The following is a 144,179-nucleotide window of genomic DNA, read 5'->3' on the forward strand; positions in this document are numbered from 1 at the left end:
AATATCATGATTTTGATTTCCTAAAATAAAAAATATTTTAAAAAATGATAAATAAGAATTTGAAATATAAAATATAATCTAAGATGTGTGATTTCTTCATCAATAGCAATTATGTAAAATACTTTGAATGTGAGAATAATTTTATCATTATTGAAATATACAAAACATAATTTATGATAAAAATTAAAATATATAAATATGTAATTTAAAACTTACCCTAAATAAACGTATTTACTAGAAAAAAAATTAACATATATAAACTTATATATGTTAATTTTTTTGAGTATGATGTCAATGTGCTTAGTCCTCTCATGATGAACTTGATCCTTGGCTAAACAAATTACACTTAGACTCTCCCAAAAAATGATAGCATTTTATTGTGGAAACCCAAGATTGCTAATCAGACCCTTCAACTAGATTCCTTCCTTTGTTGCTTCTGCCCCATGTACTCTGCCTCTGTAATGGATAAGGATTATGCGCTAAAGTGTTGCCTTCCAACTGACAAGAGAGTTCTTCTCCATAGCTTGCTTCTATGGACTTCTCTTTGTGGGAGTAGTCCTTGGGTGTTTGCTGGAGAGAATGGACAGAGGTGCATATTCATGCTTTTTCTTTGTCCTCTACTTCTTTCTAAGAATTTTTTCCTCCTCCTTGGTTTTTTATGCTTGTCTTTTTGTTTTCTTTTTGTTAGCTTGTTTAGACATGAGTTTATTTATCTTGTTCGCAATGGCAAATTGAGATAAAGCATCATCCTTAGTGATAAACATCAAATTTATCAGATTTTCATATGCATTTTGTGACCTTTATTTGGCATTTTAGTTAACTTTAGGTCTTATTTTGAATCAAATTAGCTTTAAATTCAGTTTTTACTTTGTCTTAGGTAGAATTTTATGTGTTAATTATTTTTAATGAATTTTTGATAGTTTTTTTTAGCAAAAACAAGTCATTTTGGCCAGATCTCTAGAGGCCCTAAATCAGCAGAAAGTTCTGGAAGGAGAAATTGGGAAAATTGAAGATAAAAGCTAAGAAAATCAAGAGCAAAATATTTTTCAAGGATAAATCAGATGAAAAAGAAGATAATTACTTAAATTAATTAAAGATATTATTTGTTTGTCATTTCTTGTGATTATCTCCTTAATTAAAATTTTATACATAGGAGGTTAAGCATTCATTGTAATGTGTAAAAGTCACGAGCAATTCTTAGAATTATATTTTAGACTTCTACCTGTTAGACGCCTCCATTATTCCATTAGACACTCTAGGTTTCATTGTATTATTTTTATGAGGGCAATTCCTTCCACCTTGGAGAGGAAAGGATGAACCTTGTTTCGCTTTAATTCTATCAATTCAATACTTCATCTTGAGTTCTTTATTTGTTTTCGTACTTAATGCTTTTATTTGATTGACCATCTTATAAATAAGTTCAGGAATTGACTTGCACTTTGGTGAGCCTTGTTGAAACCTGACAATGAATCAAGTACTTAATTGTGATTATCTCTAGGGATAAAATAATCTTGGTTAAGTATCGTTAATTCTCGACCATTAATGTCGATTGCTTGTGTCGGTATGTCCAAGGGATTATGTATTAGGCAAGTAGTTTAGAATCTGCAACCACATGGGAGCTGGGATAGAATACATTAGGGAATTGGGGATGAGCAAAAAAGATGAATAGAGAATTATGAAGTTATAATGGATCAAGCGAACTCCAAGTTCAAACCTAGACATTCATTCATCAAGATCGACATCACCATCCAAGTCTAGTATTTCTATCTTTACTTAATTTTTATTACAATTTATTTTTATGTTATTTATTTTGTGACAATCACAAAACAAAAATATAAAAACCTAGTTCTTAGTTAAATAATTACATGAAATCTCTCCTTTATTCCTTTGGAGACGACCTAGACGACAATTCAGTTACTACATCTTGATACATTCCTTCCTTCTCTTGTTTATCTCTTCCTCGTCTAACTAAGGAAACTCTCTTTGAGATATTTTTATACCCAACCTCATAGATTTGATGTTTAAGGGCCCAAAATTTTATTGCTTGGCAATCATGGACCTCTTAATCATAATCTTATTCTTGCTTCCATCATCTAGTGCATTGAAGACTTAGTAAACTCCTTGCTCCCACATGATTTTGTTAAGCATAGAAACATAATAAATGTCTTCAAGGCCACCCATGGTCCTTGTGATTCACAAAATGTTGAGGTAGATGGTGTGATGTAAGTTGAATGGTATGGTTCCATCAGATGAAAAAGCACGAACTTGTGCAGGTCTGATACAAAATCCTTAGACCCTATTTTATGTAGTATGCTCTTATTGCAAACATTTTTCCAAATCTTTGCTTGATCACATAGTAGATTATACACCACTTTTTTCTTGGAACATGTTCTTCATAGTTCTTTTCCCAGTTGTTGTTATATATGTTGCCTTCCCTCATGCAGCCAATGACTTGTGTGATGGACTCCATGGATAAAGTCATTGTCTTGCTAAGAATAGTGGAGACTTTGGCATAGGCAGTTTTGAAGTAAGCTTTGCACAAAAACATTCTTATAAGTTTTGGGTGAATGGTCTGGTAGTCATTGTAGAATCCTCTAATACCACAATAAAGCATGGTCTCGTTGAGACTTAAACCTATACCCTCTAAAGCAGGAACATCAAAAAAGTGTTCAATGTGGATGGTGGCTTCGTTCTTAGTGAGAACCAAAGTTGTGTCGATCTTGGGAATGGGTTCTCCATACATTGACGCTTCACTTCCACTTGTCATTGTTGAGAAAGATTGAATCTTTTCTCGACTAGGGTTGTTGTTAACATTTTAATTACGTTAGGATTTACGTCGACCAAGTGTAACTGAATCCTAATTGTAGTACTGAACCGAAGCTTAGGTTGTATCCCAAGGGAATAGTGCAAGGATAAATATTCAAATTAAAACCTTTTGGATAAAGATATTTTTGTATTTTTATATTTTAAACTACCTAAAATTAAAACTAATCAAAATAGAAAATAAAAGATATATTTTTCTAGAGACTAATGTGTTGAAAATTTAATAATAAAAATTAAAAGAAAAGGTAAGAATTTACTTGTTGACGCAATAATAATTGTAGACGGAAACAATAACATTGAGATGCTAAGATTGTATTCAGAATCCCCCTTTTTGCTGCAATTCCTCACACTTCTACATCGTTATATCGTTCATCCCCTATTCACTAATGTATTCTATCCTTAATTCCTTAGGTGATAGACCCTAAATCACTTCCATTGATTCTTAATCCCTTGTCAAACCAACACAAGCAATCAACATTATTGTTTGAGAATTAGCGAGACTTAACCAAGACTATTCTATCCCTAAAGATAACCCCAATTAAGTATCCGATTTAGTTTGAGTTTCAACATGACTTGCCAAAGTGCACGTCAATTCCAAGAATCATCTATGAGGTGCACATACTCACAAAACATTAATTATAGAAGGTGAATAATGACCTCAAACAATATATTAATGCGAGAAAATTACATCAAATAGGATTCAATCATTTCCTCTCTCAGCTAAGAAAAAAACTAGTCACTCATGAAATATAATAAGAGGGTAGAGAATAGGGTTTTTTAGTGAAATGTGGTGTGTAAAGGTGTTTTTTGCTACTGTCTATATTTCTCTATTTATAGAATCATAGATGTGTTTAATAAAGACAAATAATCTCCTTAATTTACAAAATAATATAATCCATAGAAGGAAATTATCTCTTCAGCTGATATAATATATTTTAATTGTTGCAATTATCTTCCAAGTGATTTTCTTTATTTATCTTCAAGCTATATTTCCATAATTATCTCTGTTTTGAATTAATTTAGTTTCTGGCTTGAGCGGCCTATATCTCGCTTGAGCAAGGCTACCTTGTAAAATTGTCATATTTCTTTGTAAAAACTCACAAAATCATATTGAAAAACTTCTAAAATTGTAATTCCTATCTAAATATATATTAAAAACTGAAAATATAATGAATTTGGTTTAAAACATGGCCTAAAGTATCAAATAAACATCTCAAATTGCATATGAAAATACGATAAATTTGACGTTTATCAATTGAGTTTAGGGTTCAGTGAACAAGAACAGAGAGTAAGAAAGTAATTGTAGCAATTCGTCACTGAAGGGTTTGATGAGAGAGAATAATGACAGCTATTTGTTCTTTTGGAGGTGAAGGGTTTTGGGGGACTTTTGAGGCTCGCCAATCAAGAAGTGACTCAACAACAACACAACAATGTTCTTCTTACTAAACATTGTGCTTTAACTTAAATAACACAGTGCTTATGATATCAGTACACACACATACATTGGACACACATTATTAACTAGAGTCATTGGACGATAATTCCTCTAGATGCTAAGTTGGATTTGATGACATATAAATATTAATTCATTCCTTCATCAAGTCTATTCCAGGTTGATTCATTAGCAAAATTAACCTTTCCTCAGTAAAGGGTTTTGTAAATATGTCAGCAAACTGATCATCAGTGGGCACAAATTGTAAGTTCATTGTCCCTTTCTGAACATGGTTTCTTATAAAGTGATATTTAATTTCTATATGTTTTGCCCCTAAATGAAATGTAGGGTTTTTTGAGATACTGATAGTAACTTTGTTATAACAAAAGATAAGAATGTTACTCTTATAAATGATGTAATCTTCTAGCTAACAAAGAAGTTAAGTGCAACAATTTGCAGCTAATATGCCTTATGATTCAAAAGTGGACAGTGCAATAGACCCTTGTTTCTTACATATCCAAGTTAATAAGTTGCCACCAATGAAGTGGTAATTTCAACCGGTGCTCTTTCTTTCAAGTTTTTCTCTAGCGTAGTCAGCATCACAGTAACTTGATAATCTGAAATCTTTCCCTTTTTTAAAGCAAAGACCAAGGTTAGGAGTACCAATAAGATATCTAAATATTCTCTTAACAGCAGTTAAGTGGACTTCCCTTGGTTCTTTTTGAAATCTTGCACACAAGCACAAATTGAACATGATATCAGGTTTAGACACTGTAAGATATAATAGAGACCCAATCATTCCTCTATATTGGATTCCATCCACTTTCTTATATTCCTTGCCAAGTCCTAGGTATGTGGTTAGATGCATTGGTGTCTTCATTTCCTTTCCATCATCCATATTGAATTTCTTCAATAACTCCTTCACATACTTGGTCTGGTTAATATATATTTCTTTGTCTGTTTGCTTGATTTGTAGACCAAGGAAAATTTTCATTTCTCCCATCATGCTCATTTCAACCTTCGTCTGCATCAGCTTAGAAAAATCCTCATAGAGAGTTTCATTAATAGCCCAAAAAAATAATGTCATCAACATAAACTTAAACTAATATAAACTGTGAGTCATAGTTTTTGCGAAAATAGTTGTGTCCACTTTTCCTCTTTCAAAACCATTTCCAATAAGAAAGGAACTAAGCTTTTCATACCAAGCTCGAGGAGCTTGTTTTAATCCATATAAAGCTTTGTTAAGTTTGAAAACACAATGAGGAAAAGTATATCATTCTCAAGCTCAAGGGGTTGCTCCACCTAAACTTCCTATTGGATAAGTCCATTCAGAAATGCACTTTTACGTCCATTTGATATATCTTTATATTGTTATAAGCAACAAACGATAGTAAAATGCATATTGCTTCCAGACAAGCAATAAGAGCATAGGTTTCAGTGTAATCAATACCTTCTTGTTGTGAGTATCCTTTAGCAACTAATCTTGCTTTGTTTCTCGCAACCTTAGTGTCCTCTTCTAGCTTGTTTCTAAACACCCACTTAGCTCCAATAGCTTTTTTGTCCTTGGGTAGCTCCACTAGTTTTCATACATCATTCTTCTGAAACTAGTCGAACTCCTTTTGCATGGCTTGCACCTAGTTCTCATCTTGCACTGCCTTATCTATGTGTTTGGGTTCAATTTGTGAGATCAATATTGTATGGCCCTGAAGTTTGAGGGATACTCTAGTTTGGAATTTTTCTATTGGATCACCAATGATTTGGCTTTATGGGTGGTTCTTTCTCATATTGTGTCCAATTGGTTCTCTTATCTCTTCTTGAGGACCGCCCAATGGTGGATTGGATGTTTTAACTACTGTGTTGTGAATAGGTGACACAAAGTTTTTGATTCCATTGTCTAGTCTTAGATCTACAAAGGACTCACCCAACTCTAATGATTCCTTATCAAGCTTGGTGTCATCAAACCTCACATGAATAAATTCCTCAACTACTAAGGTTCTAGACTTATATACTTTATATGCCTTTGATATTTCAAAGTATCTAAGCATTATTCCATTATCACACTTAGAGTTGAACTTTCCCAAGTTTTCCTTAGTGTTTAAAATGAAACATTGACATCCAAAGGGATGAAAGCATGATATGTTGGGTTTTTGTCCCTTCCGCAATTCATATAGTCTTTTTCAGAATGGGTCTTATGTAAATTTTGTTTTGTAAATAGCATACAATATTTACTATTTCAACCCATAAATGCTTAGGAGTAGAATTGTTTGTTCTTTCTTTCTACCACACCATTATGTTGAGGTCCACTATGATTAGTCCATATCTTTTTCCTGTTATAGAGGTTGTTCTAGTTGAGCCAAACAAATCAATATGTAAAAGTTCTAAAGATCTTGAGATGGAAACAATGTTTTTGCTAAAAAGTGAATGTTTAACTTGTTTCCTCTTTTGACAAGCATCACAAAGTAAGTCATCTTTGTATGACATACTTGGTAGACCTTGTTATGCTTTGGTAGCTTTGAGATTAACCTTAAGCTAGCATGACCAAGTTTTTATGTCATACCCAATGATCTTCTTGACATAAAGCATGCAAGATACATTTTGATCTAATAGCTCACCTAGTCTAATCTTATAAGATTACCTTTCCTCTTGGCATAAAAGAGTAATAACCCATCATTATTCTGAATGATACACTCATCCTTGTTAAAAGAAACATCATATCCAATGTCACACAATTGACTTATGCTCAGTAGATTATGTTTTAACCCTTCCACAAACAAAACATTATCAATAGGTGGATATGGAGGTATACCTATCTTACCTACTCATCTTATTCTAATTCTAATTCTTCAGAAGTTGTATCATCCATCAAACATAGGTTGGCTTCCTCTTCTTTATCTTCGTTAGAGGTGGTGTCATCCAAATCCTCCCCAATGCTCATTAAATTCTTCTTTTCCTTGGACTTGTAATGTTTGTACTTGTCCTTGGATTTCTCCAATTTTGGGCACTCTAACTTGAAGTGTCTAGGCTTCTTGCATTCATAGCCTATAATGGAGCTTTTTTCTTTGTCCTTCTTCTCCTTAAACACCTTCATGGAAGAGTTCTTCCATCTGGACCCACTATTGTTCTTCCACATCTTCCTGATCTTTCTGGAGACGAAAGTTAACTCATTATCCTTTTCAGATTCTTGTTTAGATTCATCATTAGAAGAGTTATCCACACTCAATGCCATGGACACACTTTTGGACGATGACCTAGATAAGGATTTCTTGGATGATGGTGTTTTCCTTGCTTTCTGAGTGTTGGGAGCAAGAGATTTTCCCTTATTGACTCCTTCATCTTGTTGAAGTTCTTTTTCATGGACCTTTAAGATACCAATAAGTTTTTTAAGGGACATAGAATCAAGATTCTTTAGTGCTCTTAAGGCTGTAACTTGTAATCTCCATTTCTTAGACAAACTTCTCAAAATTTTTTCAATGTGATCATAATTATCATAAGTTCTGCCTAAAGATCTTAATTCATTTAATATGATTTGTATGTGTTCAAACATACATTGCATGTCTTCTCTTTCTACCATAGTAAATAATTCAATACTCATGTTTGAAGAGACTTAGCTTGCTTTTCTTTACTTGTTTCATCCCTTCATATGTTATGGTCAGTGTGTCCTACATGATATGAACCTATCAAGGCCCAATTATGTCAAACATCCTTTGCAATGGAATGAAGATTCATTCACTAAAAAAAGGTATGTGACATTTATTGTGTTTGAAGATATTCAAAGATATAAAAAGATATTGAAGATATCATTAGATTTAGAATTTATTGTTAAGTTTTAGACCAACTATTATTAGGATATGTTTTTATCTTATCTTTGAATTTATTTCCCTTATTAGGGTGATGATAATATCTTATTGAGATTTGTTTCCTCTATTAGGATTTTATCTTATCTTTGAATTTATTTCCTTTATTGGGATGATGATCGTATCTTACTAAGATGTGTTTCCCCCATTAGGATTTTATCTTACTTTGGTGTATTCTTCCTTAGAGAGAGCACACAGTAGAGCGCTACAAGCTTTGGAGTCAAGCACAAGTCTTTGTTTTTGCTGTTCGGTCCATTGACTTCTAGGGATCTCATTCAGTTCATCATCATATGGAATGTGATTTCCATTCTCTACAACATCCTATAGATCGATATGTATGGATTCGAAGTGTGTAATTATCCTTTCCTTCCAATAGTCATATTTGACTCCTCTAAACATGGTGGCTTGTTGGTAGCATATCCTTTTTCCATTTCTTTCATTGACTGGATATTTTCTTCTATATTGTTAAATACTCAACACGAGAGGGTGAGCTCTGATGCCAACTAAAATAAAAAATATCACACTAGATGAGGGGTTGAATAATGTGTTAGACTTAAATTTTTTTCGCAAGATGTTGTTTTTCACAAACGAATATGCAAAAACCAAGTTACTGAAAGTGTTGTCCAATGAACAAGACCAATTTTAATAAAAGTAAAAATACTATCGTCCAATGATTGATATAACAATATTGTCACAAAGGTTTTCCAAGAAAACACTTGCGTGATAAAGTATGTAAATATAAGCTAAAGAAAATACTAATCAAATAGATCGATATGGAGTAAAAATAATTTTTACTAAAAAATTATTTAAATTTATTTTTGATATAGTATATTAAAAATTATACTATGATTAGTTATATAATGACATATAAATAAAATATTTGATATTTTAAAGTTTTTTAATATATCTATTATACATCTTATCATTTATTTAATATATTTATTATAAATAAAATTGTTTAAATTTATTTTTGATATAGTATATTAAAAATTATACTATTATTTGTTATATAATATATAAATAAAATGTTTGATATTTAAAATTATTTTTTATTATATATCTTATCATTTATTTGATATCGTCTCGAAAAAACAAAAGTAAGATTAAAATAAAAAAAACCGATCAAAACTTCATAGATTGGATTAAAGTTTGGATTAAAAAATCAAAATATTTTTTTCTTCCATATCGATCTAATTCAATACGTGAGCACTGCTTGTTAGATTGAGATATTTTAAAAATTAAGAGACTTAGATTGAATTTTTTAAAAATTGAGGGATAATATTTCTAAATAATTAAGGGACTAAATTAATAATTAAGAAAAAAATTAATTTGCTGCCTTATATTAATTATTTTGTTTAAGTAAAGTAGAATGATTTTCATTTGAAAAAAGTAGGATTATTTTGATCTAAATATTTAATGTATGTGGCTCATAGTTTAGCAAGAGCGTCAATTTTATATGCTAGCTCTCATATCTTTCATCATATTTAATATTGTATTTACAAATTTATTATGAATGAAATGACATAAATATCTTTTCATAAAAAAATCTAAAATTTGCATTTATTCATGTTAATAAACTCATATATATTTTAGAAAACATTTTTCATTAAAAAAACAAGGCATGTTCATAACTGTGTAAATGGCGTGCGCGTTGTTGTTGTTGTTTTAAAGTATAAATTAAGGTCAAGTATAATAAGCGGTTGAAGTTTGAAAATCACATTTTTACGGAAGAGTCGTTGGCCTCCGTTTGAATATCACCAACCAAGTATACCTACTAATAATTTTCAGAGTCCAAATCTTTATTTATAGAACACTCTTTTTTTAAAAAATAAAGTAAAATTCCCATTTAAAACTTCAATTAACTATGTACAGTACAAAATCTTTCAATGTATAAACTTCTTATTTTTTTTTTAATTTCAAATCAGTGACAAAAAGGCTTGTTTGTAAAAAAAAAACTAATAAACAGATTATTAATAAAACAACATTATGGGAATAAAATAAAATCTAATTTTTGAAACTTATGTAAGGTAATATTTTGGAATATTGTTAATGATTTTGTAAAAATGATCTAAAGTAAACTTGAAAAGGGAAATTTATGTATATATTTTTATAAAGTTAATGTAATATACATATAGCAAAACTATTATTTCTTAAATATTTTGTAATTGATATGTTTATGTTAGATATACATTTTATAATGTTAGGTGATACGCATTTTTTTATCAGAAAAATAAAATAAAATCTTAGGTGATATTTTAGAATCTTATTGATAATTATGTAAAAATTATTTAAAATGAACTTGAAAAGGGAAAAAAAAATCTAAGGACATGTATGTTTGACGGAATGTTATTGGATTTTTGGGAATGTGAAAATGAGAATATATATTCTCATGTTAATTGGAAGGTATCAAAAAGATTGTCGGGTATATTTTATTTTTGAGAAAAATGAGAATTCCATGTTTATATTCATTTTATTCCCATAAAAGGAGGCTCAAAATTTGATTTGTAGTGTGGGGAAAATCATATATATTGTGTCAAAATACTATTATACCCTCACTACCATATTTTCTTTCCACCTAATTCTACCCTTGCTTTTCACAAGTTACATTTTATAATTTATATGAGTAATTTTTTAATATTATTTGAATAATTTATATATTATTAATTATTTAATTTAAATTTTAATAAATATATGTTAAAAGATATATCAATAAATAATTTATATGATTCTTAGATACTATAATTGATTTAAAATTCTTTTTGTAAATAAAATAAATATAAAATCTGTATTAATTAAATTATTTAAAGAAAATAAATATAGGAATGACACGTAACATTAGCCCATAAAATAAAATCTTATTATATATATATACATAGATATAGTAAATTCCCACTACTTAACATTTATAATTAAATTGAATTTTTCTTTGATATAAGCATGCAGGTTATTTTAAAAGACCGTAAGTAGTTGGTGTCTAAGTTTTAGCTGAAATGAGCTTTATATGTTTTATTTCTTGTATTTATCTAACAACACATATGAAATTAACTTTTGTCTATCAAAACTATATATTGCTACCAAATAATCGTGTGCTATGATGAATTTGTTTTATATTGAAATTTGGGAATTGCAACGTATGAACTCAGCATAAAAAATTTCATTGTTGATATAGAATATAATAATTTTTTAATATAAAAAGAATATTTTAATAATATAATGTATCCTAGAATAGAGAGTGTGAACCAAACATATAAATATTTTTTTCAGGAATATCAAAAAATTTTCCAATCAATTTTAAAAATTATCTAAACATATTTTCGTCTCCTAAAAAAATTAAGCATATTTTTCTTAAAATATGTCGATAAGTTCTTCCAGCTAATATTTTGAGGAATAACATTTTTAAAAATTCAATAAAATTGGGTAAAACAAACACCTCCAAAGATATTTTTTTTTATAAAAAAATACAAACTTAAGACTTTATTTAAAAGATTTAGACCCATTTCTACTTAAATCAACAGCATAACAATTAAACTCCAACATAAGTAAAAAAACATGTATTTGGTCATAAAAATATAAAGGTAGACTTTTATTTATTTTTAATTCAATTGTCACTTTTAGACTTTGGAAGCTTCCAAGCGCCAAGGACTATATGGACGGTGATTAGGGTCAGAATCATGGCCAATTTGGTTCGAGCCAATCAAACCACGACACGTGTCCCACGTACTGGGCTCCATGTAGACCTAGGTTGCATATAAGAAAGGCTCACTATTCTCCATTTCACTCCGTTCAAAGCACGCCGTGTTTCGCTATCTCTCCCATCCTTTCGCATTCTCAATACCCTTTTGATTTGTGAAAGGTAAAACCCTCTCTCTCTCTCTCTCTCTCTCTCTCTCTCTCTCTCTCTCAAGATCTGAACAATTTCGTTACCCTTTTCTCGATTCGATCTTCAGATCTGTCGCCGTATGATGCTGTCTTTGTTTTCTGTTTTGATGTTTTATATGCTGTTTTTGGTTCCATGTTTTGGTGTGAATTCTAGTTTACTGTTGGATCCGATTCGTTTTGGTCTTGTTTTTGTTTGGGGCATTGGTGTTTCGCTGTTGAATCCGATGAAGTGATGGATCTGTGTCAGTTTGTTCTTGTGTATTCTGATCCCGATTGGCTTGATCTGTAAGCTGAATCTGTTATTGAGTGGGTTTTAGAATGAAGCTCTTCTATTTTTTTGATTTAGAATTATGGGTCTTTTTTATTTTAATTTTTTCTTTCAATGGTCCTCAAAAATCTAGTCTTTTTTAGATTTTAGAGATTGCCATTGTTTTATGGTTGGATATGAATCTGAGTTTGTTTTGTAGATCTGTATTGGTTTCTGATTTTTTTTTTCTGTTTTTCTTTTGTTTTGTCTGTCTAAGTGTTCCTTGTTCTTTTGGAAGTTTCACATCGGTGTATAATCGTGGTTGCCAGCTTTTTAACGTTTGAGATCTGATCCTTTTTTACTCCTTCAAGGGAGATTTATGATTTTTGTTGTTGTTTCTTTATTTATTTGAGAGAAAGGTTGAATAATCTTTTGCTTTGTACGTGTGTTTATGTGATTATGAATGGTATTGATGCTTCATTTTTTCCTCTTGCATTATGACTGGTATTGATTATACTAGTTCTAAACTATACTGTAGCTGAATATTTGTATTCCAAATAAATAGGAGTGTTTCTTTTATGGATGATTACTGCATGAGGACTTGTATCTGACAAATTTTTCTCATACTAATCTTAATGAACTCGATATTCTGGTTACCACCATGGGTTGCTTGTATCCTGGTGTCCATTGGCTTATACTATCGATATATTGAAGTTCCTTTCTTTATTATACTTTTGGATGTCCAAATGATTTCTGTTCCTAAATTTCTGTATGCCTTACCTTTGCCTTGTCTATCAAAGAAAACTGTGTGCTAGACCTTACCTTTGCCTTGTATCAAACAGAAAACTGTGTTAGTATTGAAATGGTTTTGAGAAGTTGTGCCTCTTTCATAGCCAATGCTCATGGTTTAGTGAATGCCCTTGCTGAATGCTGTTATGATCAGATTTGCAAAATTTATTTACTTTATTTGACCTTGGATATTTTCTTCAGGAAAGCAAACATGGTTGATCAGGTCCAACACCCTACAATCATGGACAAGGTTGCTGGTCAGCTCCATCTCCGTTCTGGTCTTTCATCTGGTATTAGAAGTTATGATGGAGCCTACCGCCACCCAGCTATGTACCAAAGACCCTCTTTTGGGAATTACTCGAATGCTGCATTGCAGTTTCCTGTGATGCCCACATGCAAAGCTACCATGGATTTGTCTGCTACTGCAACATCTGCCTCACCCGTCTTTGTTGCTGCTCCAGCAGAGAAAGGCCATTTTCTTTTAGACTTTCTCATGGGAGGTGTTTCAGCAGCTGTCTCCAAAACTGCTGCTGCTCCCATTGAACGTGTTAAGCTTTTGATCCAGAACCAGGATGAGATGATCAAAACTGGTAGGCTTTCTGAGCCCTACAAAGGTATTGGTGATTGTTTCAAGAGAACAATGGCAGATGAGGGTGCTATTTCTCTATGGAGAGGAAACACTGCTAATGTTATCCGTTATTTCCCCACCCAGGTTAGTTATTTTGTAATCTTCATTTGAACAAAACTTAGATGTAATTGTAATTAGTGTTGTTTTCCAATTAGTATTACAGTTTTACTCAAGTAATCTATGTTGACCCTTGATACATAATTTTATCAGAGGTGAAACTTCAATTCTAATTGAACAACTCCATAAGCATCTCCATCCCAAATGGAATAGTATAATATTATATGTGATGCTGAATTTTCTGTTTGAATCCTACCAGGCTTTGAACTTTGCATTTAAGGATTACTTCAAGAGGCTTTTCAACTTTAAGAAGGATAGAGATGGCTACTGGAAATGGTTTGCTGGCAACTTGGCCTCTGGTGGTGCTGCTGGTGCATCATCCCTTTTGTTTGTTTACTCTCTTGACTATGCCCGTACCCGTCTTGCCAATGATGCAAAGGCTGCAAAAAAGGGTGGAGAGAGACAATTCAATGGTCTCGTTGATGTCTACAGGAAGACATTGGCATCTGATGGTGTTGCCGGGCTCTACCGTGGTTTCAACATCTCATGTGTTGGAATCATCGTGTATCGTGGTCTGTACTTTGGATTGTATGATTCTGTTAAACCAGTTGTCCTCACAGGGTCATTGCAGGTTGGTTTTGGCCCCTTTATAATTGATATGTGATATTCTGTTCAATCAAATTCTTATACTTGTTTAGTGTTGCTAGTGTATTTTTAATGATGTTTAATTATGTCTTTAGTTCTTTTTTTTATATATGATTTTAGACTTTTAAAATTGTTTGTTTTGGAAGTATTTCACATATCTTAAACATTTTGAAATGGTTTTTTTATCACTGGGTAGTAGTTACTTAGTGGTGATATTGATGTCACATTTAATCATGTTCTGTTGTGTCATTAACCATATTGAGGTGCATGTGACGTGACATAACTGGATGTATGTTATGTCATTGTTAAGTGGTGGCATGGATTACTTTAAGAAATGAGTAAATACACAATTTTGTTTTTAAAATTCCTGAAGAAAATAAAGTTACCAAATAATCCTTGTAAAAGTGAGATATTTTTGTCCTTCTATTCGTTGAATGTATTGACTTGACTAAAATGTCCCATATTTATAATCTTGAGGGATTAAATTGCTACTTTATTGTATTAGGGATCAATCTATCTCATTTTTTTTATGGATCAATTTGAGTATTCACCCTTGAATAATTTTAAAATATACAAAAAACAACCATTCAAAATTAAATTTGAGGGACCTACATCAAATAAAACCATTTTGTGATGGCTAAATGTATGTATATTTTACTTAATTATGTTAATGCAACCAAAAGGTTCTTCAGGTTTTTATGTAGTGTTGTCTTATTTACTGAAATATAACGCAATGAATTTCCCTTGATGATTGCAGGATAGCTTTTTTGCCAGCTTTGCCCTTGGATGGCTCATCACCAATGGTGCAGGTCTTGCATCATACCCAATAGACACTGTTAGAAGAAGAATGATGATGACCTCTGGTGAAGCTGTCAAGTACAAGAGCTCCTTGGATGCATTCACACAGATCCTCAAGAATGAGGGTGCCAAGTCCTTGTTCAAGGGTGCCGGTGCCAACATCCTCCGTGCCGTTGCCGGTGCTGGTGTGCTTGCTGGTTATGACAAGTTGCAGGTTCTTGTGTTCGGCAAGAAGTACGGCTCTGGTGGGGCTTAAGTTCTAATGCTGAGTCAGTACTATTATTTGTTTTTAGATGGCGATGAAAAAAACCATTGAGTTCCAAGAGTCTTAGACTAATTGCTGCCGCAAATTTTGTTTAATAAATTTACTAGATGGGATATTGTCCCAAAAACCGTTTTTAAATTTCATCATGATGGAAATTTTACATTTGAGAATATGATTTATTTGAGTGGCAGGGGAAAGCTGTCACTTGGAATTCCAATTTTATGATTTTAAAATTTTATACAACATTGTTCAAGATTGTCTTATTTTTAGAATGAAGTGCTGATGAATGTTTTGCTTTCATATGATTATCGTTATTGGTCAAAAGTATTTTGCCCATATAACCTATAACCGAATTGATCTTTTATTCTTTTTAGGTATACAGGTGTTATATGGATTCTGAAATTTTGTTTTCGCTTGTCTATATAAAGTTTTGCTTGATTGTGCTTTCTTTAATGTATAACTAACTATAAATATAAATACTCCTAAACTGAAATTATCTAAAACTAAAATGCTGTTTAGTGCGAAACGAATGATGCCCCGGATTTATGATCATACGTGTCTAATATGAAGTACAATATTGCATGATCTTTGTTTAGGCGAATAAAGTATACACTAGTTTTTAAGCAAAATCTAAGTTTAAAATCATGAAGTATTCAGTGTCACAAATTAAAATTAAACTCAACTTAAGAAGTTAAGAATAGAAATACTCTTAAAGATAAAACTTAGAAGTCTAAAGACAGCAAAAATAATAAAGGAATCCTTGAAAGGAATGTCTAATGTATTTTTTTATATGAAACTAACACAAGAATCAAGAGAGATCCTCTTTAATTATATTTAATATGAAATTTCATATAAAAAAAGGTCTCAATGAAGTGTTTAAAAAGTCTATTTATATCTTCTGCTAATAATTCTAAATTAAGCCTAAAGTCCAATAATTAATCTAATAATTTAAAAACTTGAAAATAACAATAAAAGGTGGTGGTAGTCCATCACAAGTCCAAAAAATAGATTCAAAATATAATTAAAAACGAAAATAAATCATATTATAAAAGTTGACTAAAATTTATAAGTTTTGTTTCTTCTTCCCTTTCCTTTATGAGATCATTTAGTTTCTCGTCAAGCTCTTTTTGAAATCTCTTACTCCTTACCGTAGTGTTGGTCTATTCATGTTGAGTCCACCCAAGCCAAATTCTTTCTTTTTGAGTAGTTCTCCATCTATCATTTGAGATGCATAGTGATATTGGATAGGCCAATCTCTTAATCATATTAGAGTGAGGAGTGGTATTGTAGAAAAGTTAGATTTATTCCAAGAAAGTTAAATCATATGTAAACACTTTAGAGGAACATGTTGACAATATATGTTAACCAAAGTGGTTGATTACGGGAACTTAAATTGCAAAAATATGTAAAAGAAACATTATCATTAATATGAATGGTAGGAAAGTTTCTTGAGTTAGACTAAGATTGTGAATTTTTTTAAAATAAGATCAAATTTATGAAAAATAGAATTGAAATTATAATTTAGCCTTATGAGAAAAACCTTGAGTTTAATTTAGGGATCACAAGAATTTCGTACATGTGTATTTATGTGAAGTCTTTTGACTTTGATGAAAAATACTTGTTTAGATATATATATATATATATATATATAATAAGTTAAGTTTATGTTATGATTATTGTTATTTTGTTGTTTATTCAATTTAGGCTTAAATATGTTTTTATAATCCATTTTGTTTGTAAAAAAAATTATAACCTATTTTAATTTTACTACCTAAATAAACTTTATTTTTATATTTTACTATTTGAAAAAAAATTATATTTGATTTTAGTATGTGTGGTTAGTCAAAGTTCTTTAATTATAATATTACTTATATTTTGATAGTAAAGACTAAAAGAGAATTAAAACATAAAATATAGTATAGAGACTAAAAAGATCACTTTTAAACTATAGGAACTAAAAGAAAATTAAAATACAAAATATAAGGACTAAAAAACCACTTTCAAACTACAAGGACTAAAAAAAATTAAAATGTAAATTATAGGGATTAAAAAAACCACTTTAAAACTATAAGAACTAAAAGATACAAATGATAAAATTATAGGAACCAAATGAGTAATTAAATCTTAATTTTACTACCTAAATAAACTTCATTTTTGGACCTGTTTGAGTGTAAGCTTCTCTAGAAGCACTTTTAGAAAAAGAAAATAAGAAGAAAAAAATGAAATGAGATTCTCCATTACCTAAAATGAAATTTTTTTATATTTGATTTTAATATGTGTGGTTAGTCAAAGTTCTTTAAGTGATGATGTGGTGGGCTAACTGAGTGATACATCATCACTTAAGAAACCTCAACTGATGGTAAATACTAAAATATTATAAGTAATATTATATAAAAAAAATAAAGTTTAGATAATAAAAATAAATAGTTTAATGTCATTCAATTACAAATCATCATTTAAATTATTTTAAGAGTTAATAAATTTATCATAATGAATTATGATTTAATTGTGTAAAATTTTTTATAATATAAATGCATACAAAATAAACTATATTATATGCATGAAAAACATAATTAAACCTTCACTTTACTGACATTTAAATTTAAAGTTAAAAAAAAGTATACAAATATAAAGTATACACTGAGGCATCCTTAGACTTTTGTTAATCATTGGAGTGGGCGAGTGGAATTGTAGGCTGATAGTGTTGTAAATCTATCTTCTTCTCAAGATGTTGAGACTGAAGCTGACAAAGATGAAGTAATTTAATCATCAACCGAACTGAAGATTCCTCACCTTATATTTTTTTCTTTTTCTAACTTAGAATTATTTCTTCCAGAAACCTGCTGCTACCTCTGAAATGCCTATCGAACCATGCCCGAGGCGACATTGGAACCAATGCATGAAACAACAAATAGGACCAATTCCTTAAGATAGTTCGATTCCAGAAATGGAAGTAGAAATTGATCAATATAGTTGGGATGAACTAATTAGATTCTTAAAATTCAAACAAAGCCTGTTGATGCTCCAACTAGAAGTGAGGCCGAGAATCCAAGAGATTGAGAAACACATAACTTGAAAAATAAAAACACACACCTAAATGCTTCTTGTGAGCAAGTTAACCAAATAAATAGAAGATGTCAACAAAACCATATAATAAGAAGATAGACGAAAAGAGGAAAGAAGAAATACACTAATCTATTTGTGATTGACCTTAATGATAATCGTTTAAACTGTTAAATGTTTTCAAAGTGCAACTTAGATATGTCGAAAATGGCGTGACATCTGATGAGCAAAGGTGGGAGGATTTGAGGGATTTTCTGAAGTGAAAGGAAAAAGGAAAGAACAAAATCATACCTCCTTCCCGTCTTATTCTTTTAATATTTTTTAGAACATTTAATCCTTTGTTTTTTTTTAATTGTTGTAACAAATCCCTTTCATTTTTCTACCAAAACCTCTCAAATTCTGATTTTCTACTCAAAATTATATCATCATAATTTTATTTTTTTTACTAAAAAGTCACCAACTAAAATATCAAATTTGGGTCAATGGAATTATTCGAGACAATTTGGGTCAATGGCTTCAAGGTTTTTTGGGATGTTGTGTTTTTGCAACTCGCCAAAACGCATAATTGCATAAGTTATTTCATGGTATTTCTCTTGCATTGAATTTCAGTTACACAACAATAGAATGTGAATCTGATTCTTTGCTAGCCTTGTAGTTGATTTTGGGTGGTGCTACAACACATCATTCGCATGTTCCTATTATAAACAAGATTTGTGTCTTCAAGCAAAAATCGTGTCATAGGTAACATTTGATCATATGTATATGTACAGGCCAATCAATATGTAGATTGACTTTTTAAGAAGGGTTGACAACCGATCTTACCATCATCTTTGTCATTTTATCTTGTTTCTTTAAAGAGACTTTGTTATTAGTTGATGATCCCTGAAATTCTTCCTTGAGGCTATAGCTTTCTTGTTTGCTGTTTTTCTCCCAATGATAAAAAAAAAAAATCAAATCTTATCTAAAATCTAAATTATACATTTTCTTTTTCTTCAAATCAACATTACATCGTACTATATCCTTTGTCAAACGCTTATGAATTCTAAACTTACCTTAGCAATTGTCATTAGGCATAAAATGATTATGTATCCATAATTATTTAAAAAAATAAAATTTTGAAGAAAAATACGAAAGAATTAAACTTATTTAATTTTAAAATAAGAAAAATCTGAATTTACTCGAAAATTATTTGAGAAATTAAAATTTCAGAGTCTAAATTAGATGGATGAAAAGTGAAATTATAGGTAGTATTAGTAACATCTTATCATCAAAGCTACTTTAATTATAATACAACTATTGATGAATGAATCAACGAAGATCTCCAACGGTCAAAAGCATATGCTTAGAGCGATCCAATGTCGGTTCCTAACGTTCCATTTCTCATTTCTCATTTCTCTCTGATCCATAACGGTCACATTTGCATTCTTCACTATCACGTGCACACACATCATCACTCTCACTTAGCGCTTTCTTGGTTTGCACTCACTCACTCATCTCTTTCTCTCTCTCATCAATGGAACCCGCGAAAATTGATTGGAAGAGACTAGAGTGGAGCTTCGTGGAAGACGAGCTCTACGAGCACATCAACGCGCCCAAGTGGGTTGACTTCTTGTCCCTTGACCACTCCCTCGATGATCATGCTGATGAAGCTTGGTTCTGCAAACCTGGTATCGTTCTTCACATTTTTTCTTTCTTTCAAGATTATTTGCATCTGGGTGTGCCAAAGTTTGCTTCTTTTTCTCAATGGGTATAGCCAAAGTTTGAAATTGGGTTGTGATTTTGCATCTGGGTTTGCCAAAATTTTGCTTCTTTTTCTAAATGGGTATGACCAAAGTTTTAAATTGTGGTCATGGTTCTGTCGCAATTCTTGATATTGCTGGAAATTGTGGACAAATGTAGCAGCAATTGCAGTCGCAGTTTTGCGGCTGAAATTGTGGTTGTGGATTGATTTTTTAAAACTTGGCTTACTAAATTTTGTTTCATTGCAGATTGCAAACATCCCAAGACAGCAGAGGATTTTCTGAGATCAGCAACTCCTTCCAAGGTTTTTTCTTTTTTTCTCTTATACCCTCTTTTTTGTTAAGTGTGAGATTCTCAATCATGGGTGTCACCCTATTTGATAAAAATTGAACCTTGAGCTGATTTTCTCATGCCGAGGTTCTAATTACGGTCTTAAATGATCTTGTGCTGAGGTTCTTTAAATCTTTTGTTTTTTGTAGAAGGGTTTTAGCCCGGGTTATGTTTCAGAGAATCTTCCAAGTGGTGACAAAATTAGAAGGTACTTACTTGAAACAACACTCTTTATTTTAACTTGCAATTGAAGACTGTGTTAAAAGATTGAAATTCACCAATTTTGCCTCTAGGTACAGAGATGTGAAAATCAAGAGAAGGGTGCCAGCAATGTCATCAGCTTCACCCCAAGCTGATAAGTTCAGATTCAACCAAGAAAGTGAAAACCAAAACCCAAATTTGTTTACTCCTCCTCCTACTAAGGAGGTTAACCCCGTGAAGGAAGCAATCAAGTCTAGTGAAGAGAAGAAGAAACTGGTTGATAATGATGACACATTAGAGGATCATAAGGTGCCTTCATTGAGATCAACTCTATCCGCCAAGAATTTGTTTGCGGGGAGGCCTATTCTGAATCAAATCACGGAATTCTGCAATGAATTGAAGAAATTAGCAATAAGAGCTAAGGAGAGAGAGAATGCTGAAAATTTGAGCCCAAAAGAGAGTGAAGAGGTTGTGGAGAAGACCCCTTGTTCTGTTCAAGCTTTGGCTGAGTCCGATCAAAAAGAGAAAGAAAGGAAGCCACTGCTTGAAGTGAGTAAGACTGAGAGATTGGAGGGGATGAGTGTTAAAGGGAAGCAACAGAGAAAAAAGTAAGCATATTCTTCTCCCTCTGAGCCTAAGTAATCTATGGTCCCTATTAGAAATTCTAGGAATTAGATGGAGAATACAAAAAGCTTAGGATATTTAGGGCTGACAATTTTATTTTTTTTCATTTTCATTTACAAAAATTTCACATTATTTTTCTATTTTTAATTATCTGTATAGAAAACACTTAAAAACAACTTTTATTATTGAATTAAAAGTGAAAATAAAAAATAAAAATATTTTTCAAAATAAAAGATCCTTTGGGGACTAAAAATTTCAATTGTACTTAAACTATAACTGCAAAAAGACACTTTTGTACATTGTGCTTTGGTTGTACTTACAAGCAACTGCATAGAAAAGTATGAAACATGTGATTTAATTGTGGTTGCAGTTGAAGTGCAGTCACCAAAATTGTGGAAATGTGTGTTTTGATTGGTGTACGTGTGTCCTTCCAGAGCACTGCAAAGTTGCTACTATTACTTCTCAATAATTTGATGGAAAAACATCAATTTACAAGCGTAGAAACACCACACCAAACACATTAGAAAATTGCAAGTAAATGTGGCCCACAGAAAATTATAAGTTGCAATTGTTGCCGTGATGCGGTTGACTGTATTTGGGTTGCAATTGCCTTTGGGGACTTAAATTTAAATTTATGCTTCTGAACAGTCTCCAATTCTAGTGTTGAAACAAAAACAGAGTTTTTTGCTCAATCGTATAACTAGCATAGTGTTTGTCAGTTTGATGTTTTTATTTATAATGACTAGCATGCTTAGAACAGTGATAAATAATGCCAAGTGATTCGCAATGTTGATAAAAAGTCAAAAGTGACACAAAGTGGTAATCAATGTTTTCGACTCTGATAAACAATGTTGAAGTTATATTAATCACCCTCAATCTTGAAAAACAAAACTACTTTTTATTCTTGCTTAATCTGCATTGCCAATAAATGTGATGCATAAGTTATTATAGGTAGCTGCATAATACATATAGCCTAAGTTTGGTGGAGGGTCAATTTTCTCACTTGTGCTTATTGAAATATAGGCTGGCCATTGATTTTTACCTAGGACTACACAGCATTATCTATATATATAGTTCAGTGACTGTAAACTTGATTGTCAAAAACATATTTACCACCCCATTCTAGCATTTCCCGAGTTAATCAGTTGTGTATTACTGTATTCTGCAGAAGACCTGATGAGGCAGAGAACAACAACATGTCAATAACTCTTGACCTGGAGAATCTAAAGCACAAGAGGGAGGGGACCTTACAACAAATTAGAACGAATCCTCCCTCTCCTCAGTGCTTCTCTGCGGCACGTGGATTAAACAAACCTATCCCTTCAAAGGCTTCCAAATCCCGGCTAATGGTATGTTTGTAGCTGCATTTATACGGTTGAACTTTTCCAGATTGATAGAAGACTGACATGACAAGACAATGCTAACATTTGATTAGACAAAATCAAGCTATACGTTAATAACAAATTTTGAATGGATTAGGATGAAAGGGTTATGTAGTTCTTTTTGATAATTATCTTTTAAGGGTAGGTTTAGCCTGTATCAAGAGAGCATAATATAGCCTGTATCATTTAATGATAATTTAAAGGATCATGAAAATGTACCAATTCATGCACAGTGTTTTATTCTGCATTTGGGAGATATTACATGCTGATCTTGGTTAGTAAGCATCATTAAATATTTCTTTTGATGTTAACTGGCAAATGATGACCTATTTGCTTCCCTACACATCATTACCTGTTTTTGTGCAAACTTGTGCATTTAACAAATTTCTTTCAGTCCCTACTGTGCTAAGGCAAAAACTTTGTTAAAAAGTTACTTTTGAATGTTACAAGGGAATGAAAAGTGTTTGCACTCTTCCTATAATGACTTAACACCACTGAATTGCTGCTGATATGCCTTTTTCTTGTTCTTCTTTTGCAGGAGAGAGGAATACTTGGAGAAATTGAACAAAACAAGGAAATTGTGAAGGAGTCTCCTGCAGAGAAGAGCAGAAGCACTTCAATAGTTGATGGAAGAGAAACAAAAGCCTTGGACATGTTTTGGTTCTTGAAGCCTTGCACACTGTCAGGCTGAATGAATTTATTGAAAACTTAGGCAAAAAGATTATTTCATTCTTTCATTCTTTCATTTAGGTCGATAGTCATTCTTTATAGCTGTAATCATTCATTATTAATTTGTTGTCTTATGTTTGTACCATTGATAGAAGAATGTGAAACTGACGATTCAATCAATACACATGTACTGAAACAATGATTTTATTAGTATTTATAAAACAAAAATGACCAAATATGTTGATAAAGTCACATATGTTGACAAAGAAACTTAATATATAATTTTTAAAAAAAATTATTTTAGACCTCACACATTATTTGTGGGTGACTTACTTAAGAAATTAATACTTTATGAGCCTCAATGACGAGGTATGTTTTTCCCTCCTTAAAAGTTTTTATCTCAAGATGTATGGATACATTGAAATTTGTTGACTATCCATATTGTATCCCACAATAACTGATGTTTATAAGGTAAGGTATAAAATTTTCAATTTTTTTAATAGAGACTACTAGGTCATGCAGTTCAATTACCACATTACGAATGTAATGACAACTCTAACATCGATTACTACAAAAACAACATCGACGATCATCAACAAAAGGACAAACTAGAAAATCAACAACGAAGTTGTCCAAAAACAAAACCCAATGGTGACGGTGATGAATTCAAAATTAAGTTCATAAACTTTAATTCAAATTACAAATAACCACCAAAAATCCATTACAATTAGAAATTACAAATAACCACCAATTGAAAGAAATATTTTTTCTTTTAAAAAAAGGAAGAAAAATTGAGAATCCTCGTCTCTTGATGACACATTGTCTCTAACACTCCTCCATCTTCGAACACCACACATGTCCCCGACTTAACTCCGTATCCTTCTAGCACATGAATTGGTCATCTTTTTGCAAACTAAAAATATATTTTCCACAAAAAGGTCCAAAAATTGTTCTCTGTTTTGATTTGTACTTATCATCAGGTTGGTATACTCTGGCATGTGAGGTACAAACATGTGGCGCTACCTTAGCCACCCAAATCTAATAATAATATTAAAAAAAAAACACGTATCAAATTCAAGTCACAAATTATAAAGGAACCCAGATTATTGATTCTTCAAAATAACACATTTCTTCATCAATCTAATACGCCCCAGAAAATTCTTGGTTATTTAATTTGCTCGGTTACATGACCATCAAAGAGAAATCACAAAATTCTTACTCAAAAAAAGGCAAAAAAGAAAAAAAAGAATAGGAATCACAAAATGGAATCCATATATAGCTTAATTTATTAGTTTGTTATAATAATTTTACTCAACATGGTCCCGCAATAAGAGCAAGCACTGCCCCAAAAGTCCAAAACAACTCCATGATGGGAATCCAAAACAAATAAATTAAAGAGCAAAAAGATTGGAAAAAAAGAAGAGAAAATAAAATATTTACATTAAGATCCGGCTCAAGAGCATTCTTCAATGAATCTACCTTGTTCTGTTACACAGTATACAATTCATGACCCTTGACCAAGCCACACGCAGACGAGGATAAATCCTGTTGGTGTGGATTCTTGACTCTCTTGCCATGTCTTCAATGGTCTCTACAAAGAGGTTTAAGCTTCTGAGTGGTGGAATATAGAGGATCAAAGGAACAGCAGAGAAAGCCACTGAGAAGAACAAAGGCAGCATTGCTTTTGGTCTCCAAATAGCCAAAGTTGAAGACTTTGATTCCAAATAGAAAAGGTTCACTAACCTTGAACACAAAATCGAGGAAGAGATAAAGGAATGAGAGATGAATGTCAACAAACAGAAAGAGAAAAGGGAAAGCAAGCTCTTGAAAGTTTAAGAAAGTGTCAATCTGACAATCTGCTCAATCACCTAAATACAAAGTGAAGAGAATATATATATATATATGGGGATATAAAATAATTTTATATTATTACTTAATTATTAATTATAAATTATTATATATAAAATGTTTATTAAGAAAGTTTGATTGTAATGAATTTACTAATTTTAAAAGTCATAATAAATTTTTTTGACTGAGTGAAAATATAATTTTTTTTAATACTAAGATCATATTCAACCCGGTTATTTAGAAGGGTTGTTCAATTTAAATAATGTTGCTTGATAAAATTTATTATCAGAGCAGATATTACACATTGAAAAAAAATTCTTAAATATATCTAAAATTTATCTTGTTCCAAATTGATTCAAAATGGATCATTTTTTTAAACACAAGCACAATCGATTTGATCAAAACCAAGAAAAATATATAGGATAAGATTATGTCAACTTGATTTGAATTTCATGTATAATCTTAACATTATATATAGTTAAATCATAAAATAAAAAAATAAAATTTAAATTATTAATATATTTTAAAATATATAATATAATAGCATGTTTTATAAAATATTGTTTATTAAATTTGAAGGTTTTATTATTAATATACAATTGTTATAAGAACTTATAAGCTAGTTGGATTGGTGGAATGTTACAGGTCATATAGACCCTCTATAGATACCAAATGATAAAATCTTGAATATTTTTCAAGATCTTAGTTCTAGATACCAATTATTAAAATAATTGGAGATCTAAAAGGAGAATTGAATAGATTCTTTTAATTTTTACTAATTATTTCTTAAATTCAATTAAAATCAATACTCATTTACAACTTAAGGTTTTCTCAAAAGACTTGTTGAAGAAAGATCAACAACATATAAATCCAATATATTAAAAAATCTTAGAAAATAGAATTTTATGTGTGTTTCACATCAATTCCATTATAAAGATTGATTCACAAAACTAAGATTTAGAGAAAGAGAATTTATACTGATTCAATTCTCAAGAGGACCTACATCGAGTTGTTTTACGATCCCTTATAACTTTCACTATTATAGAATCAAATACAAATACTATGCACATGCAATTCCCCAAAATTCTACTTTTCCCTTAAACCCTACAAGAGAAAAATCAAAACCTTGTTCAACCCTACAACAAGAAATTCCAAGAGTTGAAACCCTATGAACTCAGATAACCCTTGGTAACCCCAACCAAGAATAAGAAAGTAGAAAGTAATCAGAATTGGATTGAATACACCTTGATGTGCCAATCACAATAATTGCAAGTTCTTCCTTTGATTATCAACCCATGATGAAGAATGAATGAATCTTGATCAACTTGAATCACTTGAAGAAATGCAAAGTAATTCCCTTAGACGACTCTTAGAATCTATTTTCTAAAAGGTAAGATTGTATCAAGAGTCATTAATAAGAAAGAACAAGTGAGAGTATTTACAATTTTAACAACTAAAACTGGTTTACTCCATCATCAAATATGGTAATCGATTAATTCGTTCAAATCTCTTCTTTTTTTTGAATTTCCATAAACATGATAATCGATTATATAATGTGATAATTGCTTATCTTGTTTCACATAAAGCTTCTCAAGCTTTTGTGGTTCTGGAATAATCAATTATCAAATGTGGTAATCGATTATCTCGACACACAAAGCTCCTAAAGTTTCCGAACACAATCTAATTGATTACTAAATGTGGTAATCAATCATCTCGAGCCATAAAGTCTTTCTTCAATGATCCTTGCCATATTTCAAGTAGAAGTGAGTTTTGTTGTTTGTTCTAACACTTTGTAAGTGATTATTAAGTATAAGTGATGTCCAACCATGTACTGAATTCACGTTGACAAAAATGAAAAATACTCGTATCAAAAGTTTTGTTATTCTAATTCCACTAAACCTTTTTCACTAGCATGCCCTAGTCTCAAATGTCATAACTTGATCTTATCATGCAGTGTTTGGCTAGCCATTGATGCATGAGAAATAATGGTAGAAACATAAAGAATGTATAAACCATTCCTCTTAGTTCCCTTAGCAACTATTAATCAACCATTAGAAATCTTAAGTATACCATGTTCTATTTTAGTTGAATAACCTAAAACATCAAACATGCTTATAGACAAAAGATTTCTCTTAAGTTCAAGGACATACCTCACATCTTGCAATATAATTTAATAGTTATCATACATTTTCAATCATATGATACCCATACCTTGCACCTTGCAATATTTGTTATTGCCTAGAAGCACCACTCTACCTTCTTTGAGCTCATCGATTAATTAGGAATGTATAAAACAAATTATTCCTTGAGTTATTTTCTCCATTATTAGCACATGATTAACTCCTAAAATATGAATTGTGGGCTAACTTAACAGAATTATTAGTGATCCAAATTCATTCTCAAGGAAAATCAACCCCCCCCCCCCCCCCCCCCCCGAGTTTGCTTTCGATTTACATATTCTTTATGTGAATTTTAATTAGGTAGAGGTAAACATAACTATACCGTGTTTAACTTGTATTGCACATAACAGTTGATTAGATTCAGAGCAGATTTCTGTTAACTAATTTTATGATCTAATTATCTCGCTGTCCCTTAATTGGGTCATGTGGCAAGACGTCATGCACGCCTTAAAACTCTTCCGTGTAATTGAACTTCATATCTAACTGTCGTTATCATTACCTCACATTTTCACAATCTCAAAATACACGTGTGTCCGTATTTTTATTGCATTATTATATTTTATTATATTAAAATTTATAATTTCAAAGTAAGATATACGATGAAAAGAAAGATAAAAAAGTAATAAATATATAAACTAAATATAGAAAATATGTGTAGAAAGTAAAAATTATCTAAATATTTTTCTAACCGTAATTGCAAAACAAAAAAAATTATTCAAATCATGTTCGCTTTTGACAATATTTTTTAGCTTATTATCATTTTTTAAACACATATCCAAAATTAAAAAATTATAGAAATATATAATGGTGTTTGTTTTTTTTTTTGCTAGCTTTTGATAAATAAGAAATTTCTAAGACAATGAAAAATAATTAATAAATATTTTTTATTTACTTTTTTAGAAGAAAAAAAAGGATAGTATTATGTTGAAGTATTATAGGAACATATTAACTTAAAAATATTAAAAATTATTTTTTTTGTAACAAGAACGTTCATGTTTTAGTGACTTACATAAATTCATTTAATAAATTCTCCTTAAGAGGAAAAGTCATCTTAAACACTTTACAAAAATTCAATAAAACTATTTCCTAACATCATCGATTAAGTCATTTTATCACAATTTGATGTTCATGATCAAAATATAAAATTTAGCAAATTTTTTTTATCCAAATACAAATCCAAAAATTAATTTTAATATAAATTTGTATGACTAAATATTATAAACATGACATGATCAAAGACAAAAAAGAAAGAGATATATCATCGTGTTCACAATTATGTTCCTTTCTTCTTTTTCCTTTTCTATAGGCTCATAACATGCAAACTTCAAATACCTCGACTACACATAGAAATGAAAGAAAGAAAAAACAGAGCAATAAAAAACAAAAGAAAATTAATAAAAGGCAAAATTAATTGGAAATGTAGATAAAAATAACACATAAGAAGATAAATAAAAAGTCTATAAAATGTAAGTGGTTTTCTTAGTTTGTCTATCTCATTTCTTCTCTATTCTCTCTTCATATCAAAGACTTTGCCAACACAACATCATACATGTTTTCACCGTTATTGAATATTAGAAAATTATATATTCTCATGACTTTTGTTCCCTAAAGGCACAAAGATAATGATAAAAAATAATTAAAAAACTTATAGTATGAATGAGATAAGGGAAAAATTATTAGATTTTTTCTTCTTTACCTATAAAAACACTTAAGAAGAAACAATAAAGTTAAGTAAATAAGAATAAAGCAAAAGAAGAAGACAATTAAAAAGTTTATAAAATATAAGAGGTTTTTTACTGTCTATCCCATTTCTTCTCAATTTTTTCTCTTAAGATCAAAGAGTCTTTGCCAAAACAGTACCATACATCTTATTACCTCCTGGAATATTAGAAAATTATATACCCCCATCACTTTTCTTCCCTAAAGGTATAAAGATAATACAAAAGTAATTGAAAAAAAAAACTTATAGCATGTGAAAGGAAAAAATCATTAGATTTTTTCTTCTTTTACTTGTAAAAACACTTAAGAAGAAACAACAAAGTAAGTAAATAAAAATAAAGAAGGAGAAGAAGACACTTAAAAAGTCTATAAAATATAAGATATTTTACATATCTTCTAATTTATCTCTTTAGATCAAAGAGTTTTTTGCCAACACACCACCATACATCTTTTCACTATCATGGAATATTAGAAAGTTATATATTCCCATGATTTCTTTTCCCTAAAGGTACAAAGATAAAAAAAATTAAAAAAACTTATAGCATGTGAATATGATAAAGAAAAAATCATTTGATATAAAATGATTGACATTATTACTTGCATATATAGAAAATTATTGATCAATCTACTAGGAGAATTTGACTACAAATGTGACACTGAAAAACTTGAAAACAATTAATCAATAACGGTTTTTTTTTCTAAAAAAGAAAAAAGAAGAAGATCAAGAAGACTTTGAATGTGTTCGATGCAAGACAATAACCTAACCATGAGGGAATTATAGCCATATCTTTCCTATGTTGTGTGTCATGTTCAATTTCATCCTTCCAAATGTAATAAAAAAAATATAAACATCATGTAAACCAAATTTATACCCAAAAGAACTATACATGAAAGGAAGTTAAAGAAAAAATAGATGAAAAGAAAAATGCTATAGATAGAAACTTGAAGTAATAAAATAAATTATAAAATAGAAAGATATTCAATTTGAGTATTGTTATTAATTTGAAAAAAGTATATATTCAAAAATAAAAAATATGCGGTTACACAAAATTATATCCCTTTTATATACTAGTATAAATTAAAATAAAAGAACGAAATCAGTTTAAGTTTAATAGTGTAATTGATTTTGTTGCAACGGTTATGGGCCACGATACGTTTTTTGTTGGAAATAATGTGACTATTGTTGCCCACTGTTATACGCCATTACTTGAGTTAATTGGTTGGGAAAAGGAACGGTTATAAAAACTCTCATTTCCTTGTAGTTACTATAATGGTATTAAGGATAAAAAGGTATAAAAAAATGTGAAGATCAGAAACAGTTATATCCCCTTTATATGTTGGTATAGATTCTCAGGCAATCCTCTGAATACATGGACCCTCATTGAGAGAAGGAATGCGGAAACAACACTTCAAACATATCACATGCTATCAGCTATATGCTCCATGCTTTGGAATATCTATGAATTTAACTCCTCTAAAATAATGTATAAATTAAGAGTAAAGATATATTCATCATTAATTAAATTATAGTACCCATCCAACGGCTACATACAACTTCATCTTCCTTTACTTTGTAGTACGAAGCATCATTATTAGGTATCCAGATTACGACAGATGCACCCACTAATTAAAATCTCAAAATGCCAAATCAAAACACATTCAGATACACTGAAATGGCAATGAAGCATAACAAGAAGTTGGAAAGAGGTAGCTTTTATTTGCAAAATGATGGCATTCCATCCCATAAAAATCTACATCCACACAATTTATAATGAACAAGAATGTAATACTTCTTTCTTTAAACCATGATAACACAGATTGTCAGGAGAGATTATAGTCTTCTAGATGTTGGCAATGGACACGGGCTCTCGGAGGATCCTCTCCATCTGTTGTGCCCTGGTCTTAATTGACATGTCAAAGACCTTCTGGCTAAATTCAAGCACAAGCCCACCAAGTATGCTTGGATCAATCTGAAAAACCAAACGAAAAAAATAATCCCAAATTAACAACTTGAACTCAGAAGACAGACGGGGCAAAAATAGATGACTTGGTGGTAGGAATGGGGTTCAAGGGAGGAGGGGGGAAGAGGTTAGTGGGTTCGAATCCCCACCATTAACATTCTAACAAAAAATCTAACAAACATTGGCTGATAAAAAAAATCAGAGGGGGAAATATATCACACTAGTACCTTCTGTTCAAGATGAACCTTCGCTCCAGAACCTATTATTTCCTGAAGAGTCTCCTTCAATGCCTTTTCCTCTTCAGGGGGAAGAGGCTGTTAAAAAATTATAGTTAGGTAATGGAGTAACTAAATCACATCACACTGTTGTTCAATGAGATAAACTTCATATCACATCCCACTAATCATTTAGCAAGCTACAACTTGAATTTGTTAACACTACTTACAACAACAGTGGTCACAGTCGCTTGCACTTCTCCCTTATATGCCATTGACAACTGTGCAAACCTCTTTGCAATGGTGTCTATGTTTTTAAGCCTTCCATTCTCAGCAACAATAACTTCACAAGGACAAAAACAAAAAAAATTAATCGATGAACCATAGTATTAGAAAAATAATGTAGCTAGCATCTAATTAGTTTTAGATAAATGAAATCATTTGAAGCGCTACAAAAGTGGCAGCAAACTAACTTGCAGTCTTCCAAGACAACAAGAGTTTTAAACATCTAAATACCATGACATGTTACCTTAAAGACTAACACTATTATTATATTAAATGATGTCATCATCAAGGTTGTCAAAATTTTGAACACAAGCACAAGAAACCTAATAAGAGTATAAGACAACAACCTAGCAACAGGGCACACAGCAATTACCTAATAACATAGAACACAGCAACACAACCAGAGAAGAAAGAGACGCAGGCACACAGCCACAGCAAACAGAAGGAAGAATGTGCCGTCGGTTAGGTAAGTGAGGGAGAGCAAAGGTTAGGAAGGGCTGGGCACAAGGGAAAAGAGGGGCAACCAGCACCCAGAAGCAGACAGATGATTATGACTTAGAAAAGGGTTGGCAGCAATTTAGGCAAACATATGCAGAAATTGGGCAATTTTTGCAAACCAGGTTGCAAAACCCACCCAATTCATACTTGTGGCACATGTTTTGCACACCACTCCAATGATCTAGAACATTGGAGAAATGATCCAGACCACTCCACCTATGTCTGTTATCCAGCTTGACACTCACGGGAAGAAAAATATGGATCGTCAAACAAGTTGACGTGAGTTTGACAATACTGACTGTCATACTTAATGAGGGAAAAAAAAATTCCATACTTCAGACCTTTTCTTTTTAATGTACTATGTAGCACTCTCAGGCATTTTTTAATGGTATTATTCTAGATGGCCAAACAATTTATAATTCACACAAACAGCTAAGTAGAATAAGAGCATTGAATTCAGGTGACACTAATAGGTCCCAATTTGTAGATTAGGGAAGTGATCTAATGTTGTCTACACTAGGAGAAATTCAAGAGTGAATTAAGAAAGGAGCACGTGACTTAATCTGTTAAAGTGCAAAGTGCAAATGTAAGGAACTCAACATGCACCTGCACACGAGCTGTTTGACAGAAGAAAGAATGGATTATGTTTCGTTGTCAACGGTTTGGCCAACAGTATCACCCACTGCATCGAAATGCCCCTCAATAAGCAACTTAGACTCTCTTTGATAGCTGAGGATTAATTAATTTGATGAAAAAGTTGATATTGTATCACTACAGGCTGACAATGGGGAGACACCAGGATATACAGACCACACTCTATGGAATTGCTTTATTTTACTAAAGAAGCAATTTCTAGCACTAAGGTTATTAAGCTGGAAGAGAAGATACACAGGTTGTATATAAAGGTTGTTCAGGCTTTAAATTTTCCTGTACAAGATACAACAGAGATCAGCATTAGATTGGGAGATGGTCACCACAAGTTGGCAAGTGGGAAATGTGACTTATGTGCATAGTAGTGAATCATTAACGGCGTGGAGCAGCCACCCCCAAAAATGCTAGTGGTATATCGGTTAGCAGGATGGCTGCTATTCTAATATTACAATGTATAATAAACACTCTACTATTAATTTATTACATATTAAAATTTATAATAAATATTGTTATTTTTACTAGGTGAAAGAGGCACTATATTTTTTATAAAATGAAAATAAAATGAAAGAGGGAGAGAATAGAGGTTAAATAGAAATTAGCAGGGAGTGTAAAAAAGTACTGGTTAGTTTTGAGAATAGTTGGAGACCAAAGAGAGGTATTCCCTTCATATATTATTATAGATATTACAGATTATGGTATTATAGATTATAGATATTAATTAAATATTAGTATATGAAAAACTATAACAGATTTTTCGATGCTTTATAATTCACACACAAACAAAGCAAAGTAGGAGACCAAAAAAATAAAATTCACTGAAAGATGAGAGTGCTAAACAATAAGCTGAGGTAGGTGCCACAGTAACACGAGAATAATTACAAATGTAATAATAGTACAAAGAGCAGAATTGCCTCCAATAATTAGCTCACATTCGCATAACATGTTAAAATACAGATATATAGAAGAGAGAAAATTCAAGTAGAATAGCTAAAAAGGATTGAAGGGAAATTATATGCATGTGAAGATGTTATTAGGGAAAAAAAGTTTTGCTGCTTTCAGGATTAATGTTCTAAAGTCAGAAGGAAATTCACATGTGCCATGCCAACTAGTGGATAAAAGATCAGATTACACAGTTGTTTTATTATATTAAGGATTATGTAATATCTGTATCTAGGGATTAACCCCAAAATAGGTCAAACATTGAAGTGATATACCTATGTTACACTAGTATTGATCATAGGAGCCATTAAATGCTAAACAACTAGGAATTCTTAAAAGAAATATAATTGAAAAGTTCTATGAAATTTTCAAGGGGTCATCAGTGCAAACAAATTTTCCTTTCTCTTGTTTGAAGGAAATTCTTTTTCCAGAGCAACAATGGAAGAAAGTCCACTAAGACTAAGAGAGGAAACAAAAATGCAACTACGAAGGGGGATCTTTCAAAATAACTAAATAAATTAATAGAAAACAAAGTGCCAGAGAGGTTCTAAATGCAAGAAAGCTATCCAATCTCAGCATGACAAAAAAACTATTTCTCAATCCATTATAATAGGGTCAGCGATACATTTTTGAAAATTTGGGCACTCCAACCAATACACTAGAGAACAAAAATATTTGGTCAAGGTAAAATTAACCTAATGTCGAATTGTGGATATAGGTTTACAATTTATAATAAATCTCCACATCCAAAAGGTGGAAGTAGATGCCAACATCATTGACAGCATATGTACAAATAATTTATCTCACTCACACCATTAAAACCACAAAAAGATATAAGTCCCTCAATTTATTTTAGCAATGTAAATGTGAGTATAACTTGTAACAATCATACTAAAATACGAAGCTTATCATACCAAGGAAGTTCTTTGTAACATCCGAAAACTTGGCTTCCCCACAAATATCCTGGATAACTTTAACTCTAACATCCTTAGCCACAGACAAGTCCCTTATAAACTGTGAAAATATGGGACTATTCTTTACTGCCTCAACAAATTGCAGAAGCTCAGTCTCAACCTTTTCCACTGCATTGGCTTTCACAGATGCAATATACAAAGCAGAGGCATAGTTTCCTGAACCTCCAAACAAAGCCAGAGGGACCTAAAAAGCAACGAAAAAGACAAAGAAAAACCAGATCAAACCATCTATAACAACAATCAAAAATGGGGAGAAAAACTTTTTACAAACATTCAATTAGCCATAACTGAAATACACTATATAATGAAAAAATAATATTCTTTTGGTTCCCCACAGGCCACAGGTATCCTCCTTCCGAGGTAATATTATTCAAAGCACTGTCAAACATTAAATATGAACACCTCTCCTAGCAAGGATTTGAATCTTAGTTCGTTGTGGTGTGGGGCGACTAACCCCTTCCGCTAAACATAACCACTCCACTTAACAAACTATTTAACTAAAAACATACCGAATTTAGACCTTGCAGTTTTATAATTTTATTGAATTGAATGCACTGTTTTCCATACATTTAATTTTCTTCTATGAATCACATGCAAGAAATCCCAATTCAAGACCAATGTATTGTATATTACCTTAACTTTGGTTTCCTTTTGCCCCGGCACGTTGGCGTAATTTCTGGAGGCCTGCACAAGATGAATTGGGAACGAGTTATTCCAAAAATTAAAATGGAGAACAGTTAAAAAAATCATAGATTTCAAAATTTAACACGGATTGAGGACACGGAAGCGAAATCAGAGGGAAAAGATAAAGAGATTCAGATTGGGTTGGGATTTTTGGTTCTTACGAGGGAAATGAAAGGGGCAACGAGGGATCGTTGGAGAGTGGATCGCTGGGAAGTGAGGAACGTGGATTTGGTGAAGAGAGAGATTCCCGATCTGACGCGGTTGCACAGTGCCATCAATGCAAAACCCTAGTTTTGGCGAGTTTGGTTCTGTTGTTTTGTTTGGAGAGAGAAGCAAAGAGGAACTGAATCTGAATAGGGCTATTGAAGCCCCAGGTGACGCAGCAGTAAATTTGAACACGTGGCTCGTTCTATTTCTTTTTACCCTAGTTCTTTTCTTTTCTTTTTATGTAGTAGCTAAACTAGCTCAATTCATTAATTTAATAATGCAGACCTGTTATTTGATATATACAAATCTTTAATTTAAAGTTTAGTTACAATTAAAATTTCTCATTCCTCTAATAATATGTTTTATGAAAAAAAATATTTATTTTATAATTATTTTAATTATTCATATATAATTATTCAATCATGTCATCAATATTTTACACATAAAAGATTTAAATTATTATTTTCTATTTAGAGATTTATGATAAATTAAAAATATAAAAAAGATCAAACGTGTGGATGAATATATCTGGGTAGAGATGACAATGAATAGAGAAAATAACACTTGTACTGATTTATTAATTTCTCATATCCATTTAAATGTCTAACTGATAAATGATGACCTATTTACTTTCCTACACATCATTACTTGTTTCACAATATTGCATTTTATCCTTGTTATTCCTGTTTTTTTTATGCAAACTTGTGCATTTGATGTTAACCCTAGTAAGCATCATTAAATATTTAACTGGCAAATGATAAGGCAAAAACTTTGTTAAAAAGTTACTTTTGAATGTTACAAGGGAATGAAAAGTGTTTTTCTTGTTCTTCTTTTGCATGAGAGAGGAATACTTAGAGAAATTGAAAAAACAAGGAAATTGTGAAGGAAATTGTCCTATTGCAAATAATATCAAAGAACTTCTCAGCACAAGTCCTCTTATGCACATTAGTCTCCACCTTTTGAAGTTGAGAGTATTTCATGTTTATGTTTGTCTTACAGCTAAGAAGGTAGAGAAAATGTATTGTGCACATTACAACTATATATATATATATATATCTTTTTTGAGAAAAAAAGGTAACAACACAAATTCAAAGATATACTTTTTTTGAAAAAATTAAAGGGTATATCTAATATCTAATGATATACAAATAGTTGCATTTTATACATGAAAAAACATTGTTGATGCAACATTGCCTTAATAATTAATAAAATTTAAATATGTTTTAGGTCCTCAAATATAATTTTTGTCTGTGTAAAATTTTTAGCACGAATAAAAAAAATTAGTATATTTTTTGGGCAACTCAATATTGAAAAAACATCACTTATATCGGTTTTATATATAATTAATGCAAAAAATCATAATCGTAAATTTGGATAAAATCAATTTTGTTTTACGTAAAAAATGACACATTTTAATTTTACGAAAATGAAAAATAAATAAAAATTTTATAGGGACTAAAACAAAAAAACACAAACTTATATGGACTAAACAATTAAACCAATAATTTATTAGATAAAATTCACAAGCCTAAAAAAATAATATTTTTTATATAAAAATAGTAATTGTAAGAGTAACTATAAAATAAGTATACTTAAATACCCTTCTTTTATCGACTCAATTTTGGATTGGATGTACACAAAAGATATAACAAGTTTATAACATATACTAGGTTTATTTCAAGAGATTTTGCTTTCAACATATAAATTTTGACATTTATTGGTGGCAAAAAAACCAATTAAAAGTTGTCATTATTTTACAATGTTATAATTTTACCACAAATGCTTGAGTTCATCTTTACCTTTAAATAAGAAAACAAAGGTTCTAAAATATATTTTTCATTTTCATAAATATAGAAATGTTCAAAATTTATCTTCACAAAATTTTCAACATGTTTCTCTTTCTCAAAAAATGTGTCCTTTTTTTATTGAGTAGTGTTCAGACATCCAACTTACGTATATTACTTTTTTTACATTAATTATATATTTAACCGATGTGAAAAAATAACACATATACATTGATTATATACATAAGCGATATAAAAAATCATCATTGTAGATTCAAATTTACCTAAACCTATGTTATAGCAAAAAAATGACATTTCAATTTCTTATTCTGCTTGACTTAGTAATGCTTTAAATGAAGGTTGGTTTTTAAACCTCATTTTATCTCCAACACAGACAAGAGATCCTTTAGGTACTTGAACACCTAGGAGGTTGCTTGCATGCAAAAATCGATATATTGTCTAAAACCAGCTAAGCAGAATCACATTGTGTTTTGTTAGTTGACATAACATGGGCAATTCTCCCTGATTCAAAGTCAGGGGACAAAAAGAAACAAAACATCTTGTGCCAAGTATAATAACAATTTTTTCCACTCAGCATCACATAACTGTTGAATCAAAAAAAAAAATGGGCATTGCAATGCAACTCATCATGTCATCGGTAGGATGTCTCTCACCTACATGGAAGGACACGAAAAAAAATAAGTCACATGGAATGAAAATATTACAAGCTTTTTCAGCCAATGCTACTTGATTTTGCAATAATTTTTTTTTACAAAATTACTGATTAAGTTTATATTAAATATTGGCGTCAAGTGTAGAACAATGCATTCCAAAAAATTAGAAAGAAAGAAAAAATAGTTCAAGTCAGGTTGAGTTCAACTGCTTCGACTGTATGACCTAATAATGGTTGATTACACTTGTAGACCTGATTTAACCTGAACATCCAAACTAACCCAGATTATTTTGGTTTGGATAAATTCAGGATCATTGGGTTCACCAATCCATCCAGGTTTTTGACCACCCCATAGGTAGAAGAACATCCAATGAAATAACACAACGAACTACTAAGTCATCGACACTGACCTTTAAGAGCTAATACTTGATGTTCCATAGCAAAGAAGAATTCTTGGTATTAATTGCATATTTCAGTTCGGGTGAGACACTCTCAGATATTCTATGTGATGACAACCTTGACCTCAAAATTGACAGCAACTCCTTATGTTGTGATTGCTTTCTCTTCAGTACTTGTACGAAAGCATGAAATCCAAGCCATTCTACTTCTTCCTTCTCCAATACAAGAATCGGCTGAATATCTGAATTAAGACTTATGGAGTGCATTTGTTTCTTTATCATCTGGTACATGTACCTGGTAGTTGATCATGAAAGAAAACTTAATTGACTAACGGTTATAATTCCTAGATTTAAAGTATTCAGAAAGATATACATAATCATTTGATTGAGAATTTATTAGTTTTATGAGAAAAGCCAATCAAATCAACAATGAGAAAAGGGTGTCTTAATATCAGTTCAACGATAAGATCATATCATACCTCAAGGACCTTTGTATAATATTTGAACAAAATCTTTTGTGGAGTTTGCACATGATAGATAGATCCCGAATATAACAATGGAATTTCATTGCACACAACAAACATACTTGATAAATATTTAATCTCACAACAGCTGCTGAATTTATATTTGAATCACAGAATATAGGGTGGCATTTAGGTCTTAGAAAGAGACGCAGCTTCTCCTTGAGATTAATGCCTGGTTTACCTTGCCAGCAAACAGTAAGTGTCGAGCTTAAATGGCTACCCAAGTACCTGTTGGGCATATGGAACTACTTATTCCAAGAAAAGAACCAAGAAAAGTTTCACAATATAAATAATACGCAGCACTAAATAGCTTTCAGACACACACATCAATCAGATGATTACATTAAATAATTTCAAGTTCCAAATATGATAACAGGTAAACAATCGAAAACATCCTACCCCTGAACACATTTCAGTAGAAATTTGTCTAACAAATTTATCTTAAAATAAAAAATGAACATCTCAACTACCAAACCATAGTTGCAGGATATGGGATAATCTGTAAACTTCTCATATTATACCTATCCCAAAGTAATCTAAGTAACCCCTGATCCTACTCCAGATAACAGAATATCAATTACAATTCAGTCATGCACAAGTCATTGCCTGTGAAATTCTAACTAAAATAACTCACTAAATACCCTTACATTACATCTGAAAAGCCATAATATGAAACTACATGATTAAAACCTAATATATAAGTTTAACTAGTGTAAAAATCTTTTCCTAACCAGAGCCAAACTAAGACAAACAAGCATATGATGCTTACAAAGTTATTTTACTAACTCTGTAAAAAACAACAGATGGAATGGAGAGCTGTTTTGAGTCAACCTTTATGTTTCTTTTGTTTTAAAGCATGCACTGGAGTATTACCACTATAATTTAACATTGAACTGTTCTCTGTTTTTTTTTCCTTGATTAAGCATGGTATGCTCACAACCTTTCAGCGAGACTAATCTTTCATTCACAGTACCAAGTAACTCAAACCACTAACCACCTTAACCTCTAAACTGTTCAACTAAACACCAATTACAAAAAAAAAAAAAAACATTTATAATTATTTGCTACACTCAAACATCAATGATCAATAAACACAGAAGCAAACTTGTATTTATCAAAAATGAATTATGACAATAAGATGAATCAAAAAGCTTTAAATGAAGATTAACTTGGTGTAGTCAGCCTGAATTTCCATAGTGGAACAATTGATAAGAAGACCACTCCATTGAAGAAATGAAGTAGCACCATCTTCCCCCACATAAACCCTGTTCAATGGAGAGTCTGATGTATGTTCTACATCAAAGTTTGCACCAAACTTTTTGTTATTCATGTAGCAGTTGTAACCACGAAATCCTCTTTCTAGCCTGGAGAAAAAGCTAGCTGCCTGCTTCTTTGATGTTGATATAAAAAGGAAATCATCAATAAATCGCATTAGCAAGTAACAGGAAGATGAGACTTTATCATCACAATTGGTTTGCCCAAAATTATTCTCTATGCAACTGCCACTTTCAAGAGTCTTTTCAAGAAATGGAAATATTACATGTCTCTCCAAATGTCCATAATACATGGAGCAGAGCAAAGAAGACAAAACCCCTCCCTGGGGAATACCAACACCTTGCAAGTAAAATTTTCCATCAAACTGCAACACATTGCGCTTCACATGCTGCACAAGATCTGCATACAGAGCTTTCTTTTTCACGGACTTCCATCGTTCCTGGGATAATATACAAGTTTGAATTAAGTATAGTATAGGAATCTTCTTTTGTGGAAACACTCACTTTATTTTAAGCATCCTGTGATCGCTTTAAAAAATAAATAAATAAAAAGCAACGGTTCCTATAATAAGGCAATACCAAACCATTTAGTCTTATTGGTGTTATGCATGGACCTACACTAGAAGTATTAGCATACTTAACAATGTCGAATAGCAGCATGGAACAGCTAACCCCAAAACAGCTATAATGGGATACCGAATAGTGAGATGGCCACTGTTATGAAATTTTAGATACAAGTTAATTTATATTTATATACTGAACATACATGTATGCTCAAATATATTAAAAAAATCATCCAAAAGCAAAGATATATTCATTATTAATGTTGACATTAAAGGACATAACTGACAATCTGTGTATTTCTCTTCTTATTCATTGAATCAAAGATTGTGCGTATATATAGATAAAAAAAGATAAGCTAGTAAAAAAGGAAAATATTAATCAAAATCTAATCTAAATCTTAGAGATATAATCCTACTAGATAAGATAATAGTTTCCTACTTTCCTAGAAATTAGCTATTATGTCTCTTAATCTCTACCATATCATAAACAGAATCATATCTTAATCTTAACCATATTATAGCAAAATCATATCGTATCATATCTTGACACCCCCCCACCCAAGCTGGAGAATACAAATAAAATGCTCCAAGCTTGGAACATAACTGAATCAACAGAAACTGAAAACATGTCCAAGGTATAGGACTCCAGTTTGCAGAGTACGACACCAAAAACTGATGATTATTCTTCTAACTCAGATGCTGCGGGGGATCACACTGAAACCCATGACAGCAATGCAAGGACATTAGAGACTCAGATATCGATACAATTGGACTTGAAACAAGCAGAGGAAGAGCTGACAAGTCACAGCTTCCAACACTCCCCCTCAAGCTAAAGCTTACTATGCTTTTAGCTTGTTACAATACATTATCATTCAAACTGATTAGACGGTTGCGGAAAACAGTTGGGATAAACTGATTTCCATGACAACAATGGATTGGACTAGTAATCAGTTGCTGAAAAAGACTGTTCTTGACCAGATCAAATCGCAAAAACTGTAATTGAGTTAATGATTGGGACAATGCCAGCGCATTTGGGAAAAAGACAGAAGAGGCCAGTGCAACTGGGACAAAGATGGGGCCAGTGCAACTGGGACAAGGACGAGGCCGATGCTTCTCGGACGGGCATACCAATCATTTGACCAAAGTTCCACTTTCCAAATTCAATAGGCAAAAGCTTAACCATGAAAAATCAACACTCAAGCAAGCACCATAACATGCCCATGTGACAGAGTGCAATCGATTCTTGCCACTACCACCAATTCTCTCGCTTTATCTCTAAAAAACAGAATCTGAGAAGCAATCAAACACGATGGATCTGGGATCAAAACTCCAAATCAATGAAACAAAATAAGGAGCTTTGAAAATCTGAGAGAAGGGGAGAAGCTGCTAAAAGAATAATGGAATCAAAAGCAAAGAAAAACACTCTCGTGGCAGTGGAAGAAACTGAATTAGTGGGAAAAAGAATTGGATTAAGAAGAAAATAAAAACTGGAAGAGATTGAAGAAAAACACTCTCATGGCAGCGGAAGATGATTTTGTTCATGGAGGATGTCATGGCTCTGATACCAGTTAGAGAATAAATGACCAAAAAAAACAAGATCAAAAGAAAGGGAAAAGAAAGTAGTTAGAGAAAGAGAAGGGATGAACAAAAAATGGCCAGAGGTCAGGGATGGATACAAACTACAAATAACAGAAGTGAAGTATAGGACCACAGCACCTTAGAGGTAAGGGATGGCCAGAAATCATCACTGCTGACAAATGTCACCACTGGACAGAAACTGTCACCTGAGAAGAGTGGGTTTACATGAGAGACTGTGTTCAAGGGTCGGAAAATTAGGATTTTATTCGAAACCTCTGATTCAATGAAAGGGGAGCATTGTGAAATTAACCCCCAAAAAAGCTTAAGGTGATACTATCATATAGCTAAATTAGGGAATTTAGGGGTTACCTAGTTACGATGGCACCCTGCAAGATGCTGTGATATCACCTGTTATTGCAGCTATAGCAGCAGCAGCTTTTCAAAACCACAATTTGATCTCACTAGAGCATGCTATTGATAAGAACAAGTACTACTACTAGGACTGTCCTTATTAGCAACAGAAATAGGTGTATCAGGTTATCATCTTTGTGTAAAATTGCATTATTAACGTCAGAATACCAACTTCCATTCTCTCCTTTTCCTTTTCTAAACCCTAAATTTTCAAAGGGAAGACCCCAATGTACCAAAAAGGGAAACAATATTGTAATTAACTAGAAATGGGGGTGTTGTGTGTGACAATATAGAAACAAAGAGTAGAAACAGTAACTAAGAATAAAGAATAGTGAAAGGAGAGAGAAGAGAGAAGGCTGATTGTATTCTATCCAAATTCCCCATCCCCCCCCTCCCCCCAAACACACACCTTTACAATCTAAATCTGCAGGGTATATTGACCTGAAACTATCTATTAACTGTTGTAACAACAAACCACCCACATAAACCATATACATCATGACCCAAACATAAACTCTCACATGTGAACTTACAGAAACAGGACAAGTTAGGAATTGAAGTCATTAGCGAGTTGATAGAGATGATCAGCATGGAGTCAATATTGATTGATACTGTTTTCTAGGCAAAATGGAAGACCTAACACATTGCACACAAGGTCTAGATAAAACATAATTGACCACTAAGCATCATTAACAAAATGAATTGAACATACAATTTCCTAATGTATCACTAAATAGTACAAATTGAATCATGTTAACTGAATATACAAGAATGTCTAGTTCATGTTGCCTGTTGTGTCTCAGCCACTGACTGGACCAAGGAATCTAGTATAAATATGAACATAATTATATTAAAACAAAATCTCAGTTTAAAATACGTGTAACTATAGTGCCTTTGTCAACTAAAATATGGGTGAACAAACAATATGGGAGGAAAAGACAAAATTCAATTAATATACATGTCTGATTCCCAGTGGATGGTGTAAATGAATCATTTATAGGAAGAGAAAGATCATATTGATGGTACAAGGCATTTACGCTTGAATGTGTAAACTTGTTATGACCCCAAATGAAACAACTAGAAAATGACAGAATGTGCAAGTATACTGTATACACACCCTGATGACTCTCCTATGAAAAATTATACATACCTGGTTAACAAAGACACCATGCCAGGAATGAAAGGAAGCAAATGAAGTGGACTGTGTATGGCTATTGTTACTTGTTTCATCCTGCATTGTAAATTGCTTTTGAACCTGCAGAGACTTCTTTGTGCAAACAACTTGATCATACTGCTTAAGAAAATACACATCTTTCAGTAGAAAATCTTTCATTATGTCGAGAAGCTTGTCCTGATTAATAGAATCAAATGCTTTCAACACATCACACTTAACAATGAATAGACTAGGCATAGATGCTGATCGCTTCTTCTGGCCGACCAAAAATGGGCACAATTTTTTGTAAACATCATTGTAGTCAAACACTGAAGAACCTAACTTGTTGGGCTCCTTGAACTGAATTCCTTTTAGAATAGTATGGGCATCACAGAGAACAGAATTGACAGACAGATAATGTTTAAACTTGGGATGTTTTTTTACCTTCCCCTTTGTTTTGCAATTTCGAACTCCCATACTATGTAGCAGTGGTATTCTTGAAGAACCTTCCAGATTTGCCACCATCCTTACTCCATTTTCTTTTGGTTGAAGTCTAAGCTTTGAAAATCCAAATGGTCTACCTTTAAGAATATTATGTACAGCCACATCATCCAGGTAACTGTATCTCCAGTCTTTGAAGCAAGAAACAGTGCTAGCAGCCAACTTTTCCCAAACTGATTTTCGATAATAGTAAATATCTTGTTTCCCTTGTTCACTTTCAGTAACATAGAAGTTTGCTTCCACCAAAGGTACAACCAGAAAAGAGAAATACCAGAATATCCACTTCTCCAGAAGCTTGCGTTTGACACCATGGACTGCATCATTCCAATTCTTGAATTCTTGATGAAAGAATTTATTTTTCCCTTCTATATACTTTAGAACAGAAGCACTTTGACTATTTAAAAAAAAATTATTTGATAGGAAAGGAAAAGATGATATTTTAAGTTTGTGCATACATAGCTTTAGAGGGAATTTCTCAAATCTCCGTAAGTGTATGAACTTGGAAATATTTCTCCTCATTATTCTCCAAGTAGGAGGAGTACCTAATAATTCAGAAGGAAGTATACTCCTAGAAACAGCCCATATGAAAGATACAACTTGACTTTTTGAGCAGTATGACTTAAAAGTCTCCGATTGTGAATCTGTTGTGTCCATGGTATCTGCACAGTATTTAATACCAAACTCCTCATATTTCTTGTGCACATTTGTCGTTGATACATTGTCCTGCAGTAAAAATTTAATTGGTTAGGTACCAAATATTTATTTGAATATGGAAAAATAATAGCATTATAATTATTAGGAAAAAGCTAGAAACTAGAAAGCACTTTAGACATTGTATGTATCAACTATCAACTTGAACCAAAAATGTACCCATGCACATCAACTGAGAATTCTAGAGATAGTTTTCTATAACCTCGTCAACATTGTGGAAACTTCTTGAACCAACCAATATAGCAGAATTTTAGTATCCTAAAGAGGCAAAAATAAAAAAACCTTAAGTCGTGAACTAGATCTTCCAATGGTATTTTTATCCAAATCCAATGATGGAACACAATGCTTATTCAAGAGCTTTGTATGCTGGCAATACCGTGTCCTACGAATGAGATGCTTAAACCACTTAACAAGGGAGTGATACCTGCAAAAACATATTAAAACTAAAATAAGTACAACTTAAAAGAAATTAGAGCTTTCACAATTGACTTTGAATTCTAACTCATATAAAAGGCTCATCTTATGATTCTTCCTGATGGGAACCATTCTAGGTTTACATCGAAGTTGGTTTCCCATCTCCTTAAGAAGATCAAGTGTGTATTTCCTTTCAGAGATAAAATACCATGCTAGGACACCACAATTCCAAGGAAAAATCTGAGTTTCCCAAGGGTATTCATTTCAAACTCTAACCAATTTTTCCTGGAGTAGTTGTTTCTCAATTGGCTCATCCCCCATAATAATGATAGCATCAACATATACAAATAGAAATTTTAGTTTACCTCCTTGTAAATGTATGATGAAGATATGATCACTATTCACTTTATGCCCCAGAGATATCATCATTGTTGTAAATCTCCCAAACCCATTTTTTACCAGCTTGAGTTAGGTTGAATTGGGTTGACCCATTTGACACCCCTATTTGACATATAAATTCATTTGCAGCACACTAATCTTATTTGTCGGTCTGTCAAAAATCCCCCACATCCTATTTTTATTCAGATCTTTCATTTCCTCCTTCATGGATTAGACCCAAATGTCATCCTTTAATGCATCTTGTACTAATGTTGGGATTCTAACAAAGTTAATAGATGAAATGAAGCTTAGGTGATACAGGGGAAGATGTTTAGCGTTAGGATCCAGTTGAAAGATATGGGACCTGGAGTCCCACATTGGAAGTATGGATTCTAGTGTGGGGTTTATTAGGCCTTTGGCTCTAGAACTACAACAGCTAGCTTTTGCGGTGTGGTTCTCCCAAGTATCTCATCATTTGCTAGTTGCTACTTTCCTAGAAGTCTCGCAGAGACTTGCTAGTTGCTACTTTGCTTTATTATATAGTTGAAATGTTGAATTATTGTTTGTATTAAGATAAAACGTAGATAATCTGCTGGTGGGGTTGCCAATCCAAAACACAGTGGTTGCAATCAGTCAACGCCGGTGAACAGCAGTTAACAATATTTGCAGGCCACAGGCACTATACCTGAGTACACCTGGAGTTCAGAAATCAGCTACAATGAAGGCGGCAGTGGCTGTGATTGAAGGCAAGCTTAGGGTTTTTCAAGATGCAGGGATAAAGACTCCCAGACTGCGAGCTACGATACCAAGTTGACAAGATAACTGAAAAATTATAATTTTTTCTGATTGTTTACAGCAGTAAGCACAAGAAATATATAGGTATTAGAATTTGGGCTTAAGGCCAAACTCAACCCAACAAAAATAGCTTTTAAGGTGAGGATTGCCCAAGCTTTATATGCACAACTAAGGCTTTATCTCTAATTGATGTGGGACATGAACCTCCTAAGAACCGAAGTCCCAACGGCTGTACACTATGCTGCTTCACTCAACTTTTTTAGTCAACCCCTTCTCACAGGTAGCCCTTTCCGAGAAACTATCAACCAAGATCCGATAGCTGCAAGGCCTGTTAGAGGTGACCTTTTAAGGCAGCTTTCCAACAATAGGCAGGTGAAATATTTGGAAAAAAAATGCTAACATAGAGATTTTGAGCTGCAAATCTGTACATGACAGTAAGAGGGAAACTAGGGAAGTCTAATCCAAATTACAACTAATAAGGAAACATTTTATACATAATTACACGCTACAACACTTACATTGACCACTTCTGTAGAAACTTATCAAGCAAAAAGTCGAAACTTGAAATCAAAGCATCTTCTAAAACAATTGTAGGAATGGTTTTAAATCAGGCCTACAGCATCATGAAATTCAAGCTCCAAAGCAAAAAGATAATTGGATAGTAGAATAAAATAAACTTCAAATATATTACGAGCACACAGTACAGGACATGAACTGGGGAACTTATCAATGATTACTGATTAAATTTTAAGAGTGTGATAACATTCACATTAAAGAATGTGTTGTAACTAAAAGGGCCTGCATAAACTTACAGGCATCCAGAGTCAATGAGACATGTGCCATTGCTGTGCAAACAAGATATTGGCTGGGCATTTGAGAAGCCAAAAATATTGTCTATGAGACGCTTTGAATAAGCCAAATTTGGCTTTAAGGAATATAAAATATCTGAAGATAATTTGTGAAGGAAAAGTAAAATATCTTTAATTTAGAAGACAAAGAAACGCAATAGGCTCTTATGACATTATAACACTAGGGCAAAATAATGTCACTCAGGAACTTGAAGGACAAGTGACTATGAAAAAATTCATAAAACAATTCATGTTTCGAGCTTGTAAACATAGGGGCAATTCCATATACAGTATCAGTGAACCAAAAAATCCCATTTCAAGAAGGGACATGTACAACATACAGATTCAAAATTCAGTGGTGGATACGTTTCTTTGGAAAAACCTCATGAGAATACTCCTGGTTATAGAAAATAGATTGCCTTTTGATTTCAGTCCTCCTGGGAACAGCTGGAAGAGATTGCAGGATTAAACAGCAAGAACACTGCCACGGCATCTGCAGCTAAACAACATATAAACAGCATGTGAATAAAAGATAAACAATTATATTAAAAGATCACAAAACCAAGTTTGACACAGAGATGATTCTAATGCCTACCAAAATTTCAGGACAAAAGAAAGTGGCATTCTACAGTAGTTCATAGAAACAATTTATCACCTTTGCATGATAGCTTAAGCCAGTGGTGTTGGACTGAGAACCAGCATGCATGGAATCTGTATTAGTAGGAAGTACATTGCAATGTGTATTTAGACTATTTTCTTCAGGGCTTGATTGCTTTTGCTTTTTGTAACTACGCCGCTGCCATTTAAATGGCCTAGAACGCTTTCCAAGCCTAGGTGTAATACAATTCAAGCCTTGTTCCCCTTCTGACTCCAACTTCCTTGTAACAGTTCCAGTTCTAGTTGACTTAGGAACTTCAGAGACACTGGCATCATAATCCCTGGTCCCATGATGCCTGATCACTTGCATTGAAGACTCACTGGTGAAGTCAAGGTTAATTGAAAAGCCCCCAGGACAAGTGGTACTGTAAGAACTATAGCACTTTTGTTTCTTTACTGGTAGGTCATCAGCATCAGCTCTTTCTCTCTTTTGTTCACCTGTTGCAAATAAAACCCACTATTGCAACATCTCACCAATAGTCAAGATGCAAAAGGATATTCCCAATGTCAAGTTTCTCTAAACTCATCACACAAATAAGTTTTCAGGAAAGAAGACACAAGATAGCAATAACAATAAGTTGGTTCAATAATAGTAGACAGTTCATTAATTCATGACTTTGTCCAATCACTGATATACAGCAGATATGGCAATGGTTATCAAATTCTCAGATGTAGCAATTTACATTCAAATCTTCCAAGAATTTTAATGACTAGACAAGTAACTTTAAGATTATAGTATTAATAAACAGTCTGGAATTATAGCAAATTGAACATAGGATTAGAAGTCTAAACGAATAAAAAAAATCATTTCTTGTTTTATGAATCATGATGGGTTTTGTTAGAATCCCTTTAGTGGACTCAAGCCCAATATCCAAACCCACTATAAGGAGGGTATATTTGAGAAGTAATAAGAAGGGGACAGGATATTTCATGAGGCAACAGAGAGAGCGGATTGGTGGTGAGTGGAATTCTGTTATAAGAGGGGCTAGTAGGATCAGAGGGGTAGACAATTTAGATGGTAGTTATGGACAGAGAATGTTGATCTCTGGAGGAGCTTAGCTCAGGGCAGAAGGAATCTCAATTCCTCTGTATTTTCCTTTTATGATAATCATAATACATACTGCTATTCTCATCCATTATCATTGTTATTGCTTCTTTTTCTCATTTCCTGATTGAGGTTCCTAACAGATTTAAGCAAGATAAACACATTTTATAGCGATAAAAAAAAAATCATCTTCACAAAAATTCTGTTATATTTAATATGTTTTACTGAGAACATAGTGTGATAGACAGACATTTCTTATTACCATATTTCTGATGGTGAAACTTTGATGAGCCCATGAGCATTTCAAAGCATAAATCGCTGATTGGTGGACCTGCCACCTGGTTGTGTTTTCCACGGGGAGCTGGCAAGAATATAGATGTATTCCTTAGTAGGTAAAACATAAAATAATCTCCAACCTGCATGGATGGAAGTTTTTACTTAGTTTTAACAAGAAAAAGAATAAAGAATTAAAAGCTAGCTTCATCTAAATAAATATTATCCTAAAAATCTTAATATCATAACATACCCTACTTAACAGAAGACACCAAGATGCACAGGATAAAAGCTCCACAATAGGGCTTGAACATTTACTCTGCACATGAACAAAATAAGCAAATACAAGACATACACTCAAACATATATGCACACTAGAATTCATAAAATACATGCTTTTGTGTATAATAGTTCAGTGTCAGAGAGGTAAAGACATAGATGCCTGCCTAACCAGTAACCTTCCTCTAAAAATAATGGAAGGAATAAATCATATTTGTCTTCATAAAAATTACAACCCTAACATTATTTCATACTTGGATCACATTGAATCCTCCATTTTCCAGTTTATACTAGAACTATGCAGTCTTGAGGCATGCAATAGCACAAAAGCCGCTCAAATTGCAGTGCATAACCATAGTTGAAGATTTCAGGATCAAAAGCACCCAATTAACATAGCAAATCATTTTAGGTAGTACCTTATGATCACTATTTCATTGTATCTCCTTGAAATATCTAAACCAACATTAAGAATACCCTCATAATGGAAAAGCAGCAACAGAAACAACAAAAAAGAACAATGCTGGAGAGTAAAAATTGACACAAATAACCTAAAAGATTGTACAGCACTAAACAAGAAAGGAAGAAATTTGTCACCTGATCATAACCGGAACACAACACATTGGAATGTTGCTCTCGAAGCAGCATTTGTTCAATGGTCCTCCCTACAATCTGAAAGTCAAAATCAGCATTCATAAACCATTATCTCAAGGATTCAACCCAAAAGTCAAACAAGTAAACTTATAGAAACAGCAATCAAACAGTAATAACAATAATCCACAATATTCAGAATGAGGTGAAAAACAATGTATTAATCTCAGTAAAGGTTGGAATGTTATATCAAGTATCAGAAACCAAAAAGGAAATTAGCAGAAAACAATCAAGGAAACCTCTGTTTCACCCTCTCTATAACAGATTTCTCTCCCTCAACCATCATGGCCACCCTTTCTACCTTCTAGAATATACTTTTAACCCCTAAGTTTCACAGTTCACTTGCTGAAACTGTAATATTTCCTTATCCCTGGAATTATTGTACTCAATGGTCTCGCCATAAACCCTCACTAAACTCCCTGATATTGTATGCATCAACCATTTTAGCACTAACTTTACTACCACTTCACTTTAGTTCCTGATTTGCGGAACACCATTCATGTTGGTCTTTCTTCACTTCCTTTTCTACTAAAGTGAATAATTGTTTTTTTAAAGTGAGAACTAAAATGAAGGTTTGCGCTTATTGGAACATAAGAACTCATGACATTATTAGATTATTACTTAATGTAAAAAAAAAAAAAGCAAGAATACAAAAAAAAATTTAATTTTCATGCAATGTCATCACAAAGATACCTGTATCCTGTTAACCAATTAGAAAATCATTTTAGGTATGACTTGTAAAAGATTAAAAATGCTTTATCGAAAAAAAGAAGATTAAACGGGCATCCTAATTAAATTCTAAAAAAAAAAAAGAATCAAAAACACTGCTTAAGCTACTAAGGACTCATGTCAAAGGACCAAAAAAAAAACAAAAAGGGCTTTGCATTTCATAAAACCAAATAATCGAAAAAAAAATCTTTATCATCATATAGCATATAACCAGCGTTTATTAGTTTACTGGTATTTTAGTACGTGTAATATACCGATAAATGTAAAAGATTAAAAAAAAATCCACTTGTTTAAGAAAAAACTCCATGAGTTAAAAAACAAACAAAAAAAAAATCTACAGCAGAGATACATATAATCGAAATCCCGAAGTCGTTTTCTTCTCCATAAGCCATTTCTTTCGAAACGCGAGCGTAGGAGAAAAAAAAACAGCACTTTTTAGTACCATATGTTGGGACAAGCGGGAGGAGGGTGGGAAGAAGAACGGGAGCGGCGAAGGCGCGTTTCCCGAAACGACAACGAAGCATTTCGAGAGCAGTTTACAGTAGTCAGAGGGATCGTCGGGCCGGAGAAGAAACTTCTCCGCGTCGACGGTGCAGCCGAGGCAACCGCAGCCGCGGCAGTGGCAAACTAGCGGAGGCGGTGGCGGTGGCGGAGGGAGCAAGGAAATGATTGTGTCGGAGAGGGTTCGCGCTCGGCCGCGGAACATGCGCCACAGCACGCCGGGAACTGCAGGCTTCCTGCGTTTTCGCGTCATTTTGACGGGAAAGAGAGGGAAAAGTGAAAGAAAGAGAAGGAAAGTATTTGAAAGGGCGTATTTACGTTTGAGTGAGGATAGTATATATTTACTTTTAAGTGAGACGGAGTGGACAGTGAAATGTTAAAGTTGAAAAGATAGACAAGACATTCGACTTGTTTTGGTAAACGTAATAATAATAACTTAAAATATTTAATATACACATACTTTAAAAATATATACACACTTTACAATATTAATTAAGAAATTAAAACAAAAAATATTAATTATATAAATTATAAAAAAAATTATCTTCCATAAAAAATTTCCTTTTTTAATAAAAGTTTTATTTTAAGTTTTTTAATTAATATCTTTAAAATATTAGTTAACATTTTTTATAGTAATTTTATAAAATTGCTTATATCCACATATGATAATTAGTATAGGCTAATATTTAATAGATAGATTGGAAAGAAGGGTGAGTTGTTAAAAAAAAATCAATTTGATGATTAAGCTACTAGTTGACGATTTCATGATACCATATGAAAAATAAAATAATTAAGATTTTATTCATAGTATAATTTTGAGTGTTCAAGAAATATATATAGAATATAAAAAAATAATAAACTCTAAATTATTTTTAACTTGAATTTAAAGACAATAAATTAATTTATAAAGGTTATAAATTAATAGGTCAAAATATACTTATAGTCTTTTTTTTTCAGATTGATTTCCTAATTTTTAAATGTTTTGTTATGACTTATTAAACTATTTTTTTTATTATGTATTGGTATAGAATATCTATCAACTTTATCAATGATTAATTTACGTCGACGAATCTTATTGATAACTTTTATCCAGAAGACTTAAAACTTTACTTAAAAATATTGAATATATTGTCATTTATACTAACAATTTATCCATACTCATTAAATATGTTAAACCAAGTTATTCCTTCAATCAGTTTACTAGACTAATTTAATGAATTTGATAACACATAACAAACTCTAAGACATATCCCATAAAGATATGTACAGTTTAAAATTAATACTATTATTGCAAACAACCGACAAAAAGACTAAATAATTTAAACTAATAAACGCTTTAAAGGATGAAAGTGAAATCTTTAAACTTTAGGAACCAAAAGCTATATTTTAGCCAAATTGATTTGTAGTAAAATATTTGATTTGTTGCGCTTTCAATTTAATTGAGCAAACATGTGCAATTAATTGCGGTTCAATTTAATTGAACAAAAAATTTACATTACATGCGCAATTAATTGTGGTTCAGCATATTTCTATCCTTTTTAAAAATTTTATTTTCGCGTAACAAAAGAATTACTTTTCTAAACAAAATGTTCCTAATTAAATATGCACTAAATTAAGCATTCCTAATTAACTAACGCAGAAACCAGAAAGTCATAAAATTACTGCAAATGATGGATCCCTCAATACCCCATGCTTCTTCGTGAATTTCAACCGAGTGTTTTTTATATCAGGTAAAAGGTTTGCAATAAGGTGTATCCTATTGCAAATAATTAATATCAAAGAACTTCTCAGCAGAAGTCTTGATATGCATGTTAGTCTCCACCTTTTGAAGTTGAGAGTATGTCATGTTTATGTCTGTCTTACTACTAAAAAGTAAGAAGGTATAGAAAAATGTATTGTGCACATTACAACTTTATATGTATCTTTTTTGAGAAAAAAAGGTAACAACACAGATTCAAAGGTATACTTTGTTGAGAAAATTGAAGGGTATATCTAATATCTAATGATATACAAATAGTTGCATTTTATACATGAAAAAGCATTGTTGATGCAGCATTGCCTTAATAATTAATAAAATTTAAATATGTTTTAGGTCCTCATAAAATTGGAAATATAATTTTTTGTCCGTGTAAAATTTTTAGTATGAATAAAAAAAATAAGTATATTTTTTGCCCAACTCAAAATTGAAAAAACATCACTTACATCGGTTTTATATATAATTAATGTAAAAAATCATAATCGTAAGTTTGGATAAAATCAAATTTTAATCCATGTAAAAAATGACATATTTTAATTTTACAAAAAATGAAAAATAAACTAAAAATTTTGTAAGAAAAAAATATTTTTAATTTTACAAAGATGAAAAATATATATTTAATCAATTAATATTTATTAGAAGAATGCATTATCAAATGACACAATTATGACAACAATACCTTAAGCATCAATGCATATTCTTTCCTAAAGGAATGTGTGCTTAGAGATGTAGACAGAAAGACCACTAGCAAAGGCATCTTCTTTCCTATCCATGCATATTCAGGAAAGGATAAACATGATGGCCATAATATGACTCGATGAGCTCCAGTAGCATATAAAATATCTAAAATTATCTGAAAATGGCATAAAAAAGGTGTGGCTGATGCAAAAGTGCATAATATTGAGTGACTTTTGTCTTGATATTGTAAGTACTAATCATCTTAATTCCTAATGTTACGATAATTTTATGTTAGATTGTTAGTCCTTGAGTTTTAGAAAACGTTAGTTTTTCCTAAAAAATTGTATGTCTTTCCCAAACCCACACTAACTAATCCGAATGATGTCGTACAAATGTAGAGACTATAATTAAGTCAAATTAGATAACATACGATAAACCATCATCAAAATGTTAAGCACTAAATTTTATATGTAAACAATTGCTTTAATCATGGACACTGTCAACCTTTAATTCTAGATCATATAGGAAAAACAAAAATGAGTTATAATTAAAAACAAAAAGTGTAATTTGGTTTGACTTCTAATTAACTTGGTTCCAACTAATGAACTAAGCAACAAATTAAGTTAAAAAAATTTAAATTAAAGAAAAATAAGTTAACACTGCAAAAATATTCTTTGCGCGTACTATATCAAGGGGGTGAAATATCAAAGAGATTTATACCAATGGGTCTAACAAATCATATAAGTGAACCTGATATCACACTCTAACTCAAAACTGTAAGACTTAAGTTTATGAGTTTTTTCTTCACTTATATGTTGCTCAACGTTTTTATTTTTACCCAATGTGAAACTTCACCTCACACTTGTACTCCAACAATCTCCTTTTCAAGTGTGAGTCTGTTTCACATGGTAACCTTCCCTTTGAGCGAAAACCATTTTCAATCCACGAGTATACAATGATCATCCTTAGAGCTTAATCGTGGCTGCCTGACCCACTTGGTCATTGCTGCCAATATGCTTTAGTATCTTGCACCATTGCACTCTCCACCATTCCTCGGGATAGGCAGTCTAGCTTACATGTATAGACTCACATGCCAAAAAGACTTTCGATGTAAGGGATTCTCACTTCCATTGATCCACCGCCAATCCATCTTACTCTTCCAAGCCGGTCAGTAAGTCGAATCATCAGCTTTGATACTAATTAATTGTTGTGTAATCGAGGGGGTGAAACACCAAGGAGATTTACACCAATGGGCCATCGAGCAAACCACATAAGTGAACCTAACATCACACTTTAACTCAAAACCTTAAGGCTCAGGTTTATAAGTCTGTCTATCACTTATATGTTTATTAGCTTTCCCATTTCTACCCAATGTAGGACTTCACATCACACTTGTACTGCAACAGACTAGGAATGATGCTTTATGTTGTAGGATATTTTGTGTTCGTTCGTACAACTTGGACCCATTCTCATCTGTCTATTATTGAGGTAGAGGCCTTAGGGATGCATCAACCCAATGCCATGGCTCTTGTTGTTGGAAGTTGAGAGGGCTTTATTTAACATAGATTACAAACATGATTAATCGTGAGTTAGAGCAAGCACCATAAGGGATTGTTTGTAAATTTTAAGTAAGCCTACTACAAGAGCAATGACTAAGAGATTCAAGGAAGTATTAAATGGACTTGTTCAAGACATTTGGGCCAAACAAGCACCATAAAGGATCCTTTGCAAATTTTAAGTAAAGCCTACTATTGAAGGCTTAATCACATTTTTACACTTTTGGAGTAAAGATAGAGTTGTAGAAAGAGTTTTAGGTCAAAACCATTATGTAACACCCCTAGTTACTACACTATACATTTAAAAAACATTATTATCAAAGATCTTTTAAAATGATAAGCCATATTAAGATAGTACTCATTATACGTAAAATAAGGTGTCCATCAACATCATATATTTCAATAAGAAACAATTTAACTTATAACATACTTGATTTCCATTAAACCAATACAAAATAATAAAAGCTCATTTGTACATTCTCAATTATGTCTTGTTATGAAACTACACTATACAATTATAACACATCTTTACATTCCTGAAATTAGATATTGAATGCATCCGAGTTATACAAAAGAATGATAACATAAGATTAAAACCTAATATACCCTTTATTGTATAAGAAAAGACTAAGACTTAGAGCAATGATTCAAAGAAAACTCACATTTTATATACCCACTTCAATACTCTTGAGGCATCATTAGTGGATCATTCTTCTTCTCAAACAAGTACAACCACCTCTTTAGTTCTCATTGTAACTTTCACATCCAATCTTCGTTGTTGACATCGAGTCCTTCATCATTATCTGAAAAACAAAGGATGTATGAAGTGAGTCACCCATCTCTTCTAAAACCACAAGCAAACGACCTTACGGTCACAAATATATATACTAATCACCACAAGATGGTCCTCTTACGGTTTCACTTGCAATCCTATTCATGTTTCTAATAGATTCTTTACTTATCATATCATAGGTCCGTTGCCACTGGAGCTTCTAGAACTCAGTGGTCTTACACAATTTAAGTTGGATGACTTTGGGAGTACACCCTCACCACCATACAATGACAGGCTTTCACCAACCGGTTATATCTCACATTTGTCGGAGTTGCCAAGTTGACACTGTAGAAATGTGATCACAAACTCAACGTCAATTAAAGTTGAATTTCACTAAAACTTGTCACATGGAATAATGTACATACAATTCAAAATTTTCTAAATCACTTAAATTATTATTGTGATTAATTTTAATAGCAATTATCTTTCACAGAACACCCAAACATAAAACTTACTATAGTTCGAGTTATAAATTTTTAGGGTGTTACACATTCAAATTAAGGAGCTTGAGCTATCTACTATACATATTAGTTGTATTTATGCTCAATTATAGTTAGATGATGTATTTAGACGTATGTTAGATTTTAATAAGTTTATTTTCATTAACTTTAGTTTAATAAGAGTCTTTTCATTTACCTTGGGGATAATAAATGTATCAAGTTGTCACATATTAAAAAGTTGATTAATGTGGTTAAATAAGGTCTTTTCATTTTCTTTGTCAATGTGTTGTTACACTATACATAACTCATTGTATCCATAACCAAGTTGAAGTTGAATAAAAACTAGTATTCTAAAAATTCAATAAGTGAGATTTTTCTCTTTTATTCTTTTTAGAAATTTTTGGACTTAGCAATGATTGATTTGTAACACTCCTAGTTACTATTATATTTTTCTTATTTTATTTTTAAAATTATGAAATTAATTAAATTCAAATTATTAACAATCTTTCTAAAATCATTAATACATTTTTCTTTTGCTTAAAACGTCATATCTTGAAACTCAGAATGAAGCTCATCACTAACGCATTCCTTGTTCATTTTAAAATGTCCATTAATGAAATATTGTTCTTAGTGAAATGACTCATCATACAAATTTTTTTTAATGAAAACTATAGTAGCATCTTCTTCTGAAAGTAACAATTACACTAAATTTTACTTATATGTGTTTACTGAATTTGTGAGTATTTTGTGTGTATCTTTATATATATAAAAGTAAGTAGATTTGGGGTATTTTTGTCATTTTTATTTTCTCACTCAATTGCATGGCAAATTAGTAAATTAATGTTTGTCTTCTTTTGTCATAAATTAATATTAATATTTTTTTATAATAAATTCTAATAAATATCTTTTCTTTGTAAACCTTCTAATTAATAATCTAAAATAATTAACATAATAATTATTATTAAAAACTAATTATTAGAAAGTTAAATGTCAATCACAACTAGAATTTTGAGGGAATAAATCTCATTCAATCATTGATGTTGATACTTGATGGAGACATTAGATTATAAGACACTAAATATAATTTGGTCATCTCTCTGCCCACAAAAGAACACATCATTTTGTTCAAGTTTACAAAATTATTTTTCATCTTTACGATTGGAAGAACTGAGAAGGGAGAGAAACCAATTTACTATAATCAATTGTTGTTGTGTTCAAGATTGAAGACAATGACTTCTTCATGGAATCCAAGTATGTGAGAATTATAACTTTTAAGGTACTTATGTTAATGAATACTTTTGCAAAAAGTTTTATATAATCATTTAAGTTTTACATGTGGTACAAGAGCTAACTTGTGAAATTTGTGATTTTCCATCAAGTGAATATCAAGTGAATGATAGATTCGAAGATCAAGTCAAAACTCAAAAGGTCCAAATATTTTTACATTGGATGATGTTATGATATTTTTTCCATCTGCTCTAATTGGTAATTTATTGTTTGTTGATGAAGATAGTGAAAGATCTAGGACCCAAAGTTAGGGGAACAATCAATTTAAGAAATAAAAATTAATAATTCTTATTATGAAAGAGTGAAAAATTAGGGACTTAGAGGGTTCAAATATACAAAATTAGAGGTGACACAATATATATTCACTATATTTATATGTAATTTTCAAAAAAATGAGGAGGTGTGAATGCTCCCCTTGAATGCGTTTAACTTCCTAAACACTTTTATCAATCATTATAAATAAATTATTACTTTTTTAATTACTTATTTCTTTTTATTATTTGGAAATGAATATAATTTTCTACTACACATTTCAAAATTTGAAAGCAAATAAATATAAAAAGTATTAAATGGTGTACTTAAATTTAATCATGACAAAATTACCATTATTTACTTAATGTAATATTTAATATTCACAAAATTTAAAAGATGGTTTAATTTCAAATTATAATAAACAAGTAATTTATAAATTAAAAGTCTCTTCATCTTTTTTATATTTTAATTTAAATTTTAAATGACATAATTTTTTATTAGATAGTTTTTCTCTAATTTTCTTAAATGTATGAATACTGAAAAATAAGACAAATCATTTTTTTAATTTTAAATGATATCATTTTTCTATTTATTAAATCACATCGATATCATCCCTTAAAAATATCATTTAGTCTATTTTTTTATACTGGAACTAACCTAATCATTTTACTATACGTAAAAATATAAAATATTACCTAATCACATATATTTGAATATAAATTAAATGGTTAAATTCTCTTAAGTATTATTTAATCAAACGTTACTAAGCCTTAACTATAAATTTAATGCTATAGTTTAAATAAATTCACACAAATAAGCAAATATCTTAGGAAAAACATCTATTATTAATACAAATAATATTAATATTCTATAGTCAAATGATTGAGCATAAGTTGATAAGTTGTTAATATGTTAAAGTTAAGATTGAATAATTTGGATAATATCCGAATTTAATCTTTGACAAAAATAATTATTGGTCAGATTTTATTTATTTCATGGTTGAGTTTGAGATTAGTAAAAGTCATTTTCATGAACGAAAAGATTAAGACAAAAAACTATTGATATTTTGTCGATCAATTTTCTCCTATAATTAATATCATTAATTAGTGAAAGATAATTTTTAAATAAAATATAATGTTTTAGAAATATGAATAATAGATTTCAAAATAAATAAATAAATTAATTATTTTGAAAATAATTGAATAGTAAATAAATGATTAAATTGTCTTAAATTACATACAATTGACTTACGTTAGATATAATTAATATATGAATTAATTGCTACTAATTTAAATATTAACGTGTGTGCATATGCATAAAATAATAAAATAATATGTAATATCCAATTAATAATTAATTTATTGATTCAAAAAATTTGAAAAAAAAATACATGCAATGTTTTCCAATATTCATCTTATATAAATAGACAACTACAAACATATTCAAAGTATCTCTTTAATTCTTCAGTCAAGTTTATTTGAAGGTAAAAGTTTTAAGTAACTTGCGTAGAAATTTATTATGTTCTCTTTTATAAGCAAAAAAAAAGTTTAAATTTTTTTTCTCAAATAAAATAAAAATTCAACTACTTTTATCTTATTTAATAAGACTATATTTAAAATACCTTCACATTTATGAGATTTTGTGCTTAACATCAAGTTCCAATGGATAATTTTTTAAAAAAGTTTATTTTTTAATTAAAAATCACACAATTTAACGAAGTTAACTAATTTTCATGTTAAATTAATTTTTTCTTATAAAAGACATCGGAGGGAGTATGTTAAGACTACCTTCTATTATGAAAATCATATTGCTTTTGAAAGTTATGTTTCATAATTTTGATAATATTTCATTTTATATATTATTGTGTTCCAGCATAATCACTCCAAACACTTCCTTCATTGACACATTGTTTCAAAAAAATTGAATGGAGACTGAGAATTAAAATTATCCGACTATGGAAGCAGACCGAATTGATACGGTTCAATGAAAAAGATATTAATCTTTATTTCTATTACCGAATTGATACGGTTCAATGAAAAGGTTATTAATCTTTATTTCTATTACTTGATATTTGTCTCAATTTATTGGAAAAAAACTTAAATTTTCGGATAACTTATTATGTAACTAAGAAAATCTGATGTTTCTATTTAACAATAATAATTTTTTATATTCAAACTGTCTGAAAGAATTAAGCAACTATCAATAAAAATATTATTGATACGTTTGAAAAAATCATTAAAGAAGATTCTACCTACCTAATTAAGAATATGATGGTTGTTGATATATATAAGAAATTCAAGCCACAACAAACACACAAGTTCAGGTTGACTTTCTTGAAATTCACAAAGTGTACTAAGTTTCAAATGGAAAGTATACCGAAAGTATACTTTGATTTGTTACCATTTCCAAAGATATTGGTCAGAGAATATTTTGCTTTTTTTTATTCAATTAGTATAATGGCACCAAAAGAGATATATAAAAGTTTGGGAAATTACATTTTCTTTTTTTTATCAAAGAGAGGTAGCAGGGCCGATTGTGCTCCTTGGGATGAATTTGCTGTTGACATTGATTTCCATTTTTTTAAGAACATTTCAAACAATCCAATTGTAATTATACTACAATTTGTGTAACCTTCAATATTTATCACTATTTTATTTTTTAGTTTGTGTAAATTTCAACCTTGTGGTTTTAAATTGATAGGAAGATGCATCAACATTAATAATTATTTTGTTAACAATAACTCATGTTATCTTTTATTAAATTGAATTATTTTTTATTGTTTTACTTAATGTATGTCAAAACAAATAATTGAATAAAAAAACTTCATAATTTCTTTTAATTAAACAATTATATTATTTGATAAAAAATTATCATAAAATTACACCAACTATCTGCTATCCCGTGTATCACACGGTCAAAAACTAGTTGGAATAATGAATTAGAAGAGAATCCAATCTAAAATAGAATTTTTTTTGGTACAGATAGATTATTCAATTTAATTGAAAGAGTTTTATGATTAAATATTATATTAAGTCTTTTGTTCTATTTTACCATACTCCTAACATTAATTGTCATCCTTTAAGAATTGACGTTTTTTGTACTCGTTTCTTCTACAGCATAACTTAAGTATATTTGGTATTGCACCTTAATTCAATTAATAGACAGTCTTTTTGTAGTCTAATTCTCAATTAAAACATCAATAGTTAAAACTTAAAAGATAAGATGAGAGTCCAAATGTGCTTCACGGTGATATCTTAGAGGTTTTTAAACCAAATGTGCTTCACGATTAATTAGCCAAGTTTGCGTGTATAGCTAAAGATATGCATATATTGTTTAGAGGATTACCATCACCAAATAGCCGATGCTATTCTTTTGGATGTATAGAACCTTTTTTATCTGAATAAAGATCCAAATTCTTACCTAAAAAAAACAAAAACAAAAACAAATAAAAAACATCATATAAGAGTCTAGCCTAAAAGATTTGTTTATTAAGTCTGAGAGCTTCTTTACTTAAGTATCACATTAAGTCATTACAACATCTTACATAACAAATGTGTTGACCCATGAAAAAAGTTATGTTGTAGAAAATATTAGGTCAACACATCTACTATGTAGGATATTCTTTCTGAGAGGTTTATTGAAGAAGAGGTGGTTAAAGCTTTATCCCAGATGCATCCCATGAAGGCTTCAGGACCCGACGGTACACCAACTTTGTTCTACAAACATTTCTGGGATACTATAGAAACAAATGTGTTGGATCAAGTGTTGCATATTCTTAACGATGGAGGTGATCCCACAGGTATCAACAAAACCCATATTGTGTTGATCCCGAAATTTGAAAACCTTCTTATGCCAATGATTTTAGGCCTATTAGTTTGTGCAGTGTGATTTTCAAATTAGTAACAAAAACAATTGCAAATAGGTTTAGAAAGATTATGTCTGATATTGTTGGTGAGTGTTAAAGTGGTTTTGTTCCTAACATATTAATTACTCTTAATGCTCTAATTGCTTTTGAGTATTTCAATTATTTGAAGAATAAGGATAAGGGCAAAAATGATGCATAAATTAGATATGTCAGAAGCTTATGATAGAGTGGAACGAGTGTTTCTCCAACAAGTTCTTGTAGCTATGAGTTTTCCTGATCCTTGGATAACACTGGTCATGAAATGTGTGAATTCTATATCCTTTTCAGTGTTAGTAGATGCCCTTTCCTTTTGGAGTAACTTGCAAATTAGACTTGAAACTCTTGTAGAGTCCCAACAAGTCACCCTCAATGACCTTCAATGTCATTTTGTTATTTTCCTTGTCTATGCCTTCAACCACCTCCTTAGCGACACAAACTTTTCCCTCAATTATTTGTCCCAAACTATAAAACATGGATTTATTTTAGATCATAGAAGTCATTAAAATTGTCCAACACTAATTTACCTCATCATTGATAACTGCTAAGTATAGGTATATTTTGGGATTAAATTATATAGGAATTAGTAATTTTTCTCTCTTATTTCTTTCTTTTTGTGTAAATAATTGGAATTTTATCATCATTTAAGTTTTTGTGCAGAAAATATTAAAAGTTGATGAATTTATGATGCTTGGTGAATAATTGGCACATAAAAAACAAAGTAAAGCCCAAGAAACAAATTGAAGATCTGAAGCTGCTTGCTTAGTGCATCTTAAGCGCTCAGCGCGATGCACAAACTTAGTGGGCAACGCACGCTTAGCATCAGGAAGATAATTTTGGAAAGTGAAAGCCGCTTAGTGTGAGACACGTGCTAAGCATGAGTACCGTCATACTCGCTAAGCGTGGCAAGTGCGCTTAGCGCGAAGATTGCGTGAAAACTAAGTTGATCTGCACCTATAAAAGAAGGAGAGAGAAGAAGGAAAAAACACACATAAATTTTAAGAGAATATAATTCTTTATAGAAGACAAAAACTAGAAGAAAGAGAAGCAATCATTAGGAACAATTCCTTCCCTCCATTCCTTTTCTTATCTATTCCCTTTTTTATTCATAACTCTCTTTCAATTGTAAAACCTCCCATGACAATGAAAGACTAAATTCCCTTTGTTGGGAACTTGACAACCAACTACTTTTGATGTAATTTTCTTCTTATTTATTTAATATTATTACCTTTTGCATTATCCTTTCTTGTTCTTAATGTTATTGTTTATGCCTTGATCACTCATTTGCATGATAAGTTTTAAGAGTAGTATTGGGTAACGTTATTTTCTAATAGAACTGGAAAATGATATCTAAATAAAGTCATCACTAGGGATAGATTGATTTTGTTTAGCCTGTTATACATCGTTATTCTTAATGTAATTTATTGTTTTATTTCTGCAAAAGAATTTGGAGAGAGAAAATAAATAAATTAGGCCCTTTCAATCAAGAGATCTTGGTTAGAGTATATAAGTAGATGCAAGTGTAAATTAAACCCCTAACATTCTCATCTCCTAAATTAACTTTTGCAATATTATTGGCTTCTCTTATCTTTTCTATTTTAATTAATTAATTTCCTTTTATGTTTGTTTTTCTTTCTAGTTTATTTTAATTTAGTTTATGCCAATTTATTTTAGTGTTTTCTTCACAACCTTTTAAATCAATTTAATTATTGTTTGAAAAATTATATATTCACTTACCTAAGTACAAACAAAGTCTCTATGAATTTTACACTTAAGCTTCCATTTTAATTTTACTATTTGTGACAATGTGATGCACTTAGAAATAGTTCAACAATCATCACTTTAAAGTAAGGATGAAATAACCATTTTTTTATATTCTAGGACAATAATTCGATTTATAAAGGCTATGAAAATTAATATGCAGTGAATTGTTTTGCTTATTGCGGTTTCTATTTTGATTTGAACACAAAATTCACATTACATATTCACTTAATTGTGGTTCAACTTATTCTCTCCCACTTTTTTATAAAACTTAAAAAAACAACTCTTTCCCTTAAATAATGTTCTCTAACATGCAATAAAGCATTCCAAAAATCAATCCTAATTAAGTAACACAAGCCATAAAAATATAAAATTAATGAAATTGATTTCAAATAACAATCAATTTAACAATATTTTTTTATGAAAAAAATAAAAAAATTATTAAGTAATTCGAGACCACCATGTGATTTTTAGTTCCCATCAATCCATACATAATGCATAATAAAGTGTTATTTTATTTTTCATAATTTTAAAAACTTAAATACTTTTGTGTCATGTAAATAACTACATATTAGTTGAGATCATGAACAAATAGTAGTCCATGATGAGTTGATAATACAGTTTATAAAAAAGGACAAGGGATACCGGTTAATACTAGGCTAAGATTAAGTATATATGTATCATGGTCATAAAAAAAATCTATACTTCTTTTAAAAGTTGAAAAACGTATTATGTGTACATGAAAATCAAGAAGAATCTTGCGGTTTGTTAATTAATGTAATATTTTGAAGTCAAAGTTTCCATACCATACCATGTAAATAATTCCAGGAGACGATAGATCCCTCGGGGCCCAATTCACTTTTATGAACTTCAACAAACTGAATATTTTCAGGTGAAATGCTCGCAACAGTGTGTGGCTTATTGCAAAAAACATCGTAGAACTGCCCAGCAGAAGCCATATGCAGGCTAGTTTCCACCTTTTGGAGTTGAGAGTATGCCATGTTTGCTCCACTCTTAAGAAGGTATAGAAAAAATGGGGACGGTTCACAATTATAGATATATGTACATCACCAATATTAAATAACTTTTAATATATATATATATATATATATATATATATATATATATATATATATATAGAGTCGATCTTGGCATTTTGAGGGTATAGGGCTAAACAATAAATAGGAGTCCTTTATAAACAAGTGTTATAAAGTTTAAAAATGTTTTTAGCCTTAAATCTAGTCTACTGTTACTTTTGGTTTCCAAAATTTAAATTTCTTTTTTTAGTCTCTATTTTTTTTAAATGTTTTTCTTAGATGCTCCTATCATATAGGTTTTAAATATAATTTTGATCCCTCTATTTTGTAATAAATATATTTGATTCCCTATTTTAGAAAATTGTAAATTTGGACATATCTCAATTTTACCTATATTTATTTATTTAATTTCTTAAATTTTAATTAATTAAATCATTTCTTGGTGGTAACTTAAATGAATACGTTAGATCTAAGATTTAATTGGACCAAGATAAAAAATAAAACATAGGCTTTAAATATGAGAATAAAATGCCTCTCTTTTAAAATGAACCAAAATTTCATATTAAGCATAATAGGTATACCAATAAAACTAAAAAATGTTGTATTAAAAAGTAGATATATGATTTCATTAAAATGATAAATTTTATTAATGTGAAATATTTTCTCTACTAAAAAATACATATAAATACAAAATATTACATGTTTAATTTTTTTGAAGAAAATTAAAATTTTGTTAACTTAGATGTTCGGATAAGTTGAAATAAATAATTGAAAAGCTTTTTATAAAGTCAATAAGTTTAAGTTATTGTTAAAAGAATTAAAAACTTTTTTTTCTTCTCACATTAATTTTATTTTTGGCTCCTTTTAATCATAGGGCCGGTGCAATAATCCCTCTAGATAACCCTCAAGGCCTATATATATTTGTGAAAAATAAAGGCAACAACCCAAATAGGAAGATATATCTAATGATACACAAATATGTACATTTTATAGGTGAGAAAGCATTAATTGCTGATGCAGCTAGCATTACCTTAATTATAATAATTAGGATAATGAATTATCAAATAAGATTGTTATGGCAAGATGTCAGCTTCATTTTGAAATATTTTATTGGTTAGTTGTCAAGGAATATATGTGCCCAGAAATGTCTCACCATAGCCACCATTAGCGGAATCATCTCCTTTTCTATCCAGATTCCGGCAAGGATAAAGATGCTACCAATAATATGGCTATACGGGTTCACGTTGCAGAAAAGGGATAACCATGATCTAGAATTCTACCACAAAATGGCAAAAAAGTGTTGCCCATGCTCAAGTGCACAGTCAATCTTGATATTGTAGGTGCTAATTATTTTAATTTTTAATGTAATTAGATATATTTTTTATCCTTGATAAATTAATAAAAATAATTATTTTAATAAAAATAATATTTGCGCTGAATCTTTAATAAAATAAAATTTTACTTTTAGTTATTATTATATTATTATTTATTTTAATTATTTAGTATATCTATTTTTGTCTCTAAAATATGTAAATCATTTGTTATTAATCTTTATCAAATAATATTTTTAAAAATACTCACATAAAATAAACAAAATATTGTTCCAACTTAAATGGAAAAAATATATAAATACTTCTTCCACCTCTAATTATAAGACATAATTAATTAATTTGTTTATTAAGAAAATTAGTTATTAACATTAAATTTATCTATATTTATAATATTTTTCTAAATTTATCCTTAGCTTTATTAAAAACCTACTCCTCTTCTCTAATCTCATGAGAGAGAGAAAAATATAATTCATAATATTTTAGATAAAAATGATTAATGTACATGAGAGATGAATGAAGTCTTATAATAAATGACAAAAAAAAGTTATTGATTATGTCTTATAAATAGGAATCAAGAGAGTATATTAGAAGGACTAAAAAAAATTAATAAGGACTAAAAATAAATATTTTATTTTATTAGGGACTTAATGTATTTTTTTATTAAAAATCAAAAATAAAATTTACTAATTTATTAGAGATAAAAATATATTTAACTTTTTTTTTCTCTTTTGAAAAACCATTAGTTATTAATTTATTAGTTTTTACTTGTGGAAAGGAAAGAGATTTAAATTAAGTTTCTCCTAAAACTTTATTCTTCTTTTCACCAAATCAATCTTATATCTACCTATTTAATCCTTCTAAATTAAATTAATGTTACTAAAACTTTATTTTAGTCCTTTAGCGTATAAGACATCAGTTTCTCCTAAAAAATTTGTAGAGACTTAAATTAAGTTTTAGCAAGTTAGATTAAAAAGACCATCGTTAAAAATGTTAAAGGACTAAAATTGAAGGTTAGAATAATAAATTTTTATTTTGTCTGGTCCATAAGTTTGTTTAAATTATATATTTTATTTATATTTTATTTATTATTTATTTAAAAATATGTATATAAATAATAATAATTTAAAAATATTTAGTATCATATAATATATAATTATATTTAATTAAAGAAGATAATTAATTATATTTTTAATTGGAGATGTTGTCTTAAAAAAAGTATAAAAACCTGTTGAAATTTATTATCATTTGTTCTTTCAGCTAGTAATAATAATAATGTAATACCTATATGAAATGTATAAATTAAAAAATATGATAAATATATATTTATAATTATTTAAATTTTGTGGGATTATAATTAGTAATTTTTAAATTCTTTTATTATGAAAATTTAAATTTATTTTAAAATGATTTTTTTAATCATTTTGAAGATATAGTAGCTAGTTTTAATCTCATTATGGCTTCAATTCAACACTCTCTATTATTATTATTATTATTTCATTACTTGCTATTTTAAATTCATTAATCTATATAATTTCATCAAAAAAATATATTTATCATTACTTGCTTAAGACATGATTTATGACACCTGTGTATTAACCGACTATTTAGTAAAGACAACAGTATATGTAGTGTATTCCACACAAAAGGTAAAGGAGATTAATTTCAAAACAAACTTTCAATCCCATAGGTTACAAGAAGACAAGTTCACACGGAAAATAAATAATGCAACGACATAAAGTACGTACGTGCCCAACTCATGCCTAATTGTAGATAATGCAATTTATTAAGAGTTTAATATAATTTATAATTGATGAAAGTAAGGGGAAATTATGCCCCATAAGATATCAATTTTTATTTTAGATAGCAATAGCATAGAGCATGAGCTTTCTATTGATATTGATTTAGTTGTTGTCCTGAGTAAGGTAAGCATTAATTTTTTTGCACAACTCAACAGTGGATTGCAATAAGGTATGAGGGTCAGGAATGTGATCTTTCTGTTTCTCATATTCCACGACACATTGCACTACGCTGCCTTTTTCCTTTGGAGTAACTTGCATTATAAACTTGAAGCTCTTATAATGTCCCAGCACGTCTCCTTCTATAACCTTGAAGCTCATTTTTTTGTTTTTCTTGTCTATGCCTTCAATCACCTCCTTAGCCACACAAACTTTTCCCTCTATTGTTGTAAGTAAGAAAGAAAAAAAAACAGCAGATACTTATTTTGGATCGTAGTAATCATTAAATTTGTCTAGCACTACTTTACCCTACTCATTTTTCTAAATACAAAATATTAATATTGAGAAAAGAAGCCAGGACAAGCTGCACTAAAATTACCCTAATCACTTTAAAGCCAAGATGAAATAAGCTATTTGGGCAACAATAGACACGAATGATAGTAAAATCATTTTTTTTGTATGTTCAAACACAATAATATGATTTAAAAAAATGGTTGAAAACTAAAATATAAAATCAACCCCTTTAATTATAGCGGTCTCTTTTTTGAAATGAGCATTTTAAAAAATTAAAACTAGAAATTCAGTTTATTGTGGTTCAATTTATTTTTCTTAAAAAAAAAACAATTCACTCCTTCTTCCCGTTAACTTCAATAAAACTTAAGAAAGAAGAAACAATTATTTTCTAAAAACAATACACCCAAACATGCACTAAGGCATTCTAAAATTCTTAATTAACTAACACATAAGCAATAAACACGTGAAATTAATTACTGAAATTTACTTCAAAGAAAAATTACTTCAGCTTTGAAAAAAAAGTAAAACTATTACCAATTAATATCCTTCATCTCTAGAGAACACTTGAATTATCAAAAGGGGCAGAGTGGGGGAATTCTAAGCTAAGAGGAAGTATATGTATCAAAGCCGTAAAATAATCTGTAGTTCTTTTAAAAGTTGAAAGTAAGAGGGTTAAATTTGTTTTTGTTTCTTTAAATTTAGGGATTTATCTTTTTTAGTTTCTCAATTTTTTTTATTTTAAATTTGTAAAAGGTTTTTTAGTCTATTTTTTTATAGTCTAGATGTATAACTAGTGACAATTTTTTATCATGAAAGTGATGAAAAAATATTTTATAAATTTATTAAGGATTAAAAAAGATTAATTTCTAAATTTTAGAGACTAAAAATATATTTAAATCAAAGTTATAATATGAAAAGAGAAGTGCTAATAATAAGTTTTTTAACATACTTGATTTAACACACTCTATTATATCATTAAAAATTATTAAAAAAATATAAGTAAAATTTATTAAATAAGGAGTTACTAAATTTGTAATTTGTAATTATAAATTTTAGTTAACAATAAAGAGTGTGCTTACAAAAAATAATTCAAGAGTGTTTGCTAGCGGTTCTGATTTAGTAAAGGGAAACCAAGTGGAATCTTAAGGTTTGTTGATAAAATTTTGAAGAAAAAAAAATTCCCATACCGTATAAATAATTCCAGGAGATGATAGATCCCTCGGTGCCCCATGCACCTTTCAGAATTTCAACAGACAGTGCTTTTTCAGGGAAGATTTTGGGAATTTGGTGTGTCTTGTGGCATAAAACATCATAGAACTGTTCAGCTGAAGCCTTGATACTCACGTTAGCTTCCAGCTTTTGAAGTTGAGAGTATGCCATATTTACCTAACTCCTAAGGTAATAACACACAGATTGAGAGATATATCTATTGCTACACAAATATGTGCATTTTATAGGTGCATGAAAAAGCATTGTCAATGCAGCATTACCTTAATAACTCTAATTAACAATAATTAGGAGAATGAATTATCAAATGACAGTTTTATAGCAGCTTCACCTTAAGCTTCATTTTGAAATATTTTATTGGTTAGTTGTTAAAGAATATGTGCTCGGAAATGTAACTAGAACCACCATTATTGGAAGCATCTCCTTTGTTATCCATATTCCGGCTAGGATAAAGATGCTGGCAATAAATAATATGGCTATATATGGGCACACATATCTGAAAAGAGGTAATATCTTGATATATCAAATTCTTTGAAAATAGCCAAAAAGTTCAGTTGATGTACACAAGGGCTTGATAGCTAACAATTGAAAGCTCCTAAAATTAGTTTAAAAAACTAAAATTATAAGACTTTAAAATTAGTTAAAAAATTAAAATTATAATAAGTTTAAAACTGAGTTAGAAGTATTCAATAAAATTCTCCTTTAATTTAAACTAGATGATAAATGTGAAATGAAAAAAATGGACGCGCTCCTATGAAATTTTAAACTTATTATAATTTTTGTTTTTTAAACTAATTTTAAACTCTTATAATTTTTTAGAGATCAATTAATTTAATTATATTTTTAATTTTAAGTACTGTATCTTTTCATATTGTGTATGCTAGTATTAATCTTATTTTATGTCTTAAAATATTTTCAAACAAGTATAAAATACAATAAAAGTAAAATAAACTTTAGTAGTGTTCATATTTTTATTATAATGATTAATGTAATGGTTAATATAACTTTGAAGTATATTATTAAAATTATGAAATAAATAATATAGTGTAATGGTTTAATAAACAATCTAATGTATTTTTTTAAATAATAGCAGAAATAAAGTAAACTAATCAACTATCATTATCAATATCTTAAAGTTTAACATTAAAATAATAAAATGCATATTAAAAATATTTTAATAGTTAAAATAAATAACATAATATATATATAGACCAAACAGATGACAAAAATAAAAAAAAATTATTGTTAATAAACGGAAGGAAGAAAATAACATGAAACCACCTTATCTAGCTAGAAAAGGTTAAGAAGGAAATTTAATTAGGGCAAAAAAGAAATAAAATATAAGAAGTTGGAATGCAGTGTTTTACAAAAGGCTATTAGAAGTAGCATTTCAAAAAATATTACAAACTATAAAAAATTTGTTTACCCATCACAACGAAATACATATTTTTCATTGGTTGTATGATTGATGTAAAATGTATTCACTTTTTTACATTAGTTGTTTTGTAATCAATGTAGAAGTTTCTACATCATTTATGAAACAGTCGATGTAAGAAATGCTCTTAGCAAAAAAAGACAAATAAAATCAATTTCATTCATCAGAAAGGAAGAACAACATTGTCACCAACAACAATTTCATCAAAAAGAAGAACTCAACTCTTCATATAGATTTATTCACATTAAAAAATAATTAAAAACAACAATACAATAAAAAAAATTTACAAATCAAGAGAAAACCAAAACTCGACTCCATCGTGATCTTAAATTTGTGAGGTTGACATAGGGGTTTCGTGCGATAGCAGAAAGAACAACCCCAAGGAACCTCCCCAACAAGATAGTGTATTGGGATTCTTTTAAAAGAAAAAGAAAAACTCTATGTTCTTTGAAGCTTTGCTTTAAAAGTGGACCAAGTCAGAGATGTTCAAATAGTTTTATGAAGGTTCATTAGGTTTTGATTAAAAACCTAGTCTTTTCCTAATACATTTTTATTGAAAATCCTTTTGTCATTAGAAACATTAGTGAAGAAAGGAGAAGAAACATAGAAGATCATTGTGTTGTTGCTTTGTTTTGAGGAATGCATAATCGAGGTAAGGGGGAGAAAGCTCTCTCTTACTTACTTTATGATTTTGTGATAGGTAGCGGGTTTGTTCCAAAACTATAACAATGTGATTTTCTACCATGCTTGATTAAGTATTTTAATTAGATTGCAAGAGTAATTAAATTAAATTTAAGTGTTTGTAATAAATTAATTAATTAATTATGAGGTGATGACTTGTGATGTTTGTATATATGATTACAATTATGTATGTGAAAACCTTGTTTAAGGTGTGGATAATAAGTTTTAGAGTGTTTGGATTGAGATGAGTGTTTGGACTGAACCACAACACAAAATACTCTCATTTCACTCTCTTCTTCCTCTCTGAGACAATCCATCATTAGAGAGTGCAAGACATGGAAACCCTCACACAAAGGACCTTGTTGTTGAGCTTCTTTTTTTTTTTTTTTTTTTTTAATTTGGATTGATTTTAGAGGTAAGAGGCCCTCCTCTTTCCCCTCTTATCTTCCAATTTTGTTTTCTTCTATGTGCACTTTCCAAAGTTTCATAAAAGTGTTCTCTTTCAAGGTTTTGATGTTTTTTTTTGTGGCTTTTGGGATCTGGGTGGTGTGGATGATGTAGAAATATTGTAGGAGTGAGGGAAAGCTTGCATCTTGGACTCAAAGTCTCATCCTTTCCTTCATTTCTTCATCTCAAAGCAAGTTCATTAAGTTTGATAGGTAAGGGAAGCTTAAACCAACTTCAATCTTATGTTTGATGTGCGGAATCATTGTTTTTGGCTCATTAATGTTGTTTTGATTCAATGTTCATGTTTGGAAATGAAAGATATGAGTTGGAGTTGGATTGAGACTCAATAAAGGGTCAATATCATAGAAAATTCATGGTTCTATAAACCTATGGTGCTTCAGCATGCACTAGGTGACACTTATGTGCAATAGGGGACCAACGCTATTAGGGGACTGTGCTTAAGCGCACATTATCCTAAGCTTAAGTGCAAACTTTCAGAGTCCAAAAAATAGTGGTAGAGATTGCATTTGGAAAAGTGATATTCACAAAAGTTTTAGCATTGGATGTTAGCTAACAAATGGCTTTGGTCACACCTAAAAATATTGTGTATAACTCCAGAATTGATCAAATTAGTGAATAAAGGTCAAATTATTAGTAATAAGTAAAAGTTTCATATAGATTGTAATTTTAAGCATAGTATCTTCCAAAATAGGTCTTCCGATAAACCAAAAAGTTGGATATAATGTTCTTAGCTTTGAAATGAGACAAGAACCAACTTAATGGAGTTAGTATATATTTATTTATCATGTTTATAAGCTATCAAGGTCATAGGTAAAAAATAGAAAATGAAGGAGATAATAACCCAAAACTTATGAGATGTTTTAATAACATTAAGACATGAAGTGAAAAGTTGTTATAATGGTATAGTGGTACATATTTATGATTTGATTGGTCTATGATATTATTGTTGAGAATATTTACATTGATAATGAGATAGTTATGTTAATTGATGAATATCTTGAGTTGTTTTGGTTGATTTCTTGATGATGAAATGAAATGTGGTTAAGATAATGTTGTTTTATAATTAAAGTTGGCTTTGTATGAGAGCATGATATCCACATTCATATGACTTTTTGGTGAGATGTTTGTAAGAATTTAAGGTGTTGAAATGATTTGCTATGCATATTAAACTATAGGTGAGTTTATCAGCGTGATGAACATATTAATGATGAATCTATGATATTATAACTTCTATCTTAGGATGTTGAGATTGGTGAATGAATTTGTGATGATGTATGATATTGATTTGAACGATCATAACATACATGCATTGATGAATTACATTACATGTGAGTAGGAATGTATGTTGGGGGTGCTAAGAAGATCCCCAACCTAGTTCTGGAGGTTTTGGTGGTGACTAAGCGCCTATAGAATGGATAAATGGGCAAATCCCTAGATAGGTCAAGGTTATTGCAAGCCTTACCGATGTAAGCTAATATCCATATTCATCCATTTTTGATAAAATTACACTTTCTCTGTAGAGTTAACTCAAGTCTCTCCAAATGATCAGATCATGGAGTGTGACTATGTTAAGGTATGTACTTAGGTTAGTCGCTCGAGAGATGAAATCTTTCGGGAGTAAAGAATTAACATGGCATAACATGATAGACAAACATATGGATTGATAATTGTGACTTGAAAATGATGTGTTACTTGACGAGTCATGATAATATTGTGATTTTTGATGATTGATGAACTAATGATGGCGATGGTGAATGATGATTGAACCTTTATGTAATGATTGATAAATTGATGATTATTATGAGTTGTCTTGTTATGAGAATTCTAAAACTTATGCTTTTTGTATGATTTCTACATGTTATATTATATATGTGATGATGGTGAATTATGCTTTAATTGTTAAGTTTTATCCCTTTTTAGTATGCTTGTTTTGGTAAGCTTATCCTTGCATTCTTTATACGTGTGGTTTATGTCAGTATTAATCTTGTATTTGATGTACATAAGGAAGAGATGACTAGGAGGTGACCCTGGAGTGATTAGAACGTCACAAGAAGGTGGATTGAATTGTGTGTTTGTCAACTTTTCCTAAAACTTTAATAATTTTATGAGAAAAAAAACGTACTAAAAAATTTATAGGAGTAAATTTTAAACATTTTTATATTTATGAGAATGAAAAACATATTTCACCCTAATTTATTTAATTTTTTAACATACATATAATTGATGACATTAATTAAGGGGTAAATAAGCCCCATAAGACATCAATTTTTAATTCTCTGATAGCAATAGCGTAAAACACAGTACGTTTATTTTGCCATTAAATTTAGTTATGGTCTTGACTAAGGTAGGCACCAATTTCTTTGCTCATCTCAACTGTCAATTCCAATAAGGTATAAGGGTCAGGAGTATTGTCATTTTGTTTCTCATATTCCAGGACCCAATTCACAACGCTTCCCTTTTCCTTTGGAGTAACTTGCAATAAAAACTTGAAGCTTTTGTAATGTCCCAGCAGGTCTCCCTCTATGACCTTAAAGGTCATTTTATTGTTTTTCATGTCTATGCCTTCAACCATCTCCTTAGCCACACAAACTTTGCCCTCTGTTGCCCAAAATCAAAACCCAAATAGATATTTATATTATATCAGAGTAGATAGTAATGAAACAAAATTTTAAGGCCAATATGAAACGAACCATTTGGGCAGCAACTGCAGACATAATTGATAGTGAAGCCATTTTTTGTATATTCGAAGACATAAAAAAAGTTGATAAGGTTGGAAATTAATATATAGAGTCAACTTTGCTCAGCGGTTTCTATTTTCAAATGAACAGTTTAAAAAAATTCACATTACATCCAATTAATTAAGTGTGGTTATACATATTTTAAAAATATAATGAATCCTTTTGTTGGTCATCTTTTGAGTTTAATTTTGATAAATGATTTTTTTTTATAAATGATCAATGTGAAGATTTTTACACTATCAATTAATTGGAAATGAAATTAGATGTTATTTTTAATTACAATTATTTATTTAGAATATAATAGCAATGTAAGGAATTTTCGCTCTATCATCTTATCATGAATTTTCTTCCTAATATAAAATTTATTTATAAACTGTCGTGTAAGTAGTATTATTAACTTTTGTAACAATTATTTCGTCACAAGTCATATTTAAAGTTATTTCTAATTGATTTGTGTTAAAATCTGTACATTAATAACGTATGAAAATTAATTAAATCCTTATTTTACTATGTTTTAATCAAATTCTATTTTTTTTAGAAATCTTAAAAAACAATTATTGTTCTCAAAAGATGTACTCAAACATGTACCGAGGCTTCCCAAAATTCCTAATTATCTAACGCAGAAAGCCATAAATTATGATACTAAAATATGTACTTTGTATAACAATTATTTCAATATACTTTGGGAGGGGAAGACTAGGCTAAGATGAAGTATATATATCATGGCTGCTATAGTTCTTTTAGAAGTTGAGAAACATATTTTGTATAAATGCAAACGAGAAAGGAATATTGCTATTTGTTGTTAAAATTTTGATGTCGAAATTCACATACCATGTAAATAATTCCAGGAGATGACGGATCCCTCAGTGCCCCATTCACCTTTATGAATTTCAACAGACTGTACTTTTCCAGGGAAAATGTTGGCAATATGGTGTGTCCTGTTGCATAAAACATTATGGAACTGATCAGCAGAAGCCTTGATGTGCACATTAGCTTCCACCTTTTGAAGTTGAGAGTATGCCATATTTGCTTCACTTCCAGAAAATATGTCGACAATGCAATAATATATATAGTTGTGAAAAAACGGTAACAACACAAATTGAAAGATACATACTAATATCTTATGAAATACAAATATATATATTATTTTATAGGTGAAAAAGCATTGTTGATATTACCTTATAGTAATAATTCAGAGAATGAGTTATCAGACACTACAACGTACATCATCTAAAGCTGCATTTTTATATATTATATTGGTTAGTTGTTAAAGGAATATGTGCTTGGAGATGTCTCCATAACCTCCACTAGCATAGGCATCTTCTTTTGGAACCTGATTCTGGCTATGATAAAGATGCTGGCAATAATAGGGCTCTGCTGGTTCACATAGTTATGGGAAAAATGTGATTGGTGATGTACAAGTGCACAATATTATACCGAGCTAGTCAATTAAGTTTTAGGCATTGTAAGTGCTAACTATTTTGATTCTTATATAATTTGACAGAAAAAACTTAATTAATTTTAGTCCTTGAGTTTACAAGATGCTAATCACCGAGTCAGTCAAAATGTCTCAATGGTTGTCACTAGTGTCTTCCAAACTCAGACTAAAATGCTGTTTTAGCTTGTTACAGATTAAAATGATCAATGATCAAAATGTCAAGGACTAAGCTTAATTTACTACCATAATACCGTACAGAATTACAAGACCAGGAAATCTTCTGTTCTAATATGAACCGAACTGCATCGAAAATCTACAACTTCAAATTAAAAAGTTATAGTTATCTTTAATATTTTATCATTCAAGAAAATATTCTAATCGTAAAAATCATCTGCCTCTAATTTTGAATTACATAGCATTCAACCCAAATAAAAAGAGATATAAAAAAATGGGGGCATAATTGCAAAAAGTTGCAGTATGGTTTAACCTTTTCAATTAACTTGTTCTAATGAAACAAGCACGTTTAATAATTATGAAACAAAGAAAAAAGAGTTAAGAAAAACATATAGATATAACTTAAATTGGATTCATTTTTTTTATATCTCAAATTAAAATTTGGTTTTTTAGTTTTTGTAATTCAGAAAATGTTATTTTTGGTCCTCTTCATAAGCCTCCCTATCTATATGGGATAAAAGAATGTGTCTCTGCAATTATATAGGAAGGAATATAATTTTTATTAAATAATTAGTGGTAGAATATGGAGTCGTTTCTCTACTACTGGACAATACACCTGCAGTGATATGTTGCTGCTATATATCAAAACTATTAAATGTAAGACTCTTAAGTGAAACTTTAGAGTGCAAACAATAGCGTGCCTTGTCTTATTGTTTTTGTATAATATTATAATTTTCAATTAATAATATCATGTTGTAGATGATAAATTATTAAATATTGATTAAAATATATTTTTCATCTTCGTATACTTTGAAATGTTCAGGTTTATTCTATAAATTTTTAGTATATTTTTGGTTCTCCTAAACTTAAAATGCATTAAATTTTAGTTCAAAATTAGATTCAAGTTATACGAGAATTTTTGGGAGTTATATAAAAAATTATAATAAATTACAGAAAAATCACTACAAATTACAAAAAAATATTAAAAAAAATGTAATATGTGACCCTTTTTTATGGTGGAGATTTTTATATACTTTGTTACATTTTTTTTTATATTTTGTGACAATTTTTTACCTACAGAAATCCAACAACTACCGCAAATTATAAAATGTAGGTTTAGATATATTTAAACCTAACTCTAAACCAAAATTTAACACATTTTAATTTTATGAAAACGAAATCATATACAAAATTTTTACAGGAATGAGATTCAAACATTTTTTATTTTATGAGAATAAAAAATATATTTTAATCGTATTATCGTATCCTAAAGGGGCTGATAATAAAATCCCAATGCTAATTTATTAATATTTCTATACTTAATATTATTTGTATAAAAGATGAGTTTTGTTTAAGTTAATTAATAAGGAAAAAGTAATATTAATTTAAGTTGTATAGTAATACTGCAATTATCACTCGTGTCATTATCAAACATTTTCTTAACAATTTGTTCATTCAGTTGTTTTAAATAAAAAATAATTTGAACTGTTCAGCTTGTAAATTAGTACTACTAAAACATACAATGGGGTTTCTTTGGTCTTTTGCTCTGCAATACAGTTTCTCTTGCTTTATTCACTGTTTTCATTCACAGTTAGTAATTGTATGCTTTCTTGTCATGAAGATGAAAGCTATGCCTTGTTGCAATTTAAGAAAAAGGTTTGTTATTAGTAAGTCAGCTTCTTATAATCCTTTCAGTTATCCTAAAATATCATATTGGAATGCACCCACAGATTGTTGCTCATGGGATGACATTCAATGTGATAATCACACATCTCATGTCATTGCCATTGATCTTAGTAGCAGTCAAATACATGGTACAATATATGGATGCTAATAGCAGCCTCTTTTGCCTTAAACACCTTCAAAAAGCCTTGATTTTTCTGATAACCACTTCAGTTACTCCCAAATCCCATCAGAGATTGGTAAGCTTTCACAGTTGAGGTATCTTAACCTTTCTGAAACCAATTCTTTTTTTTGAAATCCCTCAACCTGTTTCACATTTGTCCAAGTTACTGTCTCTTGATCTATGCAGTACATTTTATTCTCCAGATGCAATCAATCTTCTGAGTCTCAAAGCATCCTCCCTAAGAAGCTTAATTCAAAACTCAACTAATGTTGCAAAACTTCTTGATTTTTGACCATTTCATCATCTGTACCTGATATATTTACAAATATTACTTCTTTGCAATTACTCTCTATTTGCCATCGTGAACTAAATAGAGAATTTCCAGCTGGAATATTCCATCTTCCAAACTTGAGACATCTGATTTTGGAAAATAACCAAAACCTGACTGGTAAATTTCCTGATTTTCATTCAAGTGCACTAATTACAATGTTAGAACTCGATGGCACAAGTTTTTATGGTACACTCGATGGCACAAGTTTTTATGATACACTACCTGCACCATTGGAAATCTCAAGTCTTTGAATTTGCTATCAATTTCACGATGCAAATTTTCAGGGCCTATTCCTTCTGCTTTTGGAAATCTCACTCAGCTTTCGTATCTATATTTGACTACAATAATTTCAAGGGTCATCTTTCTTCATTCTTGGTAAATCTTACCAAATTACTTGCCCTGAGAATTGGTTTTAATGAATTTACTGCCGACACCATGTCATGGATTTGTAACCATTCAGGAATAAGTAATTTGGGTCTAGAGTTTGTAAGTGTTGGCAACGAGATTCCATTATGTTTTGTTGGTTTTGTTTTAGAAGAAAGAAAACCTAGAAGAAGAAATTAGTAGAAAAGGTAACGTAAGAGTGTATTTTAGAACTGCAGGAACTTTTTAAATTTTATTGACTCCTATCTTCTTCCTCAGAACTTCAACCAGTTGACTTACAATGCTGAAATACTATTGTTTCCTTCTCATGTGAATGAGCCTTTGGCATTTTCAGTTTTCAAGTTCTTAGTCAGGAACTTTAAACACTTCTCATTATGCTCATTTTTTTTGTAGATTTCTCTCTTAATTGTAACTTCTGGTTTGTATGCTCCTGCACAATAGCTACTTTCTCTAAAACAGATTTTTCTTGTCCATTTTCTGCTGCCAACCTTGCTTTAGCAGCACCATTTCAAGATGTGAGAGCTGCTATTTCAGAACTAGCTTAATCTTCATCAATGTTTTTGCTTCTTGTGCCATAATTAAGTGTTATTCTCTTTTATTGGAAAAACAATTTGCTCCTCCCCCATTGGATTTAATGCAAAACTTTTATCTTTCATTTTTACTTTGAGAATATCTTTGTCACTAGCGTCTTTAATCAAACAGCTTTTGTTCTCAAACAACACTTTATAACCTTTCTTAACTAGTTGTCCAACACTCAACAAATTCTGATCAATTTCAGGAACATACAACACATTAGAAATTAATTTTGTACCTCTGTTGGTTGAGATTGTTACATCTTTTTCCATTTACAACGATGTACTTGTCATCTCCAACTTGAACCTTCAATGTGCTTGAATTGCTTAGTTTCTTGTTGTTTGTCATGTGGTTAGTAGAATCACTGCCAATAAGCCAATTCTAACATGATTCAATGCTAGAGAAACTTGTAGCAGAAAATAAGTACTCTTCCTCCTCTTGATCAGCAGCCCTTGCAACTTCACAATGTGGTTTATTCTTGTTTTTGCAAATAACTTCATGTCTCATTTGATTACAATCACTAAACTTAGCATTAGGTCTTCTCTAGCATCTAAATAGAGGATGACCTTTCTTTCCGCGGTGTTGGCAAGGGGGATAATATTTCTTCCAATTTCCTTTTGCATTGGTTAATTTTGAATTTGATCCTGATCCATCAAAATTCTTGTATTTTGTCACATTTTCTTGTTTGGCAGCTAAAGTTCCTTCAACTGTTGGCAGCTAAAATTATTGGGCATACAAGTCCTTATCACTTTCGTCAAAGAGATCTTGGACAGATCCTTTATATTTTTCAAAGTGGTTATTGATGTTTCATATCTCTTAGGCACTGTAACAAAAAAAATTTCAAATAATTTTTGAATTTGTAAATGTATTGTCTAACAATCTAACCTTGTTAGCGATGTCAAACAATTTGTTCGAGTAAACTTTAATTGTCTCAGACTCTTTCATTTTTTGCAACTCAAATTTCGTCATCAAGTTTAGCACTTGCATACCTCGAATCCTCTTGTCCCCTTTATATTCTTCCTTCAAATAGTCTCAAATTTCTTTGGGTGTCTTGAGACTCATGATTCTGGTGAGGATCATTTATGAAACACCAGAAAACAAACATGACCTACCCTTTGCTTTCTTTGTTTTCCTTTCCTTATGATTTTTAATTTGGGCTATGATGGAGTTTTCAGGCAGCGGATGAACAATATAATCCTCTTCCGCAGCTCCCCATAAATCCAATCCCTCTAGATAAAACTCCATTCTTATTGCCCATAGGTCATAACCTTCGTCATCAAAGACTGAAAGAAAGACTTGGGAGAAATTTTGATTCACCTTCCATTCTACAGGTCCCGTAAGAAAATGACTCTAGATACCAATTGCTGGTTTTTGTTTTAGGAGAAAGAGAACATAGAAGAAGAAAGTAGTAGAAAAGACAACTTAAAGAGTGTATTTTAGAATTGCATAAACTTTTTTAACTTTATTGAATTTGACTTCTATCCAAAAACACTAAAATAACTGAATAGAAATCATGCTGCTACTGATAATGGGTAAAACAAAATTAGAAACTAACTTATCCATGACAGCAAAATAACAAATTTAACTTATTCAAACTAAAACTACTTTGGCAGCATCTCAAAGGCATGATCTCAACATGTTTTGCAAATCTCACCCAGCTTTCTACATTATGCCTAGGTTATAGCAATTTAAGAGGAAAATTTCCATCTTGGATAATGAAACTAACTAATTTAGACGTCATGGATCTTCTAGGAAATAATATTTAGGGTGAGATTCCAAACTCTCTCTTCAAACTTGAGAACCTTGAAGTTCTTGGTGTGTCCTATAATTTGTTTGAAGGAGAATTGGAGTTTGACAAGTTTCTAAGGCTCAAAATGCTATTTTATGTTGGTTTATCTTTCAATAATTTCATGTTAATTAACAGAAAAATTCTATCTAAATGTTAGCCTTTCTCGAATTCAAGTAGTGGATTTGCGTTCATGCAATTTGAATGAGTTTCCAAATTTCTCCAGACTTGCCTCAGCTATCATATCTTTACATGTCAAACAATAATGTCAATTCATTCCCTAGTTGGAAGTGGTAAAAAACAAGTCTCCGAGGCTTAGATGTTTCCCACACCTCGTTGATAGGAAAAATATCCCCACTGTTATGCAAATGGAAATCTCTTATTCATCTTGATTTATCATTTAACAGCTTCAGTGGTATGGCTCCCTCATGTTTGGGAGGTTCTAGCCAATCTCTTGAAATTTCGGTTCTGAAAGGAAACAAATTGGTTGGCCCTATTCCTCAAACATATATTATAATGCTCTCAAAGTCATAGATTTAAGCAATAACAGTCGACAGGTTCAATTGCCAAGAGCATTGGTCAACTGTAGAATGCTAGAGGTTATTGTTTTCAGCCATAACCATATAAATGATTCATTTCCCTGTTGGTTGGGATCTATAAGGTGCCTACAACATGCACATTTCCCAAACTGCACATCATTGATCTTGCTCAAAATCAATTCTCTGGGAGTTTGACTACAAAAACAATCCAGAACTGGAAATCCATGAAAGCTTCTAACAAGAGTCAATTACAGTATGAGGATTATCTGACCCATTTGATGATGGGAAGGTTCAGTTTGTTGATGGATAGTTACAATTACTTGCTTACAATGTTTAACAAAGGGATGGTCCTGGTTTAAGAAGAGCTCCAAGAATTTTACATGTTGATTGCCATTGATCTTTCAAGTAATAAATTATGTGGGGAGATTCCAGATGTTATGGGAGACTTGACAGGCCTTGGTTTGCTCAACCTGTCCAACAACATGTCCAGTGGCACCATTCCTTCATCCTGAGGGAATCTTTCAAACCTTCAAGCATTGAACCTTTCTCACAACAATTTATCAGGGTTGTTTCCCCAACAATTGGAAGAACTAACCTTTCTTTCATACTTCAATGTATCCTTTAACAACCTCTCGGGTTCTATACCACAAAATAAGAAGTTTTCTACAATTTAGGGCAATCAAAGACTGTATAGGAATCAATTATTGAAGAAATGTGAGATGCAGGGTCACCATTTGGTCCACCTTCAGCCTCTGATGATGGTCAAGACTCGGGTTTTTTCATTGAATTTGACTGGAAAGTGGTTCTGATTGGGTATGGGCGTGAACTTGTTGCGGGAGTGGCGCTGGGAAGGACTTTCAGTCATGAGATATTTGCATGGCTTAAAAGGCTCATGTGAGTTGAGTCATAGATACAGAATTTACATGTGTGGACTATGTTTTCCTTTGCTTGTTGTCATTTCCCTTTCTTTTTTGTTTAGCAAGAGTGTTTTATGATTTATTCTTTTCAGATGGTGTCCAATATTGAAATAAAAGGATCTGGATTCTTTCTTGTGGGAGAATCTAAATCCTACTAGTCATGTATGAAAAAATCTAGTAAGTATTATGTACATGTATGTGATATGAATGTTTAAAGCTCACTTGTGAATAGATTACTCATTTGAATTACATTAGTAACCATTCAATAGCTGGCATACTAGAGATAACATACCCTGGGCAATGCTAAGGATAAAAGAAATCAAGAATAAACTAACTCCATTGTACAACACCTTCATTCATTATGCCATATTAGCGACCCAACAAGCTCAAGACATTGAGAATGATCATGTGAACCAGTTAACTAACGTACCGCAGGAAACCTAGAAAACCCACATGTTAGCATACGACTTGCTACAACTTGATATTCACTAGCACAAAAGGAACATGTGTGCACATCATAAGAAGAAAACAAGACACAAGGAGTAGTATATCGCCATGATTCAGTGCTATGAGACCAAAACCACACGATGCCAATTTCCAAAATCATGAAATGAGAACATGGTTAACAATGCTCACTGACGTATTAACAAAGGATATCATGTGATTAACAGTTATAGCCACAGCAAATTTACTATCACTGTATAATTCTATAGATACGTGTAGAAAGGCTCAAAGGTTCAGACAAGTCAATCACCCACAAAAAAAAAGTTATTCTACCAAACATCTGCCACACAACCAGAACACTCTTTTCAAAAGATCTTTGCTGCACACATGGAAGACAAGGTTAGAGCATGTGACTGGAAACAAAGAATGTTCTATGCACATATACTGATCAAACCGCCAATATTATATGGGTTTAATATTTTATCGAGCAAATGACTTGCAACAAAAAAACTCAACCAATGCAAAACAGAGAAGCTAAAGGCAGGTTTTTTTCCAAACAGATTATTAATTACCACAGAATGATGAGAAAAATTATTAAATTAAGGAACATCAAAAGCATAATCAACAGACTCAGAATACATTGGCCTTTGAATGTTCAAGTTCTACAGCAAAACAAAATTTACCAAAAGAGGAGGTGGGAAATAGATTATCTTGAGCACAGAAGCTTTGCAATCTCAAGTTTGAGATACAAATAAAATTAATCTTCATAACCACATGTGTAATTTGTGACTGCCTACTTGGTTTTGGCTACCAATTGTGTAGTTGAGTAGTTCTTTGTCCATTTTTTTTTGTTGGAATCAGTCCTGAAATGATGAATCATCAAAGCCATTGGTAATGTCTGCATATTCCTGGTTGATTTCATTTAATAATGGTTTTTGGGTCTTGAATTTCTTGTCTGATTGCTCGTGCGTGCGTGTAGGTTCGTGCTGTTATGGAAAAATATCATATGGAGAGAGCTAGATGCTTGACAAGGCATTCTATGAGGAAGAGGTGAAAAGGCTTTGCTTGGCATTTGAGCAACAGGTTTATTTTTTACAGTTCTAAGTATCGAAATATTTGGCTCATGTAATGAATTAGTTAAATATTTTAATGTTTGTTGGATGTTTCTTAATTTACTAACTGATGGAAACAAAATTGGAAGTCATTGTGCTGGAAGGAAATTGATTGGCTTAAGTATAACTACTTTATTCTTTGTTAAAACTGCTCTATTGATTTAGTTTTGTGCTTAGTTGAGAGTTCTTAGGTTATATAGTATTAATTAACATGTGCATCAATCATGATCTTGGTTGTGTCATGACAATCTTGATCATGAGAAGATTTAGGACACGCCTAAAGATAGTAGTTTTGGTCGAGCTTGAGAATTCCACACAAAGACAATGGAGATTTCAAACACAGTTTGATAAGTTATAAGCAATGACTTTCAATCCCATAGGTTACAAGATACAGTAGCACACAAATAATACATGAGGTACGTGCCTAGCTCACGCCTAGTTGTGGCTGACACAATTTATTTAAACTTTTAAGATATACAATTGATGATATTAAGGGGTAACTAAGCCCCATAAGTCATCAATTTTTATTTTTCGCATAGCAATAGCCTAGGACATAGCATTTTTATATTGCCATTAATTTAGTTACGGTTTTGACTAAGGTAAGTATCAATTTCTTTGTTCATCTCAGCTAACAATTCCAATAAGGTATGAGGGTCAGGAGTGTTGTCATTTTGTTTCTCATATTCCAGGACTCAATTCACAACGCTTCCCTTTTCCTTTGGAGTAACTTTCAATAAAAACTTGAAGCTTTTGTAATGTCCCAGCAGGTCTCCCTCTATGACCTTTTGAAGGTCATTTTATTGTTTTTCTTGTCTATGCCTTCAACCGTCTCCTTAGACACACAAGTTATTCCCTCTGTCCAAAACCAAAACACTATCAAATATTTATTTTACATCATAGTAGTCATTAAACTTGTCCAACACTAGTTTACATTAATTATTTTAAAGCCAATATATATTGGCCTGGAACAGACACAATTGAAAATGAAACCCATTTTTTGAATATTCAATGACAAAAAATTGCAGTTTTAAAAAGCTGGAAATTTTATATAGGCTTTGGATAAATTTTATTAATAAGTTTATTACAAAAATATCATAGTCAAATTTGCTCATAGTTGAAGTTCAGATACCATGTAAATAATTCCAAGAGATGATAGATCCCTTAGTGCCCCATTCACCTTATGAATTTCAACAGACTGGATTTTTCCAGGGAAAATGTTGGCAACATGGTGTGTCCTGTCGCATAAAACATCGTAAAATTATTCAGCAGAACATGGTGTGTCCTGTTGCATAAAACATCGTAAAATTATTCAGCAGAAGCCTTGATGTGCATGTCAGCTTCCACCTTTTGAAGTTGACAATATGCCATATTTGTTTCATTATTGAGAGGGTATAGAAAACATGTGGACAATGCAGCTGTATATATAGTTGTGAAAAAAGAGTAACCACACAGATTGAATGATATATCTAATGATGTAATAATATGTTATTTTATAGGTTATGCATTGTATTGCCTTAATAATAACTAAGGGAAAAGGAAGAGAGGCACTCCGTGCCACTTTATATATTTTAAATAAAATAAATAAAAAGAATAAGAAGAAAGGTTTAGAAGTTAAAAAAAAAAAAAAAAGTATCTAACTAAAATGTAGTGGGCGGGTTGTTAAAAAAAATGATGAAGGATAAAATTATCTAAAAAAAAGTGTACAAATGAAATGATTCTCATTATTAATAGTTATAAATAATTAACACAATAAATTATAAAAAATGACAGAATTACTTTAAGCTGCATTTTTATATATTTTATTGATTAATTATTAAAGGAATATGTGCTTGGAGATGTTACCAGAACCACCACTAGCAGTGGCATCTTCTTTCCATTTCAGATTCCGGCAATAATGTGGGTTCTGCGGGCACATAGCAGAAAAGGGATAATCATGCATGATATAATATTCTTGCAAAATGGGGAAAAATGTGGTCGATGTACAAATGCATAATACTGATTGAATCAACTTAAGTCCTAGACATTGTAAGTGCTAATTAATAATTTTGATTCTTAATTTTATACTAAAACTTTATTTTAGTCCTTGAGTTTACATGATGCTAGTTTCTCCTATCAAAATGTCTGAATGATTTTCAGTCTTGCCTTTCAAACTCAGACTAATTAAAATGCTGTTTTAGCATTTTAAGAGATTAAAATTATCAATGATCAAAATGTCAGCGACTAAGGTTAATTTACTACCATAATACCGTGGAGAATTACAGGACCACGAAATCTACTGTTCTAAAATGCTATATGAGTGTTGCAATATTTATAATATAAGTTTTTTTTCTTCTAAAAAATAACTTAAGAGCATAAAAATATATATTCTACATTTAGTTTTAAAAGTAATTATGAAGATGACACAAAAGAAAAATCGAAACTTTGAATTGAAAATCCTAAAATATTTAAAAACCCAGGACATTATTTTTTTTGTTTAATACACAACATTACCGATGATGGGATAAAAGTACAAAAATTACAATCTTCTACCTGACCAATTAAAAATGCAACTGCACAGAGCTTTTTCTTTAATAATCCCACTTTTATAGTTTTCTCTTCTTATTTATAATAGTTGTTTAATCTTTCAAGAAAGTACTTCCTTTATCTTATAGATGGGAGTCATGAGACTGAAACGAATTCCAACACCCATCCATGAAATGGATCTCTCCATTTCCCCCAACCCTCCATATATTTTAGCGTCGACAACTCAGAAAACAAAATCAAATGTGGGAACTGAACTGATAAGATCATATTCAAGAGCTGAATATAAGAGGTGAGATGAAAAGACATCATCAACAAGGTCGAATGATACATATTTTAGTTTTTGTTGAATTTGAAATATTTTTGCCAAGCATTAGAAACTAAAGTTGATCACTCTGGATAAATGTTCTTTTCTATACGCATATGAAAATTCAGATCCAAACTTAATTATATATATTTAAGCAATGATGTTCTTGAGCACGATGGAAAGTGAACGATTGATCAAGGTCCCATACTTAAAAGGACAGCATATTTTATTTATTTATTTTATATAAATATTGAAATAATTTTTACATCTTTTAGTGAAATAATTACAACTTATAAGTAACTAGTTAACTATTGATAATGTTTTCACTTACCAACAAAAATCTATCCACTATTTTTAGAAAAGGAATCGACAATTTAAATACAACGTATTGAACACAAAAGAGAAAAGCTTGATATATTATTTACTTTCATTTCCATTAGCATTTACATAATTACGCAAACAAATGTGTAGACCTTTCTTTCTTTACCGCTAACTTCTCCATCTCTTATCTTTTCTAGCTAATATCATTTTTGCCAGCGGCATAGCTCTTTTGGGGCGGGGGAGCCACGCTCTACACAAATTTTTTCCAAACATATGTAATTATAAGAAGTTTTTTTTAGAAGCAATGAGTTTAAATGAGTGTAATGAATTACAAGATTATGTAATCAATTACAAAGTGTTAGAATAAGTAATAAAGTTCACTTCTATTTGAAATTTGACTATCGATTATTAATTTTAATTATCGATTATAAAGGTAACTTTAGGAGAAAGAAGACTCTCTAGCTCCACATAATCGATTGTCACATTTAGTAATCGATTAGATTGCATATAAAAATTTTGGAAGCTCTCTGTGTGACGAAATAATCGATTACCACATTTGATAATCGATTACTCTAAAACCTCAAAAGCTTAAGAAGCTCTCTGTGCAACGAGATAATCAATTACCACATTTTTGGAGATGCAAAACAAAGAGGAATTTTAACGAATTAATCGATTACCATATTTGATAATCAATTAAATTTGTTTTGGTTGTTAAGATTATAAATAATATCACTTGTTCTTTCTTATTAGTGACTCTTGATACAATCTTATATTTTAGAAAACATTTTATGAAAGTCATCCAAGGGAATTACTATGCATTTCTTTAAGAGATTCAAGTTGATAGAAAATGTTTTGTTTGTGGATGGATTGAAGCACAACCTTTTAAGCATTAGCCAATTGTGTGACAAAAGTTATAAAATTGCTTTTAATAAAGATTGTTGCACTATTTCGAATCCAATCACCAATCAAATTGAGTTTGTTGGCAACTAGATAGGTAACATCTACATCTTAATATTGATTGTGTTTCATCACCACATTTGACATGTTTAACTAGTAATGATGATGTTTCTTGGCTATGACGTAGAAGGGTATCTCACTTTCAGATGAATCATTTAAACAAACTTATCTCTAAAGAGCTAATTAAGGGACTTCCTAAGCTCAAGTTTCCTCAAGTCGTTGCAAATGTCGTGGATGCTAGCATGTTTGGGGTGTATAATGATGACTTCTCATTATACATAAAGCATGAATATTTTTTTAAAAATAAATCACGGTGGTCAATGTCTAAGCATCTTTGTTATACAATTGTGAATTCTGTGAGTCACTTTACATTATTGTATATTACCTAACTGATTATTTTATATTCATGCATAATTTATTATATTTTAACAACAATAGACATATGACTGAGACAACTATGCGAGTGGGGAATGTCGATGTGTATAGATTCCTCGAGCCACGATCTATACAAAGATCTGAGCAATCACAATTTGAATCAAAAAATTATATTAAAAAATAGATGCAGAATTCACAAAGAGGTGTGTACCTTAGAACCTACTTGAATATGTAAGTTAAACTGAACAAATCAATTTAAATCATGTATGCTTTATAATAACTTAATGTTCTCCAATATAGTGCACATTGACAAATGGTCGTCATTTTGCCTAAGGACAATGGTGTCATCTGGTTTTGTTCCTTCAACAATAAGCCCGACAACTACTTCAAAGGAATTATTAACAAATCAATTGTATTTTGTAAGACATTTAATTTATGATTACAATTTAAAATTAATATTTTTATTATATAATACACATACATCTTTATCTTAATCAATGCTTTGAAGGGATTCAATGAAAGTCAAGGGAGTAAATCTAAGACTACTGTTAGATGGATCGTAGTTAAAGTAAGTCATTTAAATAATGTTTCATGTCTTAAAAATTAAATTTTATTACGCTTCAATTAACTTTGAATATCTAAATATCCTATTCAATTTAGTGTAATAAGCAAGAAGGAAGCACTAAGTGCAGATACTACATAATGCATTGGATGTCAACAATAGTCCTAGGAGGTTTCAAGGATAACTGAGACACACTAATTGTTTACTTCAAAACTAACTAATTTCTTATAATTGTTATTATTTAGACTCATTTATTAACTTATGTTTTATTATATCATACAGTTACTGATTAAAAGACCATTGGAAATAGAGAGAATGAAGACAATTCACATTTAGTGGACAAGATATTATTTGAAAGTTAAAAATGAAACACTAGGAGTTTAAGTAATTTTAGAATTATAGAGTAGCTATTATGTTAATTTAGATTAGGTTACAAATCATTTTATGTATTGACTTTCACTCTCCTTATAGTTCATTGTAAATATTCAATTATATATTATGGACAAAATTTAAACTGCTTGATAAAAAAATGTCTGGTCTGCTTCTGCTTTTCAATTTACAAGTTAATTTGGGTAATTACAAAAGCTGACAAGATATTAAAAAATATAAAAAAAATAATATCGACTTTTAGAAAAACTGATGTTATCACTAAAAAACAATATTGATTATTTTGGAAAAATTAATGTTGTTTTTGACTAACAACATCAGAACATCATTTTTTCAAAAAAATCGATGTCATTCAAAAACAACATCAATTTTTTATGAAAATCGATGTGCTGATATTATTAGTAAAAAAACAACATCAATTTTTTGGAAAACTAGTGTTGTGTTTGACTAACAACATTGGTTTTCATAAAAAAATTGATATGATTTTTTACATATTTTATTCTTTTTTGTTATTTTTTTATGATTAAAAAAATTAATGTGATTTTTTGTTATTTTTGTATTGTCCAAAACCGATGTTGTGCAACTTACTAAATATCGATTCAATAGTTTCACCCTTGGTTAATAATCGATATTAAAATTTTTTAATAACCAATATTAAAAATCCATTTTTAGTAGTATTTTAAATTTGCAACTAATTTTTCAAATAATTTTATTAAACATAACCTAAATAAATGATAATATTTTAACATGTCACGAAAAAAAGAATATCAATTTGTTTCAAATGTCTAGACTCTTAGGAGCGGAGTCTACATGTCACTATCAAAATAAAAGAACACCAAAATTCTAAAGGAGAAGCACCGGAGTAATATATATTCCTGTCATGTATCATGATGGTACCGATCGAAGGATGCGATTCATAATGTCTTGGTATAAAAGCAAAAGTACTCACTTCATTAGGCTATTTTGCTCGATGTTCTCATTGTTACCTTACAATCATTACAATATATGGCCAACTTGGATAACAATCTATATCTTTTCACTTCGAATGAAAGAAATGTTCGATTAAATTGTATCTCTACTTCACTCTTAATCTTTCCCCAGTCATATTTACACTTTTCAAAATCTAAAAATCATCGAATATTTGTATGTTTTAGCAGCAAATTTGTGTGAAAATGGAAATATTTCTAGCTAATATGAAGAGACTAGTAGTTAACGTGTAAGAAGCACGTGATAATGCACTTATATATGTTTCAACCTTGGAAAACATGAAGCTGATATAAAGATGTAGGTCACGAACTTCTGCAAAGGGAGATTGATTTTCAATCACAATCAAATTAACATCGGGATGAGGGACTAATTATAAGTGCATATAATGCAACTAATTTGTATGAAAAATGGAAATATATCTTGCTGGAGAAGAAGCAATGAAATAAAAGTTGTTACATTGTGAAAATGGACCACGGCTTTTTATTTTTATTTTATAGAATCCATTATTGCAAACTTGCAAATGTCAGAGTTCGAATTCTCAGGTTATAATAACTCTAGTCTCTAGATCAGTTGATGTTACTTAATTATTTTCTTGACTTTAGCACTAATCTTGTAGTTCTATTTTGTGGAACACTTAGTCAAGAATAAATAAATAAATACATTTAAGAATGGTTATGGTAATGGAATAATCGGAAGCTACAGTGTAGGCCATTGTAAATGTATTAAAATAATAGAGCTTTATTAAACCTTTTAGGGTTAGATCTGAATCTTTTGCAGGACATTACAGGAGGAAACATTATGGCTAAAGCGTGCTTACTTTGCTATCATTTCTTGGATGTGGAAAGAGAAACAATTCGGTGTAAAGCAAAATTAATTAATTGCCGTCATAGGAGGCGCAATATGCAAATCCGGACGATACACATTGGCCTTTTCCCGTAATAAATGGATTAATTAGATTTACTTTGTCTGTAGTCAATGGAATGGTACACGATGCATGTGTTAAACAAGTTACAGAGTAACATATGAGTTAGTTGAAAATTGAAGATAGATTTTTTTTTTTTTTTGGCAAATGAAGATTAAAAGTTGGAATATGAAAAGTGATAAATTAATTGATTGAATTAAAAATATTTGATAAAGTTTACTGTTGAATTAGTTGATATAGATGTAAAATAATATAAAAGAGAAATTTATTTACTTGAACCTAATTTCAGAATTGGTAACGAAAGATATTTCTAAATAATTAGCGTTGACCATATATATATATATATATATATATATATATATATATATATATATATATATATTATAAAGTTTGATTTTATTGGGTGATCATAATATTTCGTGCAAATCACATTAAAATAAGAGAAATTCAGAAACTCTGCAGATATAAGACTATCTAGTTGAGAATGACTTAAAAGAACTAGTTGATATTACTATATAATTGAAAACGACTTAAAATAACTAATTGATACTATTTATATCAACAAGATGCATCTACTTTTCGGTAGTCCATTACTTAAGAACTCCATAATTAAACATGTTGGCTTGAAACAATTATGGAATAGATGACCTTTTGGGAAGTTTTGTAAAAAATGTGTGAGTAAGGAAAAAACATGTTGAAATGTCTTGTGTTAGTTTGTGAGGAGAACCATTGATTCTGAAAGTAGTCGAAACAAATTGTCGAGGTCTAAAAAAAGATTACCTATGGAGGGTTCTGATCAACAAGAAAGTTAAGTAAATTGACACCATGTGAAGTGTCATAGAGTGTAAGTTATCGAGACATCAACAAACAAAGATGTTTAGGGTTGAAGTGTCATCGTGTGAAGTGCCATAGTGTGTAAGCCGCTGAGAAATCAACAATCAAAGGTGTTACAAATGATATTAGAGTATACCTCTCTCCTAGTACGATGTGGTTCGAGGACGAAACAGGTGGAAGTTGGTAGGCGTGTAACACCTTGTGCAAATCACACCAAAATGAGAGGGATCCAAAGGCTATTTAGGTATGAAACTATTCAGTTAAGGGTGACTTAAAAAACTTAACTAATACTACTTATACTAACAAAATGCATCTACTTTTTAGTAGTCTATCACTTAAGAACTCCCTAGTTAAGTGTGTCTGGCTTGGAGTAATTATGGATGTCCTGGGAAGTTTCCTAGAAATTATGTGAGTGAGGACAAAACACGCTGAAAAATCTTGTATTGGTTTGTAGAGATAACCATTAATCCTGAAAGTAGTCGAAACAGATTGTTGAGGTCTCGGAAAGGACTATCTTCAATTAGGGGTGTTACAACAATCCCATATTCATTCCCTCTGAATAATTCGATTAAATAATGAAGATTTTATATTTTTTTCTATTTTATTCTATTAAATTGATTTAATCATTCCATTAAATCTTATATTAATTGGTTAATTGATTCAAATAAATTAGTAATTAAATATTTTATTTATCATTCTCTTAATAATTTCATTAAATCTTAAATTAATTGATATGATGAATATATTAATTGAATGATTGATTCAAAAATATATAATCAATATATTTTTCATTAAATAATATTCATATTTATATATTATATATGTGATTGGATGAGAATTTTGCATTATCATATCTTTTTACTTTTTTTAATACACTTTCTTTCTTATTGTTCTCATTTCGTATTAGATCACAAATTTTCCCATTTCATTGTTTCTTGACTTTCTTTGCTTCCTCTAGGTTTTGATTTGTGTTTTTTTTATATAATAAAATTAGTCTCCCTCTCCTTATATAATCATTATGGTCATGCAATTGACATCTTTTTCTATTTAAATGAACTAAATCAAATGGTTTTAAAGGAAAGTCAAAATGGAACATGCAATACATCACGAAAGTAAAGGGGATCCTATCTTGATAATCCCCCAATAATAATAATTTTTCTGAAACATATGTGTATATCAAAATATAAAAAATTACTCATATAAATTATAAAAATTGAATTTAATACTTGTGCAAGACACGAGACACTAAGCTAATTTTAATGTATTTCAATGATTTATCATCTTAAAATTTGGAATTTTTTATTCCCCTTTTTAAATAATTTTACTAAATATAATTAGATAATAAAAATAGATTTATATTATAATTTTGATAATATTATATTATAAAAAATAAAATAAAAACGTGAGAGTTAAAAAAACGGTGATAAAGGAATTAGAATAAAAATGAAAACAAACTTTTATTTTATAAGTTCAAAAACACTATATAATGTAGCATTCTAAAAAGCATTACAAGCTAGTAAAATATGATCTTTCATCAAATTAGTATTATTTAATCAAATAAGCTTTTAAACTTCTCAAATGTTACACTATGTTCTAAGTCTCACATCACTTATGAGTGAAGACAAAGGATAATATATACACACCAATACCTTCCTTAATCCATCGAAACACTTTTAATAAAGATAAAATTGTGACATTTCAGTGAGCATCAAAATAGACAATACTTAAGATGAGGTGATCCTAACAATATTTGAGGATTCGAGGCCAGAACATGAGTGCTAAAAGGAGGATTTGGGTCACTCTTGTCCCTTAGTCTCGATTGGGAGGCTTGCTCTGGTATGTCAGAAAATTTTACATTGCTTAGGTGTCAAAACCAAGGATGGTTTATAATCACCTTCTTTTCTTAATCCATTGAAGTGCCTTTAAATAAGAATAAAAGCATGAGAGATCACTAAACATCAAAATGGACAATACCTAAAATAAAATAATCTTAATAAACCTTGAAAATCTAATGTCAAAACATTAAATAAATTAATTTGTCTTACCGAACACAGCCTTAGCTCTTGAGATTTATACATTGAAACAAAGAAAGAAAACTTGAGACTTTAGAAATATTGGTAAGAAGTCATAATTTTACACCATCACCACTAATCAATGTTATATGTATAAAAATATTGTTCCGACTAATTATAGTTGTACTATTCTTTTTTTCTTATTTTAGTTATATAATCAAATATATTTTTCTTTCTTATTTTAGTTTTACATCGACAACATAAATAACACTATTTATTTTACTACGGCTGGACAAAAAAATATCACAATGGATAATTTGTGCTAATGGAACATTAGTCCTTTCTAGTTATTAACGATATTGTTGGTGTGAAGAATAACATTAAGCATTATTTTCTTCATAAATCAAGATTTTAAGTTGAGTTCTGTGAGATTGATTCAAGTATCGGGATATCGTTTTTTGGGTTAAGTAATTGCATAATAAATCTAGAAGAATACTGTAAATACAAAAGAGAAAAAACAAATTTGAATGAGAAACCCAAATAATTAATGTTAGGGAAACCTACACTCCTGTAAAGTTTTATAAATGTAAATTTTCCAAATTTTGGAGCACCAAATAATATACTTCCTCTATTTCATTTCTTTAGTTGTTTTAACTTTTTTTTCTCAAAAAAATTGTTGTTTTAGATCAATTTTAAAGTCTAATTAATATTTTTTCTTAAATATATTCTCATTTATTACCCACTATTAATAGTGCAATTAGTATTAAGTATTTCTTCCGTTCAATAATAATTGTCATGCAAAAAAGAAAAAACAAGTCTCAAAAAATAATTTTAATTTTAATTTTTCAATGTAACATTAACTAGAATATATGACCTGTGTCATGTATGGATAAACATTATTTATGAACATGAACATTACTATATAATATTTTAAATAATAAATATTTTCTTAAATTTATATTAGAAATATTTACAATTAATTTTTTTATTTAAATTTGAAACACCTATTTCTTTATCATTCATCGACCCCTTATGGCAATAGAGGTTTTTTTTTTTAGGCAAATCCATCTTTTTTCTCTTCATGGTGTTGTCATCTTTCTCTCCCTTTACTCGTGTGCACAAACCAAAAGTTGATAGGTTAAATAAGTGAATTCCAATGAAAACATTATTAAAAAACATGCAAATTAGTTGAAATGAATATTTTAATGTCACCAAAAGAATCGAATAAGAAAGAACCAACGGAAAACAAAACGACATCATATCATAAAAAATGACAACATATCATAGAGTTGGGAAGAAGAGGAATCAAAAGTGTGAAAATGGAAGAGAAAGAGCGTATGATATGAATGAATTTAAAAGAAAAATAATAGAAAGTGTACAAAAGAAGCTATTGCATCATAATTATAACAACCATTGTAATTATTAGATTTATATATTGTGAATTTTTTTATAGATATTTTAAATATAATTAAGGATGTACGAATTATTATAATAATTGTGACAATATTACAATAGAATAGAATTATAATACGACTATAAGTATTTAAGGTATTTTAAATACAATTAAGGATATATCATTTCATAAAAATAATTAGTGATTTGAATTGACAGCCATTAATTATAAGATATATTTTATAATAATTAATTACTTTTTAATTATAATAATTAAATTTCATAATTTTTCCACTTACAAACTTTAATCCCCTTTTAAAGATAGACTCAGAATGCAGAACAAGACGCAACAATCAATTTAATAATGTTCTTTAAACATATAAGACAAAATTGATTGCAATAACATAAATGAGATAAGGGAAGAGAGAAATGCAAACTCGATTTATACTGGTTCGGCCACTTCTCATGCCTACGTCTAGTTCTCAAGTAACCTACTTGAGATTTTTCACTATCTCTATAAATCCTTTACATACTTTGAACACACATTGGGATCCCTCACCCTTGTGTTCAAGATTCTCTAAGAGATAGTCTGTTTCTTGATTACAATTTTCACAATCTAAGAGACAATCAGTCTCTTGATTACAACTGACTTTTTGAGATGAACATAAAGATTTCTCTCTTTTAGAGTGAATGATAGAAATTGAAGATCCTAAAGGAATTTCTCTCTTTTAGAGATGATAATACAATTTGAAGTTCCTAGATGAATTCTCAATAGACTTGCAAGAGTTTACCCAAGAGTTGTTGAGAGAATATTTGACAATTAAGTTTTCTTAGAATATCTCTCTCTTACTTTTTGAAGTCAGACACACATATATACAGGCCCATCGTGCCTTTTCAAAATAGTTTAAAGAGATGTGTCTTTTCAAAAAGTTTTTTCTGAAATTCTTCACTGATAATCGATTATGGTAATTGATTACACAATTATATTTTGAAGGGTCATGACTTTTCAAATTGAATTTCAGGAGTCTCATTACTAGTAATCAATTACACACCAATGGTAATCGATTATAGCTTCCAAAATTCAAATTTCAAATCCTTTTAAGAAGCTAATTTACAAACTTGTCTTCTAGTAATCAATTACACTGTCTGATAATCGAATATCAGTGTCTTGATATGTTGGAAACAATGTGTTTTGAGGCAAAAGGTGATCAACCAGTGAGATTCTTTTAATCTTGTTTGCTTAATCTTGAATTTATCTTGAAGCAATCTCTGTTTGCTTAACCTTGAATGTTGGTCGAAACAACCTTATTTGATTATTCTTTGGCATCATCAAGACCTGTATTCATACATTTACATTCTCCACCTTTTTTATGATGACAATCATTATCAAGTGAATTCTTTTTGGTATCATCAAAACTTACATGAATAACAAAGTGGTTGTAATAAATTAAATTATAATTTACTAAATCTCTTTTCTTGTTATAGAATTAGTGAGAATTAAATATTTAAAAGGACATATGTCATGGTGTGATTTTATTCCTACCAATTTATTTAATAATTAGAGGTTGAAAATGACTTTTCTATTTTTTCTTTCCATAACTTTTAATTGATTTAATTTGAACGTTAAAGAATTAGTATCTATAGTATATTAGTCTATTATAAAAGATGACTATGATAATTATAAATTAATTGATTACAATCAATTGATCATTAATTTAATCTAATTACATCATTTGAATTGATACACATTAACTATAAATCAATTTGTTAATTTAAAATTAAAATTAATAAAATATTAATTGCTTACAACTCTGAAAAATATCACATATCAATATTCTTTTTAGAAAACATTCATGTATGTATAGACTATAGATTACTTTTTTCACTTATGTTTTTTTATAATATTAATGATGAGAAATAAAATTTATAAATAAATTAATAATAATAATGTTAATTTTATAAAATTACTATCTCTTTTGTTTATTTCTTAATTTTTCTTGGTTTGTGTAAAAAAACTAAAATAACAAATATTATGGGATATCCAATGGAAGGAGTATCAAGGTATTAAATAACATCTTAGTCCAAACATAACAATATTTTACTTTCATTACATATTTCTTGGATGAACATTAAGGTTAATAAACACATGGAGGTAGTTCAATTGATAACGAACATTAAGTTTATGGAAGAAGACTTGAGATCGATCAATACATAATATATATACTCTTGGAGAGAGACAATAAGCTTTAAGTGAAACTAAATTTCAAAGAGTATTAGTCTCATAACTGACTCAAAAGATCGAAGCTTGTGGAAATATCTCGGGATCCTACTAGGGAGCTAAAGGCCCTAATTATAGTGGTTAAAAAAACACAGGATGGAAAAAGTATAAATTTTTGTTAAACAAAATGAAATAATATCAAGATTTACTTTTTCACAAGAGATGATATAGTTACATATTAATACATTGAATATACACTCTCTAATTGTTCTTACCTACACACTCTTTCTCATTGATTGAAATTCATATAGAAATCACAATTTGGTGAGTGTTGCATATTATTTAATAGTTTTTCTCTTAATTTTATAATTTTGAATAAATTTTAATCAATAAAAATGTGTGTTAGAGAGAGTACTCTATTCCTAACACTCATCATACATTCAATTAACACTTCTTATTTTTCTCTTTTTATTATATCATATAACATATGATAGTTATATGTTTTATTCTGTTTTCTCTCTAGGTGTTATTAATTAGGAGAAATTATTACATCCATTAAGACCGTCATTCCAAACAATCTTTCACATACTATTAATTCTTTTTTGTAAATTATTTTTTTTTGAAAGGCAAAGTATTTTTGTAAATTAAAATTAAAATGTGATTACATGTTTGAAAAATAACTTGAGTATATGGTGAAAATTAACTAGACCATATAGTTAGAAAATAATTTCTCATCCATTACCACTTATATGTGCTGAAGGATTGTTTTCCAAATAATTATACATTTTTGGCCACCATGTATGGTCATGCTTTTGCTATAGCATATGATTGGTCACTATCCATTTGTCAAATTTTTTTATACAAACATTTTTGCACCAAATGACGAATTAGAAGCAACAATCATGTTCCTTGCATTGCATAGTTGCATTCATGTCCCTTAATGAACACATAAAGCAACTAGAATGCACAAGACATTTTTAATTAAACACATGAGCTTTAAGGTATATGAAGAAAAAAAATGCCCTACACTTTGCCACCCCCCTCATAATGCAACCCTTATCTTTATTCTGTTTAAAACCCCTCCCTCCAGATCCCATTTCTTCATGTTAAGAGAAAAAACACAACTCACATACATTCAGACACACACTCACACTGACAAACACACAATAATGTCCAGCCATAATGGGATGCATCACAACAACGTTGTTGAAGACCATGAGGCTCTCATGTACCAAAACTACCCGTGTGCATACTACGTCCAAAGCCCCTCCACTCTCTCCCACGCCAACAGCGCAGATATTCGCAGCAACATCCAAAACGACGCCGAATCCACCTTCCACTCCCCGAACCGATCCGAAACAACCCACCCGCTAAACCCGACCCACGAAGAGGACGAAGCCTCGCGCTTCGCCCTCTGCCGCTACACCTCCTCCCGTGGCTCCAGCCACTCCTTCTTGCACCACAAGAAGATCTCCTACGACGGGAGTCACGCCACCGCCACCGAGAACGGAGACGTTAATCGTCTCGTTATCATCGATGGCGGTGGTGACGACAAGGGAGATGAGAATGAGAATGTGGAGGAAGGGTCGTTTTATGAGTACTATTATGGGAAGAGAAAAGGAGGGTGGAAGAGGTTCTTCTCTTACCGCAACTCTGATTCTTGTGCTTGGATTTGGTTGCAAATGGGTTGGAGAATTTTGGTGAGCTTCGGAATTGCGCTGCTTGTGTTCTACATTGCTACAAAACCTCCACCACCCAATGTCTCCGTTGAGGTACGTACACAATAAAATTCTATGATGATCCAATATTTGATACATCCGAATAAATAATGTAGTAGGACTTACGCAAATAGCTAGTGATGTTAAAAAAATGTCATTTGTTAATTGACAAAAAAAAAGTGTTATTAGGGTTGTTTCTATTGATAGAACTTTGGCATAAATATTATGCATACACACACTTGCAGAAATCTGAATACATGCTGTACTTTGAGAACAAATCCTTTGAAAAAGTGACCTGAAGTAATTTTCAGATTCCTCTGGGAGAAGTATTTATTTCTGCAGTTTTTTTTTTAAACAAAAATATGCATACGCATGCAATAGAATTTTTTTGGTGTCTGTATATAATAGTAACAATGTGGTTTGAAATCTAATTAGATTTCATGCAAACTATCAAATCCTTGAGTATACACTATAATAGATCGAATTATGTATTATACTAATATTAGATATATTGATAGTATATATATTAATTATTTATATTAAGAATTATTTATATTAATAAAGTTATTTGTTATTATGATGCATGGTAATTAATGTTAATACAAAGTTGTAATACTTATTTTTTAACAATTAAATTTTTGTTAGATAAAGGTTCTATCAAATTCTAAGTACAAGACCTAATCATTTTTGTCATTCAAAGCATAACTGTGAATTTAGGTAGCTTATTTTAAATTAATGGTAGATGAAAACATTGATTCGTTAATTACAACTGTGGAATAAAATAAGATGAAAATGTAGTGGAAAAAAAGTTTTATTCAGAAAATGTTTGGAAAGAGGAGGGTGATAACTACTTATCTATTAGTCCCGTGTAAGTTCATCCATTTTGGGAACCAGACAGATGGAATCTGCGCGTGTAAACCATCTCTCTTCCAATAATGATGATGAATGCAGGTTGTAATGCAAGGGCAATCATTGTTTAAAATTAGATATGTTTTTATCTGCCTCATCTTTTTGCTATAACTTCATCATGCTTCTATCTTTTGACTGTTGGTTGTGTTGCGGCAATCATCGCCAAAAGAGTATATATTCGGTACACACAAAAGTTGTACACACTCGAGTAAATTAATATATAGTAGTATCCGGTGGTAGATCACACTTATACCAGGAAGTGTAAATGCATCCTCTCACTTCCAAAAATCTGCACACAAATAATAGAAAACCTGGCACAAATTATAATTTTATTTTATTTTTTTTCTATACTTTTGTGACAATTTTCTGTAAATTGTGAGGGTTTTAAACTCTAGAAATCCTAATCTAATTTTGGATTTATCCCAACATAGCATTAGGAAAATTTTTGATATATTTTAATTTTAGGAGAATGAAAACATAATAAAATTTTTGTAAAGATGAAATTCAAAGATTTTTAATTTTACGGACACAAAAAAAAAATATATTAGTTTTTTTTATATAATTTGAACTCTTTATCCTTAAATTTTTTACTCCTTTTACGATAATAATTATTAATTTTTATTTTTTAAAATAGATTGTTCCACTTGACTCAGGGTCAGGGTCTTAGATTGTTAGGTAGTATAAAATAATTTTATAAACTTTTTAATTTAGTACTATTTTTTTCAAATTAATAACTTAAAAATATTGTATAGAGTATACTTGATGTATATCTTTTATGTCGCCATTTTATATATTTGGTTGCTACATTAATTTGCAGATCGCAAGGTTTCCAGAATTTAAACTAGCGGAAGGGATTGACAGAAGTGGCGTGACAACAAAGATCCTGACCTGCAATTGTTCCTTGAATTTAATCATAGAGAATAAATCCAGGTTCTTTGGTCTTCACATTCGTCCTCCCACGATGGACATGAAATTTTCCAACTTACCCTTTGCATTTTCAAATGTAAGTACCGCATCAATTTCATTGTAGAACAGTATGTGAGCTATATATATATATATATATATATATATATCAAACACATGTGTATTTTCCATGATAAATAATTTTCTTTTAGGTTACTAACCTGTGTCATCTTAAATTGTGATTATTTATGCAATCAGAATAAGTTTAATGAATAGAACACCGCTGAAAAAAATATTTTTTTAACCCATTAATGTTAGTCGTTAATTTTTCTTAGAATGTAATTGGAGAGATTCAAAGTGACATCAGTTCCCCTTTCTTCCTTTGTTTCTCAAACTCTCATTCATCAAATCAATCTTATGATAAAAAATATTGTATATGCAAATTCTATTTTATTTATTTATAAAATAGCTATAACTTTATAATTTACTCGTGCAATTATGTATGATAAAGTTTGTTCAATTTAATATCCCTTCTTTTAATATATTTTACATTAGTTCATGTAATATCCTATTAACCATGCTAGTATAACTTAACAACTAACTCAAATTATACTAGGATGATTAATATATCCCAATATCTTTTTCATAAGTTTATTTACTTTAATCATAATGAGGGTCTAATAATAGTAGAGATTTTTTATTTATTTTTTTTACATTTTGAGGGATGAAAATCATTATATATATATATATATATATACTAAAATCAAAACTTAACTGCTAATTTTACAGAGATTAAAGCATATATTTAAACATCTTTATCCTTAAACATTCTTTTGTTCAACTTCGTTTGTCGTTTATCTTTGACCCAAGCTCAAGACTATGCATGCAGGCCCCCGAGCTCTATGCTGAGAGTGGCATAACAATCTTTGCATTACAATTGGGAGCAAAGAACAAGCCCATGTATGGTGCAGGAAGAAGCATGCAAGATATGCTAGATTCTGGAACAGGATTGCCTCTAGTAATACGTGTAATCTTGAGCTCTAGTTTCAAAGTGGTTCCTAGCCTCATAAAGCCCAGGTTCCATCACCATGCTGAATGTTTGGTGTTTCTCAAGAAGGCTTACGACAAAAAACATCGAACCCTAGCATTTGATAGCACCTGTAAAGTAACATCTTGATTAAACTGCGTGTGGCTTCGAAATTCTATAAATTAATTGATATGGTATAGCCACGGGTCCGAAAGAGATATACAAAGCGAAGCTTAATTAATAAGAACCTTAAATTGTATGATATGGTCCATAAGAAAAGTTTGAGGTGCTTGCATTTATGTGCTATATATATAACCCCTTGATTTGCTTTTTATTTTAAAGAAATGGATGAAAGCAGATTTTTCCTAGAGAGGACCTTGTACAATGTTAATGCATGTCGATCATCAAGTTCGTGTGATTAATAAATATTTGATATATTCCATTAATTTATTTTTATCTATATATTCACCTTTTAATCTATTCTATCAATTGAGAGGATAATACAGAAATTAAATATATATTTAATATCCATATTTATATTAATTTTTTTCCTCAAATTCCTAACTATATTATTATTTCTCTATCCATCATTTATAATGGGTGTGCAAAATGTTTAACAACTGAGTAGAAATAATGACATTAGTTACTGAAAAGAGAGTAAATAACATATCTTAAACTTTTAAGTAAATACATAACTTGAAATAATTATTTTAAAAGTAGACAGATATAGAAAGAAAGGTGTAACTGTGTAAGTTGTGTTTAAATTAATTTTTTAAAATAAATATTGTAAAAATATTGGCAAATATTTTTTTACAAAAGTTCTTGTAAGCATACATTAAATGAATAAATCACTTTTATAAAGTCACCTCCTACTTTTTTTCGTTTCGATTTATGTTGGATCTGGGTATCTAATGCAAAGAGTTGAAGACAAAAATGTTAAAATCAAATGGGCCAAGTAGCCCTAATACAAAAATAAAGGGGTGCTGCTATTCTCCCTCTTTTTTTGCTATTCTTACGCTCTAGATTTAAAATAGGAAAAAATCTTCTTACCCTTAAGTCATTTCCCTACACTCCATATCTAAATTAAAAACATAATAGAATCACGATTTTGTTTTGTTTTATAATTGGGTTTAGATACACAGTAGAATTATAATTTTGTTTTATATCTAAACCCAAGTATATATAACTGAATTGGAATTTTGTTTTATTTTTATTTTTTCTTTAATTATTTAATTACAAAATAAGTTATTTTTTTTTATAATAATTGAATATTATTATACAAAATATCTTAATGATAACACACATTACCTCTTTCAATATTAATATAATTACCTTTTTAATTGAAATTTGACTTTATGGTGACACGAGATATCCTTTTTCATTGTAATTAATTATGATACAAATTAATATCATAATTAGTTTGATTACCATTAATAAAATTATTTCATAAAATAATTAATCTATATGATATTAACTATCATTCAAAGGGATAAATTGTATATTAATTAATTTAATTTAAATTTAAAAAATATAATTTATATACCCATTAATTTGATTAGTTTTTTTGGTGTAATTTTTTGGCGGACATTAGCTTAAGAAAGTAACTTATATCTACAATTAAACTTTTTATTCAAAAAAACGGAGGGGTGCAAAAAAAAAAAATACACGACAAAAATAGTTTCAACCACACTGCGTTCTGCATGATCCAAAAAGAAATCATTGTGATTGAAAGGTCCAATGACACGTGCAGGTGCAACTACAGGCCGTTGAAGCGTCAATACGAAATCTCGGACCAATGGGGAGCCCTGTCGCGATCGACTCATGTGGAATCAATTCATATCAGACAACAATCCTCTTTTTTTTGTTCTTTCCCTATGTGGAAGTAAAAAAAGAAGGATAAATAGTCATTTTTGTCCTTAAATGTATAAATCGCTGACAAATTTATTCCTGGAAGATGAAAATTTAAATTTTAGTTCCCGAAAATGAAAAAAGTGTGACAAATCTATCCTTCAGATATTATTAATGAAAGAGCCTACGTGATACATTCAGGGAAGAATTTGTCAATGTTCTACATGTTCAAGGATAAAAATGACTATTTACTCAAAATATAATTTAATCTTCATCTTCCCTTTCTTTTTAATCGTTACAAGCATAACATTACACTAAACACTTAAAAAACAGAAAAGGAAAGCAAACATAAGTTAGAAGAAACATAATAATAAACATAATATTGATTAATAAACATAATTTGTCTATTATTCTGAAATTTCTATTATGATAACATTAAGTAATGTATCATCAAGCTGGGTCTCATTTTCTTGTAAGGATTAACTTAATGGTTATACATTTTTGTTTGAGTTTCATATTTTAGACAATGTACTATTATATTAAAAATTTCAGACCAATAAACAAATTATGCTTATTAATCAATATTATGCTTATTATTATATTTGTTCTAACTTGTACTTGCTTTCTTATTTTTTTGAGTACTTATTGTAATGTTATGCTTGCAATGATTAAAAAAGAAAGGAAAGATGAAAATTAAATTATATTTTGAAAAAATAGTTATTTTTAACGGATGAAAGTTAACGGATGTATAGCTTTATCGTATTTTTTTTCATTTTCGGAAACTAAAATTTAAATTTTCATCTTTTAGGAATAAATATTCTATACATTTAAGGACAAAAATAACTATTTATCCTAAAAAGAATAATGAATATTTGGACAACACTTTGTGCCTCGTAATATTCATATTAGAGGTACAAATTTGTGCTTAAATCCATCTTGTTCTCAAATTCATTTTGTTTTTTCTCCACAATACCAAATTTAATTAATTACAAACATTTAATTGATAGCGTCTTTGTACCATGGTGGTTTGGTGGATCTGTGACCGACTCGTCGGTGACGGGCTTTAAGGTGTAGAGCAAAGTGGAAGGTTGTTGATTACACAGACAGAAGTGAAAAAATAGTAAAAAAGATTGCTGGTTACATAGAGGAAAGTGGAAAAGAAAACTATTACTATAAGGATGAAATTGTAATTTTAATCGATTTTAAAAAATTGTCCACCATAGACCACTTAGTTAATTAATCCACCCTATATACCGTCAACTAATCAAGTTAAGGTTTGCTTTTTATTTAATTTTAAAACTATTTAATTAGTTTATTTATGAAAATATTGTGTGAAATTTTTGCGATTTCAAAATCAATAAATCAAAACTTAAGATATAAATCATTCATATACAAAACATCACTAAATCAAAACTTAGTGTCCCATTGCACTTCAACATATCGCTGCACTATACTATTATACATCAGTTAAGTGTAAAAAAATATGTAACGCATACATCATTTATAAGATCGATACATAATACCCCTAAATTGGTCTAATCCATATGTAATTTAGAGTCCCTTACACGCTCTATCTAGGATGTCTTTAATGAGAAACAATCACCTAAAAGCCATATATTCCTCCAAATATGTAATTAGAGATCATCATAATCAGAATCATATGTGTCAAATGGAAAAATGAGTTTACCAAAGTAAAAATCATATATATATATATATATATAAAGGAACTCTAAATGCTACAGAAAAGGAGAAGTACTAAACTTTAAAAATACTATATTTAATAGTTAGGGATTTTATTCAAAACTCAATTCATAATCTTAAAACAAAAACTCAATTCATATAAAAATAATTTTCTATATTGTTTAACAATAAACAATTATAGATAACAACATTAAAACTCATCCATCTCAATTGATATATGGAACATAATCATAACATTGATCCTCAACTATAATCAACAACACAATTCCATTACAAATTTTCACCATGATTCATCACACATCACAATGCACACTTCAACATCAACTTATCACAATTTTTTTTTTTTTTTACTACAACTTATCACAAATTTTTATCATGACTCAAACACCAACATTTATATATCAACTTAACTTAAGTACATCATAAACCACTAAATTACCACAATCTAAATTGTTACTAATAGATAACTCAATAATTAATGATTATTTATTTGAATCTATTAATAACATTTTATTTATTAAAAATAATAATAATTTCAATTTTAACTATAAATCAATTCATTTATTTATCATATTTAATTGATGACACCATCCTAATTTACTTATCTTATTAGATTAATAGTAGATATATTTTTACTTAATTTGATAACACCTTTTAAGTTCCTTATTTTATTTTATTTTACAATAATGAGAATAAAATTTAAATTTAAGTCTTTGCAAAGACTACTCAACCCTCTCAGTCTTTAATTTAGATATCATGTACCTAAAAGATTCACCACTTCTCCACTAGTCCACTAGTATTCAAACCCAACCCCCCCCCCCCCCCCCCAATAAAAAAATAAAAAATACCTCCACTAGTCCACTTGTGATATTTGGTTCTTGTATTTTCATAACATAAAAAAATGATATTCTTTTTTTTTTTTTTGTTTTAGGCGCATTGGATTGATTAATGATATTCATATATGCTTTAATCATTTAAGCATTATAAATTATATTTATATAATACGGGAGGTGATATGAAGTATATTTAATTTAATATGAGAAAATAATTTTTCAATTAAAATGAATTTTATTTATTATTTTTATATTCACAAAATAATTTGAATTTTTAAATTAACAAAATATTAAATGATCCAATCATGAAATTATATGTTGTATCAAATTTTGTTAAAATTAAACAATAATAAGAAGGAAATCAAATGATCTATATCTTAGTATATTCTAAAATTTATATTGTATCGATTTTAATCTATATAAAGGAAATAACAATTGATTTTGGATTAATATGAAATCTATGTAAAAAAACTTTCAATCCAATTATGAGTTTTAAGAAAATATTATCCAGCTGAATGTTATAGAATGGTGTCATAATTATCTAAGTTACATTGGTGTAATTTAATCCTTCCTCTATGTATATTCAAATTGATTAGAGATTTGAAAAATATTAGTTAATATTATTAATTATTTAATCTAAGTTAATTTCAAAATATTTAATGACATAATATATTATCAAATATTAATTAAGTATGAAATTATCTAAAACTTAAATTTTAAAAGTATCTTAAGTTTGAGTTAAAAATTTAAATAAAATAATCAAATAAAAATAAATTAAAAATTATACAACTTTATCAAATCATATCATAAGACATTATCATAATATGATAAAATTAAATTAAATGATATTATGATTTTTTATTTAGTCTTTTAATATAATTTACGTATGTAATGTCAAAACTTCAATAAAATATAATTTTACTCTTACTTAATAATTTCTTATAAATAATGTAATATATAATTATAAGTGTTTGGAGAACACAGTAGTGTTTACAAGAAAAAAATACTTTAAATTCTTAATAATTAAAATAACTATCTTGAGTGATAGTGATTTTTTAAACTATTCTTCAGCAACAAAGTTTTTAGGAGTTTTTCTTCGACAAGAACGTTTTTTGAAAAATTTTCTTTAGTTCTTATCACTTTCAATTTATCCTTTTCATCTTTATTACTATATTCAAACAAAATACTTTAAAAAAGTTATCAATAGTTAAAAATAATCTTGTATAACATTATGAATTATTTTTTGTCAATATGAAATATAATTTATATGTTTAAAAATATTTATTTATTATGTTTTTAGTTATTTAAAAATAAACATTTAACACATACCATGCATAGACTAAAATACTGGCAGAATTTAAACAAATATTTTAAAATATTTTTTAATGAATATAATAATTAAAATTATATCTTGTCACTAATTATAACAATATAAGTATTAACCACTAATTATGAGAACAAATTATAATAAATATTCTTAGTTGAAAGAAAAAAAATAGGGTCTGTTTACTTCATTTTCATTTCCTTTTTAATTTTTTGTTTCAACTTTTATTTTACAAAACTAAGAACTTATTTTTTTATGTATTTTCTATTTTCAAATATTTGTAAAGGAAATAATTTTTTAAAGATTTTTGTTTTTAGTCACTTAACTTTTTATTTGTATTTGTAGTCCCTTAATCTTTTTTTCCCCTACTTTTAGTCCTTAATTTTTTTTTTCAACCTTACTTTTAAAAGTAACCTCAAAGTTGATCCTCCACTTCTTTTATTTAATCTGTATAACAAAAAAATATTTTATTTTCTTTTGTTTTCTATTTTTCAATTTTTATTTTTTATTTCACCTAAAATATGTTTCATTGGAAAAAAAAATATAGAGAACACATAAATAATACTCCAAATGATATAAAACGATGAATATTCTTCTTTTTTTTATATAAAAAATTGATGATGAATGCTAGGATGGAATAGAATTTATGTCAAAGGGTGAAAGGCTTTTTGAAGATGATCAGTTTCAACTTTCAAGCTTTTTCATACCCTGGAGTTGTTATATGTCAAATCCATCACCAATGTTGGCACCATTACGACAGGGATGAGATGATGTGTATGAAATTAAATTCATCCTCAGAACACCAAAATGTGGATTTCAGAGACAGCAAACTGATCTCAGCGTGCGAAGATATTATATACGAGAGCACTTCCATTATCTTTCAAAAGATGTAAATTATTATGATGCAATAATGGCATAAAATTAAACGTGCAAGGTCTATAACTGAGTAAAATTAGAAAAAAATAAACTTTTAGAAATAAAGCTTACATAAATAAAAAATTAGAAAAACATCAACTTACAAAAACTAAAATTAGAAAAATAAACTTTTAGAAATAAAAATTAAAAAACATTAACTTATAAAGATCAAAAATATATTTCAACCCATATTATATATAGACATAACAATAGGACGGCGACAAAATAAATATGTGATTCTTTGTTCTTATACCCTGCCTTCCAAAATCCATCCCATCCTCATTCCCAGTCGGTCCTGCCTATATTTAGAAAAGCATAAAAAATTAATTTTAAGAAAAAAATAAAATTATATATATATATATATATATATATATATATATATATATAATCAGTCTATTATACGCATGAAGATATAAGATTGGTTTAGTAGTGAAAAAGAAGGAAAAAGAAAAAATTTATCGATTCAAATTCTCTCAATAACAAAAATTAACAATAATAATAATTAACCCAAATGAATGTAAGAATTAATCATAACTTGATCATTATTGAAATGAAAATCCCATAGTGACATAAATATGTGGTTCAGTTACAAAGACCAACAACAACAAAAAATTAATTAAGTAATATATGTTATATAAAATAGGATTAATTTAGTTATTACACACGAAATACACGTACATGTACCTATCCTCAATCCATCAAACTCAAGGCGGAGGCGAGGTGATACCCCCATGTGGGAATTTGTTTGTCACGCATGCTTACTTATAAAACTCTTCAAATTATTCGGACTTATCATTTCAATTTTTCTACTTGTTTGCTTTCCACCTAATTAATGTGCCCTTGTTACTTCTCAAATTCTCATAAGAGAAAGCATGAATTTATCTTATTAATTTATAATATCTATTATTTATTGACTGCAAAAACTAAAGTAATTAAGAGTATTTTTAAAAAATAATACAAGAGTTGATTTAAAAGAAATCTTATAGAAAAGACAAATCAATTTCAAAAAATAATATTATATATAGGAACCAACATAATAATATTATTTTATAATTCTTTTTATAATGTTATTTTTATCTCTTCTAATTAATCATATCATACATCGTTTTCTTCTCTTTTTGTTTCCGTCTTCAGTGTACAAGGAAATTATACACGTACTATTTTTAATTCCTTGAATGTTCCCATCTTCAAGTTTTATATTTTATTTTTGCAATAATTAAGGTTTTACAATTTAATTTGTTTTAAAATATATATATAACATTAAGTTAATTATTGTAAGTTTTTATTTTAAACTCATTGATCAAAATCATCACCTTGAATTTCAGAAATTTAAGATATAATTATTAAATCATGTTCAAGAACTAGAGACGGACCAACTCATTTATATTAATTTTTCTCTATATAAGAATTTAGTACATAGTGTGGGGAAACTAGGGAAGAGATCGAATGATAGAAAGCAAGATATAATGAAGATAACCAGGCATGTTTATAATCTAAAGTTACATGAAAAATAGGGCATGTGCCTCATTACCATGATCTATAACGAAGATCGAATTAGGAAGCTTCTCACGGGGCCAAACTGTTGTGACCTCATTAACATGATCTACGAATTGAACATTGTGAAGTTGTTGGATTGAAAGGAATAGAGATGGGAAAATTGGGGTAGGTGTTGCGGTGTTGTAAGGATTTAATTTCGCTCAGATAATTTTTAAGGAAAAATAAAATAGGATAGTGAGAATCTTTTTCATGTCATAGCTAGGAATATGATATATAAAAATGTGTTTGATAGGCACCAAGGTACGAAGGAAAAAAAACAGCACATGTTAAATATATGAATTACATAATTTTTTTTTGTCTTTTTCATCATTTGATAGATAATGAAAAACAAAAAATAAAATAATATAAAATTTATTAAAATAATTTTTTAATATTAATTTTCTTAATATTATTATACATTATAAAATAATACATTTTAATACATCATAAATATTATAAGTAATATATTAAAACTGTTATAACCGTAATATTTATAAAATTAATATATTAAATAATATTTATGGTATATTAAAATACTATATATATATATATATATATATATATATATATATATATATATATTATAGTTATTGTTAACTCAACCGTGTGCTCTGAAATTAAAAAAATATATTTTTTATAAAAAAATAGAAATTAGAATATTTTTTTTAAAAAACTCAACATTAGTGATGAAGTAATTTACATGTCAATCATCAGTAAAATTATACGATCACTTTGGGGTGGTTATAAGTTTTTGATTTTTAGTTTTTAAAATAATGTGTTTGGTAAAAATGGAATTGGAATGATTTTTAGATCGTTTTTGAAATATTTTTACATTTATGTTCAAAATTATGAAAAAAAGTTTTTTGTGAATTTAGTTTAATTTTTAAAAAATACGCATTTTTTACATTTGACAATCGCAAATTTTATTGTCATCACCGCTACCACCACACATCGCCACTATCTATCGATACCAACACCACTATTCCCATTACCATCATCTTTGACAATACTACTATCACCACCTCATCACCACCACTACCACTACTGTTATTGTCATTGTGATCGTTATTACTACTACCACAATCAATACCACTTCTATCACCGCTATCATTACCATTACCGCTACTACCACCATCACTGCCACTACTATCACCACCAACAATACTACTACAACCACCACTAATATCACCTATCATGGCCATCGCCACCAATGTTACTGCCACAACCACTACCAACATTGTCACCGCTACCACCACTACCCCCATCACTGCTACCACCTCCATCACTACCACAAATGTCACCATTGACATCATCACTATCGCCACCATCATCACTACTCGTATCTCTACCACCATTATTGTTGTAATCCCACACAAAAATACTCTTAAACTAATTTTTCATTATTTTGTTTTTAAATTATATAATTATCTTTTAAAAAAAAAGTTATATAATTATGTTATTTTGAAATTTAACTATATGAATAACTCTTACTATTTTGATCGGTGCAAACTTATTTGGTCAAGTTCGGCCATGGTAGACAACCAAGACACTTTTAAAGTATTCCCACTACTTGTAGTTATAGATGCAAGATGTTATGGATAAGTAATAATGTTTGAGTAAGATTTATCAGATCTGGGAGGCATATATATTGCTAACTCTAAGGCTGGGCAGTCAAGTACTATGTACCAACGTAACTCCTTAATCCATCCTTCAAGCTTGATTTGGTTGTCTTCCACCACAATTTAAAATTTTTTGTGGCCTAAATGTTCCTTATAAAATCCAACTTCCTAAAAAATGTCCATTTGTCCATGTCTATGCCTTTAATACATTGACTTCCCCACCTTTATATTCTTGGATAGGTTCACTTACAAATGAAACTGTGCAAATGCACATTGATTGTGAATGACATTTCTGTTGAAAAAATATCAGTCACATATTTATGGTTCTAATACATAAGAAGCAAGGGTAGCAAATGAAATGAGCATATTTTATATACAAAAATGGAATACATAACTTGCAAAAACAACAATTAATACCTCATCAATAACCACCAATCAATTCAATGTCGACATAGCAACTATCATGAAGCATAGGCAATGGTGGATCTAAGATCCTAAGTTAATGGGGGCAATTTACTTTTCAAATAATATAAATTAATAATAATTATCATTATGCATATGAAGATAAAGACATAAGTACCAAAATCATAAAATTTTAGTGTATCTATTCAAATAAATTACATACCTTATAGTTGTCTTCTACATGATTTCATGTTTTGAAATCGTTGAATGATCAACTCATTGTTAATCTTATTGAACACATCTTTCTCAATATCAATCACTAGACAATCATTCATCCATGCATCTCCCATCCGATTACGTAATCTATTTTTCACAATTTCATGGCAGAAAAGGCTCTTTCCACATTTGTTGTGGCAACGGGCAAAATTATTGCTAACTTCAATAGAAAGTAAACTAATGAATAAACAATATATCTTCTAGTTTCAACCAACTTCTCAAAGATTTTTTATTCATTTCAAAGATGAAAATTCTACATTGCTACGCATATCAATGATGTAAGTCTCAAGTTGATTATCAAGCATCACTAAATTAATTATAGAGAATTCGCATGGATAAAACTTTGCAAATTCAATTAACCTTGCCTTATCAAAAGTAGAGAATAAATTGGTTGGATTCAAACAATCCATGCAAAGAAACAACTAAGTATTTGTCTTTGTAAAACGATCATTAAGTTCCTGAAGTTGCATGTCCATAACAGTATAAAATAATTCAACACGGTAATAATGCTCAGTTGTGATAGCTTGAGCTTTACCTCCACGTCGTGATCTCCCCTTAGAAAAAAATATGTCTTCCATATTAGGAATGTTAATGAAATGCTTATTACAAAATGGATTTACTTCCTGCAGTAAAGACTCCCATCCATTATCCCTCATAGTTTGCAATCATAGCTTTGTGATGTTAACCAAGTTCATAACATTGATGATGTCTTGATCTTTCCTTTGCAATGCCTGTGACAATTCATTTGAAATACCCAAGACATTTTCCATCAAATGCAATGTGAATGCAAAATCAAAATCCTCTAGCAAATGTAAAAGACCATTTGCTTCAGCTCTTTGATCTGCATTTGATCCATCTTCTTTTATAATTTCAAGAGCATCAATTATAGAAGAATACATCAATATCAAATTGATCAAAGTTGCATAATGTGAACCCCAACGAGTATCAAAAACTCGTTTAAGACTAGTTTCTTGATTCAAACCTTGTCCACTAGGAATTTCTCCTTTTCCCAATGCCTCTCTAACATAATTTATTTGTCTTTCATGAAGCATGCCATGTCGTTTGCAAGATCCCCCAACAACATTTAATAAAGTGGACACCAAATTAAAAAGAGAGGAAACTTGAATGTGATTTTTTGCAATAGCAACTAATGTGAGTTTTAATTGATGAGCAAAACAATGTACATAAAAAGCATATGAATTCTCCTTTAAGATCAAATTTTTGAGACCACAAAATTCCCCTTGCATGTTGCTAGCACCATCATAACCTTGTCCATGAATTCTTGATATACTAAGCCCATGTTTACAAAATAATTCATCAATTTCCATTTTCAATGATAAAACTGTAGTATCTTTAACATAAACCATACCAAAAAAATGTTCAACAATACTTCCCTTTTTGTTAACATAACGCAAAGCAATAGCCATTTGCTCCTTGTTTGATATGTCATGTGCTTCATCAACAATGATAGCAAATAATTCATCTCCAAGATCAGTAATAATAGCATTAGTGGTTTCCAATGCAACAACATTAACAATATCTTTTTGGATTTTTGGAGCAATTAATTGATGATTTTCGGGAGCATTTTCCAAGACAATATGATTTATTGATTCATTATGTTCAGCAAGATATTTAAGAAGTTCCAGGAAATTACCTTGGTTAGCAGAATTGGTTGATTCATCATGACCACGGAAAGCTAATCCTTGCTTTAATAGAAAATGAATACAATCAATTGACGCTGTCAAACGCCTTCGATACAAGTCACAAACTTGTTCAGATTGCTTAGATATAGCAACTTTAATATGTTGATTTTGATTCATTAAATCTTGACACTTCCTCCAAGCAATGTTATGAGCAATATTAGGACCTCCAACATGAGATGCAAGTCTTTCTTTCTTATTCCAATTTGTGAATCCCTTTATCACAAATGTATCACCACTTGATTGCTTTCCAAAATCATGCCTAAAAAGATAACAACACAAGCAAAATGCAGCATCTTTTTCTGCTATACTCCAACCAGTTGCCAAATTCATTAAACCAAGAAGGACAAAATCTTCTTAAAGAGTTTCCAATTTTTCTTTGGGGAAAATTATGTTAAGTAGGTTGGCATGGTCCTCTTTGTAAATATGCTCTCTGTATCTTATCTCAATCATTAGGATGATATGCTGAAATTTTAATTCGCTTTCCTGGATCTGATGGCAACTCTTCCAAATTAATTTCAATTCGTTGTTGTTGGAGACTTGATTCACAAGATTTTGATGAAGATTGTTCCTCATTTGATGGTAATTTCCTCTTCAAAAATCTAACCATGGTCTATTTACAATTTAAAAGAAATTAATAATTCTAAATTTAAAATATTCACAAAAATTAAAAATCTATAAATTCATCAAACATAATTAATATGTAATTATATTATTTATATATCAAACTTAAGGGGAAAAAAAGAAAAAGATTTGTGAAAAAGCACATAACCAAGGACATGTTTATAAGTTATAACAATTATTGGTAATTTGGTACCTAAATCTTTCTTTGCTTGTTCTAATTTTCCTTTGCTCTTGTAGACTTGTAGCCTCATATAACGCTCATGAACTCTCTATTTTTTAACTCTTCTATGCATATATGTGGGAGAATTTAAAAGTAGAAGCGGAACAACCACCACCAAAAAACGTGAAGAGTAGAAGTGGAAGAGGCAAATAACTTAAAGTAATGAAAGAGAAAGAAGAAAAGTAAAGAAGATTTTTATGGAATGAGAAGAAAATGTGTGTGAGAAAGAATGAAAAGGTAGAAAATGACAAAAATTTACTTTAGTTAAATAAAAATAATACTAAAGAAAGAGAAACAAATAAATTATATAATTTTATTTAAGTTAGGTGGTGTATTTGTACAATTTTAACTACATACAAATCTATAGAACAATGAGTTCAAATATATAAGATTAAGGGGAGCAAAATAAAAAAATTTAAAATACTTAATAATAATTTTACCAAAGTCAAGGGGTGCACTTGCACACCCTCGTGTATATGCAAGTCGGCCACTGAGCATAGGAACATATCAAGTATTTTTCACAACCAATGCAAATTAAGGATACATAATTAACGTATCAATAAACAACAATCACCAATCAACGTAGCCATAAATTTTCAATTTATCACGAAATATAGAAGTATCAACATTTCTGTAATTTTCACACATAACCATCTAAAGGATGCATCATCCCTATATTTTTTTTGGCGGAAAAAAAGTAAAATAACAAGTATTTTTTATACTCAAATTTTAACCTTCAACGTATTTTTCAAAGTAATTTTAAACCACAACATTATGTTTCCAATCAAAGATGAATACACACTACTTAGGAAAACACATGTCTCTTTCCTCCACGGTTTCCCTCAACGTTATCTTTGAAAACGCATATTCAAAGACGTTTCGGAAAAAATTGTAGTAGAAAATCAACTTTTAAATATGATTTTCTTCAAAACTATCTTTAAAAACATAATTCAAAGATTTTTCTGATACCTTTTTAAGACGATTTTAATAATTGTTTTTGAGAGTCAACATTTCACAAAAAATTTAAAATCATCATTAAAAGTCTTCCACTTTTACTACGATTAAAAACCTTCTTTCTATAACCGTCTTTAAAAAAAATTTATAGTAGTGATCAAATATCTAAATCACTGAGGTAAGAATGCATTTAGCCCCTCTTTGTTTGCTGTGAAAGAGACTTGAAAAAAAGTGAGATGAATAATTAAACAATGTAAAACTTACACTTTTCTATTCTAAACTTTAATTTTAAACTTTGATCTTAATTCACTTTCATTTAATCTGATTTTATTCCATCAAACACTCTATTAAAATCGTTAGCATGAAGTCAGAATCAATTAATTTTAAGAAACGCATATATATATACATTCTGGCTTCTTATTAGTTCATACCTTGACAAAAACAGAAACAACATGCTTATGTACGTTGTACTTCATAAATGCCCAGTCTGAAAGCATACATGCAACAGGAGAAGTTTTCTCCACCAATGTCTCACGCATGGATCCATTTGATTGCACCGTGTTAGAATAATGGAAGAATTGGACTAGTTTCGTACGCACACAATTCAACTCAAATAATAATTCACCTATACGATAAGCCATAAATTTTGTGGTGGACAATCGACAAATATTCAACATTAATTGACATTTCTTTATTTTCATCATTATATATTTTTTTGGGCACAAATGTCTAAACGCTTATCTACCCAATGTAAATCAACTGCTTTAATTTCTTTGCTGATACGACTTGTGTTAGGTTGTATAAAAGATCTAACTAAAACTTCCGTACATTGATTTGCAGAGGGTACAATTAATTGACTTTGTAAACTAGTTCATTAGTATACTGGTCCGGTTTTGCCTTTTAGTTCATCAGCTATTTTTTTAACAATAAAAAATAACACTGATATTAATTAATTATCCCTATTTTATTTAATTTTTATTCTTTTCGTATAAATACATCTTGAAAATACACTTTCAAAATAGAGTAAACAACTTTTTGTTGTCCCAATTTATTGTCGACAAAACATTTTCATTTAGCTCCATCACCTCCTATAACTTGTTTTGGCTGTTTTCAACTTAATTTGTATGCATAAATGATGATGATCACATGGTTATATCTATATTTTATAAGAGTAATGATAATTAAATTATTATTTATTTTAAACATTTTATTAACATCTTTTATTTTTTTTATCACATTATAAATCATATCATATTTATATATATATATATATATATATATATATATATATATATATATATTATGATGAATAACACATTGAGTGTTTGTCAAACATTTTAGAGGTATTGAGTGTTTAAAATAAAGAATAATTTATGTATTATTACTCTTTTATAAATATGATAACAACTCTCATCAAATTTTTTATTTTTGGTTACATTTTTTTGTTTACATCTCATCAAATTAATTTAACATCAACTGGAACATGCATTAGAGGAAACCCCCATAATTATAACTGAGACCAATTTTTAATTGAAACCATTTTAGATTAGTGGGCTTATCCGGATGATATAGACTAAGGTTAATTTTTATTTAAATCATCGTGGCCAACAATAGAAAAGGGTCCAAATTAGTTATTCATTTGTATGAGATGTATAAGCCTCCTTAATAAACAACGGAAGAATGATCGATGTTGTCGAATCACGAGTGAAAGTAATGCTTTCATCGATCATTATTTTCACTAAGGAGATGATTAGAATCCAACGATTTAAATTAATTTATCCTCCTAGGAAAGTTATCGGTTTATCATTTTATCGTCTTATAATGCGCATTTCACTACTATGGAAGTTGTCATGGCAACGTCCCATTTCACCCACCATGCATTTATCATATTTTTTGTCATTCTGGATTTATTATTTTCCTTTTTATATGCTTATTTTATTCCGTATAACATATACTTCTAAGAAATAATAATTGGTTGATTGTATTCGTGAACATCAGGAAAAAAATAAAATAAAACATTTCAGTTGCCTGCTTGACGTGGATTTCTTATTTAGTAAACATGCATTTACCAAATAGTCTCTTCAAATTAGTTCAATTACAAATAAGAGGGGACACTTTAGTTTTTCCATCCATATAAGCTAATATCCTTAACGATCGATTTGAGTTACATACTAAAGATTTTATCGCGAATTAAAATTTTTTATTGATAAATATTAATTATTAATTTTATTAAAATGTTAATAAAAAATTCAAATTCACCATCAAGTCAACATTGTAATTTCTCAACGTAAACTGTGTTGATACCTGATACTGCAGATTAGGGTTTGGTTTTGTAATTGCCCTACGATTGCTGGTTGTTGGGGTATTTTGTAAGCTGCTACCTGATGTACCCTATCTCGAACTTGGCGTTATTGTCACATCTTGTGACATAAATCCAGCCAATGATATAATACTTTCTCTTTGTTTGCCTCGAAAAAGAATTATGAACTGAGTTGATACACAATTTACATTTTGAGGGACTAATCAAGTTTTAAATTTGGAGTACTTTCTTATATATCTGGTGATTTTATTTTATTTATAAACAAAAACAAATTGAGTTATTCTTTCCAAGAACTGAATTAATTAGGTGTTCATTTCATTTTTTTACGAAATTCTAATTATTAAATTTAGAAGCTATAGTTATAACAGTTATTAATTGTTTGGTATCTTAAAGCAATCAACATGTGTGACATGAAATTAATTTAATTTTGATCCTACTCAAACCCTTCTTTTTTTTTTTTTAAGGATACTAAAACCCTTCTGTACTTTGTTAAACATTAACTTTACAATTAAAATTGATTTAGGAGTTTCTTAACAAAATTATAGATTAAAAATACAGATAAAAAGTATATAGATTTTTGTTTGTGTTAGAAAGTAATTTAACATACTAGAATATATTCAAATGATATATACTCTAATATTTACATTTTTTTTTGGTGAATTCTACTCTCTAATTTACTTACTTTATTTGTAAATGTGAAATTAATTATAAGAGATTCTATTTAAATTTCACTAAAGTTTCTTCACAAACATAATAAAATAATTAAATTCATAACATTATATTAAATTCATAGCAGTTTAGATTCTTTAAAAAAAATTGATTGCGATTTTCAAATAAAATAACTAATCTAAAAATGTTAACTAGTTGTTATTGAATTTAAAACACAGACATAAAAAAAATATTTTTTGAACAGTTAGTCATAAAGAAATATTTTTAAATTTTTATATAATATTCTTTTAACATACTACTAACCTAAAATCAACAATTTAATAACTATCATCTACAGTATAATATTTATATAAAATTATCAATATCATATCGTATTCTAGTATTATTGTACTCCTACATTACCATATTAAATGATTATGAATTTGATATATGTATAAGTTGATGAAAGTCGTAAAAAATGTCTTCTACCTTGAACTCATTTTATTTTTATTTTTAATACGCTTTAGCATAATAAAAATACAAGTCTAATTAAATGAGTGTCCAGATAATTATAATAATTAAATATATAAATAAGTTAGCCTTGTTTTTTTTTTTTTTTTTACTGCAAGTTAGGCTTGAAGTTTTAAAACTGAACTTACACTATATATGTATCAAATTATTTGAGTTAGTCATCAGCCTTGACCCATTTTAATATCCATTTTTTTCTATTTTATAATTAATGAGAAATAGTTAAGAGGCTATGTAAAATTATGTGAATTATGTAGTTGCTATAATATGAAGGACTCGGATTTTTTGCATGCCATTTTTTTATTGTTGAATTATGCAGCTTATTAAATGTGTTACTTGTTAGGGGCGCTATAGGTTTTGTTGCAGTGCGCCTTATATATATGCTGTATTTTTTTGATTGGGGTTGGAAACATGCACCTTGTGCTTCAATCTTGGTCACTTCCCCTTGTGTTTTTTAGTGAATCTTTCTATTTTGAGGTAAATATCAGCTTCACACATCATGAACATGTGGCATGTAGTTTAATACATGATGAATATCTTAATAATAATTGACTGAAGATAAGTTCGACGTAATCTTAAGAATAAGATATCTAACACAAATATTTGTAATAAGTCACGTGGTTGATAGAGTCATGTAAGCGAACATTATAAATGGACATCCTATAATCACATCGACACGACACATGACAAAAATCCAATACTATGAGACTTCAAAGATTTCTTTCTTTAAATTCTGTCAAAACTTTCTTTAAATTCTCTCCTTTTCTCGCAGTCTATTTCACTCTACACGATCAAATCATATTCTATATCCTACACCATAACAATGACACTATTTATGGGAAATGTTGATTCTCTAGGATAAAAAGAATCTATAGTTCATGGATCTTTGTTATGGTGAGCACGCGAAAAAGAAAAGCTTTGGCAACAGTAATGCATTCTTCACCTATGGCGGAAGCCACGACCTTTGCAAGGATGGAGGAGAGCGTAGTGTTCACAAGCATGCAACTAGTTGAGCTTGTAGAAATGCTTAAGCACAAAAAGCAGTGCTTGAAGAGCATCAAAAATTGATCGCAAATCTACGAGTAGGAAAGGATGATGCACAAAATGAACATTCGAAGGAAGTGGAAGATGAGGGAGACTCGCTAATAAAGAAAATGAGTACATAGAATAAGTTGAGCTAATCAAAGTTGCAAATCCCACAAAGTCTAGAAAGAGAGAATCTCTTATTGCTATCGTCTCGAATATAGAGGAAGAAGTAGATTTTGACGAGATATTCCTTTCAGTATGTCATTTTCTAAACGCTTAGTGGAGCTTCAAGTTCCGAAATACTTGTGACAGCTTCCGACAATATAACTATATGATAGATCATCCAATTTGAACGATCATTTGTCAATGTTCGAGTCAGCATTGTCGTACAAAGGAGCTTTAGCCTTGATAATGTGTCGCACGTCCCCATTGTTGCTGAAATCTATGACACTGAAGTGGTTTCAATCTCTCCCGTCAAGATCCATTGATTCATGGCTAGATTTAAGAGAGAAATTTAGGTCTACCTTTGCAACAAGTAAGGAAAGACCAAAGATGGAGGCCAGCCTAAAGCTAATTTGGCAACAACCTGGAGAACTTCTTAGAGGATACATCAAGTGATTCAATAAAAAGTGAGAGCTATGAACAACCTCCAACCAAGAGTCGTGTTGATGCTTGCTAAGGACTATGTGAGGGAAGGATATCCTTTCCTCATATCCATTTAAAAAATGCCACTTAACACCTAGGAGGAATTCTTAAAAAAGGCAAAAAAGTACATTAACTATGAAAATGTTTTAGAATCCAAAAAACTAAAATGGCAAAAAATCAGAATAGACAATAAGGTGCAATGCAAGCAAAAAAGGACAAACCACCTAAGTCAGATGACAAACCGACTTACAAAGCTATGTCAAAGTATGAAAGTACATTCTCGAGGTAGAATAATGAATGAAATTATGAATATGGAACTGAAGGATGTCGATCTTGACGTTCCTAAGTTGTTAAGGATTGTAAATGGTTGAAAGATATGTGCAAGGTCGGGGAGGAAATTTCAGACCTCAATATGATCATCCAACTCACGATGAGTAGCAAGAAAGGTTAAGGAGTCTAAATCGGTGGCAAAGAAGAGGACTTTCTAAAGAATGATCTCTGAGGTACTAACATAGGACACCAGAGAGAGAAATGAAAACTCACATGCAAGTTGTGCATCGTGATGGATTCAAGTTGAATCATAAGTTGGATACTTCTAGGAGAATATCAAATTCCCCTCAACGGGAGCATGAGGTGATATATGTCATAACAAGATGTTACCCGACAATCAAGACTTCTCTCGCATGTCTTTTTTAAGAATTGTTTGAGGGACCCCCTATTTGAAGTGAACCAGTATAAAATCTTGTGTGATTATTTTATTCTCTATGACTTTGAGTTTTATAATCATCTTGGGAGTGGAACCAATTTCAAAGGGTCATCACAAAAGTTTATATTTTACTAAAGATCTTTTAAAGAAACTTTGGTTGATTTAAAAGGGTGTTTTTAATTGGTATTAAGAATGATTTGGTATAGATTTTGAAAGAATCTATTCAACCCCCATTTTAGATTCTCGACATGATCCAACAATTGGTATCAGAGCTTGGGTCTTAAGAGTTATTCAAGATTTTGTCAAAAGTTTTAGATTATGGCTAGGAATCAATTGTCATTTGCTGAGGGTGCATATGTTAACAAACCACCATTGTTTTGTGGCACGAACTACCCTTTTTGTAATGTTCAGATGAAAATCTTCATGAAGTTTTCTAATTGAGGCATTTGGAGTGCAATGGTTAATGGATATACCATTCCAACCCATGTAGTTGATAACAAGATTGTAGAGAAACCTTATGAATCTGGGTCACAAGAAGAGATTAAAAAAGTGAATATGATTCCAAGGCAATAAACATTATACATTCTCCATTAAATTCTGATGAGTTTTTCAGGGTGTTTGCATGCATAACTGCCAAAGAGATGTGGGATTTAATCCAAGTCACACATGAAGGAACACTAGAAGTAAGGAGAGCTCGAAAGAATTCACTTATCCAAGAATTTGAAACCTTTAGGATGAAGCAAGGGGAAACTATAGGGGATGTGTAGAAAAAATTTCCACATATTGTAAACCATGTTAAGGGTCTTGGAAAGATTTTTGAAGTAAAAGAGATCAATGTCAATGTGCTATAATCCCTCAGCAGGACATGGCAACCAAAGGTCATAGCTATTTCTAAATCAAAAGACCTTGCCACCATTACACCTGCTAAATTGTTTAGGAAGCTGAGGGAATATGCAATGGATTTGAGAAAAATGGCTGAAGAAGTAGCTATTGATAAGAAGAACAGAGGTTTAGCATTGAAGACTAGCATTCCATCAAGTGACAAAAGTGAGGATGACAACGTAGAAGGGTCGAAAGCTCAAAATCTGAACTTGCTTGTGAGAAGGTTCAACAAATTCCTCAAGAAAAAGAAGAACTATGGAAACATAACCTTTCAGCCTAAGAAGAATTATCTTCCTCGAATGGATTCACTTGCTTCGAGTGCAAAAAGACAGGTCATATTAAGGTAGACTACCCCATATACCAAAAGAAGCAACAAGGAGATAAGACGAATAAGAGTTCATTCAAAAGGAAGAAGAAGGCATATATCTCTTGGGATGACAATGAATCAACAACTTCTAGCGACAATAGTGAAGAAGAAGAAGCAAATTTGTGCTTGACGACAAACAATGAAGCTGAAAATAAGGTAACCATTTCTGATTTGGAAGATAATGGTAACTATGATCAGCTACTAGATGCTTTTAATGAAATGCATCAAGAAGCATAAAATTTGGCCATTGAAAATAATCTTCTAAAATGTAAACTAAGGTGACATGTGGATAAAATAGTGGAAATTCAAAAATATTTGTCAGAAGAAAAAACAAAAAATGATACTTTCGAAAAAGAAAAGAACAACTCTTCTTGTAATTGCTCTAACACGACTAATGTCACTTCCCCTTTATGAAGGATGTAAAGTTTTAGAAGTAAAGGTTGAATACTTGTGAAAAACTTTATCCAAGTTCACTATGTGGAGAGACAATTTGGAAGCATTACTTGCACAACAAAAATGTGTCATCGAAAAGACTAGATTAGGTTATACACAAAACAAGAAGCAAAAATCTTACAAAAATTTCTTTAACTTCACATAAGCTTTTAGCCCACCCTTCACAATATGTTCTTATTGTATGAGTAAGGGACATTCTTGTTTTAGGTGCATGATAAAAAGGTATAGAGTTCCAAGAGGGAAATACAAATGGGTTCCTAAGGGGACTAACAAGGTTACTAACCAAAAAGGACCCAACACAAATTGGGTACCTAAATCTACCTTCTAAATATGTTTGTATGTGTGCCTATCAACGGATAAACAACTATGGTATCTTAATAGTGGCTGCTCAAGGCATATGACATGAAACAAGTCAAAGTTCATGTCTCTAAAAGTTGAGGAATGAGGATTTGTAACCTATGGTGACAACAATAAAGAGAAAATTCTCGGTGTAGGTAATATCAAAGAGTAGCTCATATTCATATGGATCAACTAAATAAGCTAGTCTCTAAGGAATTGGCTAGAGGTCTTCCAAAGCTCAATTTTGAGAATGCATGTCAAAAGGGAAAACAAACTAGAGTATCTTTCAAATCTAAAAATGCATGTTCTACCTCTAGAGTGCTCGAACTTTTCCATTTAGATCTTTTTACTTCTTCTAGAACCATGAGCATTGGAGGGGATTACTATGCTTTGGTTATTGTAGATAATTACTTTAGATATACCTAGACTTTATTCATCTATGCTTTTTAAAGCTTTTCAAAAACTTGCCAAGGTTATTCAAAATGAAAAGGATTTCAAAATTTAAAATTTGAGAAGTAACCCTGATGGAGAATTTTAAAATGAGGATTGTGAGCTGTTTTATGAAAAAAAATGACATTAATCATAACTTTTTGAAGCACCTGAAACACACTAAAAGGAGGGTTGAATAGTGTGATGGATAAAAACTCAGTCTTTTGAAAACTTTTCTTAACCAGATATCAATGGATGATGAGTTTCGTCTAAGGGATTCGAAATCACTTTGTGTTTAAAAACCAGTTCACAAAACATGGACATAGTGGTGTAGAAGTAACTTATAGAAATGAACTAGTTATAGAGAAGTAGTAAAGAAAACACTAAGATTTTATACTGGTTCACCCCAACTCTTGGGCTAAGTCCAGTTCTCCTTCAAAACTTAAAGAGTTCCACTAATCAAATCTTTGATTACAACCAAGTATTCTATATGTCACTTTTGGCTATAACGAGTACTCTCTAGGTCACTCCTGACACTACCCTTAATCTCCCCATGAGATTGAGACCCAAGTATTCTTGGTCACTAAGTCACTCATGACTTTCATAAACAATAAATGCTTGATAGAAAATATATTCTAATCACTCAAAGAGTATTTACAAAGTATGCTCAAATACAATGGAAACTTGTTGACCTAGAAGAGCTATGGTTCACTATTCAGGTTTTATTTCACGTTAGATTCAAATTATAGGTCAAGTGTAACCCAATCATGATGTAGTAACTGAACTATCATCTAGGTCGTCAGCCAAAGGAATAAAGAAGGGATTTCAAGTAATTATTTAACTAAGAACTAAGTTTCTGTATTTTTGTTTTGTGATTGTCAATAAATAAATAAATAACATAAAATAAATTACAATAAAAATGAAATGAAAATAAAATAATTAAGTAAAGATAGAAATACTAGACTTGGATGGTAACCCAATCATGATATAATAACTGAACTATCATCTAGGTCGTCTCCCAAAGGAATAAAGAAGGGATTTCAAGTAATTATTTAACTAAGAACTAGGCTTCTGTATTTTTGTTTTATGATTGTCAATAAATAAATGACATAAAATAAATTACAATAAAAATGAAATGAAAATAAAATTATTAAGTAAAGATAGAAATACTAGACTTGGATGGTAACGTCTATCTTCATAATTCTCTATCCATTTCTCTTGCTCATCCCCAATTCATTAATGTATTCTACCCTAGCTCCTGCATAGTTGCATATTCTAAACTACTTGTCCGATACACAATTCCTTGGGCATATCGACATAAGCAATCAACATTAATTGTTGAGAATTAACGAGGCTTACCAAAATTATTCTATCCCTAGAAATAATCTCAATTAAGTACTTGATTCATGTTCTGGTTTCAACAAGGCTCACCAAAGCGTGAGTCAATTCCTGAATTCATCTATAAGATGGTCAATCAAATAAAAGCATTAAGTATGGAAAGAGATAAAGAACTCAAGATGAAGTATTGAATTATAGAATTAAAGCGAAACAAAGTTCATCCTTTTCGCTCCTAGGTGGAAGGAATTGCACTCATAAAATAATACAATGAAACCTAGAGTGTCTAATGGAATAATGAAGGTGTCTAGTAGGTGGAAGTCTAAAATATAATTCTAACAACTGCTCAGGACTTTCACACCATTACAATGAATACCTACCCTCCTATTTATAGAATTGTAACTGAGTTTAATTAAGGAGATAATCACAAGAATTTATAAATAATATCTCTAATTAATTCAAGTAATTATCTTCTTTTTCAGCTGATTTATCCTTGAAAAATATCTTGTTTTTGATTTTCCTAGCTTTTTATTTTCAACTTTCCCAATTTCTCTTTCCAAAAATTTTGTGGATTTTGGGCCTCTAGAGCTCTAGCCAGAATGACTTGTTTTTCTAAAAAAACTATCGAAAATTCATTAAAAATAACAAAAACATACTGAGTCTGAATAATTATAAGGAGTTACTTGGGAATTTTGATTCAAAGGTAGATGAAGGTTTATTCTACAAATAGAAAAGCATATCGAGTCTTTGATAAACGTACACTAAGAATACAAAAGTGTATGCATGTAGTTTTTGATGAATCTAACCCCCAAAGATTGAGATAAGTACGTGTTTATGATGATGATGATGATGATGATGATGATGATGACGACGGCGATGATGATGATGTGATGATGTAGGAAGTCCTAAAGAATCCTCTCCTACAAGCGAGAAGGTAGTGAACAATAATCCTCTTGAAGGACACTCACTACAACACAATAGTCTTCCTAAGGAGTGGAAAGAACCCAAGGATCTTTCTATTAATAACATCGTAGGTGATATTGCAAAAGGAGTTTCTACTAGACACTCACTCAATCTATTTTGTGAATTTTATGCATTTGTGTCTATGATAAAACGTTTAACTATTGAAGAGGCACTTGTTGATGAACAATGGGTTATGGCTATGCATGATGAACTTAATCAGTTTAAAAGAAATGAAGTTTGGGAACTAGTACCTAGGCCTAGTAAGACAAATATTATAGGTACAAAATGGGTTTTCAAAAATAAGTTGGATGAACATGGCTTGCTAACTAAGAATAAAGCAAGGCTAATAGTCAAAGGTTATAACCAACACAAGGGATAGGTTCTTTCACCTTCACAATGAACTTGGCATTCTAAGTGAGTATAATCTTACTTAAGCTAATTAGGGAGTATTCGTTCATGTACATATGCATTTACATTTGTTTGATTGGTTGTTTGTACATGTGATTTGTATTCTTGAACATTTAACATTCATAAAAATCATTTTAGCATGTTTAATTCTGGAAAATTATGTTTTAGCATACGTGATAATTGTTTAGCATATCTTGTAATCGATTATTTTGAGCTGAGGGAAATATCTAAGCTCTCTCGGTAAACCTCTAATCGATTACCAACTTGGGCAATCGATTATTTCAATGAAGACAAAAAGTTTTACTCTTTGTTTGAACGTGTAATCGGTTACTACCTTAGGCAATTGATTACCAGGCATCTAAAATGTTTTCAACAATTGAAAAGACTCTTCCCCTGTCCTTTTAAAAGCTTGCCTAGACCTAGAAATATCTAACATTCTATCTTAGTCATTTTTTCAAAACTTAAGAGAGCATCTATGTTAGCCTTTTAACCTTCCAAACACTTAAACCTCTCTTTCTACCTTCATCCTCAACCTCCATCAATGGTAGAGAAGAAGAACAAGAGGATAAACAACATTGGGCACAAACCCATAACCCCCAAAACAAAGGGAGAAGGAACCGATAAAAGGTGGTCCTTTAAGTAGAGGAAAACGGATTGCACGTTCTTCCTCACCTCCTACTACACCAAAGGCAACTCCTTGGTTTTCTAAAGAACACTATGAGGCTTCGTACAAGTTTAGTTATGCATAGAAGGAGATGATTCAACCAAATAATCGTAGTTTGGCGTGGCTCAGAAGTGAAGGCGTTGCTTTTCTTGAATTAATTGAGTATTGATAACGGTTGTCGAATCGTTCCAAAACAAATAAAACTAGGATTAATTTTGTAGTATAGAAATAACCTAGGTTGATTCAGAGATACAATTCAATTTGGTTCTAACTTCAATTCACTAATAAACAACAACGGGAATTTCACAAACAATTTGCAGACAATAAACGAAAATTGCAAAAACACAAACAAAATTGCAGAAAATGCAGAAACTGACAGAGTTTATGAAATAGGTTGTGAAATAGATTCCAGAACATCAATCCAATTCACCAAACCAAACAATTCGAATTATCACAGTTCTACAGACAACGATCATATTGTGAAAGTTCAATCAATGTCATTAGAGGTAGTTTAATCGAATGAATCCATAAATTCATTAGAATCACAAATCAAATTAAAATATCATCCAAACAATTTTTGATTGAAATCAAAATTATTAAATGATCTATAACCTAATTCATTTTCAATCTTAAGCACATTCATAATCATGAAAATGGAAAATAGGATTGAAGAAGAAGATGAACATTCACATGGAATTAAAATACTAAACTAGAACTCAAATTCAGTCTTGCTTGGACTGGATCCTTGGATTGGTTGATTGTTTAGCCTTCCATGATCATCATCAGTGGAAGAGAAATGAAATTTGTGCAAGAAAGGAGAAGAATAAAGTTGGAGAGAGGAAGAAAAAAATGAAGAACAAATGAGAGAAAATGGGAGAAAAGAGTTTGATCTTAAAAATTCCACAAGAAGTTTCTAAATCTGTTTTTGTACAAAATGAAGTAACTAAGTCTCTAACTAACTATCTACACTAATATATACAATGACTAACCAGAAGAAAAGGACGGGCCTCGATTAGACCCATCTAATTTATCTAATTAAACTAATTACACAAAGCAAAACCCAATTTTGCAACCCAATTATTCAAGTGTAGAGGTTTTGACTTCCAAGCCTAAAATGACCCTTAAAATAGAAGAATTGACCCAAGTTTATTTCTTAAAAAATTGAAGCTTTTTTCCTTAGATTTCTAGGTACTACTCACATGCTCCATTTGGATTTTTGCAATGTCTTTTAGGCCCTATACAAGGCAGATAGGTCAAGTATGCACGAAATCCAAAAATAAGCAACAATTATCAATTAAGCCCAATTATTTGCCAAAGACTAAAACTGAATTAAGGTGAGAAAATAAAAGTCAAAGAAAGGTCAAATAAGCTAAGAAGAATATAAAAATACTAAACTACAAATATTCAATCAAGTATCATGGGTTGAAGAAGCTGGTGGGGATGAAGGGCACCTACTACACTGATTTGGTAAAAGTATTCTATACCACAACTCATATTGATGGTGATACTGGGTTCTCGATGCTGAAGTGAAAGGGGAAAAGCATTGTGATGACACTTGAGGTTTGGTTAGACATTGTTGGGTTATAGTCGGAAGGTGTTATGGCAAACCAACTGGGTCTCAAGGAAGTTAGATTTTTTTCCAACAAGGTCGAGAAGTAAAAGTCTATGATGAAGAATCCGTTTATCTATGTTGTTGTTTTTCAAAAGCAAAGGGAAAGCAACATTTTGGTACTGGACCGTTGATGCTTGAGCACAGGTTTTTGGCCTATGATGTTGGTTGGAGTATTACTCCAAGGGAGAGCAATCATACTCAATTGACTGAGAAGGATCTTCTCCTTATCAGACTTATGCAAAGGAATCTGAAGATTAACTGGGTCAACATTATTGTTGGTATTATGTTGAATACGAAAAGGATTGGCTTTTTCAAATGTCCTTATGCAATTCTGATCTATGGGATTCTTGACTATTTTGGTGTTGATACCCAAGAAGAAGTCTTTGGTTTTGTTGAGGCAGAGTTTAAAGTGAAGACCAAAGTCTTGAAGCAGATGGGGTACATCAAGTCTGAAGAAGCTAGGATTGGATGGAAGGAGAAGAGCAGAGAAGATCAAACAAAACAAGAAGAAGTAGAAGAGAAACCATGAGCCCCTTTGAGCAGATGATGTTAGAAAAGATGGATGAGCTCGTGAGAGTGCACAAAGAAGACTATGTTGAACTTAAGCAGTGCTTTGAGTCTATCTCAGAAAGGCTGGATGCTATGGGAGCACCTCATGTTAATGATATCTAATCCTTAGTTATCCTTTAGGATCCCCTTAGAGCCTTAAGATAGTTAGCCTCACAACTCATAAGCATATAGTCTAGGCTTGACTTTTGTTCTACGTGCGTCTCTATATTTTGACTATGTTACTTTTTGTTTTATTAATTAGTTGTAATTTCATTTTAATTAATGGTATGGTATCTTTCTTTTCTCTATTTTTGTGTGTCTTAAACTATTACTGCTTGTATTCTTTATTATACACACTCTTTTTGGCTTTGTGATGCGAAAATGGGGAGAAAGTTTTTTATGTTCTTTAAGAAAGATTGATGATTTTGATGGCTGATTGAAATTAAACTTAACTTGAATTGAAAATATGCTACTAACGTGTTTGTGAAGTATGTTATAGAACAGGTACTATGAAAGGAAAACATCAATACACATCATATGGATTTAGCATTATCAAAACCAAAAAAATGGGAGATTGTTAGAACAAAGCTTGAAGAGCTTGAAACCCTTAGTTTAGTTTTGGTTTGATAATTTTGTAATGACTAACATGTTTTGATAGATGAGGCATTTGTATTGAGTGTTTTAGACTAGGCATGTGTGTGATATAGTTTTTAATCTTTTTCATGCTTACTATTTGAAGTAGATGGAGATTTATTTTTCTGTAAGTTTCTTAAGAACTCACTTCTACTTGAAATTTGGCTACCAACATCGAATTAATCGATTGCCTCATTTGGTAATTGACTGCCCAAGTCAATTTCAAAAGAAGGAAAATTCTCCAGCTTAGGATAATCAATTACCCCATATGATAATCGATTACCCAACTCCTGGAAACAAAGAGAAGCTCTCTGTGTGAATCTATCATTAATTACCATAAAAGAAATTGAAATTCTCATATTGAAACGAATTAATTGAATACCCTTTCTGATAATCGATTAACCAGTTTTTGGAATTGCAGAACAAAAGGGATTTTGAAGAATTAATCAAATACTTATTTTTATAATCGATTAGATCTGTTTTAACTATCAAAATTTATAAATACCCATGTGTTTTATTTTTAAGAGACTCTCAATTCATTCAGTTTAAGAGAAAAACACTTTCAAGAGAGTCCTAACACTACAATAAGTCTAAAGATTGATGTTGATCAAAGAATCACTGATTTTACAATCATGAATTGATCAACTTGTAAAGATATATTGAAGATCAAAGATTTACACATTTCTGGTGTATTCGATCCTTATCTTGTAATCTTTTAAGAGTATTGTTCTTGGTTAGAGTTACCAAAGATGTTGAAGAACTGATAGGATTTCAATTCTGAATCTTTTTTTGTAGGGTTCAAGAGAAAGATTTGTTTTCTATTAGAAAATTGTGTGTGCAATTGTTTGTGCTAGTGTTATATATATAATGGATGTTCTAAGAGGACTTAGAACAAACTGGATGTAGGTTTGGATTGGACTGAACCAATATAAACTCTTGTATGATTATCTTATTTCTTATTACTTAGAGTTTTGTAATCATCTTGGGAGTGGAATCGATTTCAAAGGGTCATTATAAAAGTTTTTGTTTTCTAAAAATCTTTTGAAGAAACTTTGATTGATTTAAAATGTTATTTTTAATCGGTATTAAGAACAATTTGGTAAATTTTTTGAAAGAATCTATTTAATCCCCCCTTTCTAGATTCTGAGCCTAATCCAACATTGAGTAGACTAAAATGACAAATAAAAAAAAGTAAATTATAGAAAAACCATCTATAGTTTGTTCTAATTACACATACATTTCCTTCATCTGAAGACATTTCTTTGGTGCCCTTATTGTGACCGTGTTAAGTCAACCTTAACGTTTAAGGCCCAATTACAAAAAAGGACCAACCCACAAAAATAAAACAGTGTCTCCGTAATGAGTCATCTATAACATCAAATAAATCATTTTCATCTTTGGTAAATTTACCATGTGCTATAGTCATAGCAACCCTCCTATTCAACTACTTCAATCATTTCTCAACACCTCATAATATTTTTAGGGATGGGACAAAACTCACTCAACATCTTTCAAAGTATCCAAAATTAACCTTCACTTAAGTTTGGTTAAGAAAGAGGGAAAGGAAAAAACTCTCATAATGCATCTTTTATTGCTAATGAGTATGGGTGGTGAAAGAAAAAGAGAGTGTTGACTGCTAAGAAATTATGTATTAAATAATATGCTAGAATTGTTAATTTACAATTATTATGGTTAAAAATTGAAATTTCTTTTAAAAGGAAATGAATGTAAAAATCATCATTTCAAATTTAATTAACAGTAGTATTACATTTTGAATTTGAAATTTTTAAAAAAGAAAATTTGTGCATATTACGTAACTTAATAAGAATTAATTTTTAAAAGTGATTATGATCTAATAGACATATTAATTAGTTTATTCTATAACTTTATAGTTATTATAATAATTCAAAAACTAATTAATTAATTTATTAAATAATTTTCGATAGTCTAATAATTAGTTATTTGAATTAAAATATAACTAAACCTATATATATATATATATATAATTATTTAATTTCAATTATTATAATCCATATTTTTTATTGTAATAATAATAACTATAATAATTACTAATCATTGTAATTAATATATAAAGTAATTTTAATAATTATTACAATTATTAGAATTACATAATAAATGAACATTTCAATCAAATTAATATATTTGAATAATGTTTTATGTATTTTTTTTATTTCAAAGGAATTTATTTTATAAAACTTCTAAAAAAGTCACGTGTACATTTAAAAAAAAAATATTTTTGCATGTATTATTATAGATAGATTACAGATTTCACTTTCAAGTTCAATTTTTTTTTAAAAAAAAAATATCTTAATCAGCTTTGTGTCTGTGAGAACCAAATTTTAAAATTCTATATTTTGAATGTTTCATAACATACATAATATATATTTTAATTAAAGTAATTTAAAATTTTACTGATATTAATTCATTCAATTTTAGTAATAATATTACAACGTATAATTTCTTTAAAAATATTATATTTGTTTTACTTAACGCCAATTAATTAACGCCAACTTGTCAAAGAAGATAAAAAAAAATCATGGCTCTTCCCTCTATTTCCATAACAACATCATTATTTTCTGTAGTGTCTGTAGATTTATTATTGTAAAATCTATGTTGGAACGAAATTATATAACATATAATTTTTTTAAAAAAAATTGTTATATTTTTTAGACATTGAAAAGAGAGAAATATAATAAAACAAAATCATTCATCTTATTAAATATAAAATAACAAGAAAATAAATAAAAATCTTGAATTATTATTATTACCTTCTAATCAATAAAACAATAAAATAAGTTTGAAAAAAAATATGTTACTCACTTCAATTTATTCTTTTTACTGATTAATTTTTTAAATACGCTTTTAACATGACATTCTAGGGTCAAAGGAAATTAAAATTGAAGTTTTCTAATTTCGTATTAACATAAAAAGTTAAAACAAAATATTATGGATATCTCTTTATTAATTTTAAATATTTAAAAAAATTATGATTTATAATTATTAATAAAGGTAAAAATAAAAATATCTTCAAAACTTAATATTATTATATATTTTTTCTTTTTCCGTAAGATAGCATTTTTGTCTGTTTTTGTCTTTTTGTTTAATTTATCTTATCTATTTATGGATTGAAAGGTAATAAAAACAATAAAACATTTTTATTTAGTTCTTCCAAGAAAATGTTAAATAATATGAATGATTTATTTTCTTATATTTTCCTTCTTTTTTTTACAATATCTCCCCCTTTTCAAATTAAGTATAAGAAATATAATAAAATTTAAGTAAGTATCGAGTTTAGTGTCATATACACATTTATGCTTCCAGCACATGTTTTATTTACAGTAACCGATCCTATACAATACAAAACAGAATTTATAATGTTACATAAATGAAGGGAAAAATAATGAGTTTCCTTATTTATTTTAATGTTAGATTTCTTTATTTTGTGTTAAATGTAATTATGATCCCCTATTTTGTTCCGTTCGTATTTTTGATCTCTTCATTTTAAAATTGAGACATTTCATCCTCTAATTTTAAAAATATATGATTTTAGTTTTCTTATTTTAGAAAATTTGTAATTTTGGTTAAATTCTTAATTTTGTCTATGTTTTTTTTTCTTTTGATTCAATTGAACCCTAAGTTTAACATTTTCGTTTAAGATATCATCAAAAAATAATTTAATTAATTAAAAAATAAGAAATAAAACGTAAATAAAATTAAATATTAAATCAAAATTATAGATTTTTTAAAATCGGGAATAAAAATTGTGAATTTTTTAAAATATGGGGACCAAATTTTTGTATTTTAAAATAAGAAAATCAAAATTGTAGATTTTTTAAAATAAAATGATCAAATGTTTTAATTTTAAAATAAAAGGATGAAAATTACGGGATTGAATAAAATAAAGAAACTAAAATTACATTTAATCCTTTTAATTTTATCTTATTTGACAAGTTGGCATTAATTTTTATTTTATTTTATTAGTTGTCAATTTTTTATTTATTGTGTAATAATTACTGATAGGTTAGTGCCCATATAAGAAACTTTTATATATTAATATTTTAATTTAATTAATTTTAAAATTTTACTGATGTTGATTCTTTCGGTTTTTGTAATAATAATTTATTTATTTATTATTATTGTTGTTGGACGATATTAAAAAATATATACTTTTGGATGATATTAAAAATTATTTTTGTTAATAAATTATTATTTTAATATTAATAAATAAAAGTAAAATATTTAAATTTAAATTTTAAAAATTTGTTATATATCAAAACTATATTGATAATTAAAATTTGAAAAAATATATATTTATGAGACTTATATGCCACGCTATGGAAAAAAGACATGAACTCATAGGAAAAAATATGATGTAATTTCTTAAGAATTAAAATTGAAGTGTAACATTTCTTATATAAGCATAATCTTTTTTATATTAATATAATAACTATAAAATAAATAAAGATTATTGTCTTTTAAATTTAATTGTACCCACTATGATTTAAAAATTGAATACAAGAGATCAAACTTTTATATATGAGACTAACATTTAAAATTAAGTATAAAGTTAGAGTTTAAAATATTAATTGCATCAATGCTACAATTATTTCATTATTTTCTAAATTAAAAATTAAATTTATTCTAATTTGAAAAAATTATGAAATAATTAAATTAATTAAGTTTTTAAATCTTAAATGAATGATATTAAAATATTTTAATAACAATACATATAAGTATAATAACTTTGTGTAAAACAACATTTTAAGATAATTTCTAAACATTTGTTTTAATGTGATTTTTTGGTCAACTTTGTTTTACTATTACAACTTAAATTTTAAGTATATATTATTATATTACATATTATATATTTATTGATTAAGTCTTATTATGGCTCCCCTAAATTTTAGATGAAATTCCGCTCCACCTCGAACAAATCAAAATCAAAGCAAACCACAATCCCTTAGTGCATCTATCTCCGTCATTGGCAAGTTTGGATTTTTTTTTTTATTAATTACCTAATACACTTTAATCCCAATCAAAAACAAAACACACATTTCATTTAAAGAAAATCAGTAAATTAATGCTTTGTTTACAATGTGCAATTTTATTTAATCAGAAGCTAGTTGTTTCTAGTAAGAAATGTAAATGCAGCACTAAAACGTACTAAAATACGCAATCAATAACGTATTCTTTTGTTTAATCACAAGCCAAAATTTTCTATTGATAAATGGCAGCACAATACTCTAAATATATGGTACGTACGTACTAGGAAAGTCCCTTATGATTTTAAAGCATTTGGAGTAAACTACTTTCCAACACAAAGTATAATTAAACATATCAATTAATTATATGTTTCCAAACAATGTTCTGAAATAAGGTGAGTGAATTAAGTGGGATTCTATGCTAAACATGATTTAAATAACTAAGTAAACCTACAAGAGCCCACAGATTGTGAAGAACACAATGATGAAGTTCAATGAATTACACCATATCCTTCATGTCCTTTGTGTCTAACTTTTCTATTTATTTTGCTAAGCACGCTTCACTTTTCTAGATCAATTAAATAAAAGTGGGAAAGGAGCCCCCAACACGTAGATAAATTAGTTGTATATCAATTAAATACGATTACGTGACATTGAATTTTCATCACCCTGAGACCTAAGTGTTGAAAGTTTCACTCAAAGAGGAAAGGTATGAGGAACATACATGATGTTTATGTGATAAATATAATTTAGGAAAAACTTAAATGTACCGAAAGTTCGGAAACAAAAATATGAGCAGCTAAATTATATTTATGTCAAAAATTAATTTTGAATAAATTCAAAAAATATAAAAAAATCTATTCAAATTGATTTTGTGTCTCTGGTTTTAAATCGTTTCTCTACCAATTGTTTGCTCTGATTTTTTTTTTAATTGTGAACTAATTGATTCACTCATTTTCATCAGTTTATTAAATGGGATGGTCCACTCCAGTTTTTTAAATCCTCCTTTGTTCCCCACGGAAAAGTACTTGTGATTTTTATATAGAGCATGAGTGCGTGCCTTACACAGGTAAAGTAAGTGAAAATGCCAAATGAGCTGTTCTATAAAGTATAAATACACTTATAATCTTGACCAGTGTGTTCATTATGTCCATATGCATTATATACTTTTGGTTCATAGGTATTTAAAGTGTTGCATTTTGTTCAATACAGAATGTATAATAATATAAAGAAGATTAATTTCTAATTGTATGTGCTTTAATATAAGATTAAACACATCTTAATGCATAAATGTATGACTGTTATACCGTACTAGCTAATCTTTGCATGTAATAATTTAAAGGTGGCATGTGTAGGAATCGTGTGCCATACACACGATAGTTTACTCACTGGTATTTTAATATATTGCGAGCACGCGGCTTCCACACGAAAAGTGGAAGTGCCAACTTAGATATTGAGTGATTGTTTTTATTATTATGATGATTATGACCAAAATGACGTAAGTGACAAAAGCATGTCTAAAGTTTAAACTTTTAATTAAATTAATATATATATATATATATATATATATATATATTGTTATATAATTAACAATATTAATTTATTTATTATAAAAAATAAGAATATATTTGGACCATACAATTATATATATGGTTAAGATTATATATTAATTAGTAGTTGCATGACTACTTAAAAAAAGTCATATATATTCTTTCTAATATTGATTATTCGAATATGATTTAACAATTTATATTTATAGTTCTCAATTTTTACATTTTTCTATAACAAAAAGGAAAGGCTTTAAAAGATATCACATGGATCAACATTCCAATCATGTTGACACTTTTATCCTTGTTGATCCTATACCCAACAAACTTCAGAATATATTCTCAATTCTCACATTGGTTAAATGTTGGAGAAAAAAATAGTTAAATGTTCAAATGAGAAACTTTTATGATGGGAAGACAATAACTCTCAATGCTAGCTTTTAGATCACAACTAAAAATAAGTTTGTTATTGAGATTAAAATTCAATTATAATCATTTCTTATAAGATCATTATTGTTTTCTTTATTGTTATCATTATCATCTCCAATATTGTAATTATCAATATCGCTATTATCACAAAAACCTAATAGCAAATCTAATGATAACTTTTATTTGAGAGAAGATAAAATTTAATTTTCAAAACAAATACTTGAAAATAATAATAATAATAATAATAATAATAAAAAACATTCATTAAAGAGAGTGAAAAATTGGAGAGTAACCGGATCAAATATAAAAAAATGGAGATGACCAAATATAAAAATTTGAATGTTATTTACTTGCAACTTTGAAGGGTGAGGAGTGCATTTGCACACACTCACCTCTATATAGGTCCCCAAATACCTTAACTTCTATTGTCACTATCTCCATGTATCTCACTGCGTTTGCCGTTGCCAACTACCATTGCCGCGTTGTGACAATAGTTATCATTTTTATGCTAGGGCGGAGTTAGGAATTTAGTTTGAGGGGAAAAAAACAATTAAATTTTTTACATATATAAAAAATATATAAAAAAAGAAAAGTTTAATTTATGATATATATCTAATTAATATTTTTTATAAAGAAAAATTATATAATTATATCGAGTACAAAAACATTACTATATATCTAGCTAATTTGATCATTTATATAGATATAATAACAAATAGATACATTTTTCTTGTAGTTATAAAAAAAACAAACTGGTTTTTAAATATTTTTTTGGTGATCTTTTTATAAATATATTAATTATACATTTATATAAGAAACAAACAGATACATTTTAATATCCTTAATTTACTGGGAAGTTTACTAATGGAACAATCAATCATTTTTATATACAAGTGAATATTTTTAATAATTTATTAATAATTTAAGTCAATTTTACAGGCAAAAAAAATTCAATAATGTTATTAAGTATAATCACTACTTAAACTATTGAACTATATTGGTATTTCTAGAATGTAACCAGTTATTTTAAGGGTTTTTTAAACTTAGCTATTTTTTGAAAAAAATATGATTCAAGGTTTATCATTGAAAGTTATAATTTTCTCGTAATAGAAGATTTCTCATTTCAAATGCCTCATATTATCACACGCACATTGAAAATTTTCAGTTATTGGGAAAAATAAATACACGAATTTTTACATGATTATATGATTATTAACTAACTTTTAGTCTTAATCATCCATATATGATTGCACAAATCAAATTTATAGCTTTCAAATTCTAACAAATCTAAATTGAATATTTGTAATTGGTTTGAGTTCATTTTCCCCTTAAATTCAACTTAGACCTAAATAAGCTCTTACTATTAAATTAAAATTTATTCATTCAATTATATGATAAAAAATTAATTGAAAAAAAATTATCTAACTTCATCTCACTTTTGTCAATTTCTTTACAGAATTTTTAAGATTTAATTACAAAATGACAAAGAATGATATGCTAAAGTGACAAGGAGTTGGATCCCTTTTAAGTATCTGAAGTACGATTCCTATGAATACGAAATTTTTTCCATAAATGGATACATTCTACTCCAATAAAAAATAATAAGAAACAAATGTGAATCTCGAGTTTTAAAGAACTCAAACAAAAACGTATAGGAAATATGAAAAGTGAATAAATTATTAAGGATTTCTTCTTGGCGAGTAAAATAATTAGGGTTTGGATCGTACGAAATGATTTTTTAATCTTTTGAAATTAGTGATTTTAGAATTAAAGTACTCCTATATTATAAATTTTAATCTTAAAAAATTTCTCCTATTATTCCTATGATGAGAATATTTCGTATTGTACTCAATATTATTTTGCATTAAAATATAAAATTGTTCATCAATTTTCTACTTTCTTAACTAGATTACTGTTAAATTTTATATATTAAGATTTTCTTTCTTTAATCTAAAATCTGCATGATATATATTTTCAAATTATTTATTTTAATTTTTATTTATTCCTTTAATGTAAGTTATAACTTATATTTTTATTCCCTTATCAAATTTCTATTTTTTTATCGACAAATATTAATTTATTAATTTTTTTTATAGAAATATCAGTTGGAAAAATTTGAATATATTACCTCTCTCCGTTCCCTTTTCTCGTTATCCTTCCCCCAATCACTAGGTTAACCTTTATAATTTTGATTTGATTTTATTTAAATTTTCATATTTTACTTTAATTAAAAAATTCTCATATGATTAAAAAAATGTTTGTTAAGTTTATTTTCTTAAAAACACTTGATTCAGCAAACGAGAGATTAAGTTTAGCGGAAAAGAGTAACCACTTACAACGAACAAACCCAGGTTTTGTAGGCAAAAAAATGTTTTAGTTTCTTAAAGAATCTTGATTCAGCTAACGAGGCCCAGTATAGGAAACATCTACTTAATTACATTTTAGTATTAAACAGGCCCTCCTTATACTGTTTCAACACAATACGTTAGTGAATAGTGTTTGAGAAATTTATAGAAAGTTGTTGTAACGTGAAAGAAAACGAATGACAGAAAAAAAATCAATTTTTTTATTTATTTTAGCATTAGTATGAAGTTGTTTTGTAAAAAATGATTAATTTTTGTTGGACACAAGATAAATATTTCTTTCTCAGCATAATTTATTTCGCACCTAAAATCTAATTAAGATTGAACCTTCAATAACCGAGTTAAAAGATACATGTCACTATCATTTATATCAATCATTATGGAGGAAAAAAAACATCTCAACTCAACTACTTCTTTTGAATATATCATTTATTATTTATTATATAGTTATAGGCTAATTAAATACAAATGGCTAGTGTTGCAATGACCCAGAATAATAAAAGACCAAAATTCCACGCCCGTACTCCCAGTTGAAAGTGATGATATGCATATTCAAACCAGAAAAAATTAGGTCAGATTGTGGAGGTACATTTTAATTCCCAAGATTGGGATATTGGAGCTTAATGGGATTCCCACGAATGAAAAGCACCACAATTTGTAGCATAAAGTAGAACAATATTATATACTGGAGCTTACAGCTTGCTTATCAATCTATGCTAGTGGACATTTATCAACATTTTTTGCTTCAAACATAATTCGGTAAACGACAAATTCCTAATTGCCAAACTAACACCTGTAAATTGTTGTCCATCCGAAACGTGTCTTACTAAAATAGTTTACTAATTTATGGGTTATACGTTAGTTTATGTATTTTTTGTGTATCTCAATAAAAATAGAATTTTATTTTTAATAATTAATTCTAATTTTTAATCTTAATTTTTGTCGATTAAAGTTCAGTTCTGATTATCAATTTAAACAATACTGAACTCATTTCTTAAACAAAGTCTCAGATTCATATGCCTCAATGAATATTAGTTAATGACGAAACTACTAAATACCTCACTTGATAATTTGGCGATCTAAAAAACATTGAATTCTAATTCTAATTAAAAATAACATTAAAAATAAGTAAAAATATTATTTTAAATTTTTTCATTTAAAAGTTAAGTTCTAACTTTAATTAAAAATAAAGTTAATATTAATAAATTATTATTTTAAAAAATTAACAAGTTGACAAAAAAAAAGGTATACAAAACAGTTGTCAGTGTTAAATACATTTCAATTCCCTCATTTATACACAAAAGAATGTATAAATATATTTCAAATTCGTAGGAAATAGTAGTGGGGCAAAGGTTACTTATAAATAGGGTAGTGGTGTAGGCTGAGTTTATCATGTAAGAAGTTTGTGATCTTAGTGAGTGAGTGAGGAAGCATTGAGAGTTGGTGGAAATTAAGGTCAAGAATCAAACTGACCAAGGAGTATTCAGGTATGCTAATTCCTTCAACTTGAAACTCCTTTCATTCTTTGCTTGGACCTGCATTTCTCATTTCTGGTCGTTAATGCATCTATTTGCATGCAATTGAAGAGTTCATTTCATTTCTTACCCTTCTTGCATATACATGTTAATTGATTCCCATGGTGAAAGATTTACATATATACCTCTTATACATTCTTGCATGCCCAAATTGATATATGTAAGCATTTTATGAATTGATATACATATATTAACCCTCACATTCTTCTTCTTTTTAGTCTATAACCGAATGCCTGACACGCTCAAGTAAAAAAAAAGATAAGTGGAAATTAATGGTGAGGATTAAAGTATTGCATAGGATAAATTAAGATGCATGCTTTTGCTCTTTCCACATCATTTAATTAATTTTGTATCTTAATTAACCACGCCATTAGGAAAATAATAAAAAAAAAAACCATGTTGTTTTACTTTGTTACATACAAAAGTATAGAACTATTATGGCTTTTGTAAACTTAACATCAGCCGACACTTAACGGCTAAGTTAGTCTCACCCCTAAAGTTAGCTTCATGCAACTTGCATGCCACGTAGCTTCCATGACATTCAACTGCTGTTGTAGTCACTTATTGCTCAGTTATAAACACACTTTTATAATCTTTATGATGAAAAAAAATTGTACCACAGTATAAAGTTTTTTTACAGTGCTATTCAATTACGAATTCATCATGATGAGTTTATTTATTTTTTTATAATAAATTATACAGAATCTAATTTTAATTATTAACAGTATATATTCATTAAACTGACATTTTTTTTTACATATTAACATATTCATGATTATTTAAGATTCTAAAAAGGACCTTAAAAGTAGAAATTATTATACCCTAGCAATTTAACACAAGCACTAAGGCATATATTATCAGAACCAACAAATAATAGAGTATTTAAAATTATTAAATTATCAGTAAATATTGACACATATTTTAAATTAAATTTTTTTGAAGAAATAATTACTTCTTTTTTTAAAAAATTATGAAAAAATTGAGAAATTAAAATAAAGTATGATTTTCTTAAAATAAAATAAATTAAACATACAATAAAAATATTTAAGAAAAATTATCTACAAAATTAAGTTCAATCAAGTGAATAATTACATCCATATTTAAAGTTTAACTATATTTTTTATCATCATGATATTAATATAAAGTATTTATTTTACTTATTATTAATATTTGTAAAAAAAATCCAGTTTGTTTTCTATAACTTGAGCTCCCTTTAAAACTTTATTTAAGAAAATTTAAACCCAATTTCACTATAAAGTTGGTTTAACTATTTTAAACAAGGCTATTTATCTTGTAAATGATGTAATCTTTTCATTTAATGTGAAATTACGTTTTATATACGTGGAAAATTTGGATGTCATTTCTTAGTGTGGCTTAATTCACGGTTGTATTTGATGCACAATGTATAATATCCACACACTTATCCACCTTGTACGGATTAGCTTGGGGGACCTACCAATAAGTAAATGACAACAAAAAACCTTGTTCCACTTCTTCTGGCAATGTACGGTTTTCCTCTCTCTAGAATACGTCATCTCCAACTATGTTCTTTTCCCTTAGTTAAAAAATAATGTTTATTGTTCATTAATTTATTA

General features: G+C 29.7%; 8 protein-coding genes, 1 long non-coding RNA gene and 4 pseudogenes across 19 annotated transcripts in view; 6 read left to right on the forward strand and 7 right to left on the reverse strand.

The window, feature by feature from the left end:
- Positions 1–11,887: 11,887 nt before the first annotated feature.
- LOC100789942 (ADP,ATP carrier protein 2, mitochondrial-like) lies at positions 11,888–15,716 on the forward strand. Of its 2 annotated transcripts, none has more exons than NM_001289328.2 (4): positions 11,888–11,962; positions 13,226–13,736; positions 13,969–14,340; positions 15,112–15,716. In NM_001289328.2, exons 2-4 carry the CDS (start codon positions 13,236–13,238, stop codon positions 15,406–15,408), a joined length of 1,170 nt encoding a protein of 389 aa, NP_001276257.2. In that variant the 5' UTR covers positions 11,888–11,962; positions 13,226–13,235; the 3' UTR covers positions 15,409–15,716. The 2 variants fall into 2 exon arrangements, with proteins under 2 accessions (NP_001276257.2, XP_014622834.1); XM_014767348.3 differs by having other exon boundaries at positions 11,890–12,066; positions 15,112–15,634.
- Positions 15,717–19,852: 4,136 nt separating this feature from the next.
- On the forward strand, positions 19,853–23,678 carry LOC100790472 (uncharacterized). 4 transcript variants are annotated; one of them, XM_003546835.5, is made up of 6 exons: positions 19,853–20,147; positions 20,469–20,524; positions 20,703–20,758; positions 20,844–21,359; positions 22,544–22,724; positions 23,296–23,678. In XM_003546835.5, exons 1-6 carry the CDS (start codon positions 19,994–19,996, stop codon positions 23,446–23,448), a joined length of 1,116 nt encoding a protein of 371 aa, XP_003546883.1. In that variant the 5' UTR covers positions 19,853–19,993; the 3' UTR covers positions 23,449–23,678. The 4 variants fall into 4 exon arrangements, with proteins under 4 accessions (XP_003546883.1, XP_006598260.1, XP_006598259.1 ...); XM_006598197.4 differs by having other exon boundaries at positions 19,856–20,147; positions 20,850–21,359; XM_006598196.4 differs by having other exon boundaries at positions 19,858–20,147; positions 20,700–20,758; positions 20,850–21,359.
- A 1,011-nt stretch (positions 23,679–24,689) lies between these two features.
- Positions 24,690–25,320, reverse strand: LOC102665896 (uncharacterized). The gene is made up of 2 exons (XR_001384957.3): positions 25,170–25,320; positions 24,690–25,017 (listed from the first exon to the last, which is right to left on the reverse strand). It is a non-coding gene; the product is annotated as an uncharacterized lncRNA (long non-coding RNA).
- Positions 25,321–30,870: 5,550 nt separating this feature from the next.
- On the reverse strand, positions 30,871–35,801 carry LOC100790990 (ATP synthase subunit O, mitochondrial). Its single transcript, XM_003546836.5, has 6 exons — positions 35,542–35,801; positions 35,330–35,380; positions 34,637–34,880; positions 31,580–31,692; positions 31,362–31,448; positions 30,871–31,143 (listed from the first exon to the last, which is right to left on the reverse strand). The coding sequence occupies exons 1-6, from the start codon at positions 35,653–35,655 to the stop codon at positions 31,015–31,017; spliced, it is 738 nt and encodes a 245-aa protein (XP_003546884.1). The 5' UTR covers positions 35,656–35,801; the 3' UTR covers positions 30,871–31,014.
- A 2,004-nt stretch (positions 35,802–37,805) lies between these two features.
- On the reverse strand, positions 37,806–52,028 carry LOC100790649 (telomerase reverse transcriptase). 5 transcript variants are annotated; one of them, XM_006598200.3, is made up of 13 exons: positions 51,666–52,028; positions 50,441–50,515; positions 49,821–49,886; positions 49,557–49,710; positions 48,248–48,687; positions 47,959–48,085; positions 47,557–47,689; positions 45,440–45,581; positions 43,943–45,169; positions 40,136–40,680; positions 38,922–39,194; positions 38,455–38,737; positions 37,806–38,045 (listed from the first exon to the last, which is right to left on the reverse strand). In XM_006598200.3, the coding sequence occupies exons 1-12, from the start codon at positions 51,975–51,977 to the stop codon at positions 38,464–38,466; spliced, it is 3,768 nt and encodes a 1,255-aa protein (XP_006598263.1). In that variant the 5' UTR covers positions 51,978–52,028; the 3' UTR covers positions 37,806–38,045; positions 38,455–38,463. The 5 variants fall into 5 exon arrangements, with proteins under 5 accessions (XP_006598263.1, XP_006598262.1, XP_040865490.1 ...); XM_006598199.3 differs by having other exon boundaries at positions 47,959–48,091; XM_041009556.1 differs by lacking the exon at positions 49,821–49,886.
- A 16,386-nt stretch (positions 52,029–68,414) lies between these two features.
- Positions 68,415–70,228, reverse strand: LOC100500396 (uncharacterized). The gene is made up of 2 exons (NM_001250469.2): positions 69,992–70,228; positions 68,415–68,731 (listed from the first exon to the last, which is right to left on the reverse strand). The coding sequence occupies exons 1-2, from the start codon at positions 70,182–70,184 to the stop codon at positions 68,457–68,459; spliced, it is 468 nt and encodes a 155-aa protein (NP_001237398.1). The 5' UTR covers positions 70,185–70,228; the 3' UTR covers positions 68,415–68,456.
- A 4,526-nt stretch (positions 70,229–74,754) lies between these two features.
- Positions 74,755–76,471, reverse strand: LOC102666741 (MLP-like protein 43). Its single transcript, XM_006598205.4, has 2 exons — positions 76,185–76,471; positions 74,755–75,213 (listed from the first exon to the last, which is right to left on the reverse strand). Exons 1-2 carry the CDS (start codon positions 76,375–76,377, stop codon positions 74,939–74,941), a joined length of 468 nt encoding a protein of 155 aa, XP_006598268.1. The 5' UTR covers positions 76,378–76,471; the 3' UTR covers positions 74,755–74,938.
- Positions 76,472–78,567: 2,096 nt separating this feature from the next.
- Positions 78,568–81,899, forward strand: LOC100791710 (receptor-like protein 7; annotated as a pseudogene).
- A 190-nt stretch (positions 81,900–82,089) lies between these two features.
- LOC112997665 (receptor-like protein 33) lies at positions 82,090–83,322 on the forward strand (annotated as a pseudogene).
- A 1,946-nt stretch (positions 83,323–85,268) lies between these two features.
- On the reverse strand, positions 85,269–86,567 carry LOC100792047 (MLP-like protein 34; annotated as a pseudogene).
- Positions 86,568–99,675: 13,108 nt separating this feature from the next.
- Positions 99,676–103,694, forward strand: LOC100792233 (uncharacterized). Its single transcript, XM_003545931.4, has 3 exons — positions 99,676–100,463; positions 102,136–102,321; positions 103,111–103,694. Exons 1-3 carry the CDS (start codon positions 99,681–99,683, stop codon positions 103,396–103,398), a joined length of 1,257 nt encoding a protein of 418 aa, XP_003545979.3. The 5' UTR covers positions 99,676–99,680; the 3' UTR covers positions 103,399–103,694.
- Positions 103,695–113,650: 9,956 nt separating this feature from the next.
- On the reverse strand, positions 113,651–116,012 carry LOC100793287 (zinc finger MYM-type protein 1-like; annotated as a pseudogene).
- A 26,377-nt stretch (positions 116,013–142,389) lies between these two features.
- FRD3a (ferric reductase defective 3a) overlaps positions 142,390–144,179 on the forward strand; it is a 9,592-nt gene continuing 7,802 nt past the window's right edge. Inside the window, exons 1-2 of one of the 3 annotated variants that reach the window (XM_041009404.1) lie at positions 142,438–142,536; positions 142,803–142,859. In XM_041009404.1, coding sequence (XP_040865338.1) covers positions 142,857–142,859 — 3 coding nt within the window. In that variant the 5' untranslated portion in view covers positions 142,438–142,536; positions 142,803–142,856. Of the gene's footprint in view, positions 142,537–142,802; positions 142,860–144,179 lie in introns of all 3 variants that reach the window. The other 2 variants (XM_014767312.3, NM_001249128.2) reach the window with 2 other exon arrangements.

This window comes from Glycine max, chromosome 15, assembly GCF_000004515.6.
Source record: "Glycine max cultivar Williams 82 chromosome 15, Glycine_max_v4.0, whole genome shotgun sequence".
In the NCBI taxonomy this organism is placed as follows: Eukaryota; Viridiplantae; Streptophyta; class Magnoliopsida; order Fabales; family Fabaceae; genus Glycine; species Glycine max.

Excerpts from the sequence above, each read along its gene's own strand:
- LOC100789942 (NM_001289328.2), top strand. The coding sequence starts at position 13,236 with ATGGTTGATCAGGTCCAACACCCTACAATCATGGACAAGGTTGCTGGT. Across the intron at positions 13,737-13,968 it reads TCCGTTATTTCCCCACCCAG|GCTTTGAACTTTGCATTTAA; the intron begins GTTAGTTATTTT and ends GAATCCTACCAG. Across the intron at positions 14,341-15,111 it reads TCCTCACAGGGTCATTGCAG|GATAGCTTTTTTGCCAGCTT; the intron begins GTTGGTTTTGGC and ends TGATGATTGCAG.
- LOC100790649 (XM_006598199.3), bottom strand. The coding sequence starts at position 51,977 with ATGACGCGAAAACGCAGGAAGCCTGCAGTTCCCGGCGTGCTGTGGCGC. Across the intron at positions 48,092-48,247 it reads GCTTAAGCTATCATGCAAAG|CTGCAGATGCCGTGGCAGTG; the intron begins GTGATAAATTGT and ends TATGTTGTTTAG. Across the intron at positions 38,738-38,921 it reads ATTATACAAAGGTCCTTGAG|GTACATGTACCAGATGATAA; the intron begins GTATGATATGAT and ends ATCAACTACCAG.
- LOC102666741 (XM_006598205.4), bottom strand. The coding sequence starts at position 76,377 with ATGGCATACTCTCAACTTCAAAAGGTGGAAGCTAATGTGCACATCAAG. Across the intron at positions 75,214-76,184 it reads CTCCTGGAATTATTTACATG|AGGGCAAAGTTTGTGTGGCT; the intron begins GTATGTGAATTT and ends TTTGGGCAACAG.
- LOC100790472 (XM_006598195.4), top strand. The coding sequence starts at position 19,994 with ATGGAACCCGCGAAAATTGATTGGAAGAGACTAGAGTGGAGCTTCGTG. Across the intron at positions 21,360-22,543 it reads GGGAAGCAACAGAGAAAAAA|AAGACCTGATGAGGCAGAGA; the intron begins GTAAGCATATTC and ends TGTATTCTGCAG. Across the intron at positions 22,725-23,295 it reads CTTCCAAATCCCGGCTAATG|GAGAGAGGAATACTTGGAGA; the intron begins GTATGTTTGTAG and ends CTTCTTTTGCAG.
- LOC100790990 (XM_003546836.5), bottom strand. The coding sequence starts at position 35,655 with ATGGCACTGTGCAACCGCGTCAGATCGGGAATCTCTCTCTTCACCAAA. Across the intron at positions 35,381-35,541 it reads TTGCCCCTTTCATTTCCCTC|GCCTCCAGAAATTACGCCAA; the intron begins GTAAGAACCAAA and ends CATCTTGTGCAG. Across the intron at positions 31,449-31,579 it reads CGACTGTGACCACTGTTGTT|CCTCTTCCCCCTGAAGAGGA; the intron begins GTAAGTAGTGTT and ends ATTTTTTAACAG.
- LOC100792233 (XM_003545931.4), top strand. The coding sequence starts at position 99,681 with ATGAGCTTTAAGGTATATGAAGAAAAAAAATGCCCTACACTTTGCCAC. Across the intron at positions 100,464-102,135 it reads CACCCAATGTCTCCGTTGAG|ATCGCAAGGTTTCCAGAATT; the intron begins GTACGTACACAA and ends ATTAATTTGCAG. Across the intron at positions 102,322-103,110 it reads TACCCTTTGCATTTTCAAAT|GCCCCCGAGCTCTATGCTGA; the intron begins GTAAGTACCGCA and ends CTATGCATGCAG.
- LOC100500396 (NM_001250469.2), bottom strand. The coding sequence starts at position 70,184 with ATGGCATACTCTCAACTTCAAAAGCTGGAAGCTAACGTGAGTATCAAG. Across the intron at positions 68,732-69,991 it reads CTCCTGGAATTATTTATACG|AGGGAAAAGTTTGTGTGGCT; the intron begins GTATGGGAATTT and ends TTACAACAATAG.